The sequence below is a fragment of the Rhinopithecus roxellana genome, chromosome 16, assembly GCF_007565055.1.
Source record: "Rhinopithecus roxellana isolate Shanxi Qingling chromosome 16, ASM756505v1, whole genome shotgun sequence".
NCBI classification, from domain to species: Eukaryota; Metazoa; Chordata; class Mammalia; order Primates; family Cercopithecidae; genus Rhinopithecus; species Rhinopithecus roxellana.
This window is the reverse complement of record NC_044564.1, coordinates 116413597-116557775: the sequence shown is the minus strand read 5'-3', so window position 1 is coordinate 116557775 and position 144179 is coordinate 116413597. Positions and strand designations below refer to the sequence as shown.

Sequence of the window (144179 nt, the reverse complement as noted above, 5' to 3'; positions counted from 1 at the left end):
ATGTAGTCTTTAAAGCTAAGATTAAGTGAAAAATGCAGTGACCAATGCAAATGCAGTTGGATGCCATTTAATTAAATTTTGAAACACACAAAATTTTTTGTATTTTTCATAGATGCATGCATGTGTGTGATTTGTGTGCATAAAACTATATATTTTTAATGAACTAGAATCCATGTCAAATTATGAACCTGGTTGTTTCTGGGAAAGGCAGAAGGAAAATGAGTCCAGGGATCATGGTCAAAAGAAACAGTATTTTCATCTGCAATGTTTTCCTGATGTTTTTAAACATCAGAAGAAAATATGATAAGGCTAGAAGGAAATATGATAAGATATTAGCATTTGTTAATTTGGATAGTGGCAATATGTGTGATTGATCGTATTATGAGTGCTTTTCTGTATTTTTTATAAGTTTCTCAAAATAAAAGTTATGAAGTATAGCAGTGGGTCATACAAAGAAGTGATGAAAGTGTCCTTTACCTGTTAGCCTAAGTTGACTTTAAGGAAACCTCAGAAGGCCCTGGCTAGAGAACAGGATTGAGGCAGGTTAGCCAGTGGTGATGAAGGCTCTTGGGGACTGTCAGTTTACCACAATGACACTGTACAGGAGACAGCACAAAGAGTTCGGTTTGAAGTTACAAAGACCTGGTTTTCAAACTTCTGTATTTACCACTTAACAGTGCGACAAGTTCACAAATGTACCCACACTTCAACTCTGATATGTATTGCTTTGTCTAATGAATCTAAGTCTTCATTTCAGTTAGCAAATAAAGTGTGGACTTTAAATTCTATATGGTTTAGCCAGGTGCAATGGCTCACACCTATAATCCCAGCACTTTAGGAGTCCAAGTGGGAGGACTGCCCAAACCCAGGAGTTTGAAAGCAGCCTGAGCAAGACCTCCTCTCTATTGAAAATAAAAAAATAAAAAATAGCTGGACTTGGTGGTATGCGTCTCCTTTCTCAGCTATTTGGGAGGCTGAGGTGGGAGGATCACTTGTAGTGAGCTGTGATAATGCCCTGCACTCCAGCCTAGGTGAAAGAGTGAGACCCTGTCTCAAAAATAAAAAGTAAAAAAAATAAAAATGAATTCTATATAGTTTATTCTTAGTTTGAGCCAATAATTTTAAATAGTTCCTTTAAGAACTTTTTATTCTCTCTAAAAAAAAAAATAATAAAGTCCAATCTATGGTTTTTCTTCCGGCCATCACCAACTCCTCTCCTTGGTGCCTTCTGTATGTTGGAGCCCTGAGTCACAGAGCCTGTTGAATGCTGGTGTCAGAAGGAACATTGTTGATCTAATTGCATCTGCCCTGCTAGTGTTTGCAACTGAACTCTTTAGCAGATGAAACTTAGAGTCTGCTGTCTCTTTTTGGGCAAAGTCTAGGTGCTCCCTGGCTAACTCAGCCACACTACTTCCAGACCTTTCTGGGGACTTTCCGTGAATCCATTCAGCCTCAGGTCAGATGGTTTGTAGTCTGTGCAGCCTTCACTACAGAGCCACTTTGGCCCTGCTATGGTGAGACCCTCTAATGAGCATCATACCCCAGAAGCTCTCAGCTGCTTCTAGGTCTTGTCCACGGCACACAGGAACCACGAGCAGTTTGAGAAAGCTAAACTTGAGCCTTCCTTGGCGTGGCAGGCACTACACTGGCATGTTCTTTGGGGAAGCTGCCTGATATTACTGCAGCATCCTGTGAAGTGGCTTTGCCTGGCAACTCCCCAAGCAGAGTAGAAGAACCACCCTCTGTTCTGGATGCCTGTTTCATTTATCTTGAGCACTTTTCCTTTGTTGTTCAAATGCCCAGGCAGTTACAAACTAGCACACAGGATGGTTCCGTCCTCTCTTTTCTCCTGCTCTGCCTTCTCCTTTCCATAAAACCCTAGGCTGCTGTGATGGCTAATTTTATGTGTCAATGTAACTAGGCCACAGTACCTAGATATTTGGTCAAACGTGTCTGGATGTTGCCGTGAAGCTATTTTATAGATAAGATTGATATTAAATCAGTAGATTTTGAGTAAAACAGATGACCCTCCATAATGTGGGTGATCCAATCAGTTGAAGGCCTTAAGAAAAACTTTGCCTTCTCTTGAGGAAGGAGGAATTCTGCCAGCAAATGGTCTCCAGACTTGAGGTACACCATCAACTCTTCTCTGGGTCTCTAGTGGGCCGGCCCACCTTGTAGATTTGGGATTTGCCAGCCTTCATAATCATGTGAGCCGGTTATTAAACACCTCCTCAACTCTCCCTCCCTTTCTCTCTCTCTGAATATTCTCTGAATATTCAATGCATTCTGTTTCCATTGTGTGTGTGTGTATATGTGTGTGTGTGTGTGTGTGTGTGTGTGTGTGTGTGTGTGTGTATATATATATATATATATATATATATATCTCCCACTGGTTCTGTTTCTCTGGAGAACCCTGACTAATACCGCTTGAGCCAACCTCATGCTGAGCCTTAATGGTATACAGAGGTAAATGTTGAGGAGTCCTCTGGGCTTAGCATTTGATGTGATAAATGAGAGATAAATGAATTCAGCAAATTATTTTCTTCTCTATAAGAACCAGCTTGTGGCCGGGCGTGGTGGCTTACGCCTGTAATCCCAGCATTTTGGGAGGCCGAGGGGGAAGGATCACGAGATCAGGAGATCAAGATCATACTGGCTAACATGGTGAAACCCCGTCTCTACTAAAAATACAAAAAAATTAATCAGGCGCAGTGGAACGCACCTGTGGTCCCAGCTACCCAGGAGGCTGAGACAGGAGAATGGCGTGAACCTGGGAGGCAGACTTTGCAGTGAGCCAAGATCGCACCACTGAACTCCAGCCTGGGCAACAGAACGAAACTCCGTCTCACACACACACACACACACACACACACACACACACACACACAATCAGTTTGCAAGGACATGGTTTTGCTAAGGAGGTCAATACCTGTTCTCTGGAATAATGAACTTGAAGGAGGTAGGAGGTTGCCAGGAAACTATGACTAAAAGAGAAAAATTCTAATTCATTATTACGATTTTTACCACCATTACATTATGTTATCTTGGACACATCTTTTCATCTCTGAGCTTCTATTTGTTCCACACAGTTGTGAGAATGTGCTTATAAAAGATGTGGCTTCCTCAAAGATCTAGAACCAGAAATACCATTTGACCCAGCAATTCCATTACTGGGTATATACCCAAAGGAATACAAATCATCATACTACAAATTACATTCATGCGTATGTTCATTGCAGCGCTATTCACAATAGCAAAGACATGGAATCAACCCACATGCCCATCAACGATAGACTGGATAAAGAATATGTGGCACATATACACCATGGAATGCTATGCAGCCATAAAAAGGAATGAGATCATGTCCTTTGCAGGGACATAGATGGAGCTGGATGCCATTATCCTCAGCAAACTAACACAGAAACAGAAAACCAGACACCACATGTTCTCATTCATAAGTGGGAGCTGAACAATGAGAACACATGGGCACAGGGAGTGGAATAACACACCCTGGAGCTTGTCGGGGGGTGGGGTGCAGTGAGGAAGAGCATTAGGAAAAATATCTAATGCCTGCTGGGCTTAATACCTAGGTAATGGGTTGATAGGTGCAGCAAACCACCATGACACATGTTTACCTATGCAGCAAACCTGCACAATCTGCACATTTACCCCAGAACTAAAAATAAAATTTTTTTAAAAAGAGGTGGCATACTGCCTGATGCACAATTAGAGGTATAATTAGTCCTCAATTAGTCAGAGGTATAATTATAACCACTAGCATTAATGCTTATGTTTTTGATATTTTGCCATGTGCCAGTCACAATGCTAAATTTGATTGGGATCATGGGTCTAGGGTCTAAGGTTTGGAAGGGGTGATGTGGTCAGAGTTCAGTGGCCACAGGTGAGGTCATATGGGGTGCGTATGCACAACGATACATTTTAGACGGCCAGACCTTGGCTGAGTTATAAGATCCAGGTAGGGGGTAAAGTAGGGATTAGCAAGTAGTCAACTATGATGGGACAGGTGATTTGGGGCCACTGGAATCAGAGTTGAGAAATGGAGAGTAATGACTACTACTCCTTCCCACATCTCTTGTCTCGAATTATATGATTCTGCTAAACTTGCCTTCGATCCCAAAAGACATCTGTGCTGGCACCAGCTTTACCATCTACCCTGCTGAGTAAGGAGCGAACGTTCAAGCAGCTTCACCCATGGAGTCCAAGGAGGATGGGAAATTCCCCTGGAAGCCCAAAGTGAACCGAGGCCAAACTCTGGGCTTTTTCTGAGCAAACATTTTGAGAGAAACCAAAGTGATGATGATATAGAAGAACAACTGGGGCTGTCCCCTTGCACCGAAGCAAGACTGATGAAAACACAGGGATTAGTACAGATGATTCATTGCCAGTGCCTTCCCTGAGAGTGTTTGCTAGTGGCGACCCAATAAATACCGGATCTCCAAAAGCGCTGACAATTCGCAGACTGGGCTTGGGAGTTACAGAAATCACTTCCGAAATTGGTGGGAGGAAAAAGCGAGGTATGGAGACACGGGGGCGTATCCCTCTTCCGGAATTCATGTTCCTTCCTTTGGTAAGATACTTTCCTCCTCTTAAGTGTGGGTGACTCTAGAATCTAGATGAATGGTGCCTGAGATCCCAACCTTGCATCCCTCCTGTGTGGGTGGGAATTCATGTTCCTCTGTGAGTTCTGTCTCTGACACCGATGAGGAGGGGTGGGAAGCTGCGGAGGCAAGAGGGGTAGCTGCCTCACCTCTGATGATTAATAGTGAGGAAAAACTAAAGGTCTCTGGAGTGCTGCTTCAAACAGAACCTACAGTGAACAGAGCTTTAAAATAGGCAGTATTCTGTTCAGTATCTTGACTGTCATGGTGGATCCACAAATCTACATGTGTGATAAAATGTATAGAAGTAAACACAGAAAGAGAGAGACAGACGAAAGAGAACGAGTTAAACAGGGGACATCTACATAAGACCAGTGGATTGCATCGATCTCAATATCCTGGTCTTAATTTCCTATTGTGCTATAGTTTGGCAAGATAGTACCATTGGGGGAAAAAGGGCAAGGAGCACACAGATTTTTTCTGTATTATTTCTATCTTTAAAAACAGTTTTATTGTTTTTTATTGATTCAAATATCATACAATTCACTCATTCAAAGTCTCAATGCAATGGCTTTTAGTGTATTCACAGAGTTGTGTGTCTATCACCCCAATAAATTGTAGAGCATTTTCATTATCCCAAAAAGAAACCCCTTACTCCTTAACCATTGCTTTCCGACCCCACCATTTCCCAAGCCCTAGGCCACTGCTAATCTACTTTCTGTCTGCAGATTTGCCTATTGTGTAAATTTCATACAAGAAGAGTCATAAAATATGTGGTCCTTTATAACTGACTTATTTTACTGAGCATTTATTGTACCATGTGTCAAAGTTTCATTTCTTTTTATTGCTAAATTATTATCCATTGTATTTGTTTATTCCTCATTCAACAGACATTATTGGGTTTTTCCAATTTTGGGCTACTATGGATAATGCTACTATGAATATTCATGTACAGGTCTTTGAGTGGACATATGTTTTCAGTTGCCTTATGTATATACTTAGGAGTGAAATTGCTGAATCTTTTGACAGCAATTTAACCTTTTGACAAACTGTCAGACCGTTTTCCAAAACATCTGCATCATTTTACGTACCCATCATTGGAATGAGGATTCCAATTTCTCCATATTCTCATCAACATTTGTTATTATTAGTCTTTTTTATTATAACCACCTAATGGGTGTGAAGTAGTATCTTACTGTGGTTTTAATTCACATTTCTTTGATGGCTGATGAGGTTGAGCATGTTTTCATGGGCTTATTGGTCATTTGTGTATTTTCTTTGGAAGAATGTCTATTCCAACTCTTTGCCCACCTTTTAATTAGGTTATTCATCTTTTTATTATTGATCTCTATTATTTCGTATAATTGCATGTGAATTTATAATTATCTCAATAAAAATTTCCATTAAAAAAAAAGGATGTTGGGGGAAAATGGAAGGGAATTCAGAGGAAAAAAGTACAGTCATGCATCACACTCAACTCTGAAAAATCCATCATTAGGCAATTTTGTTATCGTACAAACATCATAGAGAGCACTCACACTAACCTAGATGATATAGCCTACTACAGACCTAGGCTATATGGTCTAGCCTTTTGCTCCTAGACTACAAACCTGTATAGCATGTTACTGAGCTGAATACTGTAGGTCATTGTAACACGATGGTAAGTACTTATGTATCTAAGCATAGAAAAAGTACAGTAAAAATAAAGTACAAAAGATTTAAAAATGGTACACTTGTATAGGGCGCTTACCACGAATGGAGCTTGCAGGACTGGGAGTTGCTCTGTTGGTGAATGAGGGGTGAGCGAACGTGAATGTCTAGCACATTACCGTACATGACTGCAGATTTTATGAACACTGTACACTTAGGCTATGCTAAATTTATGTTTTAAATTTTTTCTTTCTTCAGTAAGTTAATCTTAACTTACTATAATATTTTCACATTATAAGCTTTGTAATTTTTTAAAACTTTTTGAGTCTTTTGTAAAATAGTATAAAACAAACACATTGTACAGTTATACAAAAATAGTTGATTTCTTTATATCCTTATTCTATGAACTTTTTCTATTTTTATTTTTTACTTTCAAAACTTTTTGTTAAAAACAAAGATACAAATACGCACATTAGGTTAGGCTTACACAGGGTCAGCATGATTAATATCGCTGTCTTTTGCCTCCACGCCTTGTCGCACTAGAAGGTCTTCAGGGGCGATAACATACATGAAGCTGTCTGTCCTATGATAAAAATGCCTCATTCCTGAAGGACCTGCCTGAGGCTGTTTGACAGTTAACATTTTTTAAAAGAAGTAAGAGGAGTATACTCTAAAATAATGATAAAAACGTTAGCAAATGTGTCCACCAGCACCACAGTTGTTTATTATAATTACCGCATATCAAGTGTTACATATATACCGAATATTTTTATACAGCTGGCAGTGAAGTGGGTTTGTTTACACCAGCATCACCATAAACACAAAAGTAATGCATTCTGCTGCAAGGTTACAATGGCTAAGACATACTAAGGAACAGAAATGTTTCAGCTCCGTTATGATCTTGTGGGACCATCATGTATGTGGTCCGTTGTTGACGGAAACATCATTAGGTGTTGCCTGACTATATTTCACTGGAGAAGACAAACAGATGACAACTCAGCACATGAAAAGATGTTCAACACCATTAGCCATTAGGGAAATGTAAATTCAAACCATGATGAGGTCTAGTGACACACCTATCAAAACAGCTAAAATAAAAAGTAGTGAAAGGAAACAAAGGTTGGTGAGGCTGCAGAGGAACTGGGTCACTCATGACTGCTGGTGGAGGTATAAAACAGTACGGCCATTCTGGAAATAGTCTGGAAGTTTCTTATAAAACAAAATATGGACTGCCATACAACCCAGTAATTGTGCCCTTAGGCATTCATCCCAGAGAAACGAAAAGTTATGTTCACACAAAAACCTGTGCATGATTGTTCACAGCAGCTTTATTCATAATAGCCAAAAACTAGAAACAAACCAGGAGTCCTTCAACAGGTTACTGGTTAAACAAACTGTGATTCATTCACACCAAGGAATAGCACTCAGCAAGAAAAAGGGGCAAACCTTGCATCAATCTCCAGAGAATTAAGCTGAGTGAGAAAAGCCCAAGTTCAAAAGGTTACATAATGTAGGATTCCATTTATGTAACACTTTTGAAATGACAAAATTACAGAAATGAAGAATAGATTCATTGTTGCCAGGAGTCAGGGTGGGAGAGGTTCAGGAGAGAGCGGCCAGGTGACAATAAAAGGGCAACATCAGATGACAGAGCTATTAAAATGTTATGTATCTTGGTCGCATCAATACCCAGTACCCTGGTTATGCTATTGTACTATATTTGTTAGGATGTTACAACTGGGAGAAACTGGTAAAGCCAGTACTACACCAGCTCTCTCAGATCTGTCCAATATATTTCTTATAACAGCATGTGAATCTACAATTATCTCCAAATAAAAAGTTTAACTTTTAAAAAAGCAAGAGGCAATGCCTTCATAGCTCCACATACAACTGTACCAATTAGTAACTGTGTGATTTGGGGCAAGTTAGTACTGTCAATTTTTACATCTGTGAAATGTGGATAATGCCTACTCACATAATCGTGGTAAGGATCAAATAAAAATATAAGTGAAAGAGCATGTAACTGGCTGGGTACAGTGGCTCACACCTGTAATTCCAGAGCTTTGGGAGGCCGAGGCAGGTGGATTACTTGAGGCCAGGAGTTCAAGACAAGCCTGGCTAACATGGCAAAATCCTGTCTCTATTAAAAATACAAAAATTAGCCAGGCGTGGTGGCACATGCCTGTAATCCCAGCTACTCAGGAGGTTGTGGCACAAGAATCGCTTGAGCCCAGAAATCAGAGGTTGCAGCGAGCAGAGATTGTGCCACTGTGCTCCAACCTGGGTGACAGAAGGAAGCTCTCGGGAAAAAAAAAAAAAAAAAAAAAGGAAGAGACAATAACTAACAAAGAAATTACTACTACAACTGTTATTGTTCTCTGTCCCAATCCTTTAGTGCAGTCCACAGTGGAGAAACGTCCATTCATCATCATTTGACCTCCCCATTTGATAATGATGTAGCCACTGTGAGAAAGGCACCCGAACACAAACACACTAAGTCACGCTCGAGTGGGAGTGATAAGAGGTTGCCAACATGGGAAGGTTCAGGTGCTTTGAAGGGCTCAGTATTAGAGGGAAACGGGCCAGGCTTTGAGCACTTGTCAGCACCTCTCAGAGAGAAGGTGCAGGAGACAGGCCATGCTGGAATCAGGTCACAAGGCTTACAGACTTTGGTACCTGGAAGTGGGCCTTCTGACCTCCCTGCCTCAGTTCAAATTTCCTCTTAACCTTGTGGTCTTGAGAAGGCCACTTCTCTCTGCCCCAGGTTTTTCTGGCCTGTTAAACAGAAATACCAATACCTCCCTTACATGGCTGAGGAGATGATCATCCCCATGACATAATGTCCTTTCTCAGACTACAGACATTCCTCTGCCAGCGTCCTCCTTCCTGCCAAATTCAATTAATGCCCACAATGTCATTTTTTATTATTTTTTATTAAGCCAATCTTTTTCTTTTTACTTAAATAACTTTTTTTGGTCAAAGAAAACAGAAACAGATGTACATTTATTCACATTTTAACATCTCTGAAAACAGCATGCTTCTTACAGGCAATGGTATATGATGGTTTAATTAACAGATTAATTTTTCTTTCTTAATGGAATATGTAATAGTGATTTTTATAATCAGTGGCATTTTAGATTCTATTAAATATGAAGTGTCACTTCTTTAAATAGAAAATCAGCTTTGCTTATTAAAATAGAAGAAACCGTTTAAATAAATACATTTTGTTAAATTACATCTTAATTAGATTTCCAACATGATTAAATTTCAGCTAAAGTGTGCTGCCTGAAAATAATTTAGCCTGAGACCTGTTTCTGATCTACTGAAAAAGGAAAGTTTAGGAAGCAAAGACAGATAGTCATGACTTACCAATATGGAACTGATAGGATCTCCACAGGGCAAATACAATATATTTCCATGTTACTAATAGCCACACTATGTAGCACATAAAACTATCTCTGTTAGTAGCAAATGGTTGCCTTTAAAGAACAGTGGGAGAAAGTTCATGCAGGATATACACAGAGCAGTTCTGCATCTCCACTTCTGATCACCGGTGCTGGAGGCAATGTATACACCATTCCCAGGAGAAGGAAAGCGTGCAAGGTAGTGGCTGTACACTGAGAGATATTATGTACCAGTTAGAAATGTCAGATAAAAGTGTATCCATTGATGTGGATAGAGTCTTACAATGTTAAGTGAAGGAATAAGAAACTGAATGAGATATATATCACACCATCATATATGTACATTAGGACATTATACATCCACCATAAACACTGCACGTTTTAAAAAATATGCATATTCTTACGATGGTCGAAGAGGGTAGGAAAGGTGATCAAGGGTATGGGGAAGAAAATAATATTAATAAAATAAAAATAAATCAAGAGATGTTACTTGTACCAATGATGATGCTGTGCCCTGATATAAAGTATGTGAGTAAACCAACTATCCATATGAAGAATATAAATACAAATGTAAAGCTCCTAACAACCACATAAGTATACAGTAGATATTCAGTGAAGGCTAACTACATGCCTTTAAGAAAATATGCAGAGGCTGCCCACAATGTCTTCAAGAATTCCAAGTAGTACTGCATTCTCAGTGACTGTCTCAAGATTGCCATCACATACCCCCTTGTCAGAACCCTGCATCAGTCCAATTCTCCTTGACCCCTACCCACACACACATTCCAGACTCATATAGTTCAGGCTGACCTGCCACCAACAACCACCCCTCCTCCAACGCCACGGAGCATCAGAAGCCAAGCTGACTCCCCTGAAACAGACTCATAGACCCTAATGAGTTGATCCAGGTGGAAGCTGCTTAGGGATTGAGTCACACCAACCCATTATACAGATGAGAAACTGAGGCTAGAGAGGGGGCAGAGACTTGATGGGATCTCACAGTGAGTTAAAGTCCATTCTATAACTAGGACTAGGTTGTTTTTCTTCCACACATGCATACATCCTCTCCCACTCCACGCAAGGTTTGTAATGCCCCTTATTGGACCTACCAATGAAAGAAACCATTAGCAAAGCCATTGAAATAGAATTCCTATCCTCAATGGAGCAGATACTCATGTCTAGGCTGCTGCCCACCAGCTACGGAGGGAATGGGATGTAGGAAATTGCTGTCAGGGCAATGAGCACCCTAGCAGATGAGACAGAAGCAACACAGCCAAGGGTGTCATTTTCTAATGCTCTTATCCTGAAGATGATCTGTTCCCTGGCAGATACAGGATAGAAGGTCAGGCCTGTGGACTGCCTAGCATCTTTGCCTCAGAAAAATGGTGGGTGGCAGATGTAACAAAAGCAGTGTCAGGGTCAGGGCAGGCATATGAGCCATCCTATTAGAATCATCTCATATTCCCAAAGTATATCCTTTTCACAGCTCATAAGAGACTTAGAAAAGCTAAGTAACTTGCCAACATTCACAAAGGCAGTAAGGGGTTGAAGAGGGATTTTAGCAGAGTGCATGTGTCTTTAAAGCCTTAGTCCCTGCCCTGCATGGCTTCCTGAGACCACAAAAAGAAAATCAGAAGTGCCATGGAGCTTTAGAGAAGACAGAGCTAAGGTTTGAAAATGGGGAGGTGGGCATGAATCCAGGAGAATTTCATGTACCTCCGTCATTCGACATAGGTCTTAAATGAAGGGTAGGATTTCCCCAGGTGAGGTGGAGAAGAGGGTTTCAGGTATACAGAGTGCATTGCAAAGGCGTCCGGCCAGGCAAGCACAGAGCGTGCTGGTGTGACCAGCAGGTTGGTTCTGTTAGAACCTGGGTCATGTGAAGTGGAACAGAAACCAAACGACATGAAAGGTGGCTCGCTGCATATGGAGGAAAGCAGGGGCCATCAGGCCAGCAGCTGTGCACACCACAGTGGGCACTGTAGACCATGGAAGGAGTTCAAGTGGAGGTGGATATGGCCAGAGAGGTTCTCTATCCTCCCCAGAGTTCCCTGTCAGCACCTGTGACTAAGGGGGTGGGGGTCAAGAACACAGGTTTTGAGCCAAACTTACTAAAGTTTGAATCGAAACCCTGCCATAAATTAGCTGTAATCTTGGGCAAGAGGTTTATCCTCTTCGGTAATGCTTTGAACTTGCCTGACACATCGTGAGACACAGTGTTTGGTATGGGTTAACAGTGGTGATGATGAAGATTATGATAACAGCATAGGAAGAGGAGGGGGTAGAAAGAGGAGAATGAAAAGCAAAAGGCCGGGTACAGTGGCTCATGCCTACGCCTGTAATTCCAGCACTTTGGGAGGCAGAGGTGGACCGATCACCTGAGGTCGGGAGTTTGAGACCAGCCTGACCAACATGGAGAAACCCCATCTCTATTAAAAATACAAAATTAGCTGGGCATAGTGGTGCATCCCTGTAATCCCAGTTACTCAGGAGGCTGAGGCAGGAGAATCACTTGAACCTGAGAGGTGGAGGTCGCAGTGAGCCAAGATCACGCCATTGCACTCCAGCCTGGGCAACAAGAGCGAAACTCTGTCTTTAAAAAAAAAAAAAGAGAGAGAGAGAGAGAGACAGAGAAAAAAATAAAAAAGAGACAGAGGAAGAAGAGGAGAGGAGAGGAGGAGGAAAAGAAGATGGAGGAGGAGGAGAAGGAGGAAGAGGAGGAGGAGGAGGAGGAAAAAAGCAGCAGCAGCATTTGTTATAATATAGAGGGAGAGGTGGCTCCAGGAGTCAAAACCTCCTGAGGAATAAGGAGTCACTAACTCTGTCAGCTAGTAGGATTCTAAAAGAAGGTCTAGAGACATGGTCAGGAGCCCTCCATGGCCAAGACACTCCTCTGCTTTTCTGTCCTATAATAGTGCCAGGACCCTGCTGGGCCTGCCAAAATCAACAACAATAAACATGTATTTAGAAACCACATGTGCTAATCACCATACTAGCTGCTAGAGACTTTAAAATGAATTAGACCCAGCCTCTGCTTTCAAGGATCTTATAGTCTAGTAGATGGGGGTGGGACGGGGGGACAGACTTATAGGTGACCATGGAAAAGGGAAAAGCCAATTGACCTGAGCACCAGGTTAAGCTTTCAGTGAAGAACTGGGTGCTCGGGGTAAAGAAACCACTTCTGACTGGAGGCACCTAGGAAGAGGGAGCAGAAGCTTTGGCTCCTTGGATCTGAGAGAAAGCTTAAAAAAAAAAAAACCAAGTCTGCATCTGAAAAGAACAAGAATCAAGCAGTTCCAGGGTTCTAAGTAGCAGAAAATGAATGCATAATTCTGACTATGCCTTGGAATGAATGTACTCCCACTGTTTTGCCACCTTTGTCTCTTCTGCTTAGGATTCAAAATCCTGAAGTTTCATTCTTTGGGTTCGAGAAGGCAAACCATCAGGAATTTCCATCTGGGAGTAGGAACATTTCCCAAAAGAAATTTCAGTCGGTGTTGCCAAGAGTGGGAAAAAGATAAAAGTGATGAAAAGGAAATAAATATCAACTAGAGCCTGGGCAGACAGAGCTGGTTTCCACCCAGTCTCCTCTGATTTCATTCAAAAAGGCAAAATACTCAACTTAAAATTCCTCCTACCAACTGTGCGCACATACACACGCACACACAAAACATGGGTGCCCACACACCAACATCCTTGAAAATAGGAGTAGTTGTAAGATCCAGTTCTGCCCAATGAGATATAGGTAATATTCAATGAGTGGAGGTCCTGGTTAACTTCTCTGAAAGAAAATGTCCCCTTTGGTTTTCTATCCTGCCCTTCTTTGCACCCGAAAATAATTGTGATGGCTGGAGGAGCAGCAGCCATTTTACAACCTGAGGCTGAAAGCTATACTCTAGGGTTGGGGTTGGGTAACTTTGGAAAAGAAGGGAGACTAAGTGCTCGATGACTTTGTAAAATTATTTACTTTTGAGTAGAGACATTGAAACTCAAGCAGCCTAATTCCAGAACCCATATTACAATTAGTTTGATGAGTGTTGGTAGCAGGAGGTTTGGGGGTCTCCTTCCATTGGTGCTCAGATCAAATGGCCCTACGCAGGAAGCCTTGCCTAATTCCCAGGATAAATCAGGATTCCTTCATTTTATAGGTTCATGGCTCACTGTCATTTTCCCTCTGGAAAGTTACCACAGTTATTTGTGTCGCTATTTGTATGATGCCTGCATCTACTACCAGACTCCAAGCCTTGCAAGATACAGATATGGATCTAAAACTAGATCCATATAGTTTTAGATCCATATCTCCATCTCCATTGATCTATCTATCTATCTATCCCTATCTATCTACCAACCTACCTATATAGAGCCTTTGTATTCCTGATGCCCAGCACAGTGCCTTGCATAACATAGGCCCTCTAATGTTTGCCAAGAAAATAAATGAACAAATGAATGAAAGCCATGAATTGAAACCACATCTTCAGAATCCTCCATCACCTTTATTTCTACCAAGAAAAACAAGATCCAAACAAACAAATTTAGGAGTTCTCAGTTCTTTATAAGAACATAGACACCTCTTGAAGATTCAAGGGCTGGTTGTTCAATGCGTTGGCCCCTCAGGAACTTCCTCTGGGCATCGCATGGCTTCTCAGGATGCACGCAGATTACAAAGGGCATGTCTGGTTTCCTCTTTAGGAGAGATTGGGTGAAAGAAGAATCTGGTCCTACCTGAAGTCTGGGGATCATGTGGGTGTGATTATCAAGATTCATGCTCTGTGCCACTCCCCTGAGAGACCCCCAGGCTGTCCCCCCAACACCTCCACCTCTGATCAGTCTCCAGGGTCAGTGGCAGAAAGCAGCAAACCTTTCCACGGCTCTGAATTTGAGCTGCTTGTGCATTGAGCACTGTCAGAGCCACATCAAAGGCTAAGGTTGGGTTGCCAGGTCTACACTGAAAGTCCTCAGGAGCCACAGCTCGGGAGGCAGGGGCTCCGGAGGCACCCCCAGCTCCCTGGGGGACCAGGTACTTTCCTGAAGAGAACACATCACTCAGCTCTTCCTGTGCTTTTACTGTAAACTCTTGGCTTATTATGCACTAAGAGGAAGGACAGAGGGGAAAGAGACAGACAGAGACAGAAAGACAGGGGAGGTTGACTTGAAACATGCACAGCAAACAGCAACTGATTCTTACATGTTCAGAGCTGTGAGTGACAGGCCCCACTGAGAGACAGAGACTGAGGCCCAGAGAGGGAAAGTGGCTTGCTCATGCCCAGGAAGCTGAGAGAGCAGAGAGGCAAACCGAGGGCTCTTTAGCCAGTTCTCTTTCCACCACATCTACACAGTCACTCTTCCTGAGAACCCTCTAGGATCCAGAAATGAATTGAGCTCTTTTTGATAAGAGAGGCCCCCAAGAAGGAGCAGGGGGACAGCAATTATAGGTACCGAGAGCCAAGTATGCTCACGGCACAATGGCGGACTCAAGTGTCATCCCTTCCAGCATGTGACAGTCACTGCATCTCAGAAAATATGTAAATGAAAAAAGCCAAGGCCTCTGCCCTCACTGAACTCCCAGTCTACTGGGAGAATCAGACATGCACCCAGCTCCATCCAATACCTGGCATCCTTGGAGAAGGGTTAGCAGTGCACAGAGGAAGGATTTGATGGTCAAGGTGGGAGAGGTGCAATGGGAATCAGGAAAGGTGTTCTGGCCTTCCAGGTAAATATGTGTTCACTGGCGGAAGAAAGGTCACCACAAGCAGAGGGACATGGGCAGCAGAGGCCTCAAAGTGGGAAAGTACATGGTGTAATCCTGGTGAGTCACCCTGTGGCTGAGGCTTAGCTTGTTTGTAGGGGACAGTTGCAGAGAGCTGACTAGGAAGCTAATTTAAACCACTGATGAAAACCGCAAAGCTGGAAGCCTAGCTTTGTGGATGTCTGAGTGCCCAGTGCAGGGCTAAGCACCAAAGACCCATGCTCCAGGTGAACGATAGTGGAGCCTGATCATTTCCTACCTGGGAGCTTAATGAAGTGTAAAACCATGTTCACATCTCCTACCATCTGGGAGTTTGTGCCAAAAAACTCCTAAAGACCACTTACAAAGCAGTACCTATCAAATACTGCATATTCTGAAGCACAGAAGTCCTGTGGTAGACATGAGGATGAGTGGCCAACATAACCCCATCACCCATCTACAAGCTTTATGAAATAGCTTACAATTAATTCTTCCAGAGAATAAAGAGACAAGAGACCTGAGATGCAGAGACAAACACATGGCAAGATGGATGACATCTAAGTCTACCATTGTGCCTATGTATGCTTGGCTTTCTCTATTTATTTATTTATTTAGAGACAGAGTCTCCCTCTGTTGCCCAGGCTGGAGTGCAGTGGTGTGATCTCGGCTCACCGCAACCTCCACCTCCCGGGTTCAAGCAATTCCCTTGCCTCAGCCTCCAAGGAGCTGGGACTACAGGTGCCTGCCACCATGCCTGGCTAATTTTTTGTATTTTCAGTAAAGACTGGGTTTTGCCATGTTGGCCAGGCTGGTCTTGAACTCCTGACCTCAAGTGATCCACCTGCCTCAGCTTCCCAAAGTGCTGAAATTATAGGCGTGAGCCAGCACATCCAGCCTGGCTTTCTCTTTTAAAAGAAAGAATTTTCTGGGGTGCTCTGCTTTTCCTCATCCTCATCCCATCATAGCAGAGGATGCCTTTTTTCCACCTCAATCCACATTAAGGGTCTTTTAAGAGGGTACACAGAGAGTTAGACCAGAGGCCCCCAGAGTGAGACGCTTTTGAACTCTGGCAAGTAAAGGGAATACTATCTACTGGAACTTTTAAACCTGGAGCCTTATTTTACTCTGTTGTATGCCCAAAACTGAACATAAATTGAGTATTAGTAACCCACCTGCAACATGCTCTTCTCAGTCCTTGCAATGATTTGGAGATTTACCTTCACTACTGCATATAGAGATGTACTTCATTCATCTTAACTGCTGTAAGGTGTACCCTCACATTTTACTTACCCAATCCCATGCTTAACCTTTTTATAAACGTAAAAGAAATGCATGGTCAATACTGTGGAGTCCTAGTGAGGGAAAGGAAATCAGGCTGGTGGGGCCAGGGGAAAGAACAAAGAAGAAAGTAGATCAGCTATAAGTCTCTGCCTCTCTCCATAGTCCAGCACATACAGCCCTCCTGCGCCTAACTTATCACCAGACTCCTGCGAGTTAGCTCACTGCAACCTTGGTGTTATCAGTACTGCACAAAGCCCTCTTCAGCATACAGCATGAACACCATTTTATAAAATCCCCAGCAAGCCTTTGTTTTCTTGCAGTCAGCTCCTCTCTTACTGGCCGCCTGTTGCAAACTCGCAACTTATTTTCATACTTTCTTTAATAAATCTGCCTTTCTCCATCTACAGCTGTCTTGGTAAATTCTTTTACCCCCATGCCACCAGCCCAAATAGTCATTTCTCACCTGTGACAAATCCAGAAAACTTGGAATATACAAAAGGGGAATACTTTAAAGCCTGTTACACAAAGGGAGTATTTAGACAAATCACTCTGGCTGCAGGGTGGAGGTTAGGTAAGTGAAGATCAAATAGGAGGCAAGGAGAGACACATCCTTGTCTGAGAGAACAATGGTCCGGTCACAAGTGATGACTACCACCCAGACTTCAAAGTCCAAGTTGCTCTGGCTTCAAACCCCAACCTTTTTTTCTTTTATTCTCCATGATGACATATAATATACACATAGCAGTGTGCTTGTCAGGACATCAAACAGGTTATCTGTTAAGATGAATTTAAAAGGTAAGTTAGCCATTCTTCTATTTAGATATATAGATTAAAAAGAAATCACCTAGAGAAAAACACTTCTGTGGTCCCCTTGAGTTACATAAATGTAGGTGATACTTGCAGTGGGGCCAGGGGAGCCCAAGACAGAATCATGTATTATTGCATTAGAGCTGTCACTTCGGGAGACCAGGGGTACACAAAGCAAGGGGGTATACCCAGAGATGGACCAATTTATTTAAGGAGTACAGGGAATGGTTGCTTACTTTTGTGAAATGGTATGCATGCATTCTTTTTTTTTTTTTTTTTTTTTTTTTTGAGACGGAGTCTGGCTCTGTCGCCCAGGCTGGAGTGCGGTGGCCGGATCTCAGTTCACTGCAAGCTCCGCCTCCCAGGTTCACGCCATTCTCCTGCCTCGGCCTCCCAAGTAGCTGGGACTACAGGCGCTCGCCTCGTCGCCCGGCTAGTTTTTTGTATTCTTTAGTAGAGATGGGGTTTCACCGTATTAGCCAGAATGGTCTCGATCTCCTGACCTTGTGATCCGCCCGTCTCGGCCTCCCAAAGTGCTGGGATTACAGGCTTGAGCCACCGCGCCCGGCCGCGTGCATTCTTAAGTTAACATTGTTTTATGACATTCTGGGAAACCAAAATGTGGATAGTTGCAGAGAAAACCAACAGAAAGCATTAATCCTGGGAAGTAATTGATATTAATGTCACTCACTTCCATGATGTTTTGTATAGTTAAGCACTTTGCATAATCAAGTATAAATTTACACTGCTCGGGGGGAACAAATAAGACCACTAAATATTAACATTTTCATTTCTTCTTGCCTCCTTTGCCCTCTGCTCTCTGGCCACCTGTAGTTGATAAGAAGAATAAAGTAGAGTAGAAAATCTAGTACTGATGTCGTGCTACTCCACTGTGGCTAATATACAAATCCCAAATGTCAGATAGGGTAAGGCAGAATGGAATTTACACAATTGGGTGTGAGTTCTTGTTCTGCTGGAATTTACGCAATTGGGTGTGAGCTCTGTGACCTAGGTCATGTTCATGGAGCTTGTAAATGTCTACAATCACGTAGACTTTACATTTGTGTTGCTCTGAGCATTAGTAGATGAGATAACAGCTAGTAAATGAGATAACATTTGCTAGAAAATGGTGTGCACACAACAAATAAGTAATGGATGGAAGCAGGAGATGTGCTTATCCATCTATCTGCTCCTCCTCGTTCCTTTAATTCCTTGACTCCACCCAGGAAAATTCAATTTGAGGTTTACACACTAGGCATGAAATGTTAATGAGGGATGGTGGGCAGCTGTGGCAGGCATTCCTAAACATTCCTCCTAGGTATTGCACTCAGCCCTGGGGGAACCAGGCTCCAAGGTAGGGGCCTCTAGCCAGGTCCCTGCTGCCATGCCAGGGCACGGTGCCCCGAGATAATGTGGAGATCCCCAAATACCTACACCTCTGCCTCAAGCACTCCACAGAGTTAAACAGCCCCAGCATTTAAATTGGACGTGGGCTGTTTGTCACAATCTATGTTAATATCAGAGAGGTGCTTGAAAAATTGAGAGGCATTCCCATAATGGCATGTATTTGAACTACTTCATAAGCATGTGTATATGGATCATCTCTTTTGGTCTTTGTAACAAACTCATGGGGTTCACTGGGCAGGTACAAGTCTCTTTGCAGGTGAAGAAACTGCAGTGAAAAGGTAATGCATTTTGCTCATGGTCACAAAATTAGCATGTGGTAGTGTCAAGGTGAAACCCAGAGGGTTCATCACTAGACTGACCTATTGTGTCAAGGACATACTCAGCTTAGACATCCATCAATGCCCATGAGCACACAACAGCACAACTAATTTTACTGCCTGGACATCATTTCCTATCATACACACCTTAGCTTACCCATCCCATCTCACTGCTGAGTGTATTTCTTAGTAACCATGAGATTCTTAAAGAAAACATAAGTTTAAAAAGACAGGTAATTATAATCTTTTCCATTCACACTTCAAATTAACACTTGGTACAAATGATGTACTCCCAATTCTGCAGCGGCTTTTGCTACTGGTCTCCTGAACCGTATAGAAAAAACGAAGACACCAAGGACTCAGCCTTCCACCTCTTTGGCACTTCCTCAAAGCCAATGTACTGGACCTCCCAATATATTCCAAGATAGGATTATATTAACATATTATTTCATCTAAGATTATAACAGTAATTATTAACAGGAAGACATGTTCATTAAGAAAAAATTTTAAATATGGAAAAATATGAAAATGAAATCATCCATAATTCCACCCTATGTGCATGTGTGTATATGTGTGTGTGTATATATATATGTTTATATATGTATGTATGTGTGTATTTGCGTGGGTGTTTCTATGCTTTTCTTCTTCCTGTGCTTATGAAGCTTGTGGTCCCAACCCTCTTCCACACACACTCACATTCTGTGGGCAGGAGGAACACAAATCCTCACGTGGCTTCCTTTCTACTTATAGAGTGCAGTGTGGGGACACCATGCCTAGGAATCTTATGAGGCCTTAGATGCAGAAAAGTGGCTGTTTGAAAATTTCTTCCTGGTCTTTTTGTGGGCATCATGGGTTGAGGGCTTTATAATTGTGTCCCCTTCTTTAAAAGTGGAAAGGTGGCTGGGCACGGTGGCTCACGCCTGCAATCCCAGCACTTTGGGAGACGGAAGCGGGCAGACCACAAGGTCAGGAGTTCAAGACCAGTGTGGTCAACATGGCGAAACCCCATCTCTACTAAAAATACAAAAATTAGCTGGGCTTGGTGGCAGGTGCCTGTAATCCCAGCTACTCAGGAGGCTGAGGCAGGAGAATCGCTTGAACCTGGGAGGCGGAGGTTGCAGTGAGCCGAGATCATGCCATTGCACTCCAGCCTGAGCGACAAGAGCAAGACTCCATCTCAAAAAAAAAAAAAAAAAAAAAATGGTGGAAAGGCTCTGGAGGACTGCCAGTTCCCCAGATAGACCACTGTTTATCAGCAAAGGCCAGTTTTCACTGACCAAATATGGGAGAGTACTGCCTTGAACAAGTTTTAGCATGTCTTAGAAAAAGGAGGTCCAGGGTTTGGGGGGGTCTGGATTCCAGTGTTGCAGGCAGGTCTTTGTCATCTGATATGTTAGGGTTGGTGGACACTGAGAGGCTAGAGGCTTGGAGGCAGTCTTGCTAAACAAATGGCTGTTCGATAAGCAAGAGGGTTTTTCCAGTTGAGCAATCTATTGTCTTAGGAGAGATTATGTCTACCCAGATGAGCATCCAATTGGCCTGGGCAGAATAAATGGGTTTTCTTGAAATGCCTGAAGTTAACAATGAAGTTATTTACTGGTTTACAGCTTTATCTTCCTGGGCAAGAATTTTCTGGAACAAATGGTAAAGTCATGTTGGGCCTTGGTTCCGAGTCCTGATTACCAAACTTAAACCACCACCAAACTCAGTAGCAGCGTGGAGGAGTGATTGAGCCCCAACAAAACATTTGACAATGTCTGGGGACATTTTTTGTTATCTTCACTGGGAAAAGGTGCTTCTGACACCTAATTCACAAGTTAGGAGTGCTGTTCAACATCTTACACAGCACAGGACAGACCCCCACCCCTGCAACATGGAATTATCCAGGCTAAAATATCAAAATAGTCTTTTGATATTTTACTCTTAAGGTAAGAGACTCTGACCTATAAGAAAATGAAGATTCACTCTGAGGACATTTGAAGAGGGAAAGGAAAAACAGGGACCAGAGGGCAAGAAAGCAAAGTTAGATGAGGGGACCCCCTGGGAAGGGGCCAACTTAAAAAGAAGTCTGGGACCGACCATATGACTGATTACATCATATTATTAGTGATGTTTTATGGTCAACATTGTAGTAAAGCATTTGCCTACATCGTTAAATATTTTTTGAAAACATGGCTTTTAATGGTTTCATAATATCTTCATATATGCCTGTGCCATAACTTTTTAACTAAGTCCTTATTTTTTGCAGGCAGAGTGTTTCTGATTTTCTGATGTTGTCAGCCATAGAGCAATGAACACATATCAATACATCTTTGTGAACATCAGGTTGTTTCCTTAAATTCTTAGACAAAAAATTGTTACATGAAAGGACATACATGTTTTTGATCTTTTGATATATGCTGCCAAATTAGTTTTCAGAAAGACTCCCCAATACAGATTTCCACAGAATTGATAGAGGGTTGCTGGGATTTTTTTTTTTTCAATGTTTATGCTAAGGGACCAGTCACTACCATAAAAGATTTTTCTACCTGATTCTTCCCACTCTTTCTTCCAAAGAATGTATCAATTTAGAAATATTGTGCTACTATGGCTGCCTCAGCCTTCAAGATTCCCATTCTCCCTTTTATGGAATTATTAGGAGTAGTTGAAAGTTGAGAAAGCAATTACCTCCCTAATGATACCCTAGAAATGTGAACCTTTTAGTTTAACATCAAGTGATTCCATTTGAAAAGAGGAAAGAAGAATTGATAAGCACCTAACATACCACCCCACCTTTCAAAATGGAAAAAGTAAGATCTAAAGAGAAGATATTGTTAGCCTCACAGAACCAGGGGAAAGTTGCACCTAAAATCCAAATTCTTTAGTCTTTATCCAGTGTTATTTCTGCTGAGTCCAGCTTCCAAAAATACAGACAAAAAAGACTTTAATACATGACATTTTAATAGATAAAGAAAATTGGGCTCAGAAGAGTTAGGCAGCTTACTTCTGATGACAGAGCTGGTAAGTGGCAGAACTGGACTCCAACAGCTTCTATCCAACTTGACTAGTTGGTACGGGTATTTGGTTAGACCTCTGATGATCCAGAAAGCGAATAGTCCATAGTTAACTTATTCATAGGAAAGCCTCAAGTGAAAATATGATGCTCTCTGTCATATTAATGAATATTATAATATGGAGTTAAATCCAAATTAATTAACTAGCGGATTCCCTTTATAATAAAAAAACTTATGGTGTACACCATGGTGCTATCATTCTAGCCAACAGTCTACAAATGTACTGTCCTACAGGGTGGTCACTAGACATGTGGAGTTATTCAACACTGAAAATGCAGCTAGTTCAAGTTGAGATGTGCTGTAAATGTACACTACAAAATAAACTTCAAGGACTCAGTATGAAAAAATAAATGTAAAATAACTTGTTAATAGAGTTTACATGATTAGATAAAATAAATTATTAAAATTCACTTTAGCTGCTCCTTTTTCCTTTATTTACTGTGGCTACTAGAAATTTTCTTTTTAATTTCTGTGTGGCTTATATTATGTTCCCATTGGACAGCACTGGTCTAAACTACTTGCTAATTCTGTGATCAAGACATCTCAACCATCACCCAGCAGAAAGGGCCCTAAAGATGGAGAGTAACTTGATACCTGGTCATCAAAACTGTTGACAACACCTAGAATCTTAAACTGTTAGGTCTGGAAGGAACCTGCAGCAGAGATTTCTAATTGTTCTGCAATACCCATTATCCTCTTCTCTCGGAATAATGGAACCTCAGTTTTTAGCTGGCAATGTATATCAGCTAAGAATACAGACTCTATTTCTGTATTTCCTAATCTACCTTGCAGGTTGGGTGAGCCCATGTGACAAACTTCAGGCCAAGGGAATGTGAGTTGAAGTACTATGTGCAGCTTCCAGGTTATATATTTAATCATTAGAGATTTTTCTTGGCTTTTTATGTTTTCCTGCTTTCAGGAAAAATATAAAGGATCCTGGACCCTGGAGGATTTCTTGGAGTAGAGACACCTATAGCTTACCTTTAGGCCTCTACATGAGGAAGAAGGACGTTTCCACCTTCCTTTAATACAACTAATTTAATCTTCATTAATGCAGATCCTAGAGGTCATTTTTATTTAACACTCCAATATTACAGGATAATTACACATCAGAGAAGACTACAATTACCTAAATTCACACAGCAACTTAGCATGAGCTAGGTCTTCAACCTAAAGCTTCTTATTATTTATCCTTCCATACCATGCATTGCACTCAGCTAGCTTATCCAATTTACAGAGTCTATAAAAATACATTCCAGAAGATGTGATGCATAAATGAACTATTATCCTTTGGATCTTAGAGACAAGAATTTCAGTTTGCTCATACATTTGTTGTTTTGAACTGCATCCTTAAAACAATGATTTGTGTAAACTACCCATGATGCAATATTAGCTTACTTAAGCGAGAGATGCACAGCCATAAAATAAACTTATTCATGACATCTTGCTGGAGGCACTAAAACAATAAAATGTAATCCTGATGTCAGTTGCTGCCTCCCTGCCCTTTAAAATCCAGATAAGACTGACTCAAATGATCAACTCCATGCTTCATGGAAGACCAAAGCCCGCAGAATTCTGGGAAAGAAAAAGGGGTGATGGGGGGATGGGGGACTTGTATTCTGATGTCTCCAAATCAAGGCTTCTGATTCTGCAAATGCTGTTTTTTCCACATGGCTGTAATCCAGACAAGAAACCCCACTCTTCTTCTACTTCTACACGTCTATACACTCACCTTGCACAAAGAGCTAATCAGTATAATGCATTTACTTGAAGATTTATTTAATAGCTAGAGAAGGGATCATTACATCACAACAACTTCAAATTGGACATTAGGCATCCCCCTTGTGAAATCCTCTTTTGGCCACTGTCTTAGTTTGGGCTGCCATAGCAAATTACCATAGACTGGACGGCATAAACAGCAAACATTCATTTTCTTACAGTTATGGAGGCTGGGAAGTCCAAAATCAAGGAACCAGCAAAGCTGGTGTCTGATGAGGACACTATTCCTGGTTTGCAGCTACTTTCTCATTGTGTCTTCATGTGCAGAGAGAGACAGAGATTTTGTGTTTCCTCCCTATTTTATAAGGGCACTCATCCCATCATAAGGGCCCCATCATCATGACCTCATCTAACATTCTTTACCCCACATGGATCCCACCACCAAATACCATCATGTGGGGAATTAGTATTTCAACATGTGAATTTGAGGTGGACACAAACATTCAATCCATAACAACCACCTTATCATAAAGTAATTCCATAAGATGCAATCCATAACAACCACCTTATCATAAGGTAATTCCATAGGATGCTTTTCTCAGGGTCACCACTAGGCCATAGAGACACTTTCTTCAAGTGCAGACCCAGAAAATATGAATTAGGGAGCAGGACACTGGTTTAATTTCAACCCCAGCCAGCTGCCTCAGCCAGCCAGTTGAGCAAAGGCAACCTGCACAACCATGCATACTGTTGAAATGTTTACCCTGTGGAGTCCTCAGCCATAGACCATCTTTCTAGTCCCTCCTTCCCTCATCCCCTTATAAACAACTGATCTCTCCTATTCCCCGTTGATACAGAGATGAGATATATCACTTAACTCCTCTTATATTCTCAGGCTGAACAGCTTAGCTATAGCTTTTCTTTTGCTTGAACTCTTGACAACCCCTTTGAGGTCTTACCTGCTACTCAAAGAGGCTTCACATATGATCTTTCCAAATAAGAAGGACTCCTTCTACTATAGGCTGGATGTTTGTGCCCCCTCCCCAGATTCATATGTTGAACACAAATCTCCAGTGTGATAGTATTTGCATGTAGGGCCTTTGGAAGGTGATTATTAGGTCATTAGGGTAGAACCCTCATGCAAGAGGGTAGTGTCCTTGTAAAAGAGACCCCAGTGAACTCCCCTGCCACTTCCACCATGTGAGGATGCAGTGAGAAGACAGCAGTCCATGAATGAGGAAGCAGGCCCTCACTAGACACCAAATCTTCCAGCAGCTTGATCCTGGGCTTCTGAGCCTCCAAAACTGTGAGAAATCACTATTTGTTGTTTATGAGCTACCAGTTTTTATATTCTGTGATAACAGTCCAAGTAGACTTAGATATACTTCATAGATGAATTCTGGTATAAGCTGTTAAGATATTAAAAAGTTTTCTAACTTAGAAAGCAAAAATATATAGTACCTCCAGGCTCTGTCTTTCACAGAGGGAAATATGCAAAAATACCTCCTGAAAAGCTAAGGCTGGGACCTTTCCCAGAGGGTGGGTGAGATCACAAAGTCCAGACAAATGCCCTGTTATGTGGTTGTCTCTCTTCAGTCTATACCCAACAAAGGGCTTACCAGCCTCTGTTTGATGGACAGTCATTCTCTCTCAAGGCAATTTCTGTATCTTCTATCACTGGACCTAGTTCCATCACAGGATGGATACTTTCTATAGAATATATCCATAGCATAGGTCCAAATGTTTTAACATGGAATTCAAGACTCCTTACACTTTGGAGACCACCTAAATCTCCAGTCTTCTCTTCATCTTCTGCCCTTTGTAACTTCCTTTTCATGCCTCTCACTTTTGTATACGTTGCTCTTTCTGCCCTACCTAGAATTCTTTGTCACCTTTCTAAACTTAGAAAAGTTCTGTTATACCATAAAATGTACTGCAACTTCCCCAGGCAGAGTAGTTCATTTGCCCCTTTGTTTTCCTAGAGCTCCTCCTCCAAATCTTCATTATAGCCCACATTTGACCATATTGGAATGCTTCCTTAAATCCTCTGTTGCAGAAGAACTGCATCACCTATTTATCCAGCTCTCAGAACACAACCTAAAATGCAGTGCCTAAGATATATTGGTTTGGATTATTACACAACAACTGTATCCCCTCTTCTCCAAGATAGTCCTGAAACACACAAAAACAATGACCTTGCCCATCTTTAGTGATCTCTTCCCTGGCCAGCCCTTAGTACCTTCCACTGGTCTTTGTGTAGCATGGACTCCATCCTTGTCTTCTTTACCTGAATATGTTCCTATTTCCTAACTCACTCTGATAACTGGGATTCAATGTCATGCTCCAGAGAGAGCTCTGCAGGGTCCCAAGGACCATACCTGAAAGAGATACATGATTGTGCTTAAGTAATTGTTCAAGATTGCATTCCCCTACTGGAGCAGCAGATGGTAGCTCAGATCAGGACCAGCTAGATCACCAGACCTACCTCAACAGGTGCATCATATAGAGCCCTCGGGTACACCTGCCCTGCACCTGGCTTCCTCCTGAGTCCTCACAGCTCTGAGCTGTCCTGTGCACCCTACTTTCACAACTGCCAACTTTTTTCAACTGTTTCTCAGATTTTTAAATTGACTATTTAAAATTATTGCACAAATTAATGCACATTTATTATAGAACCTATAAAATACAAACAGAGCTTAAGAAGAAAATAAATATCATCTAAAACCTCACCCTTAGAGATAACACTATTAACATTTTGATATTCTTCCAGATTCATTTTCTGCATAGAAAGCTATTTACATTTTTAAGCAAATTCTATCGTCCCATACGTGCCATTTTGTAAACCGTATTTTTGTGCAAAAATTATGTTGTCACAAACACCTGTCCAAGTCATTAAAAATATATCTTACATAGGAATTCTTAGCATAGTGTCCCATGGACTGACTTCAGGAAAATTGAAGGACCTTCTGAAATTGTAAGTTGACATTTGTGTGCATGTGCATAGCTTTTTCTGGGGACAAGCTCTATGGCTCTTGAAGCCTCAAAGGGTCCATGTGGCTGAGTGCAGTGGCTCATGCCTGTAATCCCAAAACTTTGGAAGCACAAGGCAGGAAGATCACTTGAGGCCTGAAGTTTGAAACCAGCCTAGGAAGTATAGCCAGACCTCATCTCTATGACAAAAAAATATTTAATTAGCTGGGCGTGGTGGTGCGCACCTGTAGTCCTAGCTACTAGGGAGGCTGAGGTGGGAAGATCACTTGAGCCCAGGAATTCAAGGTTTCAGTGAGCTATGATTGCATTACTATATTTCCAGCATGAGTGACAGAGCAAGATCCTGTCTCTAAAAGGCGGGGAGGGATGTGTCTGTGAACCAAAAATTATTAAGAACAAATGACCCATCATCATTTTTAGTGACTATATAATGTTTTATTTTGTACCTGTGCCATGCTTTATTTTTTAATTTCCTATTAGACATTTAAGGTGTTTCCACTGCATCAAACTCACAAGAAGTTCTGCTATGGCTATTCCCAGAAATACATGTGCTCAGACCCATTAAGATCCCTTTCATATTAAGCCCCAGACGAGGATTTACTTGCCTAACAGACATTAATTTTTTTAAGGTACTTCTCTGATTCTTAATTGGTTTTATTTGGAGATTCTATTCTTTAGTTTTCTAAGTGTAACTTTGTAACCAAGTATCCCAAGTAGTCCCAAAAACCAATTTTTTCCTATCTTGCTTTCAGCCTTGTAACATACTTTAAAACTCTTTGTTTCTCCCTTTTCCACCAGGTACGTTCCTGAACTGTACTCACTTATCTAATTCTGTTCTTGCTTAGAAACTCCACAAGCCAATTGTGAAACAAACCAGGAGAAAGACCCAGCTGTAGAATCATCCTGCTTAAGGGGAGTTACAAACATTTGGCCCACCACTACCGGGCTAAAGTCAGGGTGACTCAAAGCAGACCTCCAGATGGGCAATTACTGAAGACAGCCATTGGAACAACATGTGCAAACCTGCATCTGCACCCTAGTGCACCACTCCCGCATGTTCCCCACACCTTTTCCTTCTTAAACCCCTTCACTCAGCCCAAAATGTTGTAATGGTCTTTTAAAGGCATGAGCCTGGCCATCCCTCAACTGCTAGCATTTGATTAATAAAACTGCTTTCCTTTTACCACACCTCACTTCATGTCTTTGGTCTCTGAGCAGCAAGCAGCCAGACTTGAGCCACAACTCTGGACCATTTGGGGCTCTGCTCAGAAGCCCCTCCTAAACTCAGCAGCGTGTCATCCCATCAGGTCTGCTTTCACCCAATCACCTTCCACTGAACACTCAAATTAAGAGATTTCATAGCACATTTCTTCTGGCTTCTTTCAGGTGTAAGCAGCCTCATTGAATGGAACTGAGACAGAGCATTGGACTTTGTATCAAAACACTTGGCTTCAAGCTATGTCTCTGTCAGATATGATCTGTGTGATCTTGGGAAATTCATTCAACTCCTCCAGGTGACTGGGAAGATCATTCTTGCCTTAAGTATGACTACCCCATATTACAGGCAAAGAAATTGACTCTGACTATATGATTTAACCAAATAATGACACTCTTTTCACCAGGGGCCTCATGGGGACAGGTGAGGACTTAGAAACAGAAGTATTCCCTGGAATTTCCTCATGAATGGTCTTGTCATTTCTCTACTTTCTACTGGAGGGATAATAGAAAGCTCCGATTTTCCCAAGAGGCATCTAATGGTGTGAAATGATTGGAGTGAGTCATACAACCACAAAATACTCAATTCTGGATTTATTGGCTGAGAAAAATTGAATTTTATTCAAATTTTCTCAAAAAAGAAAAAAAAGATCAAACATTTTCAAACTGAAACTTTTAGGGAAAAATATCCATGTGGCTTTTTTTTTCATCCCCTTCTCCACATTGAGTTATATCTACCAAAGTACTAACCAAAACCCATGGGGTGAGCTCTGATCCATATATACTTCATATGCTCAGAAATTCAACAGAAGAGACAGAAAAGAAATTCTGGGCAGAGCTTCACACATAATGGAGAGGCTCTAGCCTCAGCCTGGTCTCCTATAAACAATCCCAAGATGTCCTAAGATGATAATGGGATTACCTGTTTCATGATTTCACTAAATAGGCTATAGGTCTGGCTGATGAAACATGAATCCAAATGAACAATGATTCAAAGTAGCATCTTATTTTTCTTTTTAGGGCTGGTATGGTGCTTCTATAATCAGCAGGGAACCAGATTCCTTCCGCCTTGTTGTTCTGTCATCTTTAACACAAAGTTTCCATCTTGTGGCCGAGGATGGCTGCTCTGGCTCCCACCATCAAGCACGCATTCCAGTTAGCAGAGAATGAAAATGGGGAGGGCATGACTCTTCCTATAAAGTGCTCAACCTGGAAGTAGTGTGTATCTTTCATTTTCCATTCCATTAGCTATACTGAATTTTATGGCTACATATACCTGCAAGGAGACTGAGTAATATAGTTTTATTTGGGTAACTATATGCCTACCTAAAATTCCTACTTACATTTAATTTTATCTAGTAACATATGAAATTAAGCTTTACAAGTATTAAATTTATTGGTATCCTCACTGAGTCCTTATTTCAGATAGTCATGTGTTACTTAGAACAACAAATCTTTAATGTAGATATGAATCACCTGGAGTCCTTGTTAAAATGCAAAATTATTATTCAGTAGTACTGGGATCGGGCCTGGGATTCTACATTCTAACAAGGTCCTAGGAAATGCCACTGCTGCTGGTGCTCACACCCCCTTGAATAGCAAGGGGTCTTAGAAAATGTGAGGTGCCTCGAGCAAGGTGGGAACTCCACGGAGTAGAGGGGGATACAGCCAATGCCACCACCACCTCATTCACTTTCAGTGTATTAAAGCATGAAAGCATTTATTATATCTAATTAAGGTGATTTATAGAGGTTAATATTTAGTTTTATCTAAACCAAACTTCACAAAGCAAGTAGCTTAAAACATTCCTGTAAAAAACAGTGGATTGGAGTTTTACCAATACTTGAAATACAAGTAACATGAGGACTGTGTCAGAATTGACATTTTTCCATTCGAAGTACCAATTCTTTGTTAGCCACATTATAAGATAGAAACTGGGGCCTAATCAAACTGGAGAAGTCAGTCAAAAAATTGAAATTGACAAGACAGTCATTTGTAACAATACTTCCTCCATCTTTAGCAAGGAACAAAAGTCAAAGCATATGTTGGTCCTTATGATATTTGCTAATTAAAGTATTTCATATAAATGATTCATGTAAAATGATCCCATATAATGGGATACATGCAAGAAACTTTTATATTTATTCTAGATGCTTCCAAGGTTTCTTCTTTCACTTTCAGCAATTTTAATATGCTATGCCACCATATAGTTTTCTTTATCTTTATTTTGCTGGAGTTCATAACAGCTTTGAATCTGTGGATTCATCTCTCCAATTGATTTTTGAAAATTCTCAGCCAAGATCTCTTTAATTGTTGCTTCTGACCCACTCTTTCTTATTTCCCCTTTGAACATTCCAAATGCATATATATCAGAGCTTTTCACTGTGTCTGCATATCTCTTACGTTCCCTTTTAGTATTTTCCATCCTTTTTGCCCTCCATACTTCAGCCCAGGTATTTTCTACTAACCTCTTATCCAGGTCACTAATCCTCGCTTCTGCTCTGTCCAATCTTCTGTTGGATATTTTGGTTCTAAACTTTCTGTTTTTTAACTCACATTCTAATTCTCAAGTGAAAACCTTTGTTTTGCAATTTATTTTCTTAAAGATATTAATCACTATTATTTCACAGCCTGTATCACAAATCAACAGAGTCATTAGTGCGTCTGTTTCTATCATTTTTTTTCCTTGTAGTCTTGTTTCTTGAGATATTTGGAAATTTTTGTTGTTGTTGTTGAGCGTCATTGGCTACAAAGAAAAGTATAGAGTCTGAATGATGTGATCCTCCTCCAGAGAGGTTTTACTCTATTGCAAGCAGCCTAAATGGACTCAATCACATTCACTCATGCAGGGACTGAGCTCACAAAGTTGCTGCTCAGGATTAGGCTCCCCACCAGAAAAAAAAGACTCTAAGAAAGAGGTTAACACAAAGAAGTTTACTAGGAAGTGATCTTAGGATAAGCACCAAAGGAAAGTAGGGACTCAGGATTGAGCAGAAAGATAGGTTGGGCTCTCATGCACTCTCAACAAAGGCCTCAAGCTCTCTAAAACTGGAATGAACCTTGAAAGTTCTCCAGCATTGCAGCAAGGGGGCCATGACTTTAGATTCCCACCTTAACCAGTCATTGGATGCAATCTACTCCTGGGAAGGCAGTGTGATCTGGGGTAGGGCAGTTCTTTCCTGCTGAGGGCAATCTCTGGAGATGGCTGACTGGTGAGTTCCGTCATTCAGCAGGATTCTTGGCTTCTGAGTAAATAAGTTCTTCCATTCTGAAAGGAGATCTGGGCAGCATATCACAGCATCCACCAGAGTCCACTGCTTTTGCCTCTTGGATCCACATCTTCATATTAGTTTGGGAAGCATTTCTTCAGGATCTAGAAGGTTGTGGGAAAACCATACCCTACTACAATACAGTTTGTAGTGGGGCTTTACATGATATTCATGCCCAGTTTTCTGTGCATTCTAGGTCTCCCTCGTCCTCAGCTAGAATAACGGCTAGTCTTGGTAGATAATCTGATAATATGACCCAGATCCTCATTCCTAAAGTCTGAGGCCATGGTCACCAGGCCCTGCTTAGATAGTGACTGCTACAGTTGTCCCTTTACTGTCAAGATAAGGCAAAGGAACACCAAGAGGATGCCAAAGTGGATTATCTGGATAACAAACATTCCTTCTTACCTCCATTGAATAACAGCAGCTATACCTCTACCTTATGATCAGGATTAGTTACCCTTATCAGGATGGTGACTCCTCATCTTGCCTGATGGTGCCTCGGTACAAGGAGCTCAACATGCCCTGCAAACTGTTGTAATATATAATTCAATGGGTCTTTCCCTGTGTTCATTTGAAAGCATTCCCCTCTGGAAACCAAGACCTCTAAACAGTCACGATTCAGATTCACCAGAATGGGAAGCAAAATACTCCAAGTGAAGATACTCCCAATTCCACTCCCTTAATTACCAATCTATGTATTCTACCTATTGAAGACACCGTGACATATAAAAGTAATTGATTTAGGGCACACACTGCATCTTGGAAGATGATAGTGCCTAAGCTATTTCTTCAACAAGCCATTCTGTGACTCTATTATGTTGGCAGTTTCTGTATGGGGTAAAATGTGATATGACAAGTAAATTTACTATGCCTTCTCTGCTATAAAGTGGGTCCCTTGGTCTGATACAATGTTATATGGGATCCTGTGGCAATGGACCAAACAGGCTGTAAGTACCCAGATAGTGATACCAGCTGAGGTCCTACGGGCAAGAAAAACAAGGCTGCAACTGAAATATGTGCCATTCCTGTCTAAATGAATCACTGGTCCTTTCAAGGTGAAAGAAATCCAATGTAGTCAGCCAGGCGCAGTGGCTCATGCCTGTAATCCCAGCACTTTGGGAGGCTGAGGCAGGCGGATCACAAGGCTACGAGATCGAGACCACCCTGGCTACAGTGAAATCCCATCTCTACTAAAAATACAAAAAATTAGCCAGGCGTGGTGGCGAGTGCCTGCAGTCCCAGCTACTTAGGAGACTGAGCCAGGAGAATGGCGTGAACCCAGGAAGTGGAGCTTGCAGTGAGCCAAGATTGCACCACTGCACTCCAGCCTGGGCGACAGAGCAAGACTCCATCTCTGAAAAAGAAAAGAAAAGAAAAGAAAAGAAAAGAAAAGAAAAGAAAAGAAAAGAAAAGAAAAAAAAGAAATCCAATGTAGTCAATGTGCTGTCAGTTGGAGAATTAGTGTCATCGAGGGATGGTGCCATGTCTCAGTATTGTTCTCTTTTGCTAGCAGGTTGAACATTGAGCAATGGCTGTAGCTTGATTTATCTTGGTAAGCAGAAGCTCATGCAGCTGGACTTGTGTATAACTTCCTTCCCTGCCACCATGGTTATTTCTATCATAAACCCATTGTGCCAGCATTGAAATGGCTAGTGACAGGCTATTGACACCAACCTCCTGAGTCAATTCTTCTACTTGGTTTTACAGGTAATACAAAAATCTTATTTCCTGCCATCCCCATAGTTTCAGCCTCATGATTCCACTCCATGTTTATCTTCCAACGTTTCTCCTTCCTGGCCCCTAGCCAACTATCCAAGCCATTCCTACTGCCCATGAGTCTACAAGTATTTGAAACTGGAGTCACTTCTCTTTCCATTAAAAAGTAGATGACAGGTTTTCAAAACTCTTCCCAGTGAGAGGCCTTTCCCTCACTGCTGTTTTCTAAGGCCATTCCTGGGTGAGGGTATAATGCAGTTGTTGTTTATCTTAGCTTGCTTCTGTGTACCAAGCCAACCTATCAGTAAAGTAAGATAAGATTTCTGCTTCTTTCCTGAGCTTATCATAAGAGACTTCCTTATCACCATCCACCTGCCCTTCTGCATCCATAGGTGTAAACTAAGGGAGAGATGCTAATGCAATGAAGGTAGATGTATGGGGATCTGAGTCACATGTTTGTGTAGCTTATGTGTAGGTAGACTCAGGCCTTAGTACTTATTATCCCAGACTGACTATTTCTGCCTTACAGTTGATTGCTGCTAGGTCCACACAATCTTATAACTTGATGAGTCTGACAGAAATCAGGACCTCATTTCAGTGATGACAGTGCTGGCCACAAGGTCACTCGACCCACGGTAAAGTATACTATCTCTACATGGGCTTCCAAGTAGAAAAACAGGAACTGTCTTTCTAGGAGTGTAATTCTCCATTGCAAATGGCATAGTTGTGCTGCACTATGATTTTCCTATGAAGTTTGCCGAATAACTCCACTCAGAGTATTTTCCTGCCATGTCTCCAACACTATAAAGCCTGCTGGGGTTTATGGTCCAAGCATCAGGGTCACTTGCACCAAAATCTAGACCTGCTATAGAGCACTTTCTAGCTGCAAGCACCCCTCAAACCCAGAAACCTTTTGTATCAGTCAGCAGTAATATTCCCAGTGTGGAATATATTACCTCCAAAACCCAAAGAGGGCAGATATGTTTTCTTCTTTGTGGTGGTAAGTATGAGATGCAATCATTCTAACTATATTTTGGAGGGAATGTCTGAGCACACTCAAGAAATTAGACCTGTAAGAATTTTTTTGATGTAGTGGGACTGTGAATCCTCATGGGATTTATGTCCTACTCCCTAGAGTGCATGTCTTATCGCCCCTCTAGTGCAAAACAGTTCTTGCTTATATTGCCCAATTATCATGACATCATAAATACACCAGTGCAATATTTTTTTCTAATGTCCAGATGGTTCAGATTTCCTCAGACTTACATTATGACAGAGGTCAAAAGAGTTAACACAGCCCTGGGTCAAGACTAAACATATACTGTTTTATGTTCCAAGTGAATACAAACTGCATTTCATTCTTCTTCTAACAGGAATGGAAAAGAACACGTTTGTCACACCAGTGGCTACATGCCATATATCGGACCTTGTTAATTTATTCTATTAAACATGCAATATCTGGTATAACAGCTGAAATAAAGTTTCCCACTATGCTGAGTTTGTAGTACTGTGTGTCATTCTCCAGAAACCACCTGGATTTTGTAGGGAACCACCTGATGAATTAATGTAGATATGATGGAGACCACCAAACCTGTGTCCTTTAGGTCTCTAAGGGTGACATTGATCTCTGTCACTCCCCACAACATGCAATATCGTTTCGATTATTCAATTGAAACTAGAAAGCATTTTGAATGAAATGATAATGAAACACAACATATCAAAATTTAAGAGAAGCAGCAATCACAGTGCTTAAAGGTAGAAGAGTAGATTAATTTTTAATTTTTTTCTTTTCTAATGTTAACATTTATAGATAAAATTCTAAGTTACAATTCAAAATCTTTTCTAGTTTCCTTTGTATCATCTTTTGGGACCCATGGATTGTTTAGAAGTGTGCCGTTTAGTTTCCAATTATTTGGGTATTATCATTTTGTTATTGATTTCTCATTTAAATCTACCATTGACACATAATATGCTCTTACACTGCCTGATTTTAGTTCTTTTAAATTTATTGAGAATTACTTCATGGTCCAACGTACAGTCTACCTTAGAAAATGTTTCATGAGCTCTTCAAAGAATGTGAATTCCACGGTTGTTGGGTGGAGAGTTCTATTATTAATGTCAATTAGATTAATTTGGTTGATACTGTTCAATTCTATATTTGGTGATTTTCTGTCTTTTTTTGTCAATTACTTGAAAAGGAATGTTGGAGACTGCAAAAAGTATTGTGAATTTGTCTAATTCTTCTTCGAGTTGTGTTCATTTTTGTTTCATGTATTTTAAAGCTCTGTTAATTGGGTACAAATTAGGATGGTTACGTTTTCTTGATGTTCACATCATTATAAAATATCCCTCTTTAGTCCGATACTATTCCTTCTTTTGAATTCTACATTATCTGATATTAATATATCCAGTCCACCTTTCTTATGATTGGTATGTGCATATTGTATGTTTTTCAATACTTTTCATTTTAACTTATCTGTATATTTATAAATAGTTTCCTTATAGGCAGCACATAGTTGGTCTTGCATTTTATCCAGTCTGAAATCTCTGCTAAAAGGCAGAGATGGGAGTGTTTAGACTATTTATATTCAATATAATTATTGACATAATTGGGTTTAAACTTATCTTTTTGTTATATGTTTGGAATTTGTCCCATATGCTCTTTCTTCCCCTTTTTCTTCTTTCCTACCTCTTTTTGGGTTAATTGTGTATTTTCTATCTTTCTATTTTAAATCCACTATTGACTTATAAACTACACTTTTTTGTTTATTTCTTTGTTTACTGGGGTTCATAACATGCATCTTAATTTTATCCAGTCTACTTTTAATTAACATTATATCACTTCACATATAAATTTAAAACCTTGCAACAGTATTCACTCCCTAATAAACCTTGAGCTATTTTATTATAAAATTTATTCTTTCATAGACTAAAATTCTCAATATATTAGCATGATTTTTTGCTTTAAACAATTATTTTTAAGAAGTATATTAAATTTAACAAATAAAAAATTATTTTATATTTACCATGTCTGAAGCTTTTTATTTTTGTGTGTAGATCCAAGTTTTCATCACTTTTTTTTCTTCCATTTAAGGACTTACATTTTTAAAAAAACATTTCTTGTTATGCAGGTCTCCTAGCCACAAATTTTCTGGGTTTCCCCCCCCCCCCCCGAAAAAAAATTTATTTTGCCTTTAATTTTGAATAATGTTTTGGTCAGATATACAATTTCAGGTTTATCATTTCTTTCTTTTAGCACTTTAAAGATGTTTCTCTATTCTTCTGAAATACATAGTTTCTGAGGGGAAATTAAATTTGTATATTTGTTTCTTTATACATAGTTTTTCTATTTTTAAGATTTTTCTCTTCATCACTTGTTTTCAGGAATTTAATTAATGTGGGTTTTTTGTGTCTCTTTCTTTGTGTTATTTCGGCTTGAGGTTTATTGAGTATCTTGGATCCGTGAATTTACATTTTTTATGAAATTCATAAAATTCCTAGCCATTGTCCTTCAAATATTAATGTTTATATAAGTAGTTAACATTTGATAAATGTATATTTTAAATCAGCAGCAAAAATATGCATATACATGCTATAAATTAAATGGTTTGGAATAATGAGCTATCCCTTTTTTCAAAAAAAAATTATATTTCATCCTCACTCCATTCACAAAAATAAATTGGTTTTATATTAACAACCTCACATAAAAAAATGGAAATATAAAAGTTTTCAGTGAAAATAAAAGGATTAGTTTAGACACTTAGTATAAAATATTCAAGTTATTGATCAAGCAAACCCTGTATTTATACAAAAATTAACTAATGGCCAACTAGGTAGGCACTCCCGGATCATTACCCAAATCAAATCTACCATATGTGATTGTGAAGTTTACGGTAGGCATGCTCAAATTTTTTTTTTTTTTTTTTTGAGACGGAGTCTGGCTCTGTCGCCCAGGCTGGAGTGCAGTGGCCGGATTTCAGCTCACTGCAAGCTCCGCCTCCCGGGTTTACGCCATTCTCCTGCCTCAGCCTCCCGAGTAGCTGGGACTACAGGCGCCCGCCACCTCGCCGGGCTAGTTTTTTTGTATTTTTTTTTTTGGTAGAGACGGGGTTTCACCGTGTTAGCCAGGATGGTCTCTATCTCCTGACCTCGTGATCTGCCCATCTCGGTCTCCCAAAGTGCTGGGATTACAGGCTTGAGCCACCGCGCCCGGCCCCCATAATATTTTTATTAGCTGTTCTTGAAAGAAAAATTATGAAAGTTGTGTACTCTTTTTCTTTTTGTCTTTTTTGTTTTTGAGACTGTGTCACTCTGTCACCCTGGCTGGCATGCAGCAGTGCAATAATAGCTCACTGCAGCCTCAACCTTTTGGTCTTAAGTGATCCTCCTGCTTCAGCCTCCCAAGTAGCTGGGTCTACAGGCATATGCAACCATGCCAGCTAATTTTTAAATCTTTTGTAGAGACAGGATTTCACTATGTTGCCCAAGTTGGCCTCAAACTCCTGGCCTTAAACGATCATCCCCCCTCTGCCTCCCAATGCTGGAATTACAGGAGTGAGCCACTGTGCCCAGCCCTCTTTTGAAAATGTTCCCATGTATTAAGTTCAGCTACAACAATTTGTAAACCAAAAATAAAGGTGTTTTAAACAAAATAGAAACATATCTGTCTCTCGTGCTTATGTTTACATACACAGTTAAAAGCCTGCATAGAGGCTTGACTATTGTCAGATAGCCTAGACACCATGCTTCTCATTGCACTGCTATTCTCAACATGTAACTCCATTTTATGATCCAAGTTCCAAATATCTCACCCATTTATCCATTTTATCTTAGCCAGAAGGGGAAATTGGAAGGAGAAAATTATGTCCTCTCACTCTAAGATTATTTCCTGGGGAAAAAAAAAAAGTCAACATTAATTCTATTTACATCCCATTGGTCAGAATTTAATAGCATGAGCACATCTAGCTGCAAGGAAGTCTGGGAAATGAAGTCTGTTCTGCACTACTATAATCAGGTGATTCTAGGTGGTGCATTATTGAGGAAGAAGTGAAGAACAAATACTGGGGGACAAGCAGCCTTTCTGCATTATTTGTTCTTTCTTTCAACAAAACTCTTTGGGTCCCTACCTACAAGACACTAGTGATGGCCCCTAAGATGTAAGATGAACAAGCATACAGCCCACTCCCACCTGAATCTTACAGTCTAGTGAATGCATAAAAGTTGAGTAATTAAGAACACATATCTTCTGTGCCATTTCTGCAGCCTATTTTCAACCAGTTCTTTGTGGACATTCTGTTTAATCCCTGTAAATGAGTAACGGTATAATTAAGCCTCTACCTAGAACTTCACATTACATTAGACACTCAGTATTATCCTTGAGTCTTAAAAGAAAACTTCAGAGATCATTTAATTGTTTGTGGTTAAGAAAACTGAGGTCCAGGGACAAAGGGACTTATCCAAGGTCCCTCCTTTAATCTCTTTGTTGTCAACGATGCAGATCTCTGTCTGCAATCACCACAGATTGTCAGGACCTTAACTTTCAAGAAATAAAAGCTGAGCTTTCCTCAGGATTTCCCAACTGTGTATGAGTAATAGGGAAAAACCCCTGGGAACAGCCATCAACCCATCTGCTGTTTCAACAATGCAGCTTTCTAAACACTCTATTATAACTTCTCATTATGCAATAGGAACAGAGCCCACCCAGACTGCTGAAATACCTCTTGAGCCAACCTCTGTGTCTAGAAAGAAATCAGTTAGTTGAGCATGCTAGATTTAATTTCCTACTCTAACACTTATTAGCTGTGTGTCCTTGAACACATTGCTTAACTCAGTCGAGTTTCAAATTTCTTATCTCTAGCCTGGGGATTGTGGATGAAAATAGTCAAACTCTGTAAAACTTGAAGAGGTTTATTCTGAGCCAAATATGAGTGACCATGGCCTACGACACAGCCCTCAGGAGGTCCTGAGAATATGTGCCCGAGGTGGGTAGGGTGCAGCTTGGTTTTATACCAAGCATGGTATAAAACCTCAGGGAAGCATGAGACATCAATCAAATACATTTAAGAAATACATTGGTTTGGTTCAGAAAGGCAGAACAAATCAAAGGGCAGGGGATGGGGGCTTCCAGGCTACAGGTAAATTTAAACATTTTCTGATTGACAATTGGATGAACTTGTCTAAAGACCTGGGATCAACAGAAAGGAAATGTTCAGGTTAAGATAAAAGATTGTGGAGACCAAGGTTCTTTTGAAGTCATATAGTAGCTGCCCTTAGAGACAATAGATGACAAATGTTTTTTATTCAGACCTTTAAAAGGTGCTAGACTCTTACTTAATTGCTTCAGGATTGGGAGGTCCTGGAAGAAAAATATCTAGGTATGTTAACAGAGATTCTTTACAGATGCACATTTTCCCCTACAAAGGACAGCTTTGCAGGACCATTTCAAAAAATGGCAAACAAAGTAAAATATGTTTACTTCCTTCTTTGTCACATAATGTTATGCCAGAGTCATATTGGAAAGTAAGTCACGATATATAGGATTAAATGAAAACCATCTGATGAGAATTTATGGTTTGTAGGGCATGACTCCACAGACTCCCTAGATAGGAATTTGGGCAAGATAAAAAAAACCAGAGCCTAGTCCTTAGGATGATTACCCCTATGCTATAGTACCAAAAGGATCAAGTAATATTCATAAATAATAAGCTTAGTACAATAGCTTACCTGTAAATGTTATTTTCATTCACTTATATTCATGCATCATTGCTTCCAGGGAAACTACCTTCTCAAAAACTATTTTGATTTATTCAACTACTTGTAATCCTTTAATGGCTCCCAATCACTTACAGGAGAAACTCCAAACCCACTGACATAATTTTCAATTTCTTCTCTCTTTTTTTACAACAACAACAAAAAAAGTGGCCCAGGCGCAGTGGCTCACGCCTGTAATCCCAGCACTTTGGGAAGCTGAGGCAGGTGGATCATGAGGTCAAGAGATCGAAACTATCCTGGCCAACATGGTGAAACCTCATCTCTACTAAAACCACAAAAATTAGCTGGGCATGGTGGTGCGCACCTGTAATCCCAGTTGCTTGGGAGACTGAGGCAGGAGAATCGCTCGAACCCAGGAGACGGAGGTTGCAGTGAGCCGAGATCGTGCCACTGCACTCCAGCCTGGTGACACAGGGAGACTCCATCTCAAAAAAAAAAAAAAAAAGAGATTTGGCAAATCAAAGATGGAACTAAAACATAAGTTGATTGACACCTGTTCTACTAATCCCTGAAAAATAACTATAGCAAAATGTAGAAATTTCTACAAGAGAGATTAATACAGAACACTGGGGTAAAAAGGGGAGTGCTGTTTGTCATAAGGTTGTTTACATTTTCTTAGCCATTCAGTTTCAGAGACTGAAATACATCCTGAAAGATTTACTGTAGTTATTTCTAGATGCAGAGTTGTAAGTGATTTTTAATAATTTTGTTGTCATTTTGAGTATTTTCCAATTTTTCTCTTCCTTTCTTTCTTTCTTTTTTTTAATTCTTGTAGAGATAGGGTCTTGCTATGTTGCCCAGACTGGTCTCAAACTCCTGGCTTCAAGCAGTCCTCCCACCTTGGCCTCCCAAAGTGCTGCTGGTTACAGGCATGAGCCATCATATTCAGCCCCAATTTTTCAACAGTAAAACACTTATTATTCATCTAATAAAATAAAATATAATAATAGTAATAACATGTGCTCATAACTGAAGATTATCCCCAGCAGAAGAAATAATTAAGGGTGGGGTTTGTGAATGAAGTCAGACACTAGGAGATTTAATGACAAGATGACTCCAGTCGTCCATGGGGCCATAAATGAGCATATATGACACACAGACTCACCACCAGGTTATGCTGTCTCAAGTCTCAAGGTTATTTTTCTTTTTCTGAGACTCGGTGGCTACCTCTTGAGACAGGACCTGCAATTGAAAGGCAGTCTTCAGCTCTGATATAAGCAGTCATGCTCCAGCCAAATATGTCTCATTTAAACTGCAGTAGACCAATAATTGTTTGTTTTGTTTTGTTTTTGTTTGTTTACTTGTTTTCTTAAGAGCTTTATGGAAACGTAACTCACATCCCATGCAATTCACCCATTTATTCTTACATTTCATATAAATGGATTCATACAATATGTGGTCCTTTGTGACTGGCTTCTTTCACTTAGCATAGTATAATGTTTTTAACATTTGCTAAACATTAACATTAACATAATGTTTGGCCATTATAGAAAATGCTGCTAGGGACATTTATGTACAGTTGTTTTTGTTGGATATATGTTTTCATTTCATTAAGAATGCACCTAGTTATGTATCTCCCCTCTTTTTCCTTTCCAATGGGAAGAGTTATTTTGGTTTTGTGGTCTCTGTATATTAGGTGTGTGAGGAGGGGAGCACAGAAAACCCTTCCTTTTAGTTTACAAATTACCAGAGTGAGAGAAGGCACATCCAGATCTAGTAAAGAGGCCATCTAGCATCCTCTAGTCTACCTTGGACTTTTAGCTGATTCCACAGATTGTATGAACTATTGTGTTTTCTCTCTGTCTTGGGGTGGCATGATTGTCTTTTGCATGTAAGAAGGTCAGTGAACTAAATATTTGCTGACCAGAATAGCAGACTTTGGTTACCATTAATGTTTTTCACTAACGATTTCCAATTCTCCTACCAGAAACATTGCACTTCCTCATCTTCTTGAAACTGAGTGTGACTATGTGACTTACTTTGACTAGAAATGTGAGTGAAAGTGACCCTTTTCACTTCTGAGACAGTATACTATTTGTACTTCTTTTTTCTTCTGCTGCTACATACATAAGACTTCCATGAGGAAAACTTTAAAATAATAATAGATACAGAAGAACTGAAAAATGGAAATATTCTAAAGCCTTATATAGAGGAACAAAGGTCCATGAATATTTAAGTCAACTTAAAAAAAGAGGAGTAAAGAAAGGGGATTCCCCTACTAGATATGCCATGCTATAAAGCCATAGTAATTAAAAGAAAATAGAATTGGCGTCAGAACAGATAGACAAATCAAACAGAATAGAGTTTAGAATAGAGTCTGTAGATTAAGTCTTCAAATGTACATGAAGTCTATTTAGAGTCTATATCTAAATACAGACTAGACTCTAGAAATAATTAAGGGTGGGGTTTGTGAATGAAGTCAGACACTAGGAGATTTATACACTAGGAGTCTAAATACAGACTAGACTCTAAATAGACTTCGTGTACATTTGAAGACTTAATCTATAACAAAGGTGACACCATAAATCAAAGGGAAAGACTAGTTTCTAGCAGATGATGTTGGGAAATAGCTCACTGTGCTGACCCTGGGCCTGTTTGACCCCGAATACGGTTCTTGCCCTCCTCTGCTTCATATCACAGGCTGCGGGCTACATTCCCAGTCTCTCCTGTCACCTGCCCTTCATCCAGTGAGGCCAACGGAGAGGCAATGGAACAGATTGCAAAGAAAGAGGAAGAAATAATCCAGGCTGTTCTCTCCTACTCTTCATGCATTTGATGACATTTACGGCAGCAGCGGCATCTCTTGTTCACTCCCATTCCCTCCAAAAACTCCTGCACGGATTCCAATTCCACCAAGTAGTCCCGAGTTCCAATAACATTGCCACCTCCTGTTCTTTATTATTAAGCCTAAGAGTGATAGCGGCTTCTTGCTGCTGCTAAGGTCTGGGTTGCCTCAGCATCCCCTGGTTAACTCACCAGATCTACCATCATTCATGTAACGAAGTACCTGCATTAAATTTCTTTTGTTTTAAACACTAAAAATGGCATGCATTTTTCTGGATAGATCTGACTGATATACTTACTATGTGGAAACAAACACATGTGAATCCCCACCTAACATCACATGCAAAAGGTGGACTCTAAAAGAATTCAGAATCTAAATATGAAGGCTAAAACTATAGTTGGTAGGAGAAAATATGGAAAAATGTCTTTGTAACCTAGGGATGGAAAAGCTAAAATTCCAAAAGCACAAACCATAAAAAAATTGACAAATTTAATTATACTGTAACAAGGATTTTTGCTTAATGAAGAAGATAATTAAAGTTGAAGAAGACAAAGTTAACAAATAGATGAGTGACTGAAAAAATACATCTTTAAGGTCTAAAGTCAGCAAGAGCTTAATATCTAAAATATATGAGAAACTCTTGCAAATCAGAAAGAAATAGAGAGCTGCCCCAATATTAATAGAAATATGGTATAACAGGATATAAACAGTCAATTTACAGATGAGAAAGCCTCAAAAGCTAACAAGTTTATGAAGAGGTGTTCAAAATCATTAGCAATTAGAGAAGTGCAAATGATATTTTGGACCCAGAGAAAATGACATTTGCACTAGCCAAAAATCTAAAACTGTGTGAAAAAACTAGATTAGCAGCAATGTGGACTATCATGGCCACCATTTCCATGGTGGACTACCCAGAAGGCAACCCTCCTAGAGGACAAACTGTCAATATTTAGTCTTATTCCATATGCACATAGCAGCAATCTTTCTCCAGGGTATATAACACAAGCAATTCTCACGTAGGTTTATCAGAGGACATTCCTGGGGATGTCAATTGTTGTATTTCTTTTTTTGGAGCGAGTGGTGGGGGAGTCAGGGGAGAGATGGAAAATAACTTTGATAACCATGCCTGGGAGAATGAGTAGGTAAAAATCAGTAAAGCTGCATCATAAAATACCAGGCATGAGTTCAAAGAAATGGCTTAGATTACTTTCATAGCAACATACATGGATCTTTAAAAAAAATTTCCCTTGGCTGGGCATGGTGGCTCACGCCTGTAATCCCAGCACTTTGGGAGGTCAAGGCAAGTGGATCACCTGAGGTCAGGAGTTCGAGACCAGCCTGGCCAAAATAATGAAACCCATCTCTTTGTATTTAACCAAAAATCAAAAAAAAAAACATTAGCTGAAAAATTAGCTGGGCCTGGTGGCGGGCACCTGTAATCCCAGCTACTGGGAAGGCTGAGGTGGGAGAATCACTTGAATCTGGGAGGCGGATGTTGCAGTGAACACGTCATTGCACTCCAGCCTGGGCAAAAAAAAAAAAAAAAAAAAAAGCCGTTGATGAAAAAAAATTAAAAATGAGACAGAACACATGCAAAGAAAGAGAGTGACATAAGCAAAGCAGCATCTTTCAGGCCTCCCTCCCTTCCCTCCCATGCTCCCTACACATCTATACTTTCCATGCCAACAATACTAAACTGTTTGTGGTTCCGCAAACTCAGCATGTTTTTTCTCTACCATCTGCCTCTGTATGTGCTGTACCTTCCTCCAACCTTCCCATCTAGTTCAATGAGGGATGGGCACACTGAATCTTTCTTACTGGGGAATCATCTGAGCTCACGGCTTATTTGGAACAGAGTAGTTGCTCAGTAAATATTGCTGACTTTAAACTCGGTTTGGACACACTCTGCAGGCCTCTTTTGCACCACAAATCCCTTCCATTCTCCCTCAATCTTTTTGTGAAAATAGTTACAGATTGTTAGAAGATTGTACCTTCTAAAATCTCAGCATTATGCTACTAATCTGGAAGGCACACACTTGAAGGTCAACATTCTGGGAGCTCAAGAAGGGGAAGAAGACTAAAATGTAAAGTTTCCATATATTGACTTTCATTTAATCACCCAACCACTTTCTATAAAGTACCCCTTCTTCCAACTCTGCCTGGTGTCCACCAGTCCAGAGCTCTTTTGATTCACTGCCTTCTGAGGGTAAACCTCCAGCTACATGCCAGGGCAAAGGAGAAGACATCACCTGATGTAGTGGGTAGGGTGGACCTAGACGTTCTCTTGCTTTTTATACAGATTCTCAATCACTCCTCTTTTTAGGCCCTATTTTACTTCATTCAGAAGTTCCAGAATCGAGAACCTTTCTGGGGTTCTGGTGTGCAAATCCCCTTGCTCTCCAGCTTCTGCCACTTACAGCTCAGAATTCTCAGGTCTATGGAAGCCAATTGGAACAGTTGCCTATCTGCTTTCTTATTTTCAATGTTCTTATCATCCCTTCTACCTTTCTTTTTGTCCTTGAGGGTTTATGCTTCCCATTATGCCAAAACTTTAGTTGCTAGCATTGTGTTGTTATTTAAGAGGGAGCAAGGATAAATGAATTTGTTCAATATATCATCTTTTTTTAAAAAAAACCTGGCTATTTTCAGACATTTTAAAATTGTTAAAAATGTCTTCCTTTGAGGGAGGCAAAATTGGCAGGTTGAAAAGATCTACCTCCTATTCTTGTTTTGACACACAGACTTCTGATATTGTAGAACACCTTGCTGTCCCTCTCACACTTTGATTCCTTTCTTCTCCAGGCTGTAGACAAGCTCCCCTCCAGTACTTATTAAAATTATTGTATTTGTGACCAGTGAAAAGTACACCTGGAAAACATGTGGAAAGTGGGGTTGGGATGAGGATGGGAGGAGGTGGGTGCATTGGAAGAATACAGAGAGCTCAGTTACCTTCTCCTAGGTCGGTGTTTCTCAATTCGCACTCCCTAGATAAGCAGCATCAGCATTACCTGGGAACTTATTGAAATGAAACTTCTCAAGCTCCACCCTAGACCCGCTGGGTCAGACACACTGGTGATGCGATCCAGAACTCTGTTTTAACAAGGAGATTCTGATGCCACTCCTGTTTGAGAACAACTGCCTTAGAATCAACTGTGGCCATGGGCACAAGGAGATAATGAGGAAATCTGGCCACTGCATTACAGGGGCCATTACCTGAGAAGAAACAACTATAAACTGGAGAGCCAATGAGTTGATATGAATTACACTTCTATCCCGTAGTAATTAATGGTATTCCTATGGAAGAAACAGCTAACTTCAGGGTGGTCTTTGTTAAAAAATGATTACTCTCCATTTATATTTTAGTCTTAGGGTTTTACTTGCTTTCTCTACATCCTGTATATGAGTGTCTGTGCTAAGAGAACAAAACCAGATCTAGAATATCCTCACAATTTGGTACCCTTGGTGCTACTCATACTTACAGGCTTGACAACAGCTTTGTGCTGCAGGTGTTGCTGATGGCCTTCCAAAGAGCTTTGGAAGTTAATGCTTTAGAGTTGACCTCAGGAGTTAATGCTTTAGGGTTTTTTAACCAAGAGGTAATCTGCAACAAAGACAGTCAATCTCCCACCCTTGGTTTGATTTCATTCCAACCTTAGGAAATACAGAGGGGAATGCACCCCAAAGAAACGTTTCGACATTGTTACTTAAGCTACTGTGATTCAGAAAAGTTTTTGAAAAGTTTCAACAGAAGGGTTAAAAAATCAGGAATAGTACATAACCCGTTTTTTTCCACAGAGACACATTCTCTTAACCTCTTAATCCAACTTTCCCAGAGTGCTCTAAGACTCTAATAAACTAAAGATGCAATATCTTGAAATGAAAATCATGGCTTCAATTTTAGGGTCTACCATGTGCCCAGCAATGTACAAAGCTTTTATGTGTATTATCGCAATTCACCTAAAGTTTATGTTTCTGTGTTTTATTCTCCTTTTAAATATGAAGTGAGGACTCAGGTTAAACAGCTTGACCAAGGCCACACAACTAGCAAATCAGAATTAAACCCATATCTATCTGCCTGTAACTTCCATGATCTTAACCACCCACCACACTGTCTTAGCATAGAATTGCCTCCTCTATGAAGCCCTTCCACCACCCCAAATCCAAGTCAGTTACTTATTATTCTCTTCTGATATTTGTTTACTTGTCTTTCTCTCCTGCAAGACTTTGAGCTCTGGGAAAGCAAGGTTGGCTTGATTTCTTGCCTTGCTAGCACCTAGGAAAGGGACAAACACAAAGGATATATTGAGTGGTTGTTTATTAAATCAAACAATAAATGAAAGGGTGGGCAGATAAATGAAAGGGTGGGCAGATAAATGAATGGATGAATAGATGGGTTTCAAGGAGAAGTTACAGCAGCAAATATATAACTCTAGTACCCATAGATCAAGTGTTAATTAGGGGAAAACCAAAAATATTCAACTGCAAACAATGGCACCTACATCCACTGTATCTTACCTTTGCCATGTCTTTCATATCTCTGCCAATTTTGTGTGTTTGCTACCTCCCCTTTTTTCCTTCCCTTCCTTTTCCCTCTCTCCCTTCCCTTTAAATACCTATAATATAGAACTGAAATCATACGTATAATATTTTCGTTTGTTGTAATTTATGATTCAGATATAAATAATGTTTCCTCATTCTTAATTTCAAAATCCAGTTCATGGAACATTTTTGTAATGTCTAAAAATAAGATCCAAAACACAAACACCCACAAGTGTCCCTCTTGATTTAACAACATACAGTAAATTGATTTTTTTTTCTTTTTTCTTTGGTGAGTCAGTGACCGCCAATAGGAAAAAAAAAATATCCAATCTTGTTCAATGATAGGAAGAAAGAAGATTTCAGCACGTACTAAGTGCCACTTGTGTGTGTGTGTGTGTGTGTGTGTGTGTGTGTGTGTCCTCCTTCTTCTTATTTGTATTTATAGGGAGACAATTAAGGCTCAGAGGTTATGTAACTGTCCCACTGTTACCCAGGAAGGAAGAAGAGAAGGTGGGATTCAAACTCAGGACCCATGATTAGTTCTTTCACATGAAATTAAAGACATCATATGGTAGAAGAAGCAAAGAGAAAATGTGCCTAGTTGAAAACAAAAACCTAGGATTAAGGAACGCTTTTTCAAGGAGAGCACCAAGGCTACTAGAACATGGTTTTGTAATCATGGGTGTAGAGCTTGCATGCTGAAATTTCCTATGATTCAGCTCTGCCGTACTACTCGGCTCTTTATGAAATTAAACCACATTTTAGAAAAGGAAACAATATCAGACTGATAATAATTTCTGTTTAAAATCAGATAATTTAAAACAAAGATGAAAACCAGTGGAATGACATAGATTTTTATCTCACCTGCTAGTCACAGAAATGTTGAGTGTGAAAAACTTTGAATTCCAAATTCCAAAAATAAAACTTTCTTTGCTGGCTCTGGAGGTTTCTCATATTGTTTCACAACCTACATGCCCACGCCCCTACTCTCATGGTGTCTGCTTCCTCTTCCTCCCCCAGCCCATGCCATGAACCTGAAGGCATGCAACAGGGAGGGGATCTAGGGGAGAGAAGAGCCCAGGAGCCCTTCCCTGCAAGGGCACTTCTGAAAATCCCCAAACACCACTTCACCAAAGGCTGCTCTGGGCTGAGCAAGAGTGGAGGAAACCAGGCAGGATGTCAGCCTTGCTTATGTTCTCAGAATTGCTACTTGGCCACAGTTTTCTCTGGCTTGAACCATAGCAGTAGGCAGAATGGAAAGTATATGAAAAGAAAGTGCAACTGATGGTCTTGGAGAAGTCCTCAGAATGAAAGCAGGAGGCGCCTGTGGGAGACTTCAGCCCTCGCTAAAGCCAAATGGGCCTAGCCAAACTGCCTGGCCCAAGGTACCAGGTCCCACCCTCCTGTCCAGATTTTGGAGGATTCTTGGACCATCAGTATTCTCCCCTCATACCTCATTAGCTTTCGATTGCATTTTGCGCCTTCATTCTTAAGAAGTCACTTGCCTTGTTAAATGTGAGTATTCCCCAAGGCCAATACTAAGTCTCTGTTCTTCTGGCTGCATCTCAACAAAGTTGTAGAGTCAGAACACTATTGTGGTTGAACATGAGGCATGAGTTTAGCCAGATCTGAATTCCAGTGTGGGGCCTGCCAATTATCAGCTTTATGACCTTGAGCAAGTAATCATCTTTCTTCATGTCATTCTCTTCTTGAACTTCTCTGTGAGAACAACTCTCTAACCTGCTTTCATTTCCTACCTCTAATATAGCCAACTGCTTGCTAAACATTTCCACTTAGATGTTGCTTTATTGCCTCAAATATGACAAATGAAAACCATTATCTGCTCTTCCCCTTCCCACCAAAATCTTTCATATTCTTTCTGCTAAGAAAGATCAACCATCAGGTTTTGTTCTATTTTGTTTTCAAGACTGGGTTCACTCTGCTGTCCAGGCTAGAGTGCAGTGGTGTGATCACTGCTCACTGTAGCCTCCACCTCCCCAGGCTCAAGTGACTCTGCCACCTCAGCCTCCCAAGTAGTTGGGACTAGAGGCATGTGCCACCATGTCCTTAACTGGTATTTTTGTAGAGATAGGATTTCACCATGTTGCCCAGGCTGGTCTCTAACTCCTGGGCTCAAACAATCTGCCCACCTTGGCCTCCCTAAGAGCTGGGAATACAGGTGTCAGCCACCATGCCCGGATGGAAGCGTTTTGGGGAACCACCTTTAACCTCCTATATTAAATCAGAACCAAAGTCCTATTGATTTTTCCTCTGTAAACTCTCTGCAATCCCACTCTTCCTTTCTCAAAAACTCTTGTTGTTTCATAGCATCTTATTCCCTACATGTATACCCTTTTCAAACTAGCCTTCGTACCACAACCAGAAAAATTCTTTCTGAAATCCCTTTGATCAAAATACCCTACCATCATCACCTCTCCCACCATTGAAAAATTACTAACAAACTCCCAACCAGGAAAAAATTCACTCTCCTTGCCCTGAGTACTCAAGGCTCTTCATAAATCAGGATCAGCGTCTCCCAGCATCATCTCCTTGGACTCCCACCTGAGGCCTCTTCCTCTAAACCATTTCACACAATGTGTAGTCACTCATTTATCAAATATATGTGGAATACTCACTTTGAGCCAGGTGTGACGGATACAGTGGGTGAATAAACAGACACAGCCTCTTCCTAGCAGGAAAGCGGATAAGTTTTAAACCACTAAACACATACATAGGCTGGGTGTAGTGACTCATGCCTGTAATCCCAGCATTCTGGGAGGCTCAGGCAGGCCAGATTACTTGAGGTCAGGAGTTCGAGACCAGCCTGGCCAACATGGCAAAGTCCCATTTCTATTAAAAATTCAAAAATTATTCAGGTGTGGTGGTGGGCGCCTGTAGTCTCAGCTACTTGGGAGGTTGAGGCATGAGAACTCCTTGAACCTGGGAAGTGGAGGTTGCAGTGAGCCAAGATTGCACTACTGCACTCCAGCCAGGGTGACAGAGTGAGACTTCATTTCAAAGAAAAAGAAAAAACACAAACATATAGACAAATTGTGAGGTTAAACACAACAGATAGGTCATAAGCATTTATATATTTTTCTTCTCCCAATAAAATGAACCAAAAAAAATTTTAAGGTATAAATAAACAACAAATTTTAATCAAATTTTGAAAGATGGGGAATAGATACATGAGTAATAATCAACTTTATTGAAAAGTTGAGAAAACTTCAACTTAACGAACCTAGAGAGGAGAAAGTTGAACATAATCATTCTCATGCACCCTACACACACCTGCAAGGTGTGGCTCTTGGAGACCTGATGTCCACAGAAGCAAGGAGCAAGATATAAGGCTGCACATCTGAATGCAGGAAGAGTGAAACCCATAGATTCCTTCCTTTGGCCCCACAGAGCCTGATGGCCACCCCACAGAAGATAGGAGAGCTAGCATCTGGAGAAATCGTTTGAAGAAATTCCAGACTCATGTACATCAGACCCAGACTGGGACACAAGTGAGACATGAGACTGAAAATGATCATGCCAGGGTACATCATCATGCATTTCAGAACTCGAGGGATAAAGACATGTTCCTAAAACCTCTCAGACAAAAGGTTGGGGGCAAGCAGAGAAGAAGATCAAGATCATATACAAACAGGAATCAGAATGGCAATCAGTCATCTACCAGAAATGCTAGAAGTCAGAAAATAACTGAAGAAAGCCTTTAAAATTCTGACAAAATATTTTATCTGGAATACATTACTTAGCTGAGCTATCAAAAGACATAAGAGGAACATACAGACATTTCCAGACATAGAAAGACTCGGAAAATTTACCTCCCATTTACACCCTCTTTTTTAGGAAGTTACTTGAGAATATCCTCCAGCTAAACCAAGGAATGAAACAAGAAAGAGGAAGTGCAGAGGCCCAAGAAACAAGGGGTCTAAAACAGGAAAACAGTGGGAGGAAGTTCCAGGATGCCAGCGGGGCAGGACACAAAGAGAACCACCAGTACAGACAGAGCAACGCAGGCAAGGTCTCCAGGACAGGGCTTCAGAAAAGTAAAGCATTACAAAAAATAATATCTGGTCTATTTTATCACTTTGATTAGGGGTTGGCAAACTGCAGTCCATGGACCAAATCCTGCCTATCACCTGTTTTTGTAAATAAAGGTTTTTTGGAACATGGCCAGCCGCCCCCATTCATTTACATACTGTCTGCAGCTCAGTTGCATATTGTCCATGACTTTAACAGCTGAGTTGAGTAGTTACAACAGAGGCTGTCTGGACCATAAAGTCTAAAAATATTTACTATATGATCTTTTATAGAAAGAGTTTGCCAGCGCCTGATTTAAAAGAAAAAACTAGTGATCTGATGGAATGGGTGAAAAAAGATAAGAATAAATATAGAACAAACAACGCCAACTGGAGGTAAACAGGCAATCGTTAACTCAGAAAGTATAAAGTTGGACAAGAAAAAATATGATCCTAGTATACTACTTGGACTCTGCAAAGAATTTTTGTATGATCATAAAAACATAAACACTGATTCGGATTGATCCAAAAATTGTGAAATGAATATTAAAGCAAGAGGAGAAATGAAGAGATGTATAGAAGATCTAAATTTTCCTTTTAGAGCAGAAAACCAATAGAAGTCTAATATTAATAAATCAATATATAACAATACAAGCATATTTCCTAGAGATACTGAGGCATGTATTAGAAGAGATAGCTAAGACAGTTCCAAGTGATTTCTCTGGAGAGCAGGACCAAGTGGGGTAGAGATTCGCAGGCAGAGCACTGCTGTTTTCATTATAAACTTTCAACATGTTTTTTTAACTTGATAAAGTGGCAATTCATTTCCAAAAATAATCTCAAAAATTATAAAATATGACAGGTATTAAGAAGTCCCAAAACAAGATACCATGAGAGAGAATAATGGAGGTAGATAAACTATAAGCTTACTTTAGTCTGCAGGGAAGATGGTTCTAAGAAGATGACATTTAAACTGAGAACTTGAAAGCTAGCCAGTCAGTCAGTTTAGAGGAATGGGCCTCCAGGTAGAAGGAACAGCATATGCAAAGGCTTGAGTGTGAGAGCGAGCTCCACAGGGACTTAAAGGATCTGAAGTGGTTGCGATCAGCTGAAGGGGAGGGTGTGCCTGCAGAAGCCCTCAGGAGCAAACTTGCAAAGACAGCAGGAAAGAGACCAGGGAGCATTTGTACCCTATCCAAAAAGCAATGCTTTTTGGTCACTGGATGACGTCATAAACACAAGAATGTGTCGCAAGACTGAGACCAACATTTGGAGTATGTTTCTTCCTTTTAAGATTTTTGTGTATAAACAGATTCCAATCCATAACCTAACAAAAGAAGTTACCGTACTGTCAGAAAGTGGAGCCAGACTGTATGTGTTTCCTTTAAGATGACAAGTCAAGCTTAGACATAAGCCAGCAAGGGGACCTCCCCAATGTCCTTGCTGGATTTAGAAGTGGCCATGTACTACTCAGGGATTGCCCGCTTTCATCAACTATGTGACAGCTTCTTCTTCTCAAGTAAACTCCTACTTTGCTCCTTATGCATACCCATTACTTTCCCTTAATTCCTCCTGGAATTTTGGATGCAAGATTTTCTACAATCTCTCCTTGGGCTCCTATGGGCCTCTCTGACTAAATCCAAAGTCTTGATCTTGGCCATCACTGCATTGGCTTCCTTAAATGCCCTCTTTATCTGCTCCTAATTCTGTTTCAGATGTCTCAATACAGATGAGTCTCTCAAGGAAGGACCCAAGAGATACCCTCTCCCTACCTCCATGAAAAAAATGGACCCCAGGGAGAGCACCAAGCTGATAGCAGTATCAGGATCACAATGCAAGTTGCAGTGCTTTGCTTGTGAGGAGACCCCTTTCAAGACTGCAGAAAAGAAGCTATCACATACCCTTGGCCAGAAGCCTGGCATAGTGAAATTCCAAGAAATGGAGTTCCTTTTTTATTTTTTATTAATATATGATTTTCCTCTATTAAAGAAATAGCGATTAATATTTGAGAAATGTGTTCTAATTACATTTTGCAATCCATGCCCTTGGGTTAAAGTGTACCCAGATGTAATTATTTTTGTGAAATAGCTCTTAACTCTCTGCATATTAACTCTTGCTTCCTTTAAAAGCAGCAGGATGCCTTCACATCATTGCTGTTGGCATTTTCTTGTCAGAATTACTAAGGATTAATTACAAATTATTTTTATTGCACTGGGAGTAGGCAACACGGAATCAATGTGTCCTAAATGTTAATGTAGTCAGTAGTTTTCAGTCATTTTGGTTTAAAACTCCTTAGCCTTTTAAAAATTGAGGACTCCAAAACCTTGTGTGCATGTGGCTTTATCTATGAATATTATTAGAAATAAAAACTGAGAAACTTTAAAAATCTGTACCTATTAATTTATTTTAAAACAACAGCAATCATCCTATTACAGTGGGATTAATGGATTATTGTTATTTTAAAATAAATTAATAGGTAAAGACTTACAGAAATAGTTTAACACATTTTTATGAAAAAATAACATTTAAAAAATGCTAAGAGCAGCATTGGTTTTAGAGTTTTGTAAATCTCTTCTATCTCTGGCTTAAGATGAGACAGCTGGATTCTCACACCTGCTTCTTCCTTGAGTCTGTTGCAGATATCATACATCATGCAACCTCAGAAAAGCTCCACTTACACACATGAGAGAATGAGTCTGAAAACAAACCGTAACATGCTGGTATTGCTGTGAAAATAGTTTTGACCTTGTGAGCTCGACAAAGGTGTTTCAAGGATACTTAGGGGTCTCTGGACCACATTTTGAGAACCACTGGCTAAGTTAAAATAATAAAGCAAAATTCATTTATGTATCCAAACATGATATTTCCATATGAGTGTTTTCATTTAATCATCCCAACGAACCAAGGAGGAGATGTTATACCCCATTACATATGAGAAAGTGTGCACTAGTAAGTTAGCGAAGCAGCTCTTAAACATTTGAATGCATAAGCCAGGATTTGGGTGTGGAACTTTTCGTATGACGGCCATGGCCAAGGTTATGTCCCTCAAAGATGACAGACTTATCTTAGTATTTCACTCTGTCCTTAAATATTCATTTGTAGGTAATTCCTTTGGATCCATCATCCAACAACTTATCTCAATTCTATTTCACCTTCCTATAGTGTAGATGCCTATTCCATGATGCAGGATGTCTTATTTTGGTGTTTCCTATTTCTTATTTGTACCACTTTTAGGGGAGGTGATGTCCTAAACGTGCCATCTGCTGAGCAAAATAATAATCATAGCAATAACCCACTGAGCAAATACCAATTTGCACTTTGCTGAGTGTTGGAGTTGAGGAGGAAGAGGGGGACTGTGGAAGAAGCAACGAGTGTGGTATAGACTGGGGTTGTATAATAAAATGGAATTCGCTTGCAGTTCATTTATTCTACTTACTAACTGTATGACTTGGGCAAGTCAAGGGACTCCATGAACCTCAGTATCCTTATCAGTAAAACAAAGATAACAATGCCATTCTCCCAGGGCTGTTGGGAAGTTCCTATAAAATAATACGTGGAAGGTGCCTACCACTGTGCCTGATACATAGTGAGAGCTCTATGGACAGGTGCTGTGATAATGCAGATTATAGTAATGATGATGAAACAACACCCCTGACATTAGCACAGTCAGGTTGATTCAAGGACTCACAGAGGGCCCAGAATCACAGCCAGAAACTACAGCCTCTCCTTTCCTTCTCTGTATTCCAACCACAAGAGCCACCTTTCAGACCCTCAATCATGCCAGACTCCTTCCAGCCTCAGGGTTTTTCTAAATGCTATTCCCTCTGACTGAAAGCACCTGAAACCCTCCATACTCATAGTCATCCAGCTGTTTGCCCTTCAGAGCTCGTAAAAATCACCTCCTCTGAGATGCCTTCCTGGACTACCCAGATCAGTCACACCCCTGTCTCCCTCCATAGGCTTACAGAAAACCCGGTGTTTCTTCACAATATTGTCAGTTAATGAAGCAATTGTATAATTACTTGTTAAATGCCTTCTCCTTTCTCTCTAACTTCTATCTAGTTGCAAAGGAAAAGAACATGATAACAGCCTCTGAAGCTGTCATCTCTACTTGATGCCACATATATTAACATTTCTCCTTTTGGATTTGCTGAAAGCACAGATCCCAGGCACAAAATTCCCAAATAACTAACAGCCTAAAACCTTTTAAGGATAATAATAGCTGCTACTTTTTGAGATACTCCTCTGTGCTAATCATTGTATACACATGACCTGTTTAATTTTCCCAGGACCAAAATTTGCAGATGAAATAACAGATTCAAAGAGGTGAAGAAATTTGCCTACGGTCAAAGTCAGCAAAGAGCAAAATTCAAATCTAGGTCAGTTGACTGACCATTCTGGCTTGCCAAAGAGTCTGAAAGTTCACAATTGCTGAAACTCCTCAGTTCTGGGCAAATCAAAATGGTTGGTTACCTTACTAACCCACTTAGCTGCCTGCCTCTAGGAAGCCACATAATCTTCCTAAGTTCAGGCTTCTTCATCTGTAAAATGGCAATAACAGCCCTACCTGTAGAATGGCTTAAAGTCATGAATGGAATAATATATTTAATAATAAAGGGCCAGGCATCATGGCTCACACCTGTAATCCCAGCGCTTCAGGGGGCCGAGGCAGGCAGAGATCACCTGAGGTCAGGAGTTCAAGACCAGTCTGGTCAACATGGCAAAACCCCATCTCTACTAAAAATACAAAAATTAGCCAGGCGTGGTGGCGGGCACTTGTAATTCCAGCTACTCAGAAGGCTGTTGCAGGAGACTTGCTTAAACCCGGGGGCGCAGAGTCAGCAGTGAGCCGAGACTGTGCCACTGCACTCCAGCCTGGGTGAGAAAGCGAGACTCCGTCTCAAAAATAATAATAATAATAATAATAATAATAATAATAAAGGCACTTAGTAAACATTCATTAAATAATAGAGTAGGCTTTCAAGAAATGTTTGCTGAATGCATTGACAAAAGTAATAAATATATAGATGTGCTGATAAATTTATTAAGAAGCGTTTAGAGAAGGGAGACTGTTGTGAAATAAGGGAATAAGAAACGGCTTCAAGAAGTGACTGCAGAGTGATTTTGGAGTCTGGCATTATAGAAAATATAGTAAGGCCAGGCGTGGTGGCTCACACCTGTAATCCCAGCACTTTGGGAGGCCAAGGCGGGCAGATCACCTGAAATCAGGAGTTCGAGACCAGTCTGGCCAACATGGTGAAACCCCATCTCTACTAAAAATACAAAAATTAGCCGGGCATGATGGTGGGCACCTGCAATCCCAGCTACTCAGGAGGCTGAGGCAGGAGAATCACTTGAACCCGGGAGGGGGAGGTTGCAGTAAGCTGAGATCATGCCACTATACTCCAGCCTGGGCAATAGAGCAATACTCTGCCTCAAAAAAAAAAAGAAAGAAAGAAAGAAGAAAGGAAGCAAAGAAGGAAGGAAGGAAGGAAGGAAGGAAGGAAGGAAGGAAGGAAGGAAGGAAGAAGAAGGAAGAAAGAAAGAAAGAAAGAAAGAAAGAAAGAAAGAAAGAAAGAAAGAAAGAAAGAAAGAAAGAAAGAAAGAAAGAAAGAAAGAAAGAAATTATAGTAATTATGTATGCAGGCTTAAGATAGGAGAGTATTCTATGAAAAACGTCCAAAATGTACACATCACAGAACAAGTACAGATCCCATCGACAGGTTATTAATGGCAGATGTGAGTGAAGCATGGATGTATGTTCTAGAGGAATCACACGCAAACCGGGGAGGGAAAGAGCCTGGAGCATGAGGTCTGAAGACAACTCTATTCCCTTAACTAAAGCCAGTCACCAAACAGAACCCTCTACAGCGGAGGTGTCCAGTCTTTTGGCTTCCCTGAAGGAAGAAAAATTGTCTTGGGCCACACATAAAATACACTAACTTATGATAGCTGATGAGCTTAAAAAGGAAATCACAACAAAATCTCATAGTATTTTAAGAAAGTTTACAAATTTGTGTTGGGCCACATTCAAAGTCGTCCTGGGCCATATGCAGCCTAGGAGCTATGGGTTGGACATGCTTGCTCTACAGGCTTCTTTGACGTGTGACTAGGCACTTGTCACCATTCCAACTTGTGTGTGCCCATAAGTGCATGTGTTTTAAAGAGCATTATTGAGCACATACACCATGCTCAGGACTACGTTACTCCCATCACTTCGATAACATCAGTTTGACAACTGAGAAGTTCTGATGAAGAAAGTGGTGAAGGTGCTACGGCGGTGATCCAAGAAGACAGAGAAGAAGCCCATCACATGTGTGCCTCAGCCAGACTCTCCAGGCTTTGCAGAGAATCTGTAAACAACGGGAATGGTTGCCCTTGACATCTCTAGCCTGTCTTCTCAAAGAAATACTTCCACCTTGAAATATTTACTTGATACCAGCCAATCAGTTTACCCAGAAAATGTGCACACGAGATTCACTCCCTAGACCGCCGGCAGTTGTTTTTCCTCCTCCACCTCACCCCTTTCTCTTCTATAAATCTTATTTGCAGCCTTTATAGTAAAAGTAATTGCTGTGGTGTTTCTTTATTTGTTTGTTTGTTTGTTGGTTTTTGAGATGGAGTCTTGCTCTGTCACCCAGGAGGCTGGAGTGCAGTGGTGCAATCTCACCTCACTACAGCCTCCGCCTCCCAGGTTCAAGCAATTCTCCTACCTCAGCCTCCCAAGTAGCTGGGACTACAGGCATGTGGCACCATGCCCAGCTGATTTTTTTGGATTTTTAGAGAGACAGGGTTTCACCATGTTGGCCAGGATGATCTTGATTTCCTGATCTCGTGATCCGCCTGCCTCGGCCTCCCAAAGTGCTGGGATTACAGGCATGAGCCACCGCACCCAGCCTGCTGTCTTTTATCTACAAATAACCTGCTGATAATTCACCAGATTTCTCTGCGTGATCCTTTGACATTATTCTGAAAGTGATAGGTCTTTGTAAAATTTCATATTTTGCCCGTCAATGTTTACAGAATAGACACTCTCCTCACGTCCAAAAAAAATAAATAAATACGCTGAAAATTAGCAGACCACAATTCACTTTTGTTCTCAAGACTTCCGTTTTATTGTTTTATTTTATTGAAGACTCCTGGCTTTGTTCATCAAAAATCAACATCATCATCAAAAGTTCGCATGGGAAGGTGATAGTAAATAATAGCACATTTTAGGCCATAGCCGTCATTTCAAAGATAAAACAGACCTTGTTAATTAATGAAACCACAAAAGAGAGAACCGAACTTCCACAGTGTTTCTGATCACTGCTCCACACTTTCCTCCCTTGAATCTACTCAGCCTTGACATCATGCTAGATTATCTTTCTAACTGTAGCTCTAATCTTGCCATTCTTTTGAAAAGAAATTCAATGTACCACCATTGCCCACAGCATAAAGTCCCAACTCCTTATCCTGGTATTTGTACTGTTCTGTGATCTGGTTTGACTGCATCTGCTTTACCAAATTTCTCTTTCTCTTCTCCTCTACCTCCTACCTACGAATGCCAGGTGGCCCACTGCAAGGCTGCCTTGGTGAAGAAAGCAATGTATTGATTTACATTCAAGCACAAGTTTTTTTATCTCACTGAGACACAGACCAGCTATTTTGAATACCACTGCCTAATACAGTTCTCTCTATCTGTTCATTAAAGTCCAACTCAAAGTCCACCAACTCCAGAAAGTCTTCCCTATTAATTTCAGCTCAGCTAAACACAGTGTTGTTGATTATCCTGCTTACACTCCCTAACAGCGTCTACAAAGCTGGATGTGGCTGTTCTTATTCACTTCTCCAGCCTCATCCAGCACCACCTGTCCTTTGTCCCTAAATATAGGTTCCTCCTCTGCATGTCCCTTGAACATACAAAGTTCTTTCCATCCTGGGGGCCTTCACGCATATTCTTTCTTTCTTCTAAAACCCACTTCCTCCCATTAATCGTCTGGTCCACAACTTCTGACATTTCAGACTTCAACTTAAAAGCCACATCCTCAAAAAGACCCTCTTGAATATACATCAGTCAGGACCTCGGCAGGAAACAGGTGTCGTATTCCAAATGGGGTAAAATGTTCACAAAGAAGCCATATATAAAGTTATGGACAGGGTTTAGGGACACCAACAAGAGATAGTATAGTACCCCATGGCTACCATCAGCTGGGGAGACTGGACGCAGGAGGGAAGGGAATGTACCAGAACCTGGAGAGGGTGAGTGTAAGGGCCACCTTAAAGAATTGAGAATTGATGGCCTTCAGTGGAGAGTTTCAATCAAATAGAGATATGGCATGGAGAGAGCCAGGAAAGTAAATAACCCAGCCTCATTCTTCACCCACCATCTCAATGGCCAATCCCCACTGGAAGCAGGGGAGCCCTTTAAAGCAGTCCGTGCAGAAAGGCTCCCAGGAAGGGCAAGGAAGGGTGGGAAGAGGGGCTGTAGGGGACAAACAGAAGCTATCAAACACACCACTCATTCTTAGGTAGACACTCTGATTATTCTTCCTCATACACACCAACCTATTATTTTTTCTTCTTAGTAGTCAATAACATTTTTACTTCTACATTTATCTTTTTGCTTATGTCTATACAAGCACCTTCAGATTGTCAATTCCACGGCTATGAAGACAGAAACCTTATTTGGTGAGTTCACTGAAGCATTCACAGAATGTAGCATATAACAGATGTTAAATAAATACTTGCTAGTAAATGAGTGAACACACGGATCCATCAGATATGTAAACATGTGTCAATATGTGTGTGACACATACAATAATGCACACATACATCTCAGTTTCAAAGGAACAAACCTCCTCTGCAGAATTAAGAAATGCCAGAACATTTCACAACTAAATCAATTAAATGAAAACAAAATGCTGCCTAGCATAGAGACTCAAATTCTAACTTCAAAGAGAGCTGATCACTTTCTGAGATAAGAAAACCTTTCCCATTAACCTCCTGTGAAACACGCTGAGCCAGACTAGATAAGCTATCACTGTATTATACAAAATTGCTATCTTCCCCAATACACATTGCAAATTTAAATGAGGTTGAGTGGAAGTATTCTCCTTAAACTCTGTTCTTTAAAAATCCTCAGTAGCTCCCATACCCAACTTTTTAGCTTCAAAAGATGGAAAGTACTAGCAAAACCTGAGTCCCATTCTCTTGAAACTGGGGTTTTACACATCTTCCAAAAGCCTACATTTCTCTGAGATCTTGCAGTAACATTACAAGGAATCCAGACATAACCTCTTTAAATCAAATTTTCCATAAGTTCATATCACATGGTAAGAATATTTTATAGACTGTTACAGTTAACTTTCAAACATAAACTTCCACATTTCCTTCTCTCCTCCCTCCCCAACACATTCTCACTTTGGTGGGAAAGGAGGAAGTCTTTTTCCTTTAGCATTGTACACAACATAATTCCAAATACTTTCCTTCAGTTCCTCAAATGTGTCATATGCCATGTCTTCTCCAACCACAGGGTCTTTGTACTTGTTCCTTTTTGGTAGGAGATGCAACTCTCTTTTCTCCAGCTAGTTTTGTCTTTAAACAAACAAACAAACAAACAAAAACAGAAAGGGGTAATATTAATAACTAGATTGTAGAATGACTGTAATGCAAACTTGTCCAACCCATAGCCTGCAGGCCACATGCAGCCCAGGATGGCTTTGAATGCAGCCCAACACAAATTTGTAAACTTTCTTAAAACTAAGAGGTATTTTGCAATTTTTCAGCTAATCAGCAATCGCTAGTGTTAGCATATTTTATGCGTGTCCCAAGACAATTCTTCCAGTGTGGTCCAGGGAAGTCAAAAGATTGGATACCCCTGCTGTATGAAATAATCAAGATAATACATGCAAGGCTTATAAAACAGAGCCTGACACATAGTAAGGTCTCAATAAATGCCATCATCATTATCATCATCAACCACATCATCAATTATTACTTTACTTCCAAATTATCTTTCAGATCTCTAATCTAATGTTACTTGCTCCAGGAAGTTTTTACATACCCCAAATTGGATTGGATGCCCCGATCAAGCCCATTCATATGACTAGTACCTTTTCTTCATAGCACTAATTATAACCCATAATTAAGTATTATTCAAATAAACACAAAAATAATGTATATGTTGTCAACTAAGAGAAAAAATTCCTTGAGGATGTGTGCAGCAAGCATGTTTGTTATTGTCCACCCTTGTGTCTCTAGTTCTAGAATAATGTCTTGCATTATTTAGTGCTCAAAAAATGTGTTAAATGAATGAACAGACAACTACTCTCCCTTTGTGCCACAGTAATCACTTTTCATAAATTTCACACCCATTTACATAAATTTCCTTCATCCTCCTTATTTCAAGAGCTCTAAAGGTAGGCATTTCAAGAAGCTGGTGCATCAGGAAGACACATGACCAGAAGTCCCAGCTCCCAGATTTACGGGTGGGCCACAACCCGAATGTGCATAGTTCCAATTGCAGAGTATCCTGGGCATAGGAAGGAAATGAAAGAAGCTATCTGTTGTGGACTGTATGCTTGTGTACCCCCAAAATGTATATGTTGAAGCCCTAACCTCCGATGTGATGATATCTGGAGGTAGGGCCTTTGGGGGTAATTAGATTTACATAAGGTTACAAGGGGAAGGTTCTTGTGTTGGCATTAGTTCCCTTACAAGAAGAGACCAGAGAGCTTGCTCCCACTCATTCCACCATGTAGGATGCATCAAGAAGGCAGCCATCTGCAAGCCATGAAGAGGGCCCTCATTAGAACTTGACCCTGCTGGCACTCTGATCTCTGACTTCCCAGTCTCCAAAACTGTGAGAAATAAATGTCTGTTGTTTAAGCACCCAGTCTAGGGTATTTTATTATAGCAGCCCAAGAAGACTAATGCAGTCTCCTACAGTGGATGGGAGTGGCGGTGGGGGACACTTTGCTGCACTCATGGATACTTCAATCTTACTTATATAGTTTCTTACACAATTGTTAAAGCATAGTTCTGAAAAAGTGTGCAAAGAAAATGCTTTATGTCCACCACATTATTTCCTCTTCCTGGACACACAAGAAGGACCACATTTCCCTTACCTGTATTTGGATGCAGGTCACATGACTGAATCCTGGTTAACAGGATGCAGACAGCAGTGCTAGAGAGAGAAAGATTTTATATATATGTCATTCTCATGCCTGACCCAAAAAATATTCCATGTGCAATATTCCACAGTCTTCCCCTCCATTACCACCCTGTAGGTTACCAGGGCTACTTGTCACCTATTATACTTCAAACAAGTGAGAAATACATTTTTATTTTATTAAGTCCCTGATATTTCATGGATTATCTGTCACTGCTGCATATCCTAGTATTTTCCTGACTAATGCAAAGAGGCAGAGTGGAACAGTGGAAAAAGAAAGAGATCAAGGGTTTGAGGCCTGGTTCAACCATCGGCTTGTGATGTGACATTGGAACATCATCTCCTCTGTAGCCCTGAATTTTCTTATTCATGCTAATCAAATGTGAATAGATCACCATGAATGGTCTCTGATTTTGCCCATATCTACCTAGCAGCCAGATTCAACGCTTCATTATACCCCTTCCTCCACACATACACACAGTTTTAAACACAGTGATAAATCACATTGTTTTTCACTGAAGAATTTCTTGAATGATAACAACAGGGATTATAGCTAGAATGACCTTATATGTCATGGTTTGGCTAGAAAAATCTCCATTTATGCCTGTTGTCTCAGTGTAATTCATTGTGGTTATTAATAAAAGAGCCCCCGCTTTGCCTCTTAGGTATCCTGGTTTAAACAATAAATTATAGGGTTAAGCTAGTTATATCATACACAGTTCTTAGCAGACACCTCTCTGCCCATTCTATTGTTCTCCCTCCACCTTGAGGATTCATCATCCCCAAAAGTCTTCCCTGGAGTCCTTTACTAAGTAAAGTTTACTGGATCATCTGTCTGCAGCCATCTAGCTAGCTGAGAAATTGCTCAGAGAAATACCTAACTCACAACCATATTCCATGGCCTCAAACTGGCCACATGGCCTCACTCTAACTGCAAGGGAGACAGGTTATTGTAGACTTCCTGGTGGCCTTGTATGCTCACGAACTTAAAACAAATTGGTATATGTAAAGTTTTTGTTTTGTTTTGTTATTATTATTATATTTTATTTTCTTGCTATAAAGACATAGGTATAAGTCAAGTTTTAATAAAATGCCTTTGCTTTCTCTGTAGGAAAATGACTATGGAGTAACCTTACAGCACTATTCTCTGGAAGCTGCTCCCTGATAAAGGTGGAATGGCATTGTTAATGAGGAAAATGACATCTGATTGATAAACTGAGTCTACACCGGGCAAACTGAATGAATATGAATACCTGGAGGGAAGACATAGATTGAGGCTTCCCACAGTGCAAGAACTGGATGCTGTTATAACAAATACTGGTTCCTATGGAGCTCTGAGTTTTTAAGCTAGGATGGTTCCCATATTTAATCCTGTAGTCTTTACAACAACAACAACACCTGTGTTGTTGGTGGGAGAAGGAGCCTGGCCCTTGGACTGCCATGAAGACTCACACCAAAAAGATGATATGCTTGATGCTGCCGTCTTGGCCTGCTGTGTTCCCTCTGGAACACTCTTCTAAGTGAAATTGACCACTGTGGTCATGTGACTTTGATTACCTTTCCTTGCTATTCAAAGTATGCATCTTGGAGAAGCAGCATCAGCATTCTCCCAGGACTTGTGAGAAACACAGTCAACCTCCTCCCTACAGACCTTCTAAATTATAATCTATGGTTTAACAAGGTCTCCACGTGACTCTTATGTACAGTTAAAGTTTGAGAGGCAGCGGTATGAATGAACCAGGACTGTGGCTAATCAATTAGCCTCCAGTCCCAACACAGCCTAGACAACAATTTCCCTAAATGTTTTAAGTGTATTAACATTTAGGCTTTATTACCTTCCCTCAAAAATGTTTACCAAGCTCCATCACATGAAAGCAAGAGAAAAAGATAACAAGAGAAAATCCATGTAGACTAGAACACAGGACTCCCCTGGTCCCATGAAGTCCAGAAGAGCTGGGCCAGTTTCACTCAGCCTGGATCCTCCAATAAACATCCACAGGGAAATTTAAAGGCAGGACTTCATGGGAGAAGCTCAAGACCAAGAGAGTCCTTCCTGCTTTTCCAGCCATGCATGGGTTCCAGCACTTTGAGAGCAGAGGAATTGTCTTCTATAATGCCGCCAAATTGGCACAGTGAGCCCCTCAGACTAATACTTTATTCTCTCCCAGTTCCCATTCTGTCCAGCTGTTCATCAGCTACACTAACATCTTTTGAAGTGAAGAACTGAGTGGGCTATGCCGGAAAGCAACTTTTTGGAGAACATAGAAAAGGGCACACAGGGCTGGGTCAACTAATCCGTGAGCTGGATTCAGAGGGAGAAATTTAATTTTATTTTTATATATTCCACATTCCCTGGAAAGAGGTAGTGAGAAGTCATGCATGGTATTTAGATAAGGAAATACTAGATTTTCCTACGAGAAATAGGAAACCACAGGTATTAAAAATGAAAACAACAGTATAACATATATTCCATATGGTCCCAAGACATTACTTATGTCTTCTCTATGGATAAGGATTAGAGTTGTTTCCAGTACCTTCTTTATAAAAAAAAAAACACATAATACAATATAATGCATTGTGTTATAAAAATAATACAATCATACATTTTTCATTTGAAATGAAAATATATAAAATGTGAAAACAAAAGAGATAAATACAAGAGATCTTCAAAAACTTTATGAAAAATGCATATTGTGAACAAACTCCATGGAGTTCAAAAATGTTTTGCACCAAAATAAACTCATACTAACTTGTTATAACATGTCTGAAACAGATTTAGTTTGAGGCACTAAAAAGGAAATACAGTTTGAAAAGCTCCCATATCAGAATGAAGTGAATTCTGCTAGAATTGAAGCAAGAACAAACATCAAATTTTTGGTGAAGCTTGAGTGGAAGAATGGTGAAATCAACGACGCTTTACAAAAAGTTTATGCGGACAATGTCCCCAAAGAAATCAACAGCTTACAAATGGATAACTCAGAGTGTGGAAGATAGGAGAAAAGTGAAAAGATTATCTTGGGTGATTTGAGAAGAAAGAAGGAAGAGTTGTTCTTGTCTGGAGATGTAGCCCAATGATTTATTTGGCTAGCTTGGAGTCTCACACTTCAAGTCAACATAAGAAAGGCTCACACCTGGCCAGGTGTGGTGGCTTACATCTATAATACTAGCACTTTGGGAGGCCAAGGCAGGAGGATTGCTTAAGCCCAGGAATTCAAGACCAGACTGGGCAACATAGCAAGACCTCCTCTCTACAAAAATGTATTTTTAATTAGCCAGACATAGTGGCACATGCTTGCAATCCTAGCTACTTAGGGGACTGAGGTGGGAGGATGGCTTGAGCCCGGGAGGTCAAGGCTGCAGTGATCATGCCACCGCACTCCAGTCTGGGCAACAGAACAAGACCCTGCCTCAGAAAAAAAAAGAAAAGGAAAAACAAACAGAAAAGGCTCAAATCTTTTCAACAAATGTAAATTAAATGCTCGCTATGTATTATACAAGGAGATGTTTTAAGGTGTTTTAAACACACAATATCCATCCTTTAACCACTCTAAAAGTGAAAATGATTATTATCACGCTACCAGTGAAAACAACTGAGACTTGGGGTGACTAAGTGGGCCCCCTAAAGGCTGCAAGCACCTACCTTATTGCAGGGCTTCATAAATGTTTGCTGTGGAGTAGAAGAAGGCAGAAGGGGACTTGAAGTCAGATCTGCATTTCCTAGACACTTCTTTGAACTATTCTTCAAATATTCAGTCTTCTATAGCTTCACTGAGTACAAATTTCCCAGAGAAATTTGCTCCACTCAAAGTCTTTCCATTTTCAACACCTTTTGCATCCCCCCCATTGACTATCTCCTCTCTGGCCCCTCTGCCCATGGGCATCAAGCAAACCCCCACACTTGGGCAATTACTGTCTTCCAATCCTCCCTTTCTTTGCACAGCTGAAAGTCCATTGTTAAGAAGGCAAAGTAATTAAAAGTATAAAAAGAAAAAAATCACTGAAAAATGAGTTGGTGCTCTATGCTGTGGTTCACCTGTTTCTCCTTTGCTTGTCTTTACACAACTGAATATATGCACCACTGCACAGCTAATGTACCTGTTCAATCTGATATAGCTTACTCAATTGCCCTATCCATGCAGAGATACATTGATTTTTACTTCAAAACCAACACCACCAAGCGTCCTATTTCATAGAAATTGAAAAAAAAAGAAAATGTTAGCCCACTTTAAAGAGAAAAGGTCACTTCCTGATTTTGCTAACATCAGAAAACAAAGCTTTAGATCTTTCAGTACCTGCCTCCACCCCCAGCAAAGCCCATAAATCTAGCATAACCAGAGGACAGATGCCTGATTGATTGTACATGTGAAAATTTTCAGTAACTCAGAAATGAGCCATTCTTTTCAAAAAACTTCAGATATTGAACTTCTAAAATGTACTCAGATTCAGATCTCTCTCTTTCTTTCTTTCTTGAAATAGCATTTGTTCATCCAAACTTTTTGCACACTAATTATGTTCCAGGAACCATTCCAAGAAGGCACCAGTCCCCAGTCCCCTGAGACATCTATGTGCAACATTTTCTGTCTACTTCTGTTTCAAAAACATGTGTGAGTACGTGCACTTAGAGGCAAAAGGCAGAGTGGGGAGAGACAGATATTTGGAGGATGGAAGTCAGCAAGAGGGAACCAGAGAAAAAGCCAGGCCTGAGCTGAGATCTCTTTTCTGGGATGGTCCTATGTTTTTGAATCTCTGTAAATTGAAGAAAAGAAAAAGCCTTAAAACAAATCGTGTTTTTTCCTGATATTTTGTATTTAAAATTACTAGGTAAATGTACAGTTTAAACATTTATTGGGAGCCTGCTAGGCATGAACATGTACAAACCACATGCTGTATTCTCAAGGTGCTTACAGTGCATTTGGGGAGAGCCCTACATTGCTGCCTTAGAATACAGGTCATATAACTCCATAGTTGTTACAATAACTTTCTCTGGAATCAGGCAGACCTGTGCAACAATGCCAACTCCATCGATTAGTAGCAGTAAAATCTTGGAAAACCCATTTTGCAACTCCAAGTCTCAGTTTCTTTATCTGCCAAATAAGAATGATAGCATCAATGGGAATATTGTAAAACTAAGTGAAATGAGCATCATGTGCTTAGCACATGAGCTCATAATACGAGCTCACTAAAGGTAGGCAGTTGTTGTAACCGTAAAATAATAATTAATACTCTCATCATTATTGATTGCAGGTAGAAGCATGATATGAAACCCTACAGAGGAAAGAGGGATTTATTTCTTACTAGAAGTTGAGGGAGGAAGCACAGAAAAGAGGCAGTATATAAGCAGTAACTTTTTTTTTTTTTAATGAAAGATGCAAGAAATGGCATTCGATGTCGCAGTGAGGATGCCACCTGCACAGAAATGGAGTCCGACATTGGGGTTGGAATAAAGAAATGTGCCTGGAGTCGAGGGAATGGAATCAGAGGCTGAAAACAAAGCTTAGGGGAAGGCCAGGGAGGCCTTCCAAGGAAACATGACCAGGATTTTGTGGGCACGGGGAAATGTTGAAAGATTTTAAACTGGAAGAGGAAGGGTGAAATGACCTAGAAAGAGTTTGGGGTGGAGTCTTACTCGTCAAGCTAGTGTAGAGGTAGAAGAGTTAACCTCAATGAAGCCCCCTAGAGAATGACAGATCAGCTTAAGATTTCCCTACTGTGTACACATAACCCCATGAATTGGCTATTACTATAAATTATGTTATGTAATAATTACTTATTTAATTTCTTGTCTTACCCACCCTACTGTAAGTTTCATGAAAGCAGAGATGTTTGACTTGCTCATTGTTATATGGGCAGCGCCTAGCACATATTAAGCTCTCAAATACTCAATGGATGTCTCTTCCCACATCCATTATTAATCGATATGGAAGGACTTTCCCCAGCTTTGCAAAGAATGGAGACTCATCTCTCTTCTTTGAATGACAATGGAGTTATTAAGGACCATGTAACTAATAGAGTTTTCTAGCCATTCAGCTATACTGGAAGCCCCCAGAAGCCAGAAAAGTGATGTTCTTTTTTATTTTTTCTTTCCTTGAATCTCCTACTTCCCTAGTATTAGTTTATCATTAGTTCTGCATCACTGAAAATCATAAAATTACATTTAAAAAAGTTTCAGTATTTCCACTTGGTAAAATCTGCCATTATCCTAATTCATTGCTATGGCATGCTTTAAATTCATAGATTACATTCATCTGGTATTTTGGAATATATTGTATATCTCAAAGCACTTATATAATCAGCAATGTGTCCATTTCTCCTTTTAACCTCATCTGCTTTTTATGACCAAAGAGAGTTATACAATCCAATGTATCCGCTTCTTTTCCCTAGTTACTCAGAAACTCATAAGTACACATGTTATGCTTAACTAATAAAACTGTTATCAGACAGGATTTCTTAATACATTCACTTTACTCTCTACTTTTATATCTTGACTCCTACCTTTTAACTTGTGTTAATGGTTTCAGTATATACCTGTGCATTTATTTTACATCATCTCAAAACCTTTTTAAGGTTGACAGGAAGATAGATAGATAGATAGATAGATAGATAGATAGATAGATAGATAGATAAGATAGATAGATGATAGATCAATAGATAGATATGATATGATTTAAACACACATGTATATATATCACCAATACTGGAAGTATATCTATCTAACTCCCAGGTGGCTTCTGTCCCACCTTTCTGTCAGCTCTGTCTTCTTCAGAAATCTATTTTTGTCATCCACCAACCAGAACACATAGCTTCTCTACAATTAGTGAATTCCAAAAAGAATCTTCTCACATGAAGCATGAGTTAACAATTTAGACATTAGGGAAGACTTTATAGAGGTGTCTTTTTTTTTATTTGAACAAATTTATGGGCCACATGTGAAATTTTGTTACATGTATATAACGCATAGTGATAAAATCAGGGTATTTAGGGTGTCCATCTCCTGAGTAAAGTACATTTTTGTTTAAATATAGTCATACTACTCTACTATCAATCAGTGAATCTATTTTTTCTATCCTCTGTATATTCATACCCTTTAACCCACTTCTCTTTGTCTTCCACTCCCCCAGCACTCATCCTTCGCAGTTTATGCTCTCCACTTTTCTACTCTCTACCTCCATGTGACCCAACTTTTTAGCTGCCACTTGTAAATGAGAACACGTGGTATTTGTCTTTTTGTGCCTGCTTATTTCACTTAAGATAATGATCTCCAGTTTCATCCATGTTGCTGCAAATGACATGATTTTATTCTTTGTTATGGCCAAATAGCATTTTACTGTGCATATATACCACATTTTCTGTATCCATTCATCTGTTTATGAGCAACTTAAGTTGATTCCACATCTTTGCTATTGTGAATAGTGCTGCAGTAAACATATGAGTGCAGGTATCTCTTTGATATACTGATTGTTTTCCTTTGGGTAGAGACCCAGTAGTGGGATTGCTGGATCAAATGGTAGTTCTATTTTCAGCTTTATGAGGACTCTTCACACTGTTTTTCATGGTGGCTGTACTGGTTTACATTCCCACCAATAGGGAATGAGTTCCCTTTTCTCTGCATGGAAGTGTATTAGGAAATGAATTTCTGTTCTTTTTCCCAAATCTCTTTCGGTTATCCTGTCTTGGGTCTATTTTAATACTCTAAACCAAGGGTCAGCAAGCTTTCTCAGTAAAGGTCTAAACAGCAAATATTTTAAACTTCACCAGCTATGAGGTCTCTGTTGAAACCACTCAGATTTGCTGTTGTAGTGGAATTGAAGCCATAGATGTACACACAGATGGACATGATTACATTTCAATACAACTTCAATTACAAAAATAGGTGCCTGCCAGATTTGGCCTGTGGTTCAGTTTGCTAGCCCTGTTCCAAATCTTCCTCCTACTGTCCCTGTCCTCACCAGGCCCTCTCAATAAAGTGTCACTGTGGCTCAACTCCAACGTCCAATCTCTTCAAGTTAGCCCCAGCAAGACAAAGAGCTCTAAAGTTAAAGGGACAGGACACTCCCGCCTCAAAAGTCCATTTAGTTACGTGTGTTACTGCTTGAATATACCCTGGGTGAGTCTGTCCTTGTCTCACATATACCCATAGTTAAAATATATATATATTTCTACCATGTACAGTGATCACCAAAAGAGAACCTTAAATGAATAAAATTATTAAGTTACTTTTAATGGCAAAAACCGTAATCACTTTTGCACCAACCTAATGATTTTAAATGGAATAAAATATCTCCATTCTACTCCAAATATATCTGCATTCCAAAAAGGTTCTGAAAGTATTTCTAGAGCCTGCAGACAGAGTCAAGGTTAGAAAGAGAGTTCAATCAAGGGAGCAGAAAAACTAACATGACCCAGCTATATGACCCTAGACAATAACTTTATTATGCCTCAGTTTCCCTACCTACACAATGGAGGTGGTAGTTTACCTGCCCAAAGGCTAAATTTTGGACCAGATGATCTCTTGGAGATTGTTTCCCTAAATCAGTATTTTTCAAATGGTCTCAGTCATCTGCATGCCCTGGGGTGCTTTGTTAAAACAGACTACCAGACCCCAGCCTGAGTTTCTGCATTAGAGTAGGTCTAGAGGGTCTTAAAGTGCCACCAAGTTCCCAGGTGCTATTGCTGCCGCTGCTGGTGTGGGCTTACACCTGAGGGCCTCTAGTCTCTATGACAGAGATCTCCCAGTCCCTTATACAGGAAAGCAATGTTGGAGGAATGGCTACTGCCGGCTTCTCTCTATTTTTCAAAATGGGGTTCCTTCTTGAAGGGATGAGAGGTTAGTTCTATTTTCCCACTGAGTCTTAGGCACTGTAGCCACACCTCAGAAGCAAATTCCAAACTGAAATGAGGCTGGGGTGATCACTCTCATGGTGCCATTCTCTGGAGAAGGATAGAGACATGCAGTACAGTTGAGAAGAGAGAGGCAAGAATGCCACCACACAATTTCTTTACATAAGCCATCCTTCTAGAACTTTCTCTTTCCATAAACACAAAGCATAGATTGAAGGTCAACCCTACATATATGCCCAGCAACGAGAAATGCAAGGTGAGATGCAAAGACTTAGAAGACTAGGAAAGTGCAGACCACCCTCAGGGACTCTCATCTCATGAGCCAGGCAACATTTACATGTGTTTACACACTTGGGTTCCACATCGAAAGAAGTAAAAAATTAGACAATTAGGTTATGTGGCATGAAAATAGAGGTGTTCCAGAGAGAGGGTGTTGGTGGACTTGAGAGATCTGGGCAAGCATTCCTGGAGACAGTGAGGCAGGTTGGCAAAGGCTAGAAGGGAGAGGAAGAACCAGAGCTGTGGAAAGCCAAGCAAAATGCGAGAAGCCTGGATGCACCTGGAATATTAGCAGAGCTGGCATGAGAATGAGCAGAGGGGGCCGGGCATGGTGGCTCATGTCTGTAATCCCAGCACTTTGGGAAGCCGAGACAGGGGTATCACGAGATCAGGAGTTCAAGACCAGTCTGGCCAACATAGTGAAACCCCATCTCTACTAAAGATACAAAAAAAAAAAAAAAAAATTAGTCAGGTGTGGATGTGTGTGCCTGTACTCAGGAGGCTGAGGCAGGAAAATCACTTGAACCTAGGAGGTGGAGGTTGCAGTGAGTCGAGATTGCGCCATTGCACTGCAGCCTGGGCGACAGGGCGAGACTCAGTCAAAAGAAAAAAGAAAAGAAAAAGGAGAGAGAGAATGAGCAGAGGGGACTCTTACACCTGTCTCTCTCCCTGCTGGTGTGTACTTCCTTTAGTTGTTCCCATTTCTGTGTCCCAGTTTCCTCCTTTTGTGGACTGAGGGATTCAAGCCAAATTTTCTGAAGTTTCTAAATTTTGTTCACCTTGGAGAGATGCCATGCCAGAAAAGGGCAAATGAGCAGGTGAAACTTAGCCCTTCTCTCTGTCCCATCTGTGCTTCAGCCAAAGCAACCCTGTTTTCTTATGTTTTTATACTCCTTGTACAGCTTTGCTTCCAAAAGGGTTTAAAACTTAACTCAACAAGAAATTCTACAAAGGATCCTTCCATCTGCACATCGTATGGCTTGACTAGAAGACAGAAATAAGCCAGTTAGCACAGGTCATGGATTTCTATGTTGGCCAGGCTAGGTTATAGAACAGCTGGAAAGCAGAGAGGGGCTTAGAGCAATGGGGGTGGGAAATAGGGAGCCATTGAAGGTTTGTGAGTAAAGGAGTGGTACAGCAAAAGAAATAAATCGAGCCCACAAACTACTATACTAGGAACTGATCTGAAAATCTCAACTGCTCAGAAAGTTGAGTAAAAACAAAGGGTGATTTTTCCCCCTTGTCAGCCTTCCCTCCCAGGACATTGTACTGTATGCAAAACGGGTAACTGTAAGACAAACATTTTTTTCCACTGCCCTTCTCAGCCCCACAGGCCTTCAGGAAGACCTGAATTTCAAGCAAAGCCTTTTTATTTTTCAACACCCACAGCTTCCATTCAACAATCAGAAGTTTTCCACTTTGATCAAAGAGGCTGAACAAGAGGGCCAAGGGAGCAACTGGTTCTCAGCAGCTCTGGGCAGACCACACAGCCCTTGCTACCCACTCACTGTCCGTGCCCACCAGAGGACACAGCCTTCTCCCGAAATCAGCCAGGTACATGCCCCAGAAAACACTGGCTTGCCTCTTTCCCACCTTAATTACAAGACCAAATGAATGTGAACACACTGTTTTCAAAACCAAACTCAACTTGGGATCACGGGGGTCTTGGTTTCCTTAACTGTAAAATGGGTATATCTCCCCCACTCTATTTAGCCCAAGAAAACAATTTATCTCTTGATGTATCTTTTGTCTCCAAGATCTATGTTTTTACAGACTCACTGGGAAGAAATGTCCAGACCAACTCCTAAAGCCTGACCTAATTTGGAAGATGCTCAGAAGTTTTGGTTCTATGCAAGAACAGCAGTGGTAATAATCCAAGCTTGGCTTTAGACACAGGACATTTCCTTAGGGGCATCTGGGATCTCTGCTGGCTCAAAGTGATGCACTGCAGCCAAAAAGTGAGCAGAAAGGAAAGGAAGTGCTACGCAGAATGAGCTTCTTCCAGGGTGATACCAAATGGAGCTATCAAAGACCCCCATGATTAACATTTTAAATGGTGTTTTGAAATGGAGATCATTAGTAACCACAGATGTGACCTAACTCCGTCCCCCAGATAATCTGTCTGTTGTATCTAAATTCCAGACCTGGCCCAGTAGACCACTTGGGATATTTAACAGGAATTGTCCAACACCATCCCCAAATCTATTTTTATTCATGGAGTACTCTGACATCATCTCGCTTGGTCTTTCTGATGACTGTAATGCAGATAGGGAACAGAGAAAGCTATAAAGACTTGGATGATGGCTCAAGGCTAATAAGGGAAAGGGCTGAGACCACACTTCAGGTTTTTAGCTTTCAGTTGCAGTGAAGATAGAATGACTTAGCACGAGCTTTCATCCAGGCAGGCTGCAAAATGCACCCAAGTTCTTTCAGTGATCAACACTTGAGACTTGGGTTGAGATAGTTTTCATCCTCCCTGAGCCTCAGTTTTCCCATCTGTAAAAAATAAATATTGCCTGCCTCGGAGGGTGGAGGTAGAAGTGGAGTGAAGCCACATGTAACTCCTAGTGCTGTGCCTGAGACAGTAGAGGTTCAATTATAGTAGTCATATACACACACAACACACAACACACCACACACAACGCATACATACACAACCCACCACACACAACACATACGTACACACCACACATGGCATGCATCGCAGATCATAAACGTACACCACACACGCACTGCATACATATACCATACAGAACACACAACACATACACATACCCCATACCACAAATACACACACAACACATAGTACACCACGCAGAACACATACAGCCCCCACATTTCCACACCACACCACCTCACTGCCAATTCCTTCCCCTCTTCATGAGTTTTATCTCAGGCCCAGGTTCATCTGCCGGTTTAACAGATCCCAAAACATTCTGCAGGAGTGTTTGTTCAAAAGATCGATGTTTCCAGATTCCTGCTCTCTGACAGTGTCTTTGAACCCCAAATTTCATACTGCCATGAGCCAGTCCCCCTTTGGAGAAATGTCTCCATTTGTGCGCCCCTTTTCCCCCAGGGAGCCTGCAGCCTGTCCCTTTTTCAGCAGGAGCCAATATGATCAAATCGAACCCTTTGGAGTTATTCCACTGCAGTCCGAGGGATCCGGCCTCCCTGAGACCCAGCAAGGACTCATTATCTGGGGAGATCTTCTGAGCCGCAGGCCTCGCTGAAAGAAGGTGCACCTCGCTGAAAGAAGGTGCAGATTCTTGAACAGGAAGGCGTTTTGTGGCCGAGTCTAAACTAAACAGAAGTTGCTTTGTGTGTGTGTACGCGCGCGCGCGCGCGCACACACACACACACACACACACAGAGAGAGAGAGAGAGAGAGAGAGAGAGAGAGAGAGAGAGAGAGAGAGAGAGAGAGAGAGAGAGAGAGAGAGAGAGAGAGAGAGAGAGTAGGGGAACCGTCATTTTCCTACGCGCCCTCTGACATCAGCCACCTTCTCTGTAGCTAATTTCTCTGCACACAACTTAATCCCTGGCAATGAAAAATGAACCTCTCCCCCACCCTTGCTGCCGTCTCTCGCCTCACGCCCCCAGAGAAGAGTTTCTCCGCCAGGCAGAAGGTGAAGGTTTTTTTCCAAGTCACATGATTCAGGATTCAGGGGGAGAATCCTTCTTGGAACAGAGATGGGCCCAGAACCGAATCAGATGAAGAGAGATAAGGTGTGATGTGAGGAAGACTATATAAAGAATGGACCCAGGGCTGCAGCAAGCACTCAACGGAATGGCCCCTCCTGGAGACACAGCCACGCATGTGCCGGCGGGCTCCGTGGCCAGCCACCTGGAGACCACCAGCCGCAGCTATTTCTATTTCACCACAGCCACGCTGGCTCTGTGCCTCGTCTTCACGGTGGCCACCATTATGGTGTTGGTAGTTCAGAGGACGGTAAGTGGACTCCTCTTCCTCCCTTTCCTTTTCTTGTTGTTTTCCCTAGAGAAAGAGCCCTGGAAACAAACGATATTCGTTTGTTGGTTAAGAGCAAAAAAAAAAATTAAATAAATAAACTCTCTCTCTCTATATATATGTATACTATAGCATATACTGTATAGCACAATATATTTATGTTACATTATATATATGTTATACTGTGTGTGTGTGTGCGTGTGAGAAAGGGAGAAACGAAAGAGGAGCTTAACTCTCTAAAATAATTTGGCTTGTTGAGAGAAATATTGTTAGACCATCATCTTAAAACTTTGCAGACCTGTCTGAGCAAAACAGTGGAGTGAAGCTCTTGGCCTTTCAAAGTTAAGATTTAAATCTTAATGACCCAGAGACCCATATCAAGGAAGGAAGCAATAAAGAAACCTGATAACAAATTTGCACAAGTTGCTATGGTGTCTTCAAGGACTTCAGACTGGATTCTGAAGTTCTGTATCCTAAGTCCGAGTGTCCTGGAGGTTTCTGAGGTCTCATCTATTGCCAAGAGTTTTTGTTTTTGCTTTTGTTTTATATAGGGAGCTAAGTTTCAGAGGCCAAGGTCTAGAAGGAAAGGAGGCAAAAGAGAAGACCATGGCTTCTTAGAGCTTTGGACATTTTGGTGTTACAGCCAGCAAGACAAATCGAAAGCTTCCTCTTAAGCCACAACTTTGAAGAAGTTAGGGCGTCACAAAAAAACAGCACATAAAAGCAGAAAGTTGAAAGGATTTTAGCACCTGTTCTCTCTGAGGTTCCTCACAATACTAAGCAATTGTTGGGTGCACACTGTACAGGGTCAGACTGTCTTGGGAGATTTACTTTAAAGTAAATGGTAATATCTGTTTCTGAAAACAGAAGAGGAGGAGAAAGAGGAAGCTTTTTCATATTTTAGGAAATTGGTGTTTACAGAGATTCCACCAGTATGTATTATATAGAAAATGCTGTGGTAATAGCATCTATTGCTCGTGAATTTTTTTTGATGAAGTAAAGTTGTTAATTTGGGTAATTTAAGAACTGCACCCACCCACATGACCTGCCAAAGTGAGAATATTTCTGTTTCTTACTTCATAGCTCCTACTTTTCATGGTGCTATAATCCTGCAGAATTTGTTCTGGTTTTTCTTCAGTTTTCGTAGGCCAAATACTCTACAGCTTATCAATTGCTGGAAAGAACTAGGCTTTAAAAGGCTTTGATATCTATTTCTCAAGGGTCATCAAGCTTTGAAATTAAATGGAAGCTTTGAAGCTCATGTCTCTACAGAAGTGAAAAGAAGAAGTCACAAATATTTGATTTAGATAGTGGAATTCTTAAAACTCATAATTTAATGGGCTTATCTATATCTACTAAGTATAATAATCTTGAAAACCCTTTAGGGCATCTTTTCTTCTGTAGGAGCTCTGCAATTCCTGTAATTTGAATTTGGAGTAAACCAAGGGTGTGTCATTTTATAGCAATGGCCAAAGAAAAGAAATTGAAGTGTCCTTTAAGAAGTTCTTTAGCTAAAGGATCCAACTAAAACTGCTGCAGAGAGAGATGGTGGAAAAATGGTTGGTGATGGTGATATATAAAGCTAGAGAGAGCTTCAGAGCTCATTCCTATCCAACTTTTAGTTGAATTGATTTTTTCTATAAAAGAACCAGAGCAGATCTTTCTGCCTCATTTTCGTAAATGTGGAAAATGAGGAGCAGAGAGGGAACAGGGCTTGAACTACGTCACCGTGAGAATACTGCTTGATTGTTTGATGCCAGCAGCATCCCCTTTGCCAACACAGACAGCCACAGAAGCGCTAAGAAACATTGCACCCACTCTTCTCTTGGGAGCTTTATCTTCTCGTGCATCCATTTCTTTGACTTACCCCTCATGTTTGGATATGAAAAGATTCACTGCAAAATCTGAGTGTACAGTTTGGTGTGCTGTGATTTCTTAGCCCAGGAAATACCAGTTGCTTCCTTAAAACTGTGGCCTGCCATGTTAATAGCAGCTGTGATATATTAAGTGTCAAATGCATTGCACATATCATTTTCAATAAATTCCTCAGACATTAACTGTTGTAAGACCTAACAAGAAAAAAAAAAAAAAAAAAGCATCATTCCCATTAACTTGAGTTATCAGGAAGGGTTTCCTAGTAGGAAGATGGAATGTAGACTGACTTGAAAACAGGAATAACTTAGACAAGTGAAGAGACTCTAAAAGAAACTCTAGGAAATAAATCAATAGAAGCAAGCCAGGGAGCTTAGATTCACATCCCCATTATTAAAAATGTAATGAGTTAATGATCAGTTAGCTCTCTGTATGTGATGGGAACAGGGGTGGAGAACCATAGAATGGTTTTACTGGCATAAGAAGTCACACAATTCTTATCCCAAGTCACATGTATGGACAAAATTTAAAACAAGTAAGTCATCGTATATAATAAGTGATGATGAAAGGGATACCATGAGAGCACAAGTTAAGGAGAGAGTGTATTTTTCCAGACAGGTTTAAGAAAAACTTTCCTGGGGACTAGAGTTTCAGGTTGGCTTGAGAAATGTGAACTATTTCAAACAGGCAGGGAAGGGAAAGCAGAGGAGAGGCACTCCTAGCCAATGGAACAGCATGAGCAAAGAGACAGAGGAGAGAAGATATAGAGAGTGTAGGGAAATCGACAAAGCTTGCCTTGAGGTTTGACTTGAAGATCAGATAACTCCAAGCTTAAACTCCTTGGGAGAGACAAAGGAGGAACTTAGGTTTCTATCTCACGTATTTATTAAATATCTACTGTGTGCAGGACATTGTTCCAAAGCCTTGAAAAAAAAACAACTAAATCCCTGTCTTTGAGTTATTATGGAACTTACTTTCCAGTGATATTTTTAAAGTCTCAGTGGTGGTTGTATTTTCTTTTATTTACATTTAAGCCAGCATATTTATAAAATAAATATTATTTTATATTATAAAATAATATTACTTTATATTATAAAATAAATACTATTTTATAATATAAAATAAACACTATTTTATATTATAAAATAAACACTTTATATTATAAATATTATATTATAAAATAAACATTTTATATGATAAATATTATCATATATAATATGATATAAAATATATAGTATGATATAATATATAATATGACATAAAATATAAAATAAACATTTTATATGATAAATATGATAAACATTTTATATGATAAATATATTATAAAATAAACATTTTATATGATAAATATATTATAAAATAAACATTTTATATGATAAATATATTACAAAATAATATTATATGCTATTTAATATTTTATAATATAATATATTGATATATTTTATAATACATTATAAAATACTATATTCACATGGTTTAAGAAAAGTAACTAGCAAATAAGAGAAAAAGAAGTAAAAATCTTCACACTTTCCCCACCCACCCATTAATTCCTCTTCACCTAGATAACCACCATTGACAGATTCTTGTGTGTCCTTCCAAAAATCTGTGCATCTACAAATACACAGTACACACATCATTATAATAAACCCATAATTTTGCATCTTGCTTTATTCACTTGACAACACACTGTATATCTTAGAGATCCTTCCATCTCAGTACATAGAAGTTCACTTCATTCTTTTGAAGAGTCGCATAGTATGAAGTGTAAATTCTTCATAATTTATCAGTACCTGGTGAGAGACATCAATGTTTTCTCTAGAATTTCTGCCCTCTGTGCATGTCTGCAAGTATATCTGGGGAATAAATTTTTAGTGATAGAAATGGAATGTGCATTTTCTTTCTTTCTTTTTTTTGAGACGGAGTCTCACTCTGTCACCCAGGCTGGAGTGCAGTGGCATGATCTCTGCTCACTGCTAGCTCCGCCTCCCGGGTTCACGCCATTCTCCTGCCTCAGCCTCCCTAGTAGCTGTGACTACAGGTGCCCACCACCACGCCCAGCTAATTTTTTTGTATTTTTAGTAGAGATGGGGTTTCACCGTGTTAGCCAGGAGCAATGTGCATTTTCATTTCAATAAATGTCAGTCTGTCTCCAAAGAGATTGTACTAGTATACCCCTGAGGAAGTAAAAGTCCTACCAACAGACTCCTCTTTACATCAATATGGAAAGAAAAAAAATGATTTACTGTTGAGTAAGCACAAGAGTACATGCAAATAGGCAGCCTGCAACAGACTACAAAGTCTGTTGAAAATTCAGGATGAAATTTCACACAATTCATCCAGCAAAACAAAGAACAAAAAATAAAACTTCTCTTATCTCTCAAAGGACAGGAGAATACATAAGGAGACAGACTCCTAGGTTAACACCAGAGGTAGGTGTTCACATTTCAAAAAGGCTCTGAGGCCCTTAACCTTAGAGACATCTTGGTTTTGTAAACCAGGAGACTGGGCTTCTCTAGCCCCAGGGGAGAATGTAAAGGGTTACATTCTGAAAGGTTAGCATAAAGGGTTCATGATTGGTAGGCTTTCAAGAAAGCAGCTGCCTCTTTTCCCTTTATAAGCAAAGAAAATTCTTTAAAAATAATAATAATAATAATAATAATACTCTTTTTAAATTATTTCCACACACCAACAGTGGAGCTGAGCACCTGTTTAAGGGTAGTGATTATTGGTGGTGGTGTGGTATTTTGCTTTTATTTTTAAGCTCAGATACAAAATAGAAGTGTAGGGTAAACACACCTGATATAGCAATAACTGAAGCATACCCTTAGAATAACCATGTATAGCAGACACGTCTGAATGGGTGTTCCAAGCGAGAGAATCCAGGAGTGGTCAACCTGGAGACTCATTCCTTGTCTATGAGGAACATCTGAGCCCCCAGCCCATCCTGTGGAACTTGGGCCGTACAAGAGATTGAGATTGAGGCCATTAAGGGGAGGCTGTTAAGTGAGCATGCTGTAGAAACAGCATGCTATTTGCAAGTGGCTGTGGTTTTCCTGCCCAGTCCACCACCACTGGACTGTATATAAGATGAATATGTTGTCCACCCCGCTGCCATGAGATCATTTCTGTCCATAAAGCAGTCTTCCTGTTCAGCTCGCTGCCACTGGACTCTCTCCCCTCTATGTAAGCCCCCAATAAAACCCCCATGTCTTGTTTGCTGACTCTACACCTCTTCTTTAGCCTCTTGAACATGGTGCCTTGAGGCTAATAGGAGTTCGGAACAAGAAGAAGTTATTTGGAATGCCCCATGACACTTCCCTCTACCCAAGGTATTCCCTCCACCTGATATTCATTCCATTTAGCAATCCAGAAAAATCCACTGTAAATATTCCCAGGAGCCAGCACTGTGTGAGGTTATGTGGAGAGTCCCAAGTGGACTGGGCAAGACCCTGTCTTCTGGGAACTCTGTTAAATTGAGCAGATGAAGCCCAAACACCAAGTTCTTGGATTCTGGACAGAATGGCACAGAATGCCACAGAGCAAAGGAGAAGTCATTTCTGCTTGGGATGAAGGAGGGGTTTGCAGAAGCGCTAGAACAAAAGCCAGGCTTCCAAGAATTACAACAGTCATGGCTTATTCCCAAAGTCTTATTCTGAAAATCCTCAAACCTACAGAAAAGTGGAATGGCAAATGTTCATATAACCTTGCACCTAGATTGGTGTGTCAGTATCTTGCTGTATTTTTGCTCTCTCTAGATAAGGATATGAAAGTAAGCTGTAGGCAGCATGACCTTTCACTCACATGAACTTCAGTACTCATCTCTTAACTAACTGCAATGCCACTATCATAGCCAAGAGAGTTGATATTAATTCAATAATATCATCAAATAATAACAATATATGGTCCATATTTTAATTTCTTTACTTGTTCAAAAATGTCTTATATGTATGGCTGTTGTGTTTTCGTTTGTTTGAACAAATCTAGGGTCACATACTGTGTTATGATAATATCTGTTTTAATCTAGAACTTTGCTCTGTAAAGTGTGGTCCTGGGTCTTGTTAGAAATTCAGAATCTCAGGGCTCACCCCAGATCTTCTGAATCAGAATCTGCATTTTAACAAGCTCCCCAGGTGATCTGTATGCACATTAAAGTTTGAGAAGCACTGAGCTAAAATCTCCTTTGCCCTTTGGTGTTTGTTTTAAATAACATTGACCTTTTTTAAGGGTCCAGGCCAGTTCTGTTGTAGAAATCCATTCATAGCCTGGATTTGTATTGGTATTGACTTATGGTTATACTCAGATGAAACATTTTTGGTAAGAATAGTATACAGGTAATTCTATACACTTCTTATTGTAGCACAGCTAGAGGCATATGTCAGGTTGTCCCATTTTTGATGACTATAGGTTTGGTCACTTGATTAAGGTGGTGACCACCAACTATTGCCTTTGTAAAACATTTTTCTTTCTCATCAATAAGTAACCTGGCCAGGAGCAGTGGCTCATGCCTGTAACCCCAACACTTTGGAAGGCAAAGGTGAGTGGATCACTTGAGGCCAGGAGTTTAAGACCAGCCTGGCCAACATGGCAAAATCCTGTCTCTACAAAAAATACTAAAATTAGCAGGATGTGGTGGCACACACCTGTAGTCTCAGCTACTGGGGAGGCTGAGGCAGGATAATCGGGAGACCAAGGTTGCAGTGAACAGAGATGGCACCACTGCATCCCAGCCTGAGTGACAGAGTGAGATTTCATCTAAAAAAAACAGAAAGAAAGAAAGAAAGAAAGAAAGAAAGAAAGAAAGAAAGAAAGAAAGAAAGAAAGAAAGAAAGAAAGAAAGAAAGAAAGAAAGAAAGAAAGAAAGAAAGAAAGAAGAGAGGGAGGGAGGGAGGGAGGGAGGGAGGGAGGAAGGAAGGAAGGAAGGAAGAAAGAAAGAAAGAAAGAAAGAAAGAAAGAAAGAAAGAAAGAAAGAAAGAAAGAAAGAAAGAAAGAAAGAAAGAAGACAGACAGACAGACAGACAGAAAGAAAGAAGGAAAGAAGAAAGAAAGAAAGAAAGAAAGAAGAGAGAGAGGGAGGGAGGGAGGGAGGGAGGGAGGAAGGAAGGAAGGAAGGAAGGAAGGAAGGAAGGAAGGAAGGAAGGAAGGAAGGAAGGAAGGAAGGAAGGAAATCTATGTATGGGATAATACTCTGAAGACATAAATACCCTTCCTTTGGTGGTTTTGCCATTTCTTAATGATCCTTGTCTGAATCAGCTAATGCACTGAGGGTTAAAAAAAAGGGAATGCCTAAGTCTGTCACTCCTTCCAAATTTATTAGCTGTTATTGTTATTCTTCTGTAGAGAAGAGCTCACCATTGGAAAGATGGTGGCAGGAGGAGGAGGAGGAGCAGGATATTCCAGGTGAGGCAAAAAAGCAAGCAGTGGCACAGCCCATAGGAAGGAAAGCCCAGGTGTGAGGAGAGGAGTGGTAGTGCCAGAAGTCAGTCCAGATTGTACAGAGGAGAAGAAATGGAACTAGGTGACAAAAAGATTTGATAGAAGAGACTGAGAGGACAGGATGCCACTGCCATCTTCAAACTACGAAGATTTCCTAAGCCCATATCTGAGCGCAAATCTACACTCACCCTCCTACAGCCATCTCTCAAGACCTCAGGTGTTCTGATTGCCTACTGAGTAGTGTATTTAAGACCTTGTTACTCAAGGTGTTGTCCATGGCCTGGCAACATTGGCATCACCTGGAAGCTCATCAAAATGCAAAACCTAAGGGGCCCTCCCTATAGAGTCAGAATCTGCTTTTACCAAAATCACCAGATGCTGGTCAGTCTTTTAAAGTGGGAGAAGCACTGCTTTAAGCAACTGTGGTCCAATTTTCACTTTGGCAGACCATGTGCTCCTAGAAAAAATAGTCTTCCCCTGAGGATTTTCCATGACTTCTATTCACTTTTCCATGAAACTTCAGGAGATTTTGCTGCTCAGCTTTATCCTGCCCTCATCTAGAGAGGCAATGTAGCAGGACATTGAAGAACAGTGCCTTCAAAGTCAGACTCACCTAAGTTTGAATCCCTTCTGTGCTATTCACCACCTGTGGGACCTTCTGTAAACATTATCACATTATGAAATCACTTCTCTAAGTCTTGATGAATCCCTAACTCTTGGGGTCAAGTTAAAGGCCGAATGAAATAATACATATAGGGTAACCCTCATTAAGTGCTCAATGAATTAGCTTGAAAATAAGAGGTATTCTTGGCAAAAGTCTCTGTGGGCCACTGAGCCAGATCCCACCTTACAAGACTATGTGAGGGCAGCAAGGAAAGGAATGTGGACTTCCCCCTGGCATTTTCCAAACAGAGTTGCCTTTAATCATTTTTGGTCCAAGAGGGCATTTTGTGTCCAAAGCAAATTCGGGAGCTGATTGCATCTGCTGATCATTCCTCTGAAAAGAAACAAGTCTTTCAAGGTATTGAGGCAAATTAAGCACATCGTTAACATCAAGGCAGTGCTCAAAATAGCTATGCTTTTCAAGTACTTGCTAATACTTTATAATATCTTATGATGTCCACAATAACCCAGTGGAAAGATGGATTATTAGCCATCTAATCACTGATTAAAGGAGAGGAAAACACTCCTAGGCAGGGAAGATGATTGGGATGGGGGTCATTTTACCTGGAGACAAATAGGTTAAACACGACCATTCCCCCCCTCCATACATGAAAAGAACTTTATTATTGTTGGGAATACTCATCAGACATCTAAAGGGGCCAAAAAAAGAAGAAGTACACTTAAGAAGTGTAACTGGTTGATAATCACGGAGACAGTTTCCTGAGCTACTCAGTGGAGCTGAGAATGAAAACCTGGGAGAGTCCATTTGTTTGTGCCTGCGTTCAGCCTAGACACTACCTTACTCAAAACCAAGTCATCGAGCAAGAGAGTTCACATTTCCAGAGCTAGGACCCAGATCCCCAGACAAGATTAGGGAGAGAATTCTAGGACTGGGGGACATCTTGCCAAAGAGGAGGTGGTGAACAACACTTAGTATAATACCTGTTTATGAACAGTCTTCATTGAATTTCAACAGTCATCATCTCCTTAGACCCTGCTTCTCCACCTCCAAATACAAGGACTGCTTATGGGAGAGCAGAGGAGGTAGGAATGAGCTCTTCTATCCTTGGTTTCTGGAAACAGCATCTCTCCTGGGTCAGTGGAAAGGACACCAGAGAATTTCAGTCCAAGATCTGCCTCTGACTCATGAGTGCCTTGGTTTCCTCCTCCATAAAATTAGCCTGATGGACTGAAAGATGTCTCAATCTCCCTCTGGCTTTGATTGTCTAATCTTGACTACTATGGTAGCTAGGAGAAGCTGTAAAGACCCTGTCCCAAGAGCTCTTCAAAATAGGAATAGTCACGCTTCTGTCGTGGATTTCCTGGGCCCTGGGTGAAGGTTTAAGTGACAGGCTTCTTTCCTGTTTGAAGTGCTCTGCTTTTGACATCCCCTGTCTGAAATTAGGAAACCAGAAAGCATTCAAGTGTTAGAGAGAAAAGAGGCCTTCCTTGACCCCCATATAAATTAGGTCCTCCTCTCTGATATTACTTCTCTAGCTGTGCTATTCAAAGTGTGTTCTGTGGGCCATGAGTATCAGTATTACTCGAAAGCTGCCAGAAATACAAGAATGTTGGCTGGGTGCGGTGGCTCACGCTTATAATCCCAGTAGTTTGGGAGGCCCAGGCGGGCAGATCACCTGAGTTCAAGACCAGTCTGGTCAACATAGTGAAACCCTGTCTCTACTAAAAATACAAAAATTAGCTGGGGGTGGTGGTAGGCCCCTTTAGTCCCAGCTACTGGGGAGGCTGAGCCAGGGGAATTGCTTGAACTCAGGAGATGGAGGCTACAGTAAGCTGAGATTGCGCCACTGCACTCCAGCCTGGGTGACATCTCAAAAAGAAAGAAAGAAATATAGAATGTCAAACTCTCCCCAAATCTGCAGAATCAGAATTTGCATTTTAACAAGACTCCCAGGTGATTCGTATGCATGTTGAAATTCCAACAGCATCACCTTAAAGCACCATGATTCTTTTCCTCCATAGCTCTTGCCACAACCTGTAATTCTAATTACACATTTATTTATATTTTTTAAATGGCTGCCTTAATGACTAAAGCATAAAATCCATAGGATGTCTTTTAATGACTAACGTAGTTCCTACCACAGACCAGGTGCTCATCCAAGTTGTGCTGCATGAATGATTCTCTAGGACTTCCCGAACTGCTAGCAGCCTCTGCAATGATGGCTCTACCAGGTTTGCTAGTCTAGCCTTTCTCACTGTCCCTGTATATGTCCCTGGGCAGCTGATGAATTTGATGATTGTGGTAAGACATTTCAATGCATATATTTTTCTTAATGCATTTGCACATCACACTAATCAATGGTCACGCTTGGCAGTAAGTTGTTTATTAAATTTTAAAATGTTGTGTGTTGTCTCACAAGGGCAACATAAAAGGGAATTTTGTGATATCAAGTTTTCCTGCAAACTGCATGCATAACTGAAAGACTACAAAAACTTACAGCTTTGTTAGGTTAAAAGCTTTCAACTAAGGCAACAAAGTCATAGACTATTACAGTAGGAAGGGCCTTCCAGGACAAGTTTGCCTCCCTTCCCCTGAGAAGCTGGGGCCCAAATGTTTAAACTGGCTTCCCCCATCTCCAGATTGGTGCTGTGCCAGGGCTTTGCCTTCAGGAGACCTCCTTGACTCACTACCATCCTCTTGCACTAGAGAAGAAATCCATGCATAAGAAAACAAGCTTTCAGCGGAAGGCAAAGGACAGAGCTCCCAGGGAAATGTTACAATAATAGGGGAACTCCAGATGGTCCTAGTGTTCATACAGAACACTAAGAAAATAAACTGTGGGCAGCTGCTAATTTCTTGCTTTGGTAGAGGTTAGGAAGTTGGTTTTTTCACATACACATGCTCACACCTCTCTAGGTCTTTATTAATATTTTAATTCAATGCAATACAGGAGATTCCAACCTGGGCAGGTCAAAAGATGTATAAGATACTTCATTCCTTCTCAGCAGAATATTGTATGGATGGCTTCATGGCTGGGGAGAAAGGGGAGGGAGAATCAGGGTGCGAAAGTCAGTCTCTGAAGAATTTATTAGGGGGAAAGAACTGTGCCTCTCTGCTTCTGTTAACTCCTTGTTGAGAGCCCTTGAACTAGAACCTCCCTTAAATCACCTTCAATCCCCAGCCCAGGATTCCCTCCTTTGAAAGACAATCTGTTTCTCTCAACCTCTTATTTGTGTAAATATTTACATATATATTTGTTTGTTGCAGAATAAATAATACATAATCTAATGTAAAGGTTTAAATGTATAATATGCGTTTGTATATATGTATACTACATGTATATACATATTTGTATATTTAAATATAAACTTGTAATAAATCCATAAGGGTGGGGACCCAATTTAATTATGGTGTCCTCACAATGCTTAGCGTATAAACACACAATTAATTCAGAATTTCCAACCACAGGAGAGATAGAGATGTACCTTCCCAGGTATGTTTACAACATACGTTCACAGATGAATCAAACATGGAAAAAAAAAAAAAACCACATATACTTTTATAATATACTTGATTATTCTCATGTTGACCAAAAGGAAAAAGAAAAAGAAAAAAAAAAAAAAACCCAAACGTGTGGAGGGGGGAAAAGCACCAGATTGGGAGTTGAGTCCCAGCTCTAGCCAAGTGATAGCTCACACCTGAAATCCCAGCACTTTGGGAGCCTGAGGCAGGTGGATCACAAGGTCAGGAGTTCGAGACCAGCCTCGCCAATATGGTGAAACCCTGTGTCTGCTAAAAATACAAAACTTAGCTGGGCATGGTGGCGGATGCCTGTAGTCCCAGCTACTCTGGAGACTGAGGCAGGAAAATCACCTGAAGCCAGGAGGTGGCGGTTGCAGTGAGCCAAGATAGTGCCACTGCACTCCAGCCTGGCAACAAAGCAAGACTCCTTTTATAAATTAGCTGAATGTAGTGGTGTGCACCTGTACCCTGTACTCCCAGCTACTCAGGAAGGTGAGGCGGGAGGATCGCTTGAGCTCAGGAGGATGAAGCTGCAGTGACCCATGTTCATACCACTGCACTCCAGCATGAGTGACAGAGTAAAACTTTGTCTCAAAAAAAAAAAAAAAAAAAAAAAAAAAAATAGAGTCCCACCTCTGGTCCCTGATCTTCTATAAATTAACTATGTGGCCCTGGGCAAGTCATTTTATCTCACTCAACCCCATGTCTCTTGCCTGTGAAACGAGGACAGTATTGCATCTTGCATTTCTAGTAGTCAGACTGTCAAACAAGTGAATAGAAAGCCCATTGGAAACCACATCAGTGATTAATTTTTAAAATTTAAGAGGCAGATGGAGGGTAAATGGTAAATTGCACAGTACTCTAAGGACAACAAAATGAAAAAGAAAAAAAAAGTTGTTTCAACTGAATGGCACACCTCATGTTGCTTTTTTCTTTCTTCTCTTCCAGGACTCCATTCCCAACCCACCTGACAACGTCCCCCTCAGAGGAGGTAAGATCTTGGAATTAGGTGTAAATGAGTAGTAAGTCATCTAAATGAATGCCGTAAAGTGTGAAACCTGATTATCAACCAGAAACAATGCTATGACATGGCCCAACAGTAAAGTGTGTAGGGATGGAGGCAAGGGGGGCTCAGAACTGAGGTGATGCACCTGAATTCATCTTAGTAGTTCCTGAACGCATCCCCATAAGTGTCCTACCAGACACTCCCACTAATGAAAATTCTACCTCTGACATAGGTAGGACTGCAAGGCAATGTTTTGTTAAAAGCTTGAAACCTGAAATCAGATAACTGGGGGAATGAATCTTGGCTTGACTTCCAACCTGGGAGCCTCAACTCCTCATCTATTTAATGGGAATAATAATACTCACCTCATCAAGGTATTGAAGAAGCCATTCAGATCTCATCTGTAAATTGCTTGGCATGGCAACCAGCACAGAGTAATCATTAAATAACTAGTAATAGCTAAAATGCATAATGAAGTCAAGGACTTGTGAAAACAGACTTCCTCCTCCTATATTTCCAATCATTGAAGTCACTAATTAACACGTTGTCTCTACTAGCCTCAGAGGGATGATATGCCAAGTTCAGTTAACATGGATGATGAGAAATTTTCAGATGACCTGATTAATGTTTTTATTGCTCAGAGAAGGAAAAGGAAGACCCAGAGAGGGAAAGTGAAGCATCTTGTCCAAGGTCGTACAAAACCAAGCCTAGAACCCAGATGTCCTCATCTCTAATGCAGTGTCTTTTCCACCCAGGAACACCAACCCCCATCTCAGTCCTATAACCTTTAGAACCTAGATGGCAAACACAACTGGATAACCAGAAAGCTCAGAGCAAAAAGTAAGGAAGTGAGTTGATGTAGACACCAGGGTAAGGGCACAAGAGTGTCCTTGAGTCCAGAGGACACAGATGAGTGGACACAGCTCCTCACACTCACAGCATCACACTTGGAGCGTCCTTCAAGTTTCCCTTGGCCATGCCTTTCCTGTGGTTTATCACCCAGAGACTTCAAAAGTAAGGGCAAAAGTCCCCAAAGTACAAGGATTCTGGATCTTTCAAGGCAGACTAATAATCACAGCCTTGTCAACAGTCTCTCATTTTGGCTGGAATGACTTAGCATGTGACCTCAATTCCAATCATATCTATGCAGACAGTCACATTAATATTAAAAGGAGCATGGTAGAATGCAGGGGTAGGCAAACTTTTTCTACAAAGGGCCAGATAGTAAACGTTTAGGCTTTGGGGGCCACTATGTCTCTGTTGCAATTTGTCAGCTCTGCTGTTGTAGTGCTGAGCCAGCCTGAGTACATGCAAATAAGTAGCCACAGCTGCATTTCCATAAAACGTTATTTATCAAATGAGGTGGTGGGCTGGATTTGGCTTGTGAATTGGAGGAGTCACTGCAGGCTTTGGAGTCAGATGTTTCAGTTAAACACGTAATGCATGTTCACACGGAGCTTTGGCAAAACCAAAAGACTCTGAGTGAACATAACTTGCCCCTCCCCACTCCCACTGTTCCACCACCACCTCCACCCAGACTTTCCAAGAAAGATGGAAACTTTTCATTTTTTGACAGGGAGAAGGGATTTTCAACACGAACACGGTCTCAGTGACTTGGATAGTTTTGATTAGGTAATAGGACCTTAGCCATTCTGGATCTCAGTTTCCTCGCCTAAAGAGCACTTCAATGCAAAGTTGCCAAGCGCAGGGGCTCTAACTAATATTCTAGTCCCATAATAAAGTTGATAAAGTTTTCATCAGTCCAAAGTGGAATACAAAAAACAAGGACACAGTAGCCTCCTTTTCACAGGGCCAACTATATCTAATGTAAGAGGCACTCTTCCTCTGAGATGGTCCTTCAGTTTTGTGTGTCAAAATGTCCTTTCTTTTACAACATGAAGTTGATATAGACAGGAGTTAAGTTGGCTTGCTTTTTGCCAGAGTTATTTTGTTTTGTTTGAATGATCACAATAGGCAAAATAAAAAGCTGTCCACTCCATATTGGCCTCTGAATTTTCATTTAGGGGACAAATTTCCTGGGTCAATAAAGTCCAAACTTTTGAGAACCATGGACTAAATTACTTATCAGATTTCTTATCTGGACCGTGAATGGGAATATCAGAACACAAAGTAATCAAAACCAACCTCAGTTTACAATTCAATGTTTCCACAACCAGATTTTTTTAAATGCTAATAATATTAGGTTGGTGCAAAAGACATTGCAGCTTTTGCCATTATGTTCAATGGCAAAAACTATGATGACTGTTGCACCAACTCAATAATCCCCACTGGGACCGTGAAACTTTTGTTAAAGACCTTCCCACACCTCCTTTGGGTTCATTCTCACCTCAACCCTGTGAGCAAGCCACAGCAATGTGGGGAAGAGTCTTCCCATTTTGCAGATGAGGAGCTGAAGCCCAAAGAAGCCAGGTGATTTGCCCTAGGTTATACGAGGAGGGAATGGCCAAGTGAGAATCCAGGGCTCCTCCCTCTTCTCCCTGCATGACGGGCTTCCACCATGAGATGCCAGTGACCTGCTGGAAGTGGTACCTGACTTTCTCTTGCTTTTAATGCAAGTCGACATCCCTTTAACTCAGCAATCTGCAGACGCTGTAGTAGGGTGAGGTAAAAAAAAAATTTTCCTGGGCTCCAGAACTCCACACCAACAAGTCTTTTCTCCTCTCTGAGCCTCATCTGTAATATAACAGCAACGTACTAAATGCCCTGGAGGAGTCTCTCCAGCTTTGACGCTTTATGAGACTGTAATTCTGTTGTCCAATATGTAAAAATAGAAGAAAAAAAGCCTAACAAAAATCTCAAGGAAATCTGAAGCCACAGCTTCCTTCCCCAACGAACCCAGCTTAAACAGGCACAGAAGCAGTAAATTATCCCTTTTGAAAAAAGCCATTGCAAGACAGTCCAGGCAGAGGGGAAGCATCTTCCAGGTACTCTTGGGAGGAAACTTCAGGGACAGCATGTGGTTTGTCACTAGACAGGAAAAGAGCAGAAGCCAGACACCTTCTAGGGAGCCAAAAATCTTCCACCGTCAGTAGAAAATCAGCAGTGGCTCAGAGCTATGTGCACATGCTAAAGAGAAACACAAGATACACTTCTCTACAGAGGAACCACTGAAAACCAAGTCCTTTTTGGTAATGAAAGGATTTCTAAGTCCTATCACAAGCTTCCCATTCCTGGCCAGGATAGCCCCCAGCCAACTACCACCTCACAGGCAGTAAACCAGGAAAAGCGCCTGGGAGGAGAACATTTCCCCACACCCTCTCATTTCTGGGTTTTAGTTTTCTCACCCAGAAGACAGAGTTAATAATGACTCTTGCATGAAGCCACCATGAGGATGAAATGGAACAGCAAATGTGACCCTCATCTGATACCTAGTTGAACCTATGTCCTTTGGGCATAGGATCTACTCTGTTCTTTCATATGCAGATAAAATGTTCCCATCTCATTTCACAAATGGCATGGAACCAAGGAGAACGGTGTAAAGAGAGTGAAGCTCATCTTTCTCCTCATCACTTCTTGTTTCACTTTTCTGCTTCCACCAAATTTTGAATCTCATGTCTGCACATGGTTTGTGGCTTATTTGCCCAAATCAGAGAAGACAGCCACTTTTGCCTTGATTTTGCAAGTTTGAATAGTAACCCACATTTATGAATAGCGACATCTACAGAAGGATTTGGGGTATGCAGAGAAGCTGGTGGGGCAGTGTAGCACATCCCAGTGCAGCCCAGCAGATGACGCAGAATTGAATATTGGGTCCCTCTGTTCTTGCAAGGCCTCAGCTATTCCAGTCACTGGGAATTTCTCAAGGCCCAGCTCTCCTCCCTGGGATTCAGCCCTCCGACACCTGAGCTGACTCACTCTCCTTCCTATCTGTTTTAATGTCCTTCTCCCATTTCCCCTCCACTTTCCACTTCCCTCACAAACTCTGCAGAAATTCAAATTGTACTGACTTTAATTTGCAGAATGATTCTGGTCCTTTGGTCTCACCTCTGGGCCTTCTCAACATACCCTGGCCCTTTTTATAATAAATCATCCCACCAAATGATAGCTCTTACCTGCACTAGAAGAATTACGTGGACAGTGTTCTTTCTTATACTCCCTTGTTGCATCCATATAAGGCCATGGCAGAGTGAGAATAATGAACATTGACAGGTATCACTATGTGCCAAGAATTGGCTGAGTACTTAGTAATTCACTCACGCAGTTCTCACAATAAGCCCCCAGGAATCATAATTAGCCCCATTTTATAGGTAAGGAAACTGGAGCACAGAGAGGCTTGTTGCCTTGCCTAAAATTTCAGAGCTGGTAAGGAGTGGCAAGACCTCAAGTCCAGCGTATCCACCTTGCAGCCCTTATGCTTAGCTGGAATTGTATTGTAGACCATCTGAGAAAACTCACTAATGAGCATCCTTGCAGTGCCCCTACCTGCTGGTCCAGTCTAGGGACCCTTCCAGGGCTCTTTCAGCTCTATCACTTCCTCAGTACCTGCTGCCCCCAGCTCTTGGCTTTCATGTCTCAGAAGTGTACTCTCTGTTACCAAGCTCAGGGTCACCAAGGGCCACTTCTTGGGGGGGCTACATGCATGGGTTTGAATGAGGTGAAGTGTTGAGGGGAAACATGGTCCATGGCGAGGGTTCTAGAGGCTGAATTTCAGCTCTGGCTTTGCAGCTGAAGGGTCATGTACCTTGGGACAGTTCCTTCCCCACTGCCTACCAGTTAAAACAGATCTGTCTTTCCTACAAATGTAATGTAGCCTCCAATACCCAGAGGTTCCTGGAGGCCCTAAGGAAGTTGGAACAGTGGATAGACCTCGTGTGGGTCCTGACAACTCCACCCTCACCTGAATTCAGTCTCCAGCCAAAGTTGGGGTACCAAATGCAGAGGACCAGCCAGGAATTTGGAATGCTGACATTCGAGTCTTGGGACTTGAAGCAATTCACTTTCCCTCTCAGGGCCTTGGGTTTCCTGTTTTCTAAAATATCAGAAGTGAGGGAAACAAGCCAGATGTCCTAACCCTGAGATGGATTTTGCTTTGATTATAGCATTCCACGAATCAAACAAATATCTTAGGATACTTTGACCACCTTAACATTCTAACATTTGCAATTTTATAAGGTGTAGCAGGCTACCCTCCTTCCCCCTCCCCTTGCTAAAAAGAAAATGGCATTAAAGAAGATGAAGTGAGGTTGGTTCTCTAATTTTACCAAATGAACCCACCCCAAAGAAACAATAAAATCTGCGCCTTGAAGGCGGTGACACTAAACCAAGACTAGGTTCTCACCAAGACCCAACTATCCCTCATGTCCCATGGTCACAATGCAGACAACAGCAGCCCTAGCGGGACACCATACTGGAAGCAGTCAAGAGGCAATATGCACTTTGGGAGGCCAAGGCAGGTGGATCACGAAGTCAAGAGATCGAGACCATTCTGGCCAACATGGTGAAACCCCATCTTTCACAAAAATACAAAAATTAGCTGGGCATGGTGGCACACACCTGTAGTCCCAGCCACTCAGGAGGCTGAGGCAGGAGAATTGCTTGAACCCTGGAATCAGAGGTTGAAGTGAGCCGAGATCACACCACTGCACTCCAGCCTGGCAACAGAGTGAGACTCTGTCTCTTCCTGACAGCTCCTTCCCCTAGAAAGACAAAAACTAGCAAGCAGAAACATTTATGGATCTAGAATGCCCAGTTCATCTCTCTCTCTCTCTCTCTCTCTCTCTCTCTCTCTTCACAGCAAGAGAGAGTGCTCCTGCTCAGAGGGAAAATTACTTTTCAGATAAGTCACAGGTTTCAAAAGCCTATTTGCTTCTCCATTTACTTTAAACACACCCACTCAAAATCTACTCTTAAACTCACTTTTTCTTAAAGCAGAGCTAACAGGAATCAGAAATCTCTCACAAAAAGAAAAGAAAAGAGAAAGAAAGAGGGAAGGAAGGAAGAAAGGAAGGGAGGAAAGAAGGAAGGAAGGAAGGAAGGAAGGAAGGAAGGAAGGAAGGGAGGAAGGGAGGGAGGGAGGGAGGGAGGGAGGGAGGGAGGGAGGGAGGGAGGCAGTAGACAATGAGCCATTCAAAATAAAGTGGAATGGGATCCTGGAGAAGCCATCAGAGTTCTAAAGCCATGTGCCCCTAATCCCCACACCCCTGCCACCAAGAGAAGAGAAGAGAGAGAAGAAGAGAGGAGGTGCAGGGGAGGAGAGAGAACAAGAAAAAAGGAAAGGAAAAAAATAAATCACTGAGTTACATGTGAAAATTTATACTTGAATTTAGCACATATAAATCACAAGTCTTTGAATCCAGAGGAAATTTCAGAGTTCCTCACAATTCAGATAGCACTTTGGAGAAAGAGGGAGACAAGGAAGAAAAGAAGGAGGGAGGGAGGGAGGGAAAGAAGGGAGGGGGGGAGGAAAGAAAGGACAGGAATGGAAGGAGGGAGAGAGGGAGGGAGGAAGGGGAAGGGAGAGAAAGCAGGCCCGTTCCTTGAAATTTTTTTGTTATGCGTTTCATTCAAACTATCTAGACACAACATGTGTTGGCTTAAGTTTCTACATTTCAAGCAGCACAAACCATGGACTAGGGCATAGGACTCAACCATTGTTTGGTATACTTTGGGTGGTAGACACCAGGCTCATTTTTATGCATTATCTCTTTAATCCTCCCAACAACTCTCCATGATAGCTATTTTATTATTCTCACTTTTAGGAAGAAAAAAGGACAATTCAAAGAGGCTGCATGGATTTTGCAAAGCCACACAGCTAGTAATGGCAGAGGTGGAGTTTGAACCCAAGTCTGTCTAACTTTTTTTTTTTTTGAGATGGTGTCTTGCTCTGTCGCCCAGGCTGGAGTGCAGTGGTACAATCTCGGCTCACTGCAAGCTCTGCCTTCCGGGTTCACACCATTCTCCTGCCTCCGCCTACCAAGTAGCTGGGACTACAGGCATCCACCACCACACCTGGCTAATTTTTTTTTTTTTTTTTTGGATTTTTCATAGAGACGGGGTTTCACCATGTTAGCCAGGATGGTCTCAATCTCCTGACCTCGTGATCCACCCGCCTTGGCCTCCCAAAGTGCTGGGATTACAGGCATGAGCCACCACGCCCAGCCAAGTCTGTCTAACTTTCTAAACTTGATTTGAACCCAAAACTAACTTTCTAAAATTGCTGCCGTACTTTTGCATTTTGAACAACTAGGGAGTGTTTTTTTTTTTAAGGTTATTAAAATGTTAGTGGATTTTATCCTATGTCTCCAGACTCAGCTTTCCTTTTAAATTATAGACTTTAAAGGTGCTTCTTACTTACCGACAGTAATGTCAATTCAACCTGTGTTTAGTATAAATGAATTCCAAGGAAATGCCCATAGAGTCAGATAGGTTTACTGACTGTTGCAGATACACTGAAACAAGTCAGGACTGAAAAGACCTTAACATCCCAAGGAAACTAGGTGGGGTGGCGGTGAAGGGGGGAAGGCAGGATTTAAATTATTTAAATTAATTCCAACTTGATCTTAATTTATATTTACTTATCACTTCCTATGTGCTCAGTCAGCACTAAGCATGCTTATATAGGCATTCTCCAAATCCTTTTGGAAATCAGGGTCACCTAGTCATCCTTTGTTTAACAAAAGGTCCGTCCTGCAGTTTATCTCTCCATTACCAGTTGGTCTAGTGATATCAAGGAAATGGTCAAAAGCCTCAATTACTTTTGCACCAACCTAATAGTTGAAATTACCCTTGCTCAGGTTAAGGACTCACTTTGAATCCTAATTTTATCCAGAGAGGAGAGACTGTCCTCTAGATGTCACTGTTGGGACTCTCCTAGATATTCTCCCTGAAGCCACGAACAAAGAAGCCAGGGCATGGCAGATGCAGAGTCATTAGGATAATCCCTTTCCTTCTTGGAAGGATTAAAACATTTTTCAACAAATGTAAAGAGGATTCGGCACACATTCCTGGAAGCATCAGATAGCCTTAAACACTTAGGTACTTAATTGAGAAGCTCCCATCCATCAGATAATGTCATGAGCTTCATTTTAATGAACGTTTCATCTGCCAATTCACTCTGCTAAGTGGCATTGCTAAACTGTGCCACTATAACAACAAAGAAAAGAGGAGTAAGGCAGAAAGAATCTACTTTACTGAATGTCTCTTCTAGCCACAGGCCACACTGATCACTTGACATCCACAGTCTCATTGCATCTTCATGACATCCATACATTTAGGTTGACTGTTTTAATTCTCACTTAATGGATATGGCAACTGAGGCTCAGTAAGGGGAAATGATAGATCCAGAGCTAAAAGCTCTGACCAGAACTCAGGTGCTCTTTTTGTGATGCATCGTGTCTTCCTTGTTCTTATATCTAAGGTGCTGTACGTCTGGAAGGTACCTGGCACTCAAACCACGTACCATCTGGCCAGGTTGGTTGGCTTGGTTTGTTTTGCTATGGTAGAGCCGCCTTGAGCATACTTGCTTCTTTACGTGCCCATGTTGTAACTTGGCAGTGTTCAGCACATGGACCTGAAGTCATCTGCTGGCATTCTCCCACAAGACGGAACCCAGGAGCTCATTAGTACTTGTTTTCCCAGCACCTCCAGCTGTCTTGTCAGTTTTCAGTCCCAGTGTCTGTAGTGGCTGCAAACCCACTTCTTCCTGCATTTAGCCCTTCCTATTCCACAGGAAGACTGAAAGTCAGAGAAGAGTTCTGGATTACGAGTCAGAAGCCCTGTGTTCTGAAGCCAGCTCCACCATTTACCTACTGTGGGGTCTTGGGCCAGACTCTAGTCTCTCTGGGTTCAGTCTCACCACTCCTAAAACTAAGATCTCTGTTAGCATGGCATTTAATGACCCTTTCTGTCCAACGCTGTGAAATCTCAAGGTGAAAGCTAGTCTTAAGGTTGCCATAATCTTGACCTTCTAGAATATGGTCCTTTCAACTGCCTCAAGCAACCTCTCTTTCTCTCTCTCTCCTCTGTGTGAAACTGGCCAGGAGGGTTTTGTTGGCACATCTTTCTCTTCACCCTCTCAAACAAAACCACAGAAAGTCCCATGATCTTCCTAGAAGAGGCTAAAGCTTGGAAAGATGATTTACAAAGCCGATGCATCTGAAGGCTTTGGTCCTCAGGGAAGTTCACGCAGTGCTAGGGTTGTCTGAAAGATAGACTGCCCTACAGAAGGAGTAAGGAGTCCTGGTCTCTGGTCCTCTCTCTCACTAACTCTCTGGATGACCTAGAGCCAGCCTGCCATAGGGGCAACACTGAGGAGCACATGAGTTATGTGTTTACCAAGCCTGAACCAGACAATCTCAGGGAACTTTCATTTCTCCAAACTATGCAAGTCCTTACAGAACCAGGCTATTCATAACTTAGGTTGTCCTCAGAGTTAAATGTTCTGTTCTAGTACTGCAGGTGTCTGAAAACCTGAATGTGTGAAGACACAGTTTGCTACCTTGGGTAATGCAACATGCCCACAAAGATAGACAGGTGCAGCTGGTACTGACTCCCCATCCCAAACCTTCCCACCCCCACCACCAGCAGATCTGGCAGAGGATGGCTGAGTCTGTACAGCCTGCTGAAATAAGCTAGGTAGGCCCTTTTAGATACATCGTCAAATCCACACTGCTCTTCATCTATTAGATTGGTGCAGAAGTAATTGCCGTTTTTGTTATTACTTTTAATACCAAAACCACTATTACTTTTGCACAAACCTAATAGGGACACTAGAGCCCAGAGAGGAGAAAGCCCAGAATTCTAACTCCCAGGTCATCAGCTCAGCCATGACTTGCAGACAGTTCTCATTTCCCCCACTCTGATGCTCTGTTCTTCAAACTAAACCTCTCCAGACATCACTTTTTGATCCCTCTGCTCCCAATCTTCAGAATTCCAGGGACATTGCAGGATTTCAGCTGCATGTAATGCCACCATTTATAAGTCACGTTTTTCAGTCTTCATAACCAAAAAAGAAAGTTACATCATAGACTCACAGGGTGATGAGAAGACTCAGGCCACATGGCTGATGACCCGTGAAATGTTCATCTAGCTCTTGACAAGAGCCTCATGACCTCCAAAGCAGCCTACCTCTTTTTTGAGTAGCACTGACTGGTCAACTCTGTGAGCTGCCGGCACTATGACTCACAGTGTGACGTAGGTGTTTTTGGTGTAAGTCTTTCCATTGCTGCATCTGAGAAATGGGGATTAGCAGTGTTAGCTGTTAGCTGAGGGCTTCATCTCCTTCCTCTTCCACTTGGAGGTTTAGTGCTTGGGCCCCGCGGCATGCCGACAGCTTCGTCAAGCATTAAAGGACAGAGGCTGTGCCCTCTTCTGGGGTCTTCTCCAAATTTAACAGCCCATTCCCTCAACAGCTCCTCTAGCTTCCTGCTTTTAGCTCCTTTCTGAACCAGCTCTGGCAACATCATTCCTAAAAGGGGCTGCCTGTGTTTTTCCCTTTAGCTAGAAACCATCTAAATGATTTTTAAAGAAAAACTGAAATATACCATGCCATTTGACTTCAGGAAATGCAAATGTTTCAAAATAAGGTGCTTTTTTTTTTTTCTTTTTTTTCTTTTTTTTTCCATCCTCGGGTTTCTCAGAATTACAACTGAGGTCACCCCACTAAACATCTGAAGACCAAAGGGGAAAAAACAACAAAAGAACCAGAATGTGTGAGAGGCAAGCCTGGGCTTGCACTTCTCCAGCCACCTGTTTACAGCTCACCTGCCATAAGGAATAAGGGGCACAGTGTGAGGGGGCCTTCGGCCAATGAACAGAGCCTGTTCTTGATGTTATGTGCTGGCCTCAGCCCAAGGCATGAGTCTTATCTTCCCATCCAATCTAGCCTGACCTGCAAAGCCAGTGGGAGAATGAGGCCCCGTGTTATTCTAGCCCTCAGGCAAAAGGCAAGCCAAGCATCCTGGTTCACCTCCCTGTTGCCCTAAGTACTTACTGGGTATCCACAGAGGGAAACAAGAAAGATGAACTAGGTGATTCAATTCAACAAACATTTACAGAGCATCTGCTAGGCTGGGCAGTGGGGGTTTATAAACAGAAGTCTCTGCCCTGAGGGTTCACTGTCTGATAGAAGAGGCAAATAGGCAAAGGGAAGTATCCTGGAGGAGTTGACTGCTAGGCTGTGTTTCAAACAAGGAATAACTTGTCTGGTGAAGGAGGCAGTCCAGGTAGAGAGCCCAGCAAGTGCCAAAGTGTAATGATAAATCAACATACCTAAATGGTATGTTTAGGGGGACTGCAAAGCCCCAAACTCCAGGACAGCGGTCAGGAATCCACTCGGGCAACGGTCAGGCAGCCTGAGTTTGGATCTCTACTCCACCCCTGACTACCTGTGTGAATGTGAACAAGTCATTTAACCTTTAAAAGAGTCAATTTCCTTACATACAAGATAGAATTAATTATCTCTCTCATGGTGTGGTTGTGAGAATTAAATGAAATAACTCATGCTTAGCAGAGTACCTGGAAAATGGCTGTCACTCAACATGTATTAGTTACGATCATTCATATTATTATCACTGCTCCTCCTCATTATTATTACTATTGGAACATAAAGGGAAAGGGGAGGAGGGAAGGTGAGGGGTGAGACCAGAGAGTTCAGTAGGTTCAGAGTGAGGGACCATGAAAGCCATGCTGAGGAATTTGGGCCTGATCCTGCAGGCAAAAGGAGTCAGAAAGGGCTTCCATGCAAACAGACTCAGCCAGATCTGTCTCCCTGACTTAATGTTCTATAGCTTAGAGTAGGAGGACTTAGGCCAGGAGGACTCTCTAACCATAGTCACAATCCATTAGGAGCATAAGCAGCCATCAGTGTTGGGGTTCTGACTACACACCCCAAGAGCATGGGCTGTGGGCTGCAACAGGCAGGACCAGAGCACTGATCAGAGGATGCATGAGGATGAAACCAAGAGAATGACAGCTGACCCACTGGCCCTCACCACCAAGAGAGCTTTGGACCAGAAGCTCTATGTGGATGCAGCAGATAAGGAGGAAAATTGCCCCTGCTTCTGCTGGGGGTGCCTCTCGCAGTGAGCTTGTTCAGACAGCAGAGGGAACTCTTCATTTAACTTTCAACCACTCCAAAGCCCCCATGAAGCTATGAGGGTGGCCAGGAGGGACTTTCTCAGGGCTGGGCAGAGATTGCAATGGGAAAGGTTGTGAGCCCAGCAGGTACTACTCGGCAATGCAGTGAGCAAACATCCCAGGGTGTGGCTGCTCCGTTGAATGGGCCTTTGGTTGCCTAGTCTCTGATGGATGGTCACCTCTGGTGACATCTTTGAAAAGATATCCATGTCAGGTCAAAGATTACCCAGTTTTACACTTGGGGAAACCAAGGATCAAAGAAGAGATTTGCTCTGAATAAGTTGAATTCAAGAGTCATTGCAGGAAATGTATAATTTGAATCTTTGCATACAAAATATTAAGTAGTTACTATGATTAAAAAAAAGCTAAGCCACCATCACTAGTGAATATGTGAAAAATATTTTTATTTCTTAAATACAATAATAACATAATATTATATTTGCCTCTGCCAAGGAAGCTCCAAATAGTAGGACTTCTGCTAAGATTTATTTAACCCTGTATCCTCTTAAAATTGAACACCAAGATGTTTTTATCTTTGTTCTCTAGCAAAATAGCCTAGAACAGGAAACCTGGCCTCTGGAATTAGCCATGGGCAATTCCAGCATTTACACAAACTTGCCTGAACTTAAGTGATGGTATTGACCATCTCTAGGCATCAAAGTTAACCCTGTAGGATTAGTCTGAGAACTAGATTAGCTGATACATTACCCAGCTGTAAAAGTACCCAGACTAGTTTCTGGCGTGTGGTGGGTAAGTTGACAGTATTTACTATCAGTATTATCATTCTCACTACCACTGCCTGGCAAGGCGCCATGAAACAATGTATTTCACCTGCCTGGTCCCCAGATTTTTTTCCCATCTGTAAAAGGGACTTAATAATACCCCGTCACAGAGTTGCTGCAAATATTAAGGAGATGAAATATGTATAGTGGCAGAAAATGGCACCTGACACATTGCAGGAATGGATGTCATATTTGTTTCCTTCCCTAACGTCCACAGTCTTCCATAAAAGTCCAAGTGGTAGCAATCAATAAAAAAGAATTTAAAAAATTAAAATCTTAAAATACCTGATGGCAAAATGAGAAATAAAGAGCTTTTCTCCTTATTCTCAAAATGGAAAACAGAATGGCAATTGTCTCCATCAAAGGGTCATAGTGTTTTGAGACATTTTAATATATCATCTCCTTATTTTTAGGAAATTGCTCAGAAGACCTCTTATGTATCCTGAAAAGGGCTCCACTCAAGAAGTCATGGGCCTACCTCCAAGGTCAGTAACCAAACCCAGGAAACCTAAACATATGAAAACCGCTTCTGTGGCTTTTCAGCAACAGAAGTCACAATTAGGGTCCCATGGTCAAATGTGACCTGCAGATGTGTACTGTTTAGTCTGCAGGAATTTTTTTTGTAATTTGAATGGGAATGTCTTAGCGAGGAGAGTGTTATTCTCCAAAGCTACAAGTCTTCTCTTTCCTCGCCCCATTCACTCCTTTATGTTGCCTACCTGGCCTCTGTGGGCATTCATGGTCCTCACCATCACTGCCACCACCAGCCCCACCCCTCACCCCTCACCCCTTCTTATTCAGCTACCTACCAGTTTCAGCAAAGTACACAGTCCTTTTCCTAATGCAAGGGAGTCAGGCACTTAATCTCTGCCTCTATGAAGTTATTCACAAGGGAACCATAAAATTGCCTTGTCCGCAGATTGACAGCTTAATGAACATGTCAGCACAGGGCCAATTTGCATATTGCAGTGTGCTTCAAGTAAGAGATCCCTTACAAATGAAGCAGTAAGAGGCACTTTAGACTGCAGGATGAGAGAGAGATGGCCCAGATTCTCTGAATAGCCATCCTGCTCATTTTAAAAATTCAATTTTGCAGTTAGATTAGTTCTCACTCTTCAGTTGAATTGCAACAAGGTTTAAAGGGAAAGCATGGAAGCAATTAAAACTAGCATGCCAGCTTCCCGGCCCTGAAAGTCACCCTTACCAGTCAGTGCTAATTTTCATGTGTTAGGACTTAGAGACTCACCCTCCAACACAAACTTGTCAGTTTAGAGGGTCTGCTAATTCTCTGCTTTTCAATAAATCCCAGATGGCAAGAGCCCCTTGATAGGCACATGGGGGACCTACACGATTATTTTTGGCTGCTCTTTGAAGGAAACAAGGCATTCAAAAATTCAGACAATGAACCATTAGAGGATACATCTTAATGTGAAAATTCATGGCGATTCTCCTGGAAATCTTCATACCTAAATTAGTTATTAACTGAATAATATTATTGAATGTCCTACCTTGCACTTCCTGCAATGCCTATCAAACTCAATATTATTAAATTTCCTATCTCTGATAACTTCTGCAATGCCCATTCATGATAAATGAACAGGATAGTTCCGACTTTGTGGAGAACAGAGTCCAGGAGCTTATAGTCTGAAAAGGGAAAGATCATCATCATCATCATCATAGAATAATATAATATGATAATGATTCAGTGGAAAACCATTCTATAGAAGGTAAAAGTAAAGTACCATGTGTGTTCTGACCCTCCAGCTTTGAGTGTTGAAGAAAAGGAAGACGGGTGGTTTTATACCTGTGCCTTGAGTAATAAGTAGACTCTAGAGGGAGTAACATGGAAGATATTCAGATGATTGGAACACTACAGAAAACATGGGTCTTGAATGGGAAACTTTGAATAAAGACTTAGAGTTTTGCAATGCATACCTACAATCTTCTCAATAATTCTGTTTTCTGTACTTCTCTTTCTAGTGGCAAAGCATCTAAACAAAACCAAATTGTCTTGGAACAAAGATGGCATTCTCCATGGAGTCAGATATCAGGATGGGAATCTGGTGATCCAGTTCCCTGGTTTGTACTTCATCATTTGCCAACTGCAGTTTCTCGTACAATGCCCAAATAATTCTGTCGATCTGAAGTTGGAGCTTCTCATCAACAAGCATATCAAAAAACAGGCCCTGGTGACAGTGTGTGAGTCTGGAATGCAAACCAAACACGTGTACCAGAATCTCTCTCAATTCTTGCTGGATTACCTGCAGGTCAACACCACCGTATCAGTCAATGTGGATACATTCCAGTACATAGATACAAGCACCTTTCCTCTTGAGAATGTGTTGTCCGTGTTCTTATACAGTAATTCAGACTGAACAGTTTCTCTTGGCCTTCAGGAAGAAAGCGCCTCTCTACCATACAGTATTTCATCCCTCCAAACACTTGGGCAAAAAGAAAACTTTAGACCAAGACAGACTGCACAGGGTATTAAATAGTATACCTTGCCTTCTGTCTCTTGGAAAGATATAGCTCCAGGGTTAAAAAGAGAGTTCTGAGTGAAGTATCTTTCAGATAGCAGGCAGGGAAGCAATGTAGTGTGGTGGGCAGAGCCCCACATGGGAATCAGAAGGGATGAATGGATGTCCCAGCCCAACCACTAATTCACTGTATGGTCTTGATCTATTTCTTCTGTTTTGAGAGCCTCCAGATAAAATGGGGCTCCAGTATCAGAGCAGCTAGCAACTCTGCCCTAAGGGGAAATGAAGGGGAGCTGGGTGTGAGTGTTTACACTGTGCCCTTCATGGGATACTTCTCTTATCTGCAAATGGCCTAATGCTTAGTTGTCCAAGTTGCGATCAAGGACTCTTTCACACAGGAAACTTCCCTATACTGGCAGATACCCTTGTGACTGAACCATGCCCAGTTTATGCCTATCTGACTATCACTTTGGCACTGGGAGGCTGACCTTGTGCTCCACGTGACCCTGCCCCTAGGAACCCCAGGGAAAACCAGGCCTGGGACAGCCCCCGTTCCTGAGACGGAAAGCACAGATTTAATACACCACCACAATGGAAAACAAGTTTGAAGACTTTTACTTACAGATCCTGGACAGAAAGGGCATAATGGGTCTGAAGGGCAGTCCTCCTTCTCTGGGTTACATGAGACAGGAATGAGAAGTCAGAGAGAGAGAGAGCAAGGCAGTTAACAGTGTAGGTAAATAAATAGGGTGTGGTCACTCTCAATTCACTGGCAAATGCCTGAATGGTCTGAAGGAAGCAACAGAAAAGTGGGGAATCCAGTCTGCTAGGCAGGAGAGATACCTCTATGTTCTTGTCTTGGCTAGAGGTCTGGTATAGAACTGGAAACCCGTATCAAGGCTTATCATATAAGCCCAGCTTCTGGTATGAGAAAATTAAACTTGTATACAAAATGGTTGCCAAGGCAACAAAACTTATAAGAATTCACTATACCTTCCCCTCCCTGGAACTCAGGATCCAAGTCTAGAAAATGAAAGGACTGGGTTTGAATTGCTTCAAAACCTCTTCCATCTCAGAAGACCAGCCCCTGGGAACTGAGATTCTGACACAATTTTGGAAGCTCTCCAACCAAAATAAGGCCACCCTACCCCAGTATACAATTGAAGACACTAGTAGCACCTAACTGCATCTCATCTCAGCAGAGCCAGAATATGGGGACAAAGTTCAGGGTGCCCTGCTGAATGGTGTCAACAGCAGGATCTCAAGGATGTAATGGAAAGAACTACCATGCTGACCATCCAGAATCTAAGAGACCATCTGGGTGTTTGGGAAACCATCTGACGAGGCCTGACTCTATTCCAGTTAGGTTGACAATAATTGAGCAGCAGGCATTTTTCATTTTTGGTCAGGATAGCGTTGTGCCTTTAGCAAACGATCAGTGTGCAACAGTGATGTGGTCATCTAGCCAGGGAATGGCTGCTGCATCTCCTGCAAATTATATTCCTGCTTCAAACACCTCTCAGAAAACCAGTTCTGTAAGGGTTTTTAAATCCCCACAAAGCTGTTGACAGACAATGATGACCCTGGAAGTGGGGAGGAGGACTTCTGAGAAACAGCAACCTCTCTCCTGATGGGGTAGCCATGAGATTTCTCTAGCTATATCCAACTTGGCATCTGTACATCATCTTTGGAGGAACATCTTATTTGTGGAAGGACCTTGACAAGCCGTTTGAGATGGAATGTAGGCCCTGAGGTTATGCTTCAGTAAAAACAAAGATGGAAGCTTCCCTGCTATACCAAAACATGGAGCAAAATTTGCATTTTTCTCAAGGAGAGAAAAGGAGTAGGACTCCAGCAAAGTTTGTCAGAAGAAAAGCTAGAAAAGATTTACAAGAAAAAAAGAAAGAACAAATCAGCAGCGGTGTTATGGATGAGAGGGACTTGAGAGAACAAAAATGGCTAAGGGAAAAATTTAAGTCATCTGCTGAGCAGTGTGCTGTGTCAACCTCCTCCTAGGTCTCCTCTTTGAAATATTCAGTAAAGTCTACATTTCTCTTTAACTCTTTCTGTGAGTAGATTCTTTGGGAGAAGCAGGCATTGGAAGAGGTGTTGAATTCAGCAAGCCAAGTGGTCTGTGGTAAAAAACAGACTTTGAGACTCAAAGCTAAAAAAAAACAGGGAAACGGCTGGCATTTGAGTTACACACTAACTGCGTAGGACAAATGAATCTTGCTTAAACAACTCATGCATTCTTCAAAAGGTATATGCAACCCAACTGTGTGTTAACGAAGCAAATTTTCTGCCATCTCACATTCTAACTCGAGAAAGATTTCATTTTCATTTTTCACCAACTGTTCTCTAAGCAGAGGTACCTGACTTTTGCACTGTGAGTGGTTTCTAATCGCAGTCTCTGTCAAGCAATGCTTAGAAAGCCAACACCTAAAGACACAAGGGGTACATCATTTAAATGAATAATGTAACCAAAAAAAAAAAGAAAGAGAATAATCATTCATAAATCAACTGATAGATATGTAGGGAGTGGGCAGCCCAGGAAGTTTAAAACTAAATTCTGTTACTCTTGAGGGTTAACCAGCCCCTGGGAATGTTATGAGCAAATGATACTCCGCGAGTAAAATGAGATCTATGCAAGTGAAATAAATAATTTATTTAACTGGGAACCCAGGCTACCTAAAACATAGGCCTCTCTGGTAAAAACTCAACTTGAGCTCCTTCCCTTCCTCCTACCCTCCAAACCCCACCTCCTCACCACACACAGACACTCAGTGTACTTGCAGAACTTGTAGAGGAAGATGGTGAGTGAGCTGATAAAAAAATAACAAGTCAATATAGATTCATCCAAACTGGAGTGCAGTGGTACGATCTCAGTTCTCTGCAGCCTCCCCTTCTTGGGTTCAAGTGATCCTCCTACCGCAGTCTCCTGAGTAGCTGGGACTACAGGCACACACCACCATGCCCAGCTGATTTTTGCATTTTTAGTAGAGACGGGTTTTCACCATGTTAGTCAGGCTGATCTCGAACTCCTGACCTCAAGCAATCTGCCCACCCTGGCCTTTCAAAGTGCTGGGATTACAGGCGTGAGCCGCCACACCTGGCCTCTAACCCTTTTCTGAATCATATATTGACCATGTACTGAGTCTATAGAGGATAGAGACCACCTGTGTCTCACATTCAAATCACCATCCTGGAGTCACCAGGGTGAGAGCAGGGAAGAGCAGAGGAAACCTCTGAATGTGGGGGACTGTCCAATGTAAGGCTGGAAAGACATGACCTGAGGATTTGCAGAAAGGCTGCAGGAGGCCCTATCAAGGCTGGTGGGAAATAATGGAGTTTGGCATAGGAGACTGGGCTCAAATACCAGCTCTCTCACTAACCACACTTGAGGACTTCACAAGTGTCTGCTCCCTGCTGGGCTTCCATCCAATAGGACTTCCATCAAGTCTGGCAGATATCTCAGGAGTGTTCTAGAGATGATACAGGCTGACTTCTCCATCCTTTTAATTTAAGGGTTTGTCCCTTCCATCCCAGAGTAAGTGGTATTCCTGGGATTGTGGGAAGCTCCCTTGTTCGGCAGATTCTGCCAGCTTCCCTCAGCACTTCCTCCCTTTAGTACTTGTTCACATCAAAACCTCTTAGGGCACTAGGCTATTCTCTGAGCCATCCTTTATGTGACTGGGGATTCTGAGAAGGAATTAGATAGTAGAGTTATGGTTGAGTAACTGCTATATATTTAATTGTTTGAATATACCATAGTTTGTCCATTCTTCTATGCTAGAACATTTAATTTGCTTTTAGGTTTTTGCTGTTACACAAAAAGCTACAATAAACACATCTTCTTCTTGTACACCTCCCACCCCTAGCTGCCATTTTTCTATAAAGCAAAAATACTCTTGGAAAATTATAAATGGTGTCACAAAGACACTGAGTTAACCATGGCTCGTGACGGTTTAGACTCCTCTGTGATCAGAGCTCATGACCTGGAGCTTAGTCTCTGGAATCTGAATGGCTCCTTCCATACTTTCTAAGTACTTCTTTGCTCTGTACATTCATTCAACACATATATCCCAAGTGCCAGTGAATGCCAGGTCAGTTTACAACCCAACGTGGTGTGTGCTACAGCTCTGCCAAGCCACTGCAAAATCAGCCCTCATTAGTATGGGTTTGAAATATGCCTTTCAGTGCACTCTGGGGCTTACCTGGATCTAGCTCTCTTCCTGGAGCATAAACAAACACCAGGAAGCACGAAGGACAAGCACAGCTCCAGAAGATTTCTCCCCCAAGATCAAATGTCCATATTCCTCATGGGCTCTTCTCACAGTTCTCTCCTGAAACTCTGCAATGGAAGATTGTCACTCAATGTCTAGTATAATGACTTTCCAGGTTTTTTTTCTACCATGACCCAGAAGAAGAAATGTCATGTTGCCAACAAAGACTAAGAAAAAAAAAAAAAAGAAAAAACTTACTGTGACCACCTAAATTGATTTTATGATGCTCTCTTAAGTCACAACCCTCAGTTTCCAAAACACTGTTCTCGTGTGCCTTCTCCTGCTCCACATGTTGGAATGCTAAAAATATACTTTCCTTATTCTTTTGCAGCTCAGGCTCTAGTACTATTTAGTCTGAAATGGACAGAATTTTGGAATGTTTGTCCATCCAGCCAGCAAGCACATCTGTGAAGGTGTTTGGTTTTTCTGCAGCTTCATTTGCAGAGGTTTTAATGTTCAAATACGAGCTTAGTAGTTGGGGTGAGCCTAGGTGGTGGGGGAGAAGCATCCATTCTGCTGATGTAGTCTGTTGCAGATGTGCACTGGTTCTGGAGCCCGGCAGCAGTAGCAGCTTCCTGATTGTAGTGGTTTCCTGTTCGCGGCAGCAGTTTTGTGGTTCTAGAGGGGCAAACTTCCTGATTGCAAGATTATTGAAGAGACAGCAGCTACTATAGCAGCCCAGTTCCTAAGTGTCACATTATAGGTTGCTCCTAAAAGCTCAATCTTGATTCTGTTTCCTCAGACCTCCTGACAATTCTACAAGCCATTTAATATTCTGTGATAAACCCCTTCCTGCCAAACAAGCTAAAGTGAAGTCTCTTCTCTGCAACTGATTCCTCATGAATACAATAACAACATGTACAAACTGACCTCACCATTAGGTACAAACCAACCCCACCATACTCATCCTGAACTTAACACTATTCCAACATTCCAAATATCAAGGACTATCTCAGTCTCTGAAGATCCTTCTTTTCACGTCCTACTCAATTAACATCCAACTAATTCCTCCAGTTTCCTAGTTCCAGCCACCACTCTGGATACCTCCTAAGCTACAGCATTGCCTCCAGTCTTACTCTTTAAAAATCCCATCTCCAGACAGCAATAGTATCTCCCCATTGTTCTTGGAATTGATAGTGATAATGACCATTTATCAAGCTCTTACATGTGATGACTTTTCCTGCACTCACTTATTTAATCTTCAAAGCAACCCAATGAAATAGGCACCATTGAGCCGGGCGCGGTGGCTCACACCTGTAATTCCAGCACTTTGGGAGGTCGTGGCAGCCGGATCACGAGGTCAGAGTTTAAGACCAGTCTGGCCAAAATACTGAAACCCCATCTCTACTAAAAATACAAAAAATTAGCTGAGCATGGTGGTATGCCCCTGTAATCCCAGCTACTCGGGAGGCTGAGGCAGGAGAATCACGTGAACCCAGGAGGCGGAGGTTGCAGTGAGCCGAGATCACATCACTGCACACCAGCCTAGGCAACAGAACAAGACTCCGTCTCAAAAAAAAAAAAAAAAAAAGAAAGAAAAAGAGAAAAAGAAATAGGCATCATTATCCCCATTCTTCATTTAAGGACATTGAGAGTCTGAGACATTGAGGAGCATGGCCAATGTTCCACAGCCAGTGGATGGTAGAGTTAGGATTTAAGACCGAGTTTGCCTAACTCCACACCTCATGCTCCAGTCACTATGAACATAGCCTTCCTAAACTCTAAGCTCTTTCTGCCAGGCCTCTCCCTATCTATCTCCTGAATGTCTCTCTAGTTTTGTGCTCAGCCCCACCTCCTTGTGCTCTATGATCAAATCACATTGCACTTCTTCCAGTTCCTCCAATCTTCCATGCTCCGCCTGCCCACCAGAAGCTTGCAGATAATTTTTCTTCTTCCTAGGATACTCCTGTCACACTCTTTTGCCTGATTAACTCCTATCATTGTTCTGATTTCCATTTCAATATCACCTCGTCAGAGAAGTCTTCCTGACTCTGCCAGCTTCACCAATGCCTTGCTGTCTCCTACCATATTTCCCCATCCTTAATTGCATGACACTTTATCCTTCACCCCTGGTTCTCTCTATCATTCCTCTCCAACATTCAAATTCCCAGAAGGCAGGGACCCTATCAATCTTATTCAGCACTGGGTACTCACAGCCCAGCCCAATTCCTAGGACATAGTAGATGGCCATTCAATAAATATTTCTTAAATGAATTATCAAAGAAAACCACTTTAAACGTTAAGTCCATTTTAAGGAAAAGATATCAAATAAGCCATACCAAGAAAAAAAGTAAAAACAGTTCTTTTCAAAATATGGAAATGTTCATTGAAAGCCCCTATTTTTCTTAGAAATAATTTTCAGGCTGGGGATGGTGGCTCATGCCTGTAATCCTAGCACTTTGGGAGGCCGAGGCGGGTGGATCACTTGAGGTCAGGAGTTCAAGACCAGCCTGACCAACATGGAGAAACCCCGTCTCTACTAAAAATACAAAATTCTCCAGGCATGGTGACACATGCCTCTAATCCCAGCTACTCGGGAGGCTGAGACAGGAGACTTGCTTGAACCCAGGAGGAGGAGGTTGCAGTGAGCCGAGATTATGTCACTGCAACTCCAGTCTGGGCAATAAGAGTGAAAAACTCCATCTCAGCAAGAAAGAAAAGAAAGAGAAAGAAAGAGAAAGAAAGGAAAGAAAGAAAGAAAGAGAGAAAGAGAGAAAGAGAAAGAAGGAAGGAAGGAAGGAAGGAAGGAAGGAAGGAAGGAAGGAAGGAAGGAAGGAAGGAAGGAAGGAAGGACGGAAGGAAGGAAGGAGAGAAAAAGAACAACGAAGAAAGACAAGAAGCCAGAAGAAGAAAGAAAGAAAGAAAGAAGAAAGAAATACCGAACAGAACGACCCTCCCACTCTCCATAACAAGCCACCCATCACAGACGATCCTGACCCGAAGAAACAATCAAGGACCCAGATCAGACATCATCACCAGACATCCCCTACCTCCTCCCGCCCTCCAAGAGAAAGAAAAGAAAGAAGAAAAAGAAAGAATTTTCAGCACTCAGGAGATAAGAATGCCTATTACAGAAAGGTGAAATTTTTAGAAAGCGGAATCTACCTGCGCCATCTGAGAACACAGAAGGAAAAAAAAATTTCTGAGCAAACTGTGGTATATTTGCTGTAGAATCCGTTTCCCTTCCTGCCTCTGAGATATCTATATGCTATTCTAGTCATTTTGTGATTAGAAATAGTGAGATTAACCTTAGAAAGTTTTTTAAGTTTTATTTTATTTTTGATTGACACAAAAATAGTGTACATACTTAGGTAGCACAATATAATATTTCAATTCATGTATACATTGTACAATAGTGGACATATCCCTTACTTTATTGAACATATCCCTTACTTTAAACAGTTATTTATTTGAGGTGAGAACATTCAAAATCCTCTCTTCTAGATATTTTGAAATACACCAGAAAGTTTAAAACAAACCTTGGTATACCTGAGAATCCTGAAATCCCAAGCCACTTCCTAGAGCAATTAAATTAGAATCTCTGGAGTTAGAACACAGGTATCAGGATTATTTTGAGCTCCCAAACTTAAGCCAAGTATAAGAGTCAGTGGTTTAAACCTTTGCTGTCTAAGTTATATCCTGGTGCCTGGTATCACCAGAGAGCTTGTTAAAAATGCAGGCATCTCATACATACCTAAAAACTGGAACAGAATCTGCATTTTAATATGATCCAAGAGATTCAGGTGCACCTTACAATCTGAAGAACACTAGTTGGATGACTGTTGCTGGTAAGTGGAGAAGATTGCTGATAATCTGGTATGTTTCTCTGTTTCCCCAAGTGGACTTTCACGAATTGACCTTGTCTTCCTTGTCTGCAGCTTATGCAAACATGAGGGTCTAAACACCACAAAACCGTCAAGTCAACATGATGGTATCCATTTGTAATGATCACCAGTGAATTTTTAACAACTGCTTGTGGTTCAACTCTCTCCCTTGGGAATACTGGGCAAGCACTAGGAAGATTCTGGACAATATGTTGAAAGCTTTGGACGCAGTTTAGAAACTTCTATGGGGGCTGTACTTTCCCTATAGCCAAGGAAAGAGAAAAAGCAAGTCTGAGGGTGGCAGATGGGAAAGAACAGTGGCCTTGGCAGTTGGAAACCAATTTGAATCTGAGCTCAAGCAATTACTAACTCTATGACCTTGGCAAGTCACAGGGACTTTCTAAACTTAAATTTTCTCAGCTGTACAATGGGATGCATAATCCTTCCCAAAACTGTTGGGAGAACAAACACATAGAATAAGCTTGGAAAGTGTTTAACTCTTGGGGTATTTTATCATATTCAGTATCTGTGAAGGAGTTAGACCTTGGGGAGAGGAGTAGGAAAAAATGAGTCAATGCAAGTTTGAGAAAAGTGAAACTTCCTCAAATCCACTGAAGCCTATTCCCAACTGCATTCAGAAAAGCCAGTCATTGGATCAACAAAGGTCTCTATGAGGCCAACTCTCAAAGGATGGTTTCATCCTGCAGGGAAAACTGGACTAGATAACCAACTGACTGTTTGGGAGATGCAGTATCAGGGTCCCCTCCCTGTGCCTCTCTAGAAGCAGCACTGATTGCTCTGGCAATAAACACTTTTCCCACTTAGAAATGAGCACTTAGAAGACAAGAAGAATCCATCTCCAAATCCCAGCACACAGATCAGTGTCCTACACACACAGTCAAGAACTGTGTGTGTCAAGAACATGCTGATTTCAAGGCTGATCCTCCTTCACAACCAGGAGGCTCCAAGCAAAAACCAGCTGAAGTATTTCATCATTTCATTTCCATTGCTAGCGACGCAGATGACCTAATCTCCTTGACGTTCTGACTATGCCTTCCATTCTCACAATGAGTGTCATTTGACCAGCTGGCTGGATGCAGTCAGCATATGCCACAGTACTCAAGGGAAGAAAGGCCACAATCCATCACAGGATCAATACAATAGGATGAGTAAACAGCAAGAAAACACTGAAGGAGGTTTCATTTCTACCACCAACATTACATTCATACACTCACATGGTCCTCAATTGCATCTGGTCTTTTCATCCTCCTTATGATGTGTTTACTTAAACCGCTTTATATTGCTACTTTACACAGTCCCTGCTGATTCCTTTGTCCACAAGGTCCTTGCCCTTCATTCACAGCTTGTTAATTTGACCTCATTCATGAAATCTCAACTCAGACATTATTGCTCAAGAACCACTCCCAGACTGAATTAGATATCCAACCTGGACCTTGATATTCTCACTTCTGTCTAAAAACCTACCACACTGACTATGATGGCATAATTGTATGTTTGCCTCCCTGCTAGACTGTGGGCTTCTGAGTGAGAACAATGTCAAAGTGTGTTACATCTCTCCTGCCAGTATCTAAAATGTAAAGTTATTCTTTCTTCCAGATTACTGTGGCATGATCCTCCACCATTCCCACTCTACCCTGGCCTCTGGGAAGGGACACTGCTGCCTTGAGACTCTACAACCCTGAACCTTGATGCTGGTTGCTGCAGACACGAACTGCTTCTACCGTGGGTCACTGTCACTGCTAAGTGGAAAGTCGTGAACTTGATGGTACCAGTCACTCTGGGCCTAAACCGACATAGCCAGGAAACAAACAGAATCATCTGGACCTGTCCATGATTTGGAATCGTGGCCCAACACTTCCTGGCCCCAGAGAGAGAAGTCTGACCACCCCCTACTCAAAGTGCCAACTCATTTCCTTCCCAGAATTAATCACTTCCCAAAATGTGTGACTGTGTGAACATCAATTCCCTTCAGGGGAAAACCCCACTCCCACCTCTCAGGCTGTCATCTTACCCTATGACCCCAACCTGACAATCATGCAACGGCCCAGTATTGGTACCTTTTCCAAAGTTTAGGTGACTCATTCTTACCTACAATCACTTTGTTGTTCTAGGAAAGTTTTTGACACAGCAGGCATTTGGTATATATTTCTTGATTAAGTGAAAGATTAAATGAATACCATCTTAGATGTCTGCATAGTGCTTTAAAGTTTATATCACTATTCTTTCAAATAGCACAAGAGAGAACTAAGCTGTGCACTCGACTGGAAAGAAGCAGAACTGAGAGCGGGAGCCCCTGCTATTCTGATTTCTTGTCTAGAACTACACTATATTCTGAGATCACTAAACTACAACCTCAGGGGACTCTGCATAATTTTTAAATAAAGTTTTATTGGAACACAGCCACATTCATTCATTTATGTACAGTCTATGGCTGGTTTTATGCTATAATGGCAGAGTTGAGTAACTGCCCCAGAATCCAGGAGCTGTTTACATAAAATGTCTGATGGACCTACTATATATTGCTGGTGACTCCAGGTATGTTTAGATATACACACTTACAACACACACGCACACACACATACATCATTAATTCTCCTACAAAGAGAACCATATGATCAGTCTCTATCTGAACTTTTCAATATTGTCAGCTGTGAGAGGGGAGTACAAACTTTGTTGGAATCATGTATAGAGCATGCCTCTGAGTGCTAAGAGGTTCCATGGGCTAATGCATGATTTTTGATCATGGACTTGATAATATCTATCCTAACAATATGAAGAAGTAGTAAACTTAAAAAAGAAAAGGCCTCAGAGGCAAGTCCACCAAAAGCAATGAGAAAGGAATAGCTTCCAAAAAGATCATGTTTTAAAATAAGGAGGTTAGAGATGTGAGAATTTTTTTTCTTTACAACCAGTAAACCGAGACATTTGAGGATTTGAATGTCTTCATAATAATGAAAATAATTTTAATCAAAATGTCTCTTTGTAAAATATAGATTTAGAATGTACTGTTCTAGGAAAATTATTTGTTCTTAGATGCTTTTCTTCAATCAACCACTCAAGGGAGTTTAGAAGAGATCAGACAGTGCCTTAGAAGGATATGAGGCCAGGCACTGTGGCTCACATCTGTAATCCCAGTACTTTAGGAGGCCGAGGCAGGTGGATCACTTGATGTCAGGAGTTTGAGACCAGCCTGACCAACATGGTGAAACCCCATCTGTACTAAAAAAAAAAAAAATACAAAATTAGCAGAGCATGGTGGCACACGCCTGTAATCCCAGCTACTTGGGAGGCTGAGGCAGAAGAATCACTTGAACCCAGGAGGTGGCGGTTGCAGTGAAGCAAGCCAAGATTGTGCCATTGCACTCCAGCCCGGAAAACAAGAGGGAAACTCCATCTAAAATAAAAAATAATAATAAGAAAAAGAAGGATATGAAAAAAGGGAACTTAAGTGGATTGTAATGAATCACAAAACCTCATATATGGCTATTCTCCAGACTGAATTACCCAGACTTCTGAAAATATCCTATCAGACATAATTTTAATATTCACAGGTATCCTATGAGTTTGGTCCCTGCTCAAACATAGGGCCAAACCACAACACTACAACTTATACAACACTGTGAGTGGATAAGTATGGGATATGCCCCATAAGGCAAGGTATCATTATTATTCATCTAACATGGTGGATACTTATGAAATATTTACTTTTTAACAGATTTTGTTTATATATTTGTTTTCTCTTTTTAAAATTTTTAGTTGTTGTGGGTACATAGTAGGTGTATGTATTTCTAAGTACATGAGAAGTTTTGACACAGGTATGCAGGTGAAATAATCTTATCATGGGAAATGGGGTATCCAGCCCCTCAAGCATATATCCTTTGAGTTACAAACAATTCAATTATACTGTTTATTTTTAAATGTACAGGTAAGTTATTATTGACTAAAGTCACCCTGTTGTACTATCGAATAGTAGTTCTTATTCATTCTATTTTTTCTTTTTTTTACTCATTAACTATTCCCCACCTCCCTTTCAACCCCTCACTACCCTTCCCAGCTGCTGGTAACCATCCTTATACTCTCTATGTCCGTGAGTTCAATTGTCTTGATTTTTAGACCCCACAAATAAGCGATAACATGTGATGTTTGTCTTTCTGTGCCTGGCTTATTTCATTTAACATAATGATCTTAAGTTCCATCCATGTTGTTACAAATGACAAAATCTCATTCTTTTTTATTGCTGAATATGTATACCACATTTTCTTTATCCATTCATCTGTGGATGGACAGAAACCCCTTTCCAAAGATAGGGGAGCCCCACCCCAGGCCACGAGGAGTACTGCCAGACTACTGCTGAAGTTTTCTTAAGTCAGCTTGTGATGCATGCTGCCTGGCCTGGGACTCACTCATCAGGGCAGTGGACTCTCCTCTGACCCAGGGCAGGTCCATAAACACCATCCAAGAATCAAGTCCTGGAATCAGGGACCCCAGGAGCCCACTTGGTGCTCTACCCAACTGCTGGTATCTAAGGTGCAAGACAAAGTCCCCTTTACTTTTCCCTCTGCTTTTCTCAAGCAGAAGGAGTTTTGCCCCATATCCACCTCAGCTGGTAATGTGCTGAGGCTCACCTGAAGCCAGCAAGTCCCAGAGGCTTACCCAAGGCCCTCAAAGTAGTACCTGGACATCACTGGTGGTTATTCAGCGCCCAAGAGCTCTTCAGTTAGCAGATGACGAATGCTGCCAGGACTGTGTCCTTTCCTTCAAGGCACTGGGTTCCCTTCTGGCCCAGGGTATGCCTCATCTGAGAGCTAGGGCGTGGGTGCAACTCTGTCTGGTGCCCTCTCCTGCTGTGACTGAGCTGCTATCCAACATGCAAGACAAAGTCCTCCTTATTCTTTCCTCTCCTCTCCTCAAGCAGAAGGAAGGGGTCTCTTCTGGAGCCAGGAGCTGTGCAGCCTGGGTCTAGGGGAAGGGTGATGCCAGCAGTCTCTTGGCTGATGCAGCTGATGTCTCAGTATGTCACCTGCCACCCATTCTACTGTCCCTGGCCCCGGTTCGGCACTAGGACTCACCTAAGAGTTGCAGCCCTTATGGCCTAGACTGCCTTTCAAGTTTATCTGGAGACACAGAGCACTGTAGCCCTCAATGGTGAGGTTTGCAGGAACTCAAGTTTGGACTTCTGGGATTCATGACTCCACTCTGGCTAGGGCTGGTTTAAATGCTTCCTCGGTGGGCTGGCATCAGCTGAGTTTTGTCCAGTTTTCCTTTCTGCTCTAAGAAGACAGCGCTGAGTTCAATTGCCTCACAATTGCTGTGCTCTCCCTACCCCAGCACCCATAGACACTCTCCACACCATGGCTGCTGGAGGGTGGGGGAGGGGTGGCATCAGCAATTCAGAGCTGTTTTTTCTATCTCCTCAGTGCCTCTTTCAGCAATTTGAAGTTAGAACCAGGTACTGTGAGTGCTCACCTGATTTTTGGCTCTAACGAAGGTATTTTTTGGTGTGTAGATAGTTGTTAAATTGGTGTCCTTGTGGGGAGGACAACCAGTGGAGCCTCCTATTCTGCCATCTTGTTCCACCTCCCTTGATTTGAATACAAGCAGTAATTACCTTTAAAAAAAATTCTGTCTGAAATTTTGTCCTCTTGGTTCAAGCTCTTTTCCAAGCAAAACTATTGTACCCAAATACTCCTTAAATGCTCTATATAGTTATACATTTTTAAATAATTAACTCAAGCCTTCTTTTAAATAAAGGATTAACAAGAATAGTGTTCTATTTGAGAAAACATGTAGTATAGGGAAAAATTGTGAGACTTTGAAATTTAGGGAGAGTACTGACTAGCTCATAAATTTTGGTTATTTTATGCTTTCATTGGCTCTGGGATTTGTTTCACAGCCCTGAAAGTTGCAGAAAATTGATAGCAATGCAAATAATTCTTGTCTGTAAAAATACAAGTTGTGTCCCATGTGATGCAACTGATTATCACTCTGTACATATTGACCAGTTTTGCAAGTTGCTGTCAATTTATAACACCTATTCCACCCAGCAGCACCTATTACTATCTATAGAGAACCTTCTTTTGGTCCACACAGTTTTGTGCAGTTACTAACTCAACAATGTCATATACACACACATATACAAGCACACACACACACCAGTGATTACAAAGTCAATGTATAGTGTAACAGTGGTCTATTTTTAAATAGTATTTTTATTAAGTAAATACAATTGTTTTGGTATTTTAATCTGAATATTGAAATGCAGGAGAAACCTAAATGCTGCATTAAAAATGAGACATTATTGTTTCCATTTCATTGATGTAGGGAAACAGAATCAGAGATGAAAATCACCTACCTGATAAATAACTGCAATAACCAGGACACTAACCCAGATTTTCAGAGACCAAATTAGTTACATTCTATCTTTTTGAGGGAAGCTTTCTTTATCTCTTTCTCCAAATACTCAAGTAAAATCTCTGTATGATAAAGATAGATCTATTATATCTAGAATATCAGCACTTCAAAAAGCATCAGACTAATAGTATTTCAGAAACACAGGTTAAAGAAAACACTGAAATTTCAATATGATTGTTTTGCTGTGGTATTGCAGATAGCAAATTCAACTAGCACAAAGGAAATGCAAGAAAAGCGCAAGACCCAGGTGTGTTTTTAATGAAGCTTAAAAACTAAGTTAGAAAATCAGTCACGTTTTATCACAAAACAGCCTGATAAAAGTATAAAATAACATATTTAAAAGCCCAATAAATGCAATAATATGAGCTAATAAGAATAGCTAACATGTAGTAGGAGTTTACTGAGAGCCAGGCACTGGTCTAAGATCTTTTACGTTCAAATAACTCTCTCAACATTCACAGGTATTCTACGATATTGATCCTATTATTATTCCCAATGCAAAGATAAGGTAAAGAGGACCTGAGGGGTTAATTTAATTCAAGGAATGTAATGGGAATGCCTAAGTGGTAGAACTCCTGTGGTAAGTCCAAGGAGCAATCCTGTGGGGTTTGGCTTTGGAGGGCTTCACCTTTGGTCAGCCAGAGAAGAAAGATCTATAGGAGAAATTAGCCGTGCAGACCTGATGGTGCTGAGTAAAAAGTCTAGGACTTCAAAGAGGGAAGAGTACTACGTAGCTTTCTGTCAGGGCTGAAGTTTGGCTAAGGTACAGCAGGAAGAACATGGAGAAGGAAAGGGTAATGGAAAGAGAGCTGGATAAGCGGAAGAGGAAGGAGGCTTAGATGGTCCATGAAGATCATACTTTAAAAATATATTTCCTTGACAGATGTTAAAAATTCTTTGTGACTAGTTTGTTTTATTTAAAATTTGTTTTATTTTAAAATACTGAATATAATGCAACTAAAAAGGGTAAAAGTATCTCTTAATACCACTATTAAAGTTTCAGAAGTAGTGAGAGCTACCTCTTTCTGCATTCAGGCTCTTGAACGAACTGAAGAGTAAAACAAATATTAAGGCAGATAGGAAATTAAAATATCAACTTCATCACTATGAAAGGTTAAGCTGGAGGATGCAGTTTAGCTTCACAGCCAGAAAGACCAGCTTTGCTAGCTAAATCTCAGATCTAGATAGGCTATTCTTTATTCATGTCTTTATTCATTTTTCTGTTGATTGTCATTAGGGTTGTTTTAATTTTGGGGGTATTATGAATAAAGAAGCTACAAATATTCTTCTACCCATGTTTTTTGTTGACATATGACCTCACTTCTTCTACAAATATATAGTATATATATAACATGTTATATATATAACATGATTGAATTTGCTCAGTTATATAGCAAAGACATCCTTTCATGTCAATATGTACAGATCTGTCCTTGTTTCTCATTCTTTCAAATGGCTGTCTAGCACTTCTTTTCTTTATTTTTTTAAGAAGGCAAGGTAAGCAAATAGCTTAAGTATTTTATTTGTTTGCAACTAAGCTTGTTAACACTATATAAATGAAAATGTACAAAGAATAATGTTGCAGTTCTTGGTTAGATTTAAGTCAAAGACATTCATTAATAAGGAATCTTCGAATGTGAATATTCCAGAAATTTTTGTAAGTCATCTGAGCAGAACAACAGTCTCTGAACATTATCTTATTTTGGAAGGTGTTGGCATACATGTGAATTAAACTCAGAATTTTTCAAAATAAGCCCTAATTTAAAAGACTATTCCATATATATTCTATATATATTCAAAGTAAAACAATATTAATAGAACTTTCCTTTGCAGAAACAATAAAGGAAACAAGGCATTTTGGAAAATGTGGTCCTGAACAAGTCACAGTAAAAAATAAATGTATATTTAACTTCCACCTCCTCAAAACAGAGGCTACTTTCTGTTCCTCGGCCTTGGAAACGAGATGAAGAACGGCCTATATGTAACTTCGGACAGGGTTACCAAACAAAAGCTGAAGCAGTTGACCATAGACACCTCAAAAGAATTTCAGAGAACCTGACCAAAGGATCCAAATTCTGTGTTGTTGTTGTTGTTTCCTGAGACGGAGTCTCATCTTGTTGCCCAGGCTGGAGTGCAGTGGCACAATCTGGGCTCACTGCAACCTCCGCCTCCCGGGTTCAAGCGATTCTCCTGGCTCAGCCCCCCAGGTAGCTGGGATGACAGGCACCTGCCGCCATGCCCGGCTAATTTTGTTGTATTTTTAGTAGAGATAGGGTTTTACCATATTGGCCAGGGTGGTCTCAAACACCTGACCTCAAGTGATCCCCCTGCCTCAGACTCCCAAAGTGCTGGGATTACACGTGTGAGCCACCGCGCCCGGTCCAAATTCTGTTTTTAATAACGAATACAAAGGTGAAGTGGCTCCTCCCAAGTAGCAGTGCTGCTGGGGCCTGGCCCAGGCCTAGCCCCGAGCTCGACTCTCATGCTCCCAAGCAAACCCTGGTACTCCTGCTCCAAGGTAGACCTTTTCCCTTTAGAGGTTCAGTGTCCAGGGAGCTCTGTGATTGTGTGAAGGAGGTGAGCACCAACTCCATTGTGAGTATTTTAAGGCTTGGAGTCAAAAGTATTTTCCTAACACGCCTAGGCAGAGTCCATGGCCCATCTCCAGTTTGTTCTAATTTCTCACCACGCATCTGTAGATCTAGGACCACAGACCTTCATCATAATCACATCTAACGTCCATCCTAACTTTTTTTTTGGGGGGGGGGGGGGATGGAGTCTTGCTCTGTCGCCCAGGCTAGAGTGCAGTGGTGCCATCTCGGCTCACTGAAAGCTCCGTCTCCCAGGTTTGTGCCATTCTCCTGCCTCAGCCTCCCGAGTAGCTGGGACTACAGGTGCCCGCCACCACGCCTGGCTAATTTTTTTGTATTTTTAATAGAGATGAGGTTTCACCATGTTAGCCAGGATGGTCTCAATCTCCTGACCTTGTGATACACCCACCTCGGCCTCCCAAAGTGGTGGGATTACAGGAGCGAGCCACCGCACCTAGCCCGTCCAAACTTATGATTCATATTCTGGACCTGGAAACAGTCCCTGTATTTAACAATAATACCTAAACATAAAAACAATCCACTGTTACAACTTATATGGTCACAAAACATTAATGATCTTCTGTAGACCAAGCAAATGTTCTTTTACCATAATTGTCGTGCATCAAAATCTTGTCTGTCTAGCCTTTCTCGGTAAAGACATAATTCTAAAACCATTCCTCCACTGATAGACATGCCGGCTATTCTCAATTTTTCACTATTTCAACAATACTATAAACAACATTCCCCAAAATATAGCTTTATGCACCTAAAATACAACGAGAATGTTTTTGTAGACTAGATTTCTGAAAGTGGAATTTGGTGTCAATGGATATGGGCCTTTAAAATTGTAACAGATGTCACAAATTATCTTCCACGATTTTGAAACAATTCACTACAAATCCAGTAGTATATAGTGAAATCCATTTCCCATACCTTTATCAGCAATGGATGCTACCAATCTTTATTACTTTTCTAATCTAAAGGGAGAAATGGTGTTTCATTGACATTTTATTTGGCCTTTTAAAGATAACGTAATAATATATTTATGCTGGAAATTGCCAACGCTAATATGAACTACACTCTACTAATAATGTCACATTAATTAAATATGTTTAAACACAAGATACTGACCATGCTATAGAGAAAACTTTTGCTTTGAAAAGGGGTTGGAACTGGTTACATTTTGCACAGGAATTCATTTGCCCTAGGAGTACCTGCCCTGTCCACAACCCTTGCTGAGGGAAATAGTTCTGGGTAACTTCCTAAGCGTAGAAAGCCACATTCTATATTCACATCATCACTGCCTGACTTTTAGAGAATTTGACCAGAGACAGATTACTCCTAACCAATCTTACAGAATGGCCAGTTACCCGTGAGTTAGTCTAGTTTGTAAGCTTGGTTCCACAGTGAAAACAATGAGTAAGTGGACTCATATCGTCATGCTGCTTTGTAACATCCTCTGACCTAACTCTAACCTAACCCAGTTCCTCCCCCACAAATCCTTCCACTGTAACCCTCTGGATGCCTGCTCTGGGGTTGGCAAACACCCTAAATTTCCAACCTTTTCTTAATAAGTTATTTTTACATATTTTGCCTTAGTTGAAATCTGGCTGTTCTCTGAGACAGCATTTCTCCTACAGCCCTTTCAAAAGGAAGGTGGTTTGTTCTCTCATAACACAACCTCATAGTCTTGAGACGGGGTAGCTGTCTGTGCTCTCCATTTCTTCTTCCATGCTATCTCTTCCCCTTGCTCTTATAAAACACACAAGCTCTTGCAAACTCACAGCCTCTCCTTGTTGCTATAAACTACTGACCTCCCGACCACAACCCCTAATCCTGACAACCTGAACTCTTGCCTCAGTTTTCTGTCCACCCCAACTCCTGTCATCATCATCACTAGTCTCAACATCCAGCACCCTGATGTTGCCACTGCCACTCCACCTCTTCCTCCCCTCTATCACATCTGCCCACTCCCACAGTCACACCTTGAATCTTCTCATCAACAGAAACAATATCATCTGTGAAATGTCAGCTTAAACACCCCACTCCCTGACCACTTCCGTCAGTCCAGATCACATGCTCCAGAACAGCCCCACCACTCCCACCACAAGTCTTTGATGTCATCCTCCCATCCCCACAATTTTCTCACGGCTCTCCTGACTTCCCTTTCCTCTTGTCTATCCTAGATTTCATGAATAATCATTTCAGTTACTTCCTGGCAAATCCTGCCAACTCATTCACTTATATCCTCCTCCATCATACTTTCCTACCAACACCAGACATCTTCCTCCTTGAGGCTGCCCTCAAGCAGCTGTAGGTTGCTAGAGGAAACAACTGCACAACTGAGATGATGGGCTTCATGTTAATGTGGTGATCCCAAGAATTAGCAGGGCTTTACCACTGCCCAGAGAGCTGATCATCTTTCTCTGGCAGGCTCACCTTCCCACTCCCCAAGGTGAATAACTTCTCTCTCCCACAACTCCTCCTACATATATCATTTCTTTCCTCATACTTGAGAAGAAACATAAGTCACCAGAAGCAAATTCTGAGCTTCTCACCACCCATGCTCATGCTTACAATATCTGTACTCACCTTCTCTTCTTTTTAACCTGTTATGATGGAGGAAGTGTCCCCAGGCCTAATGAAGGCCAACTCTCCTCTTAGGCTCTGAATTCCATCCCATGAATTCATCCCTGCCTTCTAAAAGACTGTACTTCCTTAGTTCTATTCTCTCCTGGAATACAGTCAGTCCTTCCTTTCTCCCTACTAAACCACTCCCATCAGCAAGCAAACATGCTCTACTGCCTACCCCTTTGAAAAGGCAAATCTTCACCCCTCCAGTTTCTGTACCATCTCTCTATCCCTTACTCACAGCCAAACTTACCAAGAGATATCTCTACATAATATATGTAAATTCTCACTTCACCTTTTTCCTCTTTTACTTACTATGTTATTCTAGAAAATTTAAAAATACAGAAGGAATTGGATATTTATCTGTGTGTTTTTTTGACAAATTTTAAAAGACACACAAAATGCTCAACAGAGGTTGCCACTATGATGGGCACAGCAGAATAAAACTAGAAGCATGACACAGAAGAGAACTTCGGCATCATCCTTTTATTCTCAGTGATGCTCTCTGCTCTGCCTTCCACCTCCACACCCAATGGAAACTGCTCTTGTTACAATTATCTATCAACAAACCTCATGTTTTCAAATCCAATGGACATCACTTGGTCTTTGTTTTACTCAGCCTCCCAGTGTCTGTCACGGTGCCTAGCACATGCTTTTCTCTGGTCTTCCATATACCACCTCACTGGGACACCTTTCTCAGTCACTTGGCCATTTCCTCTTCATCTGCCTGAACTTAGTGTTCTTTGCAGGATTTTTCCTTCCATTGTCTCTTCTATGATCATGGCTTCCAGTGCCATCTATCTATTATAACTGCTGCATTAGTCCATTATCACACTGCTAATAAAGACATATCCGTAACTGGGTAATTTATAAAGGACAGACATTTGATTGACTCGCAGTTCAGCATGGCTGGGGAGGCCTCAGGAAACACAACCATGGTGGAAGGGTAAGCAAACACATCTTTCTTCACATGGTGGCAGGAAGAGAAGAATGAGCAAAAGGGGGAAAAGACCGTTATAAAACCACCAAGTCTAGTGGGAACTCACACTCTATCATGAGAACAGCAGTGTGGGGGTAAACACCCCCACGATTCAATTAGCTCCCACCAGGTCCCTCCCATGACATGTAGGGACTATGGAAACTACAATTCAAGATGAGATTTGGGAAGGAACACAAAGCCTAGCCATATCAACTGCCAAACTTACATCTCCAGTCCAGATAACTACTCTGAGCTCCAATCTGCCTAATTCAACTATTTAACATTTTCTGGTGGGGCACAGTGGCTTATGCCTGTAATCCCAGCACTTTGGGAGGCTGAGATGGGAGGATCACTTGAGGTGAGGAGTTTGAGGCCAGCCTAGCCAACATAGTGAAACCCTGTCTCTACTAAAAATACAAAAATTTGCCAGGTATGTTGGTGTGCACCTGTAGTCCCAGCTACTCAGGAGGCAAAGTCATGAGGATTGCTTGAACCCAGGAGGCAGATGTTGCAGTCAGCCAAGTTTGCACTGCTGCACTCCAGCCTGGGCAACAGAGCGAGACTTTATCAAAACAAAAACAAAAACAAAAAAACTACTTAACATTTTCTTTCTGATGTTGCCAATTTTAAATACCCAAAACTCATTATTTTAACATCTTCTCCCACTTACCTCGCTTCCTCTGGATTTCTGCAGTAACTTTTATCACCATCTATTCAGTTGATCAAACCAGAAATCTCCCTTTTACTAATATCCAGCATCTAAGCAACCAGTAAGTGACTTGTACTACCTCCTAATATGCTCTCTCATTTTTCCTCTCTTCATCATCTCTACTGCCGGCACTGTAATCCACACCACCATTCTCACCTGCACTGCTGGAATAGGCTCCTACCTGTTCTCATCTCTTTCTTGCTGCCTCCTGCCTGACTCCTGGTGTATTTTTCATACACCAAGAAGAATCTTCTTCAAACAAAAAACTGAATTATGTTGGTTTACTGGTTGGTCTCTCTCTCTCCCTCTCTCTCTCTCTCTCTCTCTCTCTCTCTTCTCTTTTTTCTCTTCTCTATTACCTCTTACATACTGTAGGACCCACAATTCTCTCACTATATGTGGAATCCCCAGAACCTAGCTCAACATTGACACTTAAGAGGAGGACTTTAAATATTAGTTAAGTGAATCAATAAAGTGGACAAATTAGGGTATCCTATAATCATTTAAAATCCGAACAAAAAGAGCTAAGAAATCAGTAAGAGAGCCAGAAACCAATGCACATGAGTAAAGAAAGCTAAAATAACAGCCAAGGAGGAGTAGAAAATATGAAAAATAGAGAAAATTATTAGAGTTGAAAAGTGTTTGACGCAGTGTCTGAGCCTTAAGAGAAACTGTTGCTGGTAGCTGACACAGTTGCAGTAGTCATGTAGTGTTCTGGAAAGGCCTTGAAGCTTCCAGTGCCCCCATATGATCCAGTCTTTTGAGGTATCGTTGTTTGAGATTCTATTCCTCCTTATTCCTTTGTTTATCTTTACAGGAGGCTGAAGGATCTTCTGAGTTCCATGGTAAATCAGTTGTCTACCCAAACAATACTCTAATGTTGATCATCTCCTGAGTTGACTGGGAGGGTCTCTGTTCTTACAACTGGAAAAAATGACAGATTAAGAGTCTGTCATCCCTCTCAGGGCTGGTATTCTGTCTTGTTCATCATAACTCTGTATCTGGTGCTAGCACACACTAAGAACCTGAAAAATGTGTGTTGAAATGAATTCAACAGATCAGAACTCTCCAGTGAATTGGAAGTTTTCTGAACTTTTTATGGCTTTCTCCTTTCTTTTAGCAGAAAAAGAAGATCAATTCTAGTGAAGTCCATTTCATGGCTAATGAAGCTTTAGCTGCAATGTGTCCAAGTGTGAAGACAGTATTAGAGTATGATATGGTTTGGCTGTGTCCTCACCCAAATATCATCTTGAATTGTAGTTCCCATCATCCCCATGTGTCATGGGAGAGACCAGATGGAGATAATTGAATCATGGGGGCAGTTTTCCTCATCCTGTTCTCATGATAGTTAGTTTTCACAAGATCTGATGGTTTTATAAGGGGCTTCACCCTTCGCTGGGCACTCACTTTTCTCTCCTGCTGCCATGTGAAGAAGGACTTGTTTGCTTCTCCTTCCACCATGATTGTAAGTTTCCTGAGGTCTCCCTATAGCCTTGTAGAACTGTGAGTCAATTAAATCTCTTTCCTTTATAATTACCCAGTCTCAGGCAGCTCTTTATAGAAGCAGGAGAATGAACTAATACAGTAAATTGGTATGGGGTAATGGGGCATTGCTGTAAAGATACCCAAAAATGTGGAAGTGACCTTGGAACTGGGTAACAGGCAGAGGGTGGAACAGTTTGGAGTGCTCAGAAGAAGACAGGAAAATGTGAGAAAGTTTGGAACTTCCTGGAGACTTGGAGGGCTCAGAAGACAGGAAGATATGGGAAAGCTTGGGACTTCCTAGAGACTTGTTGAATGGCTTTGACCTAAATGCTGATAATGATATAGACAATGAAGTCCAGGCTGAGGTGGTCTCATAGAGAGATGAGGAACTTGTTAGGAACTAACAAGTTAGGAGTAAATGTCACTCTTGCTATGCAAAGAGACTGGCAACATTTTGTCACTACCCCAGAAATCTGTAAAACTTTGAACTTGAGATAAATGATTTCAGGTATCTCACAGAAGAAAGTTTTAAGCAGCAAAGCATTCAAGAGGAAGCAGAGCATAAAAGTTTGGAAAATTTGCAGCCTGGCAATGCAATAGAAAAGAAAACCCCATTTTCTGGGGATAAATTCAAGCCTGCTGCAGAAATTTGCATAAGTAACGAGGAGCCGAATGTTAATCACCAAGACAATGGGGAAAATGTCTCCTGGCCATGTCAGAGACCTTCACAGAAACCCCTCTCATCACAGGTCCAGAGGTCTAGGAGGTAAAAATGGTTCTGTGGGCCAGGGCCAGGCCCCCACCGCTGTGTGCAGCCTAGGGACTTGGTGCCCTGTGTCCTAGCCACTACAGCCATAATCAAAAGGGGCCACAGTACAGCTCAGACCATGGCTTCATATGGTGCAAGCCCCGAGCCTTGGCAGCTTCTATGTGGTGTTGAGCCTGCACGTGCACAGAAGTCAAGAAGCGGTGGCTCAAGCCTGTAATCCCAGCACTTTGGGAGGCCGAGACGGGCGGATCACGAGGTCAGGAGATCGAGACCATCCTGGCTAACATGGTGAAACCCCGTCTCTACTAAAAAAAATACAAAAACTAGCCGGGCGAGGTGGCGGGCACCTGTAGTCCCAGCTCCTCAGGAGGCTGAGGCAGGAGAATGGCGTAAACCCGGGAGGCGGAGCTTGCAGTGAGCTGAGATCCGGCCACTGCACTCCAGTCTGGGTGACAGAGCAAGACTCCACCTCAAAAAAAAAAAAAAAAAAAAAAAAAAAGAATTGAGATTTGGGAACCTCCACCCAGATTTCAGAGGATGTATGGAAGCACTTGGATGTCCAGACAGAAGTTTGATGCAGGAGCAGAGCCCTCATGGAGAACCTCTGCTAGGGCAGTGTAAAAGGGAAATATGTGGTCAGAGCTCCCACACAGAGTCCCCACTGGGGCACTGCCTGGTGGAGTTATAAGAAGAGGGCCATTATCCTCAAGACCCCAGAATGGTAGATCCACTGATAGCTTGTACCATGCACCTGGAAAAGTCACAGACACTCAGTGCTAGCCCATGAAGGCAGCTGGGAGGGGGGCTGTACCCTGCAAAGACATAAGGATGGAGCTGCCCAAGACCAGAGGAGCCTACCTCTTGCATCAGCATAACCTTGATGTGAGACATGAAGTCAAAGGAAATCATTTTGGAACTTTAAGGTTTAGTGACTGCCCTATTGGATTTTGGACTTGTATAGGGCCCATGCCTCCTTTTTTTGGCCAATTTCTCCCATTTGGAATGGATGTATTTACTCAATGCCTGTACCCCCATTGTATCTGGGAAGTAACTGTCTCACTTTTGATTTTACAGGCTCATAGGTGGAAGGGACTTGCATTGTCTCAGATGAGACTTTGGACTTGGACTTTTGGGGGACTGTTGGAAGAGCATGATTGTGTTTTTAATTGTGAGGACATGGAATTTGGGAGGAGTCAGAGGTAGAATGATATAGTTTGGCTGTGTCCCCAACCAAATCTCATCTTGAATTATAGTTCCCATCATCCTCATGTGTCATGGGAGGGACCAGGTAGAAATAATTGAATCATTGAGGTGGTTTCCCCCATTCTGTTCTCATGATAGTGAGTGAGTTGTCACAGAGCTAATAGTTTTATAAGGGGCTTCCCCCTTTGCTGGACACTCACTTTTCTATCCTGCTGCCATGTGAAGAAGGACATGTTTGCTTCCCCTTCCACCATGATTGTAAGTTTTCTGAGACCTCCCCAGTCCTGCAAAACTATGAGTCAATTAAACCTCTTTCCTTTATAAATTACCCAGTCTTGGGTAGTCCTTTCTAACCATATGAGAATGGACTAATACAGAGTATTACTTGAATAAACAATCCAAGCTCCAGAGATGTCTTAATGGGGCATGTGTCCAGAGTACTCTATGCACGTTAGTGCAACTGTACCATGATGGGAGGAGGCCTTTTCTACCAGAAACAAGTAACAACTGTCATACACCAGGAAAGCTAACCTGTCCAAAGCACCTCTCAATGCTACTTTCCAAAAACGGTCTTAAACAATCACCTATTGTTGTTCCCTTGTCTTATAAAGGAGGGGACTAGCATTCCTAAAACTAAATCAAGTGATGCCAATCAAATCAAGTTAAACGTAATTGTTTAGGCTTTTCCATTCTTTCATTTCTATTCTGTAACCCATGGACTCTCAGTCCTATAGCTGAATATTTCAGCACCAGTGTGATGAATTGGAAACCCCATGAGCATGAGAGCTAAAATTCTAATCACACATCTTTTATTTTGTTTTAAGGTCTTGAACAAGTCACTTAACCTTGCTGTGTCCATTTTCTCATCTGTAAAATGGGAGTAAGTAGGCAATAATGTGCAACTTTGAATTTTATTTGGAAGGATTAATGATAATAAGGGTAATCCTGCTGCTTGGCTGACAGCAGACACTTGGTACTGAGACAGTTGGGAATCCATTTTATACTGGAGACTACTTTCCTAAACTTGACTATAAGACCTCTGAGAATAATATACTTTTTGTTTTTCTGATTTCTTGAGTAGACTTTAGTTTGTCCAGGTTTTGTACATTTATTTCTGTTTTTAAAAGTTTAGTAATGAAAGCAATTAGAGCTCTTAATTTTCTTTTGGGTAAATGCCATATATTTTGATATACAGTCATGCATCACATAATGACATTTTGCTCAATGATGAACCGCATATACAATGGTGGTCCCATAAGATTATAGTGGAGCTGAAAATTTCATATTGCCTAGTGACATTGTACCTGTTATAAAACTCAACATATTACTCACTTGTTTGTGGTGATGCTGGCATAAGCAAATCTACTGTGCTGCCAGTTGTATAAAAGTATAGCACACACAATGATATAAAGTACATAATACTTGATAATTATAATAAACAACTAAGTTACTGATTGATGTATTTACTATACCATACTATTATCATTATTTCAGAGTGTGCTCCTTCTATTTATTTAAAAAAAAAAAAGAGTTAACTGTAAAACAGTGTTAGGAAGATCCTTCAGGAGGTATTCCAGAAGAAGGCATTGTTATCACAAGTGAAGGCAGTTCCATGCATATCATTGCCCCCTGCAGACCTACCAGTGGGACTAGATGTGGAGGTGGAAGACAGGGCTGTTGATTATCCTGACTCTGTGAAGGCTTAGACTGTGTGTATTTGTGTCTTGGTTTCTAACAAAAAAGTTTTAAAAGTTTTAAAAAAACAGAAAAAAAGCTTATACAATAAGGATATAAAGAAAGGAAATATTTTTGAACAGCTATACAATGTGTATTTTAAGCTAAGTGTTATTACAAAAGAGTAAAAAAGTTTTAAAAAATTAAAAAGTGTATAAATTTTAAAAGTTGCAATAAGCTAAGGTTAATTTGTTATTGAAGAAAGAAAAAATATTTTTTATAAAATTAATGTAGCCAAAGTGCACAATGTTTATAACATGTATGGCAGTGCACAGTAATATCCTAGGCCTTCACATTCACTTACCATTCAGTCACTGAGACACCCAGAGCAATTCCCAGTCTTGCAAATGCCATTCATGGTAAGTGCCCTAGATGGGTACACAATTTTTAAAAAATGTTTTTATTTCCGTAAGTTTTTGGGGGACAGGTGGTATTTGGTTACATGAGTAAGTCCTTCAGTGGGATTTGTGAGATTTTCATTCACCCATCAACCAAGCAGTATACACTGAAACCAATGTGTAGTCTTTTATACCTAACCCCCCTCCCAGCTTTTACCCCCAAGTCCCCAAAGTCCATTGTATCATTTTTATGGCTTTGCATCCCATAGCTTAGCTCACACTTATAAGTGAGCATATCAGAAGTCTGGTTTTCCATTCCCGAGTTTCTTCACTTAGAATGATACTCTCCAATTCCATCCAAGTTGCTGCAAATGCCACTAATTAATTCATTTTAATGGCTGAGTAGTATTCTAATATATACACACACACACAGTATTCTAATGTATATATTATAATATATATAGTATTATAATGTATATATACACATACATATTTTATATATTTGTAGTATTCTAGTATATATATACACACACACCCCACAGGTTCTTTATCCACTCATTGATTGATGGGCATTTGGGCTGGTCCCATATTTCTGCAGTTGTGAATTCTGCTGCTGTAAATATGCATGTGCAAGTATCTTTTTTTGTATAATGACTTCTTTTCCTCTGGGTAGATACCCAGCAGTGAGATTGCTGGATCAAATGGTAGTTCTACTTTTAGTTATTTAAAGAGTCTCCACACTGTTTTCCATAATGGTTGTACTAGTTTACATTCCCACCAGCAGTGTAGAAGTGTTCCTTTTCATCACATCAATGCCAACATCTATTTTTTTTTTATTTTTTTATTATGGCTATTCTTGCAGGGGTAAGGTGGTATCGCACTGTGGTTTTGATTTGCATTTCCCTGATCATTAGTGATGTTGAGCTTTTTTTTTTATATGTTTGTTAATCATTTATGTATTCTTCTTTTCAGAATTGTCTATTCATGTCCTTAGCCCCATGTTTTTACTGTACTTTTTACACTTAGGTATGTTTAGATACAAATATTTACCATTGTATTACAATGTCTACTGTATTCAGCACAGTAACATGCTGCACAGGTTTGTAGCCTAGAGCAAGAGGCTATACTACATAGCCTAGGTGAAGAGTAGGCTACACCATCTGGGTTTGTGTAAGTGTACTCTTTGATGTTTACACAATGACAAAATCACACAAGGACACATTTCTCAGAACATATCCTTGTTGTTAAGCAATGCATAACTATTTATTATTTGCAACCATATTTACTTCCCAGATATTATGACATTGAGAGTTTTGCTTTGCATCCTCTTTGACACAAAAAGATTTTGTTTTGTTTTGTTTTGTTTTGTTTTGTTTTGTTTTGTTTTGTTTTGTTTGAGACGGAGTTTTGCTCTTGATGCCCAGGCCGGAGTGGAATGGCACGATCTCAGCTCTCGGCTCACTGCAACCTCTGCCTCCCAGGTTCAAGTGATTCTCCTCCCTCAGCCTCCCAAGTAGCTGGGATTACAGGCGTGTGCCACCATGCCCAGCTAATCTTTGTATTTTTAGTAGCGACAGGGTTTCTCCATGTTGGTCAGGCTGGTCTCAAACTCCTGACCTCAGGTGATCCACCCGCCTTGGCCTCCCAAAGTGCTGGGATTACAGGCGTGAGCCACTGCACCCGGATGACACAAAAAGATTTTTAAATGAGAGTTTATAATTCACATTTTTGTTTTTTAATTTCTAAGAGACTTGAGATTTTGCTATTATACCTTATGCTTTATTACATTGTAGAAAAGAAATATGACCCTTTAAAATGTTATCCAATAGAAATATAATGTAAGCCACAAATGTGAGCCACACATATATTAAATATTCTAGTAGTCACACTTAAAAAGCAAAAGAAACAGATAAAATCAAATGTCATATTTTTATATAATCTAATATGCCAAAATGTCATTTGAACATTAAAATATTAATGAGATATTTTACTTTTTTTGCACCAAGTTTTTTTTTTTTATTATTATACTTTAAGTTCTGGGGTACATGTGCAGAACATGCAGTTTTGTTACATAGGTATACATGTGCCATGGTGGTTTGCTGCAACCATCTACCTGTCACCTACATTAGGTATTTCTCCTAATGCTCTCCCTCTCCTTGCCCCCCGCACCCCTACAGGCCCTGGTGTGTGATGTTCCCCTCCCTGTGTCCATGTGTTCTCCTTGTTCAATTCCCACTTATGAGTGAGAACATGCAGTGTTTTTCTGTTCTTGTGTTATTTTGCTGAGAATGATGGTTCCCAGTTTCATCCGTGTCCCTGCAGATGACATGAACTCATCCTTTTTTATGGCTACATAGTATTCCATGGTGTATATGTGCCACATTTTCTTTATCCAGTCTATCATTTATTGATGGACATTTGGGTTGGTTCCAAGTCTTTGCCATTGTGAATAGTGCTGCAGTGAACATACATGTGCATCAGTCTTCATAGTAGAATGATTTATAATCCTTCGGGTATATACCCAGTAATGGGATTGCTGGGGTCAAATGATATTTCTAATTGTCGATCCTTGAGGAATTGCCACACTGTTGTTGACACAATTTACAATCCCACTAACAGTGTAAAAGCTTTCCTATTTCTCCACGTCCTCTCGAGCATCTGTTGTTCCCTGACGTTTTAATGATTGCCATTCTAACTGGTGTCAGATGCTATCTCATTGTGGTTTTGATTTGCATTTCTCTAATGACCAGTGATGATGAGCTTTTTTTCATATGTCTGTTGGCTGCATAAATGTCTTCTTTTTTTTGGTGGGGGAAGGGAATAGAGTCTTGCTCTGTCGCCCAGGCTGGAGTGCAGTGGCGCGATCTCGGCTTGCTGCAAGCTCCACCTCCCGGGTTCACGCCATTCTCCTGCCTCAGCCTCCCGAGTAGCTGGGACTACAGGCGCCCTCCAACACGCCCGGCTAATTTTTTATATTTTTAGTAGAGACGGGGTTTCACCATGTTAGCCAGGATGGTCTCAATCTCCTGACCTCGTCATCCGCCCACCTCGGCCTCCCAAAGTGCTGAGATTAGGGGCGTGAGCCACCGCGGCCGGCCATAAATGTCTTCTTTTGAGAAGGGTCTGTTCATATCCTTTGCCCACTTTTTGATGCTTTTTTTTTTTTTTCTTGTAAATTTGTTTAAGTTCTTTGTAGATTCTGGATATTAGCCGTTTGTCAGATGGATAGATTGCAAAAATTTTCTCCCATTCTGTAGGTTGCCTGTTCACTCTGATGATAGTTTCTTTTGCTGTGCAGAAGCCCTTTTGTTTAATTAGATCCCATTTGTCAATTTTGGCTTTTGTTGCCATAGCTTTTGGTATTTAGATATGAAGTTTTTGCCCACGCCTATGTCCTGAGTGGTATTGCCTGTGTTTTCTTCTAGGATTTTTATGGTTTTAGGTCTTATGTTTAAGTCTTTAATCCATCTTGAGTTAATTTTTGTATAAGGTATAAGGAAGGGGTCCAGTTTCAGTTTTCTGCATATGGCTAGCCACTTTTCCCAACACCATTTATTTTATTTTATTTATTTATTTAATTTACTTACTTATTTACTTATTTTCAGATGGACTTTCGCTTTTGTTGCCCAGGCTGGAGTGCAATGGCACAATCTCGGCTCACTGCAACCTCCGCCTCCCAGGTTCAAATGATTCTCCTGCCTCAGCTTCCCGAGTAGCTAGGATTACAGGCATGTGCCACCATGCCCGGCTAATTTTGAATTTTTAGTGGAGATGGAGTTTCTCCATGTTGGTCAGGCTGGTCTCGAACTCCCAACCTCAGGTGGTCCGCCCATCTTGGCCTCTCAAAGTGCTAGGATTACAGGCATGAGCCACCTCGCCCAGCCCCCAACACCATTTATTAAATAGGGAATCCTTTCCCCATTGCTTGCTTGTGTCAGGTTTGTCAAAGATCAGATGGTTGTAGATGTGTAGTGTTATTTCTGAGGCCTCTGGCTCCATTGGTCTATGTATCTGTTTTGGTACCAGTACAATGCTGTTTTGGTTACTACAGCCTTATAGTATAGTTTGAAGTCAGGTAGCATGATGCTTCCAGCTTTGTTCTTTTTGCTTAGGATTGTCTTGACTGTGTGGGCTCTTTTTGGTTCCATATGAAGTTTAAAGTTGTTTTTTCCAATTCTGTGAAGAAAGTCAAAGGTAGCTTGATGGGGATAGCATTGACTCTGTAAATTACTTTGGGCAGTATGTCCATTTTCACAATATCGATTCTTCCTATCCATGAGCATGGAATGTTTTTCCATTTGTTTTGTCCTCCCTTATTTCCTTGAGCAGTGATTTATAGTTCTCCTTGAAAAGGTCCTTCACACCCCTTGTAAGTTGTATTCCTAGGTATTTTATTCTCTTTGTAGCAGTTGTGAATGGGAGTTCACTCATGATTTGGCTCTCTGTTTCTCTGTTAGTTGTGTATAGGAATGCTTGTGATTTTTGCACATTGATTTTGCATCCTGAGACTTTGCTGAAGTTGCTTATCAGCTTAAGGAGATTTTGGGCTAAGATGGTGGGGTTTTCTAAATGTACCATCACGTCATCTGCAAACAGAGACAATTTAACATCCTCTTTTCCTATTTAAATACCTTTATTTCTTTATCTTGCCCCATTGCCCTGGCCAGAACTTCCAATACTATGTTGAATAGGAGTGGTAAGAGAGGGCATCCTTGTGCCGGTTTTCAAAAGGAATGCTTCCAGTTTTTGCCCATTCAGTATGATACTGGCTGTGGGTTTTTCATAAATAGCTCTCTTATTTTGAGATACGTTCCATCAATACCTAGTTTATTGAGAGTTTTTAGCATGAAGGGTGTTGAATTTTGTTGAAGGCATTTTCTGCATCTATTGAGATAATTGTGTGGTTTTTGTCATCGGTTCTGTTTATGTAATGGATTATGTTTATTGATTTGCCTATGTTGAACCAGCCTTGCTTCCCAGGGATGAAGCTGACTTGATTGTGGTATAAGCTTTTTGATGTGCTGCTGGATTCAGTTTGCCAGTATTTTATTGAGGATTTTTGCATCAATGTTCATCAGGGATATTGGCCTGAAATTTTCTTTTGTGTGTGTGTGTGTGTGTGTTTGTGTGTGTGTGTCTGCCAGGTTTTGGTATCAGGATGATGCTGGCCTCACAAAATGAGTTACGGAGGATTCCCTCCTTTTCTATTGTTTGGAATAGTCTCAGAAGGAATGGTACCAGCTCCTCTTTGTACCTCTGGTATAATTTGGCTGTGAATCTGTCTGGTCCTGGACTTGTTTTGGTTGGTAGGCTACTAATTACTGTCTCAATTTCAGAACTTATTAGTCTATTCAGGGATTCGACTTCTTCCTCGTTTAGACTTGGAAAGGTGTAAGTGTGCAGGAATTTATCGATTTCTTCTAGATTTTCCAGTTAATTCATATAGAGGTGCTTATAGTATTCTCTGATGGTAGTTTGTATTTCTGTGGGATCAGTGGTGATATCCCCTTTATCATTTTTTATTGCATCTATTTTATTCTTCTCTCCTTTCTTCTTTATTAGTCTGGTTAGTGATCTATTTTGTTGATCTTTTCAAAAAAAATAGCTCCTGGATTCATTGATTTTTTGAAGGGTTTTTTGTGTCTCTATCTCCTTCAGTTCTGCTCTGATCTTCATTATTTCTTGTCTTCTGCTAGCTTTTGATTTTGTTTGCTCTTGTTCTCCAGTTCTTTTAATTTTGATGTTCAGGTATCAATTTTAGATCTTTCCTGCTTTCTCTTGTGGGCAGTTAGTGCTACAACTTTCCCTCTACACACTGCTTTAAATGTGTCCCAGAAATTCTGGTACATTGTGTCTTTGTTCTCATTGGTTTCAAAGAACATCTATATTTCTGCCTTCATTTCGTTATTTACTCAGTAGTCATTCAGGAGCAGGTTGTTCAGTTTCCATGCAGTTGTGCAGTTTTGAGTGAGTTTCTTAATCCTCAGCTCTAATTTGATTGCACTGTGGTCTGAGAGACTGTTATAATTTTCATTCTTTTGCATTTGCTGAGGAGTGTTTTACTTCCAACTATGTGGTCAATTTTAGAATAAGTGCAATGAGGTGCTGAGAAGAATGTATATTCTGTTGATTTGAGGTGGAGAGTTCTGTAGATGTCTATTATGTCTGCTTGGTCCACAGCTGACTTCAAGACCTGAATATCCTTGTTAATTTTCTGTCTCGTTGATCTAATATTGACAGTGGAGTGTTAAAGTCTCCCACTATTAATGTGTGGGAGTCTAAGTCTCTTTGTAGGTCTCTAAGAACTTGCTTTATGAATCTGGGTGCTCCTGTATTGGGTGCATATATATTTAGGAGAGTTAGCTCTTCTTGTTGAATAGATCCCTTTACCATTACGTAATGCCCTTCTTTGTCTCTTTTGATCTTTGTTGGTTTAAAGTCTGTTTTATAAGAAATTAGGATTGCAACTCCTGCTTTTTTTTTTTTTTTTTTGCTTTCTATTTGCTTGGTAAATATTCCTCCATCCCTTTATTTTGAGCCTATATGTGTCTTTGCATGTGAGGATCTCCTGAATGCAGCACACTGATGCGTCTTGACTCTGTATCCAATTTGCCAGTCTGTGTCTTTTAATTGGGGCATTTAGCCCATTTACATTTAAGGTTAATATTGTTATGTGTGAATTTGATCCTGTCATTATGATGCTAGCTGGTTATTTTGCTCATTAGTTGATGCAGTTTCTTCATAGTGTCAATGGTCTTTACACTTTAGTATGTTTTTGCAGTGGCTGGTACCAGTTGTTCCTTTTCATGTTTAGTGCTTCCTTTAGGGGCTCTTGTAAGGCAGGCCTGGTGGTGACAAAATCTCTCAGCATTTACTTGCCTGTAAAGGATTTTATTTCTCCTTCACTTATGAAGCTTAATTTGGCTGGATATGAAATTCCGGGTTGAAAATTCTTTTCTTTAAGAATGTTGAATACTGGATCCCACTCTCTTCTACCTTGTAGAGTTTCTACCAAGAGATCTGCTGTTAGTCGGATGGGCTTCCCTTTGTGGGTAACCCGACCTTTCTCTCTGGCTGCCCTTAACATTTTTTTCCTTCATTTCAACCTTGGTGAATCTGATGATTATGTGTCTTGGGGTTGCTCTTCTCAAGGAGTATCTTTGTGGTGTTCTCTGTATTTCCTGAATTTGAATGTTGCCTGTCTCACTAGGTTGGGGAAGTTCTCCTGAATAATATCCTGAAGAATGTTTTACAACTTGGTTCCCTTCTCCCCATTACTTTCAGGTACACCAATGAAATGTAGATTTGGTCTTTTCACATAATCCCATATTTCTTTGAGGTTTTGTTCATTCCTTTCATTCTTTTTTCTCTAATCTTGTCTTCTCGCTTTATTTCATTAAATTGATCTTCAATCTCTAATATCCTTTCTTCCTCTTGATCGATTTGGCTATTGATACTTGTGTATGGTTCACGAAGTTCTCGCACTGTGTTTTTCAGCTCCATCAGGTCACTTATGTTCTTCTCTAAACTGGTTATTCTAGTTAGCAATTCGTCTAACCATTTTTCCAGGTTCTTAGCTTCCTTGCATTGGGTTAGAACACGCTCCTTTAGCTCGGAGGAGTTTGTTATTACCCACCTTCTGAATTCTACTTCTGTCAATTTGTCAAATTCATTCTCTGTCCAGTTTTGTTCCCTTGCTGGCAAGGAGTTGTGATCCTTTGGAGGAGAAGAGGCATTCTGGTTTTTGGAATTTTCAGCCTTTTTGTGATGATTTCTCCCCAGTATCATAAATTTATCTACCTTTGGTCTTTGATGTCAGTGACCTTCGGATGGGGTCTCTGAGCAGATGTGCTTTCCCTTTCTGTTTGCTAGTTTTTCTTCTAACAGTCAGGCCCCTCTGCTGCAGGTCTGCTGGAGTTTGCTGAAGGCCCACTCCAGACCCTGTTTGCCTGGATATCACCAGCAGAGGCTGCAGGACAGCAAAGATTGCTGCCTGTTCTTTCCTCTAGAAGCTTCATCCCAGAGGGGCACCTGCCAGATGCCAGCCAGAGCTCTCCTGTATGAGGTGCCTGTTGGCCCCGACTGGGAGGTGTCTCCCAGTCAGGATACATGGGGGTCAAGGACTCACTTGAGGGGGCAGCCTGACCCTTACCAGAGCTCAAACACTGTGCTGGGAGGTCTGCTGCTCTCTTCAGAGCCATCAGGAAGAGACGTTTAAGTCTGCTGAAGCTGCACCCACAACTGTCCCTTCCCCCAGGGGCTCTGTCCCAGGGAGATGGGGGTTTTATCTATAAGTCCCACTGGGGCTGTTGCCTTTTTTTCAGAGATGCCCTGCCCAGAGAGGAGGAATCTAGAGAGGCAGTCTGGCCACAGTGGCCTTGGTGAGCTGCAGTGGGCTCCACCCAGTTCAAACTTCCTGGAGGCTTTGTTTACACTGCGAGGGTAAAACCGCCTACTCAAACCTCAGCAATGGTGGATGCCCCTCCCCCAGCCAAGCTCGAGAGTCCCAGGTCAATCTCAGACTGCTGCTGTGCTGACAGCAAGAATTTCAAGCCAGTGGATCTTAGTTTGCTGGGCTCCATGAGGGTGGGACCCGCTGAGCCAGACCACTTGGCTCCCTGGCTTCAGCCCCCTTTGCAGGGGCTGCCGTTCCAGGCGCCACTGAGGTATGGGGGGAAAAAACTTCTGTAGCTAGTTCAGTGTCTGCCCAAACGGTTGCCCAGTTTTGTGCTTGAAACCCAGGGCCCAGGTGGCGTAGGCACTGGAAGGAATCTCCTGGTCTGTGGGTTGCGAAGACCATGGGAAAATCACAGTACTTGGGCCAGAGTGCACGGTTCCCCAGGCTCAGTCCTTCATGGCTTCCCTTGGGTAGCAGAGAGAATTCCCCAACCTCTTGCACTTCCCTGGTGAGGCGACACCCCACCCTACTTCAGCTTGTCCTCCATGGGCTGCACCCACTGTCCAACCAGTCCCAATGAGATGAACTGGGTACCTCATTTGGAAATGCAGAAATCACCAAAATTATTAAAAGTTTATTCTCTGTTTTTAGGGTTCAATTTATTTCTATAAAAATATCTTCTAAATTATATATTCACTTTCTCTTTATCTTGGTATCCACTGGATTTGCCAAAGTTCCAAAAAGCTGTAATAAATGTTTCCACTACAATATTGATTCTGTCAAATTTTTCTTTTATTTTCTGAGGATTTTACTTCTAATATTTTTGTGCTATATTCATTGGTGCATAACTATTTGTGACAGTTATATTCCATTATGAGTCACAAGCTCTATCACTATACAGCATTTCTTTTTGACCTGTTCAACACCTTTTGCCTTGAATTTTACTTTCCTGATATTAATACTGCGATCTTTCTATATTCTCTTGGGTTGTCTTAGCCCATATGCCTCTGCCCCATCTTACAATTTCAACTTTCCATGTTTCTTTATTTTAAAGAATTCCGTGTCTCTGAATCACTTTACTGAACTCAGTTTTGAATCTGTGAGTATAAAGAATCTGACTAAAGAATCTTCTCTCGGCAGGGCACTGTGGCTCACACCTGTAGGAGGCCAAGGTCAGCAGATCACCTGAGGTCCGCAGTTCAAGAACAGCCTGGCCAACATGGTGAAACCCTGTCTGTACTGAAAATACTAAAATTATCCAGGTGTGGTGGTGGGCGCCTGTAATCCCAGCTACTTGGAAGGCTGAGGCAGGAGAATTGCTGGAATCTGGGAGTCAGTTGCGGTGAGCCAAGATCATGCCATGGCACTTCAGCCTGGGCTGACAACAGCAAGACTCCATCTTCAAAAAAAAAAAAAAAGAATTTTCTCTCTTCAACAGTCACAATATAATTGAGGCTTAGAGAACTATAAGTTTACTTAGTGTATATTCCTTTTTAATAACATCAATTCCCTATATATTTATAGCATTCTGTAGCCTGAAAATCACTTTCTTATCTATTGTCTCCTTAATTTTTGCAGCCACCTTTGAAGTAGAAAGGACAAAGATTGTCATTCATCCTGATTCTGAGCATAAGGTAGTGTAATCTGCTCAAGTATTACAGTCATAGGTATAAATTAGCTCAGGTAGTTAAGGGACAAACCAACAATTCAATGTAAGGAAGGTGGTTCAAGACAAATATGCAGTTTGGGAGAGTGGAGCAACCCCTGGAGTACTGTAACTTTCTTCTGTTTTTGTAAGTAACAAGATTTGGCCTTTTATTTTAAAATAAAAAAGCACTCATTGATTATACTATATACTTTTTAAAAATTTTTTCTTTTTTATTATACTTTAAGTTCTAGGGTACATGTGCACAACGTGCAGGTTTGTTACATATGTTTACATGTGCCATGTTGGTGTGCTGCACCCATTAACTCATTTACATTAGGTATATCTCCTAATGCTATCCCTCCCCACTCCCCACACCCCACAACAGGCCCCGGTGTGTGATGTTCCTCTTCCTGTGTCCAAGTGTTCTCATTGTTCAATTCCCAACTATGAGTGAGAGCATGCAGTGTTTGGTTTTCTGTTCTTGCAATAGTTTGCTGAGAATGATGGTTTCTAGATGCATCCATGTCCCTACAAAGGACATGAACTTATCCTTTTTTATGGCTGTATAATATTCCATGGTGTATATGTGCCACATTTTCTTAATCCAGTCTGTCATTGATGGACATTTGGGTTGGTTCCAAGTCTTTGCTATTGTGAATAGTGCCGCAATAAACATACATGTGCATGTGTCTTTATAGCAGCATGATTTATAATCCTTTGAGTATATACCCAGTGGGCAAAAGATATGAACAGACACTTCTCAAAAGAAGACATTTATGCAGCCAACAGATACATGAAAAAATGCTCATCATCACTAGCCATCAGAGAAATGCAAATCAAAACCACAATAGATACCATCTCATACCAGTGAGAATGGTGATCATTAAAAAATCAGGAAACAACAGGTGCTAGAGAGGATGTGGAGAAATAGGAACACTTCTACACTGTTGTTGGGACTGTAAACTAGTTCAACCATTGTGGAAGACAGTGTGGCGATTCCTCAAGGATTTAGAACTAGAAATACCATTTGACCCAGCCATCCCATTACTGGATTATACTAGATACTAAACTATGTTAACCAGTGAGAATACAAAGTTGAATAAGGCATAATCCCTGTTTCATAGCACATAATAGTTTAATGGTTCTCAAATCTGGCTGATCATCAAAATTGACCAGAATTTTTTTTAAATTATGGTTCCTTTTGGTCCCCTTCCAAGTACACTCAACAATCTTGGGATTAAAATGCAAAAAATTGTATGTTTTAAAACTCTACAGGCCCAGACAAATTGAGAACACTGACATTCTATTAAGTTGGTGAAAAATTAATTGTGGTTTTTGCCACTGAAAGTAATGGTAAAACCACAATTACTTTTGTATCAGCCTAACAGTAAAACAAAATTTTTGGCATATGTATCAATTTTTATAATATTTTGCTTATGTCATCTCATTTAATTCTCATAGCAACACGGTGAAGCAAGATTAGATTATATTCACTTTATAAATGTGAGAATTCAAAAGCAAAGTGGTTTCCCAAATCACAACCAGTGATTGATAAAGTATAGTCAGGAATTGTAATTCATTTCTCCAAGTCCGATGCTCCTTCCTCTTCACCTCCACTTCATAAAATCAAAGGAAGGAAAGCAGTTCATAGATAAAGAGCAGAAGAGGAAAAAGAGAGAGTCCTATTCTTATTACTGAGAGCTTGGCCAAGAGCCTAGCACAGTGGCTGGCTTCCAATAGGAGCTCAATGAATTTTTCCATTTAACTAAGCTCCTATGTGTACTACCAATGGCAAAAGGCCAAGATAGGCTGATGTTGTAACTCCCAAGCCCAGAATCCCAGCCCTGGGATGTTGTAAACAGTCAACCAGTGCTCACCAAATGTCAGACACTGTTAGTGTGACATCAAATGTATATAATCACATGCACACACACACACACACACACACAATTTAGTCCTCACAACAACTTTATGAAGTGGGAACCATTATCAACCCCGATTTATTGTCTAGGTGAGGAAGCTGAGAGACAGAAAAGTTAGTTAACTTGCCCAAAGTCACAAATACAACAAGTGTTGGTTTTTGGTTTGTACCAGAGATCATGTTTTTAACAATTTCACCATAGAGCCACTTTGTACCATACTGGATTTCCAGCCTTTGTCTCTGTCTAGAACTGAATTATGACTCTTTGTGTCCATATTTTTTTGCAGTTACACCACATTCTCTAAAGCCCTAGAATCATTACTCAGCTGGGAAAATTATACCTTGCCACAGCCCCTGGGCATTGCCCTGATTTCAGCACACACTAGGCTATTTCACACATGTGGATAGGTTCTTACTTATGTGTGTCATGGTGCCTCTGCTTTTCTGCCTCAAGGATTTCTCCAAAACCATGGAAGTCTGCTCAGCCCTAATGCAAGTGTAGCCTGGAAGTTTGAAAATAGTGACATTTTCAGAGCCAAACCTGACCCAGAGATGGATGGCAGTTGATGGATAAATGCTCCAGGCTCATCGTTCTTCAGAGAGACAATTCTGAGGCATGGGCTACAGTTTTCTCAACCTTGGCAACACTGATATTTGGAGCTGGATTTTTTTTGTTGTTGTAGGGGTGGGGGCTGTCCTGTGCATCATAGGATGTTTAGCAGTATCCCTGCATGCTGTAGCATCTCCCAGTTATGACAACCCAAAATGCCCCCCATGCATTGCCAATGCCATCAGGAAAGAAAAACCACTCCCACTTAAGAGCCACTGAATAATATGGATTGACAGAGGGTCCCCAAAGGGATTGAGCTCCAGCTTCTCATAATAGTGATCAATTCAATTACATACTCTTAATATTGGAGGTAGGGCCTGGTGAGTGGTGTTTGTTTGAGCCATGGAGGCAGATTCTTCATGAACAGCATGGTGCCTGGTGCCGTTTCCACAGAAATGAGGGAGTTCTCACGATGCATTCCCATGAGGTCCGATCGTTAAAAAGTCCCTTCCCTTCCCTTCCCTTCCCTTCCCTTCCCTTCTCTTCCCTTCCCTTCTCTTGCCTCCCCCTACCCTCTCCTCCCCTCCCCTCCCTTCTCTTCCCTTCCCTTTCCTCCCCTCATCCTCTCCTCCCCTCCCCTCCCTTCCCTCTCCTCCCTTCCCTTTCTCTCTGGCTATATAATGCTGGCTCTACTTTCCCTTCTGCCGTGAGTGGCAGCTTCCTGAGGTCCTCACCAGAAGGGGATGCTGGAACCATGCCTCTTGTACAGCCTGCAGAACCATGAGCCAAACAAATTTCTTTTCTTTAGAAGTTTCCCAGCCAACGGTATTCCTTTATAGCAATGCAAAACGGAGTAAGACATCCATTATTGGCTTTTTCCCTTCCCCCTCTTCTACTCCCTGGGTTACCTCTTAAGGAAACATCTCATCTAAGTCTTGCCTTAGGCTTTGTTTCCAGGGGACCCTAAATTCAGATAGTAGATATTAGCAAGCAGCTCTTAATCACATGCAAATATACCAATTGATGGAAATGGATGTCATTAACCTCCTAACAGTGCAGAAAGAGCTCACTTTTGCTTCCATCTGAGGCCTTCAGGCAGATCTTCATGGCCCACTGGAGACCTATAGGCAGAACCGTGGGCCTGGACAACAATTCTGTGCAAGAAGAAACTTGCTTAAATCCTCTCACGCTCCAATAGGTGGATGAATGGTGCCACACAGCACACATAGAAGACATCTAGAATTATCTGTGCAGTTGCCTCAGGTCAAGAACAGTGATTCACAACTCGTTTTGGATTTATCTGACCCAGAATCTCTGACAGTGAGGTCTGGAC

The 144179-nt window shown here is 41.1% G+C and overlaps 1 protein-coding gene and 2 long non-coding RNA genes across 8 annotated transcripts; 1 reads left to right on the top strand and 2 right to left on the bottom strand.

The window, feature by feature from the left end:
- Positions 1 to 30033: 30033 nt before the first annotated feature.
- On the bottom strand, positions 30034 to 47289 carry LOC115893858. Of its 2 annotated transcripts, XR_004053877.1 has the most exons (5): positions 45452 to 47289; positions 41056 to 41132; positions 37991 to 38067; positions 31303 to 31564; positions 30034 to 30937 (listed from the first exon to the last, which is right to left on the bottom strand). It is a non-coding gene; the product is annotated as an uncharacterized LOC115893858 (long non-coding RNA). The 2 variants fall into 2 exon arrangements; XR_004053876.1 differs by lacking the exon at positions 30034 to 30937 and having other exon boundaries at positions 31137 to 31564.
- Positions 47290 to 58403: 11114 nt separating this feature from the next.
- LOC115893922 lies at positions 58404 to 108288 on the bottom strand. 4 transcript variants are annotated; one of them, XR_004053949.1, is made up of 5 exons: positions 107833 to 108288; positions 107566 to 107702; positions 86430 to 86500; positions 62411 to 62469; positions 58404 to 60878 (listed from the first exon to the last, which is right to left on the bottom strand). It is a non-coding gene; the product is annotated as an uncharacterized LOC115893922 (long non-coding RNA). The 4 variants fall into 4 exon arrangements; XR_004053952.1 differs by lacking the exon at positions 86430 to 86500 and having other exon boundaries at positions 107833 to 108287; XR_004053950.1 differs by lacking the exons at positions 58404 to 60878; positions 62411 to 62469 and adding an exon at positions 75459 to 75579 and having other exon boundaries at positions 107833 to 108285.
- TNFSF8 (TNF superfamily member 8) lies at positions 75035 to 113886 on the top strand. Of its 2 annotated transcripts, XM_010384768.2 has the most exons (5): positions 75035 to 75520; positions 87939 to 87981; positions 101288 to 101359; positions 102855 to 102953; positions 113076 to 113886. In XM_010384768.2, exons 1-5 carry the CDS (start codon positions 75326 to 75328, stop codon positions 113159 to 113161), a joined length of 495 nt encoding a protein of 164 aa, XP_010383070.1. In that variant the 5' UTR covers positions 75035 to 75325; the 3' UTR covers positions 113162 to 113886. The 2 variants fall into 2 exon arrangements, with proteins under 2 accessions (XP_010383070.1, XP_010383069.1); XM_010384767.2 differs by lacking the exon at positions 113076 to 113886 and having other exon boundaries at positions 102855 to 106029.
- Positions 113887 to 144179: the final 30293 nt, after the last annotated feature.

Bases quoted from the DNA above. Each gene is read 5' to 3' on its own strand.
- TNFSF8 (XM_010384767.2), top strand. From the start codon at position 75,326: ATGGACCCAGGGCTGCAGCAAGCACTCAACGGAATGGCCCCTCCTGGA. The intron at 87,982-101,287 runs GTAAGATCTTGG...CCTTATTTTTAG, and splicing joins CAACGTCCCCCTCAGAGGAG to GAAATTGCTCAGAAGACCTC. The intron at 101,360-102,854 runs GTCAGTAACCAA...TTCTCTTTCTAG, and splicing joins GTCATGGGCCTACCTCCAAG to TGGCAAAGCATCTAAACAAA.